Source organism: Mirounga angustirostris, unplaced genomic scaffold, assembly GCF_029215605.1.
Source record: "Mirounga angustirostris isolate CCGP_5_RB_7025 unplaced genomic scaffold, mMirAng1.0.hap1 SCAF_5, whole genome shotgun sequence".
In the NCBI taxonomy this organism is placed as follows: Eukaryota; Metazoa; Chordata; class Mammalia; order Carnivora; family Phocidae; genus Mirounga; species Mirounga angustirostris.
The window spans coordinates 88,714,307-88,856,986 of record NW_026991713.1 but is presented as its reverse complement, the minus strand read 5'-3'; the positions used below and the strand labels follow the sequence as shown (position 1 = coordinate 88,856,986).

Here is a 142,680-nt window from a genome sequence, read left to right as displayed (position 1 = left end):
GTAATTTTACAAAGAGTCTTTTGTTGAAAACTTGGTTTCAAGACTAACAGCTGAATAAAAAAAGAGTTTGTGCAGGCTTGCCGGTGTTAAGTGTGAATTCTTCATGGATTTCTTAGCTATGTTACTCTCCTCAAACTGCTGGAGCGAGTAGGACTGTGAGTGGAAGACGGTGATCACAATTTTGGAAAAAATGTGCTGTCCTTTGATTGTGAATATGATATAACTGTTGAAAGGTTAGTAGCTAATATACTTGGGTCTGTTTATCCAAACAGTGGAGATGGGTTTATGAGTTTTCACCAAGACACTCTCTTGCGCCCCCATCTCCTCACAGTACGAACAATAATTCAGTACTTTATTATAACTCTCAGACTTGTCTGCACTGAGCCTCCAGCAATTTATCAATTACAGTTCAGGTTTTGCTTCCTGGCACACGTTCCCATGATTTCTGCTTGTGAGCTGGTGCTCTGGGAAGCAGCGACTCCCTCTATTTACCTATCTGTCTTGGCAATCTTGGGGCAGCTGTTTGCCCTGTGTCCTCCCCTCTCTAACAGATTCGAGAAGAGTTGTTGGTGTTTCAGTCTGTTCAGCTTTTTACTTTGTGTTCCGATGGACTGGCCACTTTCAAGCTGTTTACATGCAGGAGCGGAAGCCAGGAGTCAAGACTTACTTCATTGCCGAGTGTTCTTTTGTTCACTGTCACTCTCTGGGTTTATCTTGTCTCTGCATTTAAATTGTATACTCTGGAACAGACCAGATCATGTAGAATCATAAGGCGTTAGAGGAAAAAAAAGGGAATTACACCAAGCCAAAATTCACTTGTTTATCCATTCATTTATTCATCATTCAGCAAGTATCTGTCATGCAGGTAGCACACGGAAGGCTCTGTGCTGGAATTTTGGGAGGTGCAAATATAAATTAGTCATCAACTAATCATATTTTTTGAGAGCTCAAATCCAGCAACAGGAATAACACATTTTCCCCTGCCTTAAAGTTCCGTCAGAAGAATTATTTTTGATGGCTGTATTTTGTATGAATATACCATGATTTATTTGATTATCTGTTTATCACTGGACTTTTTATTTCCTTATGATAAACCATACTGCAAGAAACATCCTTCCATATAAGACTTAATTCGCTAATTGCTATTTCTATCATGAATTTCTAGAAGTGGAATTACTAGGCTCAAAAGTATAGATTCTTTGAGATATCTTGAATTTAATATTCTTTTTATATTGCCTTTCTGAAAAAAATTTTTTTTAAAGATTTTATTTATTTATTTGAGAGAGAGAGAATGAGATACAGAGAGCATGAGAGGGAGGAGGGTCAGAGGGAGAAGCAGACTCCCTGCCGAGCAGGGAGCCCGATGCGGGACTCGATCCCGGGAGTCCAGGATCATGACCTGAGCTGAAGGCAGTCGCTTAACCAACTGAGCCACCCAGGCGCCCCTTTCTGAAAATTTTTTTTATCAATTTGCGCATCTAGTGCTTCATGTGAATGTGACTATACCACTACACTTCGCTGGCACTGAGTATTGTTACTGTGAAAATCTTACTTAATTTAATATAAAAGAGAAAAAATTGTTACTTAAGGCCAAAACCGATTGCAGCATGTCTTGCTTTTTTAAAAGAGGTGGCATAATTCAAATTGATGAGAAAATTCACATCTAAACCTTTCGTTCTTTCCAGAGAAACTTGTGGAGTTGACAGAAGGGCAAGGCCGGAAATTTCAAAGTCTCTGTGACTCGGGTTTTCTGTGCTGAACGTGGGACCCAGAATAGAGATTTATTATTTAGGAAAAAATCAATGACTCAGGACTCCTGGAGCCAAGTAGGGGGTGAACAACTGCCGGAAAAATTGAGGGAAGTTAAGTTTTGATGTATGTAAGTAGGAGATTCAGGGCAGGGGTGGAGGGGTTATGGGTTGAAGAGTGGGGGGGTGGGTTGAGTCTGAGGATAAGGATCCTGAAAATTGAGGGAGGAGGTAAGGCTTAGAAAAATAGAGACTCACAACCTCTCTGGTCCTACAAACCTTCGGTAAATCTGTTCTTTATGTGAAAATTAAGAAAAGAGGATATGATCTATGTCTGTGGCACATTGTTTGCAAAAAGGACCTCATTATGAAACGGCAAGATGCTCCATCCATGCACTGAATTCATGGAGCCAAAGTGGAATGAGATTTATAAAGAACTGTCAGTGATTCTGAAGAATTTCAAAGGCATTAGGAAGGATTTAGGCTATCCCCTGTGAAGACTAAATTGAGTTATATATCATTGATGCTTAAAGTTGGATTTTTTTTATTAGTTATGAGGCTGAACGTTTTTTTCATATGGTTTTTAATTTTTTTGGCTGTTCAGTTTTTCTTCCGTGAATTATCTACTCAGATCCTGATTCCACTGGCATTCACAACTTACATGAAAATATTGCAACCAGGCTGCATGAGAACAGGACAAAGCAGACTTTTCTCATGTCAACATGAGAACAGGATTTGTAAGTGATAAATAACATTCAGTCAATAATACTCCTCTTGATGTTGTTTCTTGTGGATGAGGGCTAATGAATGTTTGTGCCATGGTGGGTCTCCAACAATTATTTGTGAAATGTGTGAGAAGACTACTTTGCTTCTGCTGAATGACTCTTGCTAGGGAAAGGCTAGGAATACCCTACTTACATTCCAATAGCAGCAAGAAATTCCTTCTCTACGAACTTCCCATTATCTCTTGTTTTCAAATTAGTCATGAGGTTCAGAAATAAAATGAACATTTTCTCAATAGGCTGAGCTATAATATGTATTTTTTCTAGAGAGCAGGAGTGGAGGAAAAGACACTGCTGGTAGATTAAGACAATGCTTGGGATTGTGTCTAATGGCATACTAAAGTTTGGACAGACTGTATTATGGAGACCATCAAACTCTACCCAGGGCTACCTGATTTTGGAGCTAAATGCCAGACTACCTAGTTGGTCTTTTCTTGAACTGAGGTGTTTAGTTTTCAGTGAAGTATACTTCTCAAAAAAAAAAAAAAAAAAAAGAAATCCAAAGTTGACTTTGTTTTGCTTCCGATTTGAACACTATCAGAATATCCATGAGGAAAAAAAAAAGCCAATCTCAAAAGAGCTTATCATCATAATAGCAATATTTTAAAAGTGATAAACTTCAAAAGCAGGATGGGCTTTTGTTTGTTTTCCTGCTGGGATAGATAGTGTCCCACAGGATCTTCCTTTGGGAATCCTTGTCAGAGGATGAAAAGAACAAGGTTTATGTAGGCAGTGCCAGCTTCTATTCCCTTCAAGAAAGCAAAAACAAACAAATAAAGCAAAAAAAAAAAAAAGTTACCTCTTCCAGTAGTTTGCCATATGGGTATAGCAAAATTTCAGTTGACCTGCTATTAATTGATCTGTATAAAAAGATAATAGAATTTATTTTAAAAGCCAATTTAATCAATACATGTCCTTAATTTTCTGCCTAAATGAGAAGAGGCTGAAGCAGGATAATATTGAGATCAAAATCCCTTTGGCCCCAGATCATTGATAAATTGATTATGACACTAATCAAACCCCCAAGCTGGAAAGGAAGAAACCTGGGGAAAAGTTTATTAGGTTTGCTTAAATAAACCTAGGTCTTGGAATTGCAATGGCATTGCTCATAGCTACAAATTATTCTAAGGAGCAAAATAGAGCTGGACAACCTGATTCAAATTGTCTTCCCATCTCTAAGGAAATCCTGATCTTGTACTCCCTGGGCCTGTGAGAGCTGAACAAATCTCGCCTCTGCTAGATGGGGGCAGATTTAAGTGCCAATTGCACCTGAAAACAATAAAATGACTTCCTCCATCAAGTTAACCCTGAAGAAACTGAGAGGCAAATTCAGAGTTCATGGATAGCCCTATTACAGATGGGACTATGGGTATGATGCAAGGGTTTTATCTCCCCACAGATCACCTACAGATTTTGGCCTGGAATTTTCTTCCTGCGGGTATCTTTATGCTGACCATCTTTTATGTGTCAGACTCCTATATATAAATAACAGAAAACCAATTCAAATCAGCTTATGCAGAAAAAAAAAAAGTTTATTGGCTTGGGAACTGCAAAATGTCAGGCTAGAGCTAACTCTTGATATGCCTTGATCCAGGGGCTAAAATGATGCTACCAGGAACAATTCTCCCATTATTTCTTCACTCTGCCTTCTTTATTGGCTTCATTCACAGTTCTTTTTGGAAGCCAAGGAGAAACTTGTAGCTCCAGCTCAGCAGCTTCTAAGGCTCATGTCTCATGGAGAAATAGAACTCCATTCACTAAATAGACTAGACACAAGTCTTGGGACTATCTCTTATCAGCCCAGATAGGGTCATAAGCTCACTGCCAAATAAAACACTGTGGCCAGGAGAGTGGAATTTTCTTCCTGTGTAGTCTGGGCCTGGTGGGTGATGTCAACTACATTAGAATTCCATACTCAGAGAATGGAGAAGGGAGCCAAGCGAAAGAAATATACTGGGGGATACACTGATATCACAGAGAGACAGTAGATGATGCATGGCCAAAAGACTGCAACATTTAGTACACAGTTATGTAGGCTTATTGAAAAGATCATGAAGTCCAGCTCCCTCCAAAGGTGAAAAACATAGATTCAATTAGAATAGGAATTAGCCAACTAAGTTATTCACTGAAATATCTAGTGCCCCATCCCTCATGGTGGTAATTGGAAGACCTTTTCTTGCCAGTCCCTTGGAAAATAGAAATTTCACCTTTGGGAAATGGGCTGCTGACCTCAAAAGAAATGCATGTGTGAAACACTATCATTTCTTATAACACACTTTTCTTTTTCTTTTTTGTTTTATATTTATCATGAAAGTTGAAGGCCTGGTGTTGGCTTACTGGGATGTTGTCCACTGGGGAGAGTTATCCTGGTTTCAGAGTCAGAGTTGGAGCTAATAAACATGATACCACCATAGAGATAGCTTTAGGCTCAAGGAACACCATTAATCTGGCACCAATGTCAGTAAACAATTGGTTTCTTAAGGCCTTTCTTGGTCTTCTTTTTGTGGCCGGAGATTATCTACTTCTAAGACTTCTTTTTTTAAGACTTTGAATAAAGTCATATGTGGATAGATGTTACTCACATCTTTCTCCAGATGAGATTCATTTTCTAGATTCAAGCTATAATTTAATTCTTACTGGCATGTCAAACCCATTATATTTAATATTGTACTCATTGTACTCATTATTACTGTGTTCTCTATCTTGGTTAACCCAATTACCCAAGCCATAAACTACCCTCCCCCTGTTGACTTCCTTGCAACTTTCAAACCATCTTTTATAGGGTTCCCACTTGAATATTCATTTATTTATTCAAATCACATTTCATGTGCAAATTTCAAACCAGCTATGTGCCAGGTCTGTTTGGGGTGCTAGGGATACTACAGTGAACAAAACAAAGGTCCTTCTCTCTCTCTCTCTCTTCTTGTTTTTTTTTTTTTTTTTTAAAGGTCCTTCTCTTATAAAGACTATATTTTAGTGAGAAGAGAGAAACTATATATATATATATTCTTTATATATATATAAAGAAATATAAATAAGACTGGTAAAGGGTAGATAGAAAGCTGGGAGTGGGGAATTACTTTTTTCTGTAGGGTAGTCATGGAAAATTTCTTTAATAAAATAGTATTTGACCAAAGACTTTAAGGAGGTGGAAGAGCCAGTGATGTGGATATTGGTGTAAAATGAGATTAAATTTATGAAATAGCAGGAAGTACAGAGGTGAGAGTATGTGCAAAGAATAACAAGGAGTCCCTTGCAGCTAGAGTGGAGGGAGCGAGGGGCATAATGGTAGAAAATGAGATCAGAGGAAGTAATGGGGGTAGGGTAGGATCAAATCAGGGGAGAGCATTGTAAAGTTTTGGCTTTTATGGAGTGAGATGAGAATCCACTGGAGAGCTTTCAGCCGAAGAATGAGTTAATCTGGCTGACATCTTAAAAGGAATACTCTGAAAACTCTGTGGAACATAAACCATAGTTTTAGGGTTGTTATGGACTGAATGGTATCCTCCAAATTCATATATTGAAGCCCTAACCCCCAGTGTAACTGTATTTGGAGTTAGGACTTTTAAGGAGGTAATTAAGGTTAAATGAGGTCATAAGAGTGGAGGCACTGAGGACGAGTGTCCTTATCAGAGGAGGAAGAGACACAAGACACCTCTCTCTGTCTCCACATGAGCATAGTGGAAAGACTGGATGAAGACACAGCAAGAAGGCAGGCTTTCACAAGCCGGGGGAGAGGCTTCACCAAAAATCAGCTCTGATGCTACCTTGATCTTGAACTTCTAGCCTCCAGAACTGTGAGAAAAGAAATGTGTGTGGTTTAAGTCACCCAGTGTGTGGTATTTTATTATGGCAGCCCTAGATGCCTGCTGCCAAAGCAAAGGGAAGGAAGAGTGGCAGACTATGCCAGACGTTGCTGATATGTCAATGAAGTTGAAACTGACACTGACCGGCAACGTGGAGAGCATTGGTGACCTTGAAAAAGCTGTTTCATTGGACTGGAGTGAGTTAAAGAGAGAATGAGAAAAGTGGACGTAAAGACCAAACATGGACAAAAAGTTTAGGGAGTTGGAATATAAAGGGGAGAAGTGAACTGGAGTAGTAACTGGAGGGAGACTGTGGGAACATGAGAGGGGTCTTGTAAGATGAGAGATAGTCAAACAGGTTTTATGTTGATAGGAATGGTTCAGGAGAGAAAGAAAACTATCAGGACTATAAGAGAGAGAATTGTTAGAGTAACCTTAGAAGATGAGACCTAGTGTTCAAGTGTGGGATCTTGGTTTTAAATAAGAACGAAGTTTGGGGTGCCTGGGTGGCTCAGTCAATTAAGCGTTGGGCTCTTGATTTTGGCTCAGGCCATGATCTCTTTGTTGTGAGATCAAGCCCTGTGTTGGGCTCCAAGTTGGAGAGGGAGCCTCCTTAAGATTCCCTGTCTCTCTCTCTCTCTGCCACTCCCCCTGCTGCTTGCACGAGCTCTCTCTCTGTCTCTGAAAAAATGAAAAAAAAAAAATTCATTCATTGTAACAGGGAAAGGCACACAGTAAATGGATTTAGATGCAAATAAGCTGACAGACATGACAGTGGGAGTGTGTGGACATTCTCTTCTGATGGCTTCTACTTGATCAACATAGGAAGCAGGGTCATCAGCTGAGAGTGAGGACCAGGAGAAAGGCATTGGGGGTTGAGGAGAGATAGGAAGATGTGAAATAGTTCCGTAGAAGATGAGGGGCATACATGCAGGCAGCCAATGCAGAATTGTTGCTTAATATCAGTGAGTATGGATTTAGAGTGAGGTAGTAAAAAAAATTCAGTGTTTTTCTTCAGCTTTGTTCAGCTTTGAGGTTCCAGGTCAAGGTAGACAAGAGTTGGCTTAACCAGCAACGGGCTCATGGTCCAGTCAGAAGACAAACCACACCAGGAACTAGAGCAGGGAAAATTTAATATAAATACCAAGGTGAACAATGGCTAACTATTAAAAAGGGGTAAAGGGCAACTCTAAGGTACACAGAGGTAGCGACTGCAGAGAGTGCCTTCCAGTTCTCCGGAGGAAGGAAACATGAAGAGGGGACGGAATCTGGAAACTTGGAGGAGGGCCACGCAGGAGGGAGGGTCCAGTCTCTGGGGAGGCACCTGGCCACTGTGGTCGCATGTTGAAGAGCGACACCTGTTAGTGCACCCCGCCGCTGTGAGGAAGGCTGCCTCAATGGCAACATGCCAGTCCACTTGTGTCTGGGGGTAGACACAGCCCCAGAAGAAAAGGCACCTCCTTTCTCCTTGGCCTTGCAGTCTCCCTCCAGCACCCTCAATTGGCGGAGCCCATCCTTGAGTAGCCTGCAAAGAAGAAGTGAGGTCTGCAGAATCCAGCTCCGGTATCACAAAGTAAAGCAAAACAAAGAAGGGTGTGTTTGGAGCTGTAAGGCAACAACAGTAATGGGCACAACCAAGTGGAGCCAAGGCAGAGGAAGAGGGGCCCAGAATGTGAGGGTGTACGTTAGAGTGATTATGATAACGAATTATGGCATCTCATCTGGAAAAAGAGGGAAGAGAGGACAGTAAAAAGAAGTGGGATGAAGGTCACCACACACTGTATGCAGTCCAGGTGGGTGACACTCTCTGGAGGTGTGCAGGGCGTGACCTGCCCAACTGTTGGCCGAGGCCCTGGAATGCATCACTGGACTGGGTGGAACTGAAAAAAAGCTGGGGGAAGGTTCTAGGTGTGAGCAAACATGATCCTGCTATGCCGCTCTTCCAAGTCCTCATAAAGCGCTGCTAGCGTGATCCTGTTGCAAAAAGTAAGCGGATAAACTACTTAACCCGGAGGCATCCCCATTTACTCTTAGGACCGTGGGGAAAGCAACTTGCCACCTCAACTGTTACTCTTCAACAATGCAAAACTCTGGTATCTTTCAGCTCTTGTCTTCTGTATTTTCTAAGCTCAGAAAGATAAAGCCAAGAGAGTTAGTTCTAGTATCTGTGCGACCAAACAACAAACTATTACGTATGTTTTCCAAACTACATGAAGATTCTCATCTCACCTTTCTCCCTCACTGCCTCCATGTCTCCCCATTCCCACCTTCTTGGGAATCACTGACCTAAACATGTAAATGCCTAATGGGGGAACTTCAGGTATCTGCTAAAGGCCACACAGGAAGAGATCTCAGGCATGAAGCATTTTAGCCCACGAAAATCCTGCTCGTAACTGACAGCCAACTCTGCCTGCCAGTAATTATAGCCTGTCAGAGTTCACAGGCACTTGCATTTCACAAGGATGTGTGAAGTGCACAAGCCTTACATTTCTCAGTAGGGGCCCGCCCTACGGCAATATTTTTACAAAATGACAATTTTCAGCAAGATATAGGATCTTATTTAGGCAAATGAATAAATAATAATAATAAGTGTTATTCTTCACCTATAGGACTATAAATGAGGCTGTAATTAATGAGCTTGCCGAGTCAGGAACATTGCCAAAGGCACTTACATAAGTTTGGTTTGGAGCTATTTATTTAGTCAGCATTAGGAGACCCCAGACCTATTTGGGGCGGCAGGCAGTGTGGTCTTAATTCCTTTATCTGCTTTTTTTTTTTTTTTTTAAGATTTTTTTTTTTTATTTTTTTGACAGAGAGAGACACAGTGAGAGAGGGAGAACAAGCAGGGGGAGTGGGAGAGGGAGAAGCAGGCTTCTTGCCGAGCAGGGAGCCCGATGTGGGACTCGATCCCAGGACCCTGGGATCATGACCTGAGCCGAAGGCAGACGCTTAACGACTGAGCCACCCAGGCGCCCCTGCTTTTTTTTTTTTTTTAACCTATTCATCCAGATCTCTCCAGGGTAAGTTACCTCTTTTTAATCTACCTGTGCAATATAAAATTAAGAGCCAATTACACCACTGTCAAGCAGAGGAGGGCTTTTAAAGGATAACTGGAGAGTGATATATAAGGTTTTCTAATCACCACACCTAATTGCAAAGAGGAGTAAAGAAATTTTCATGAGTATCTGAACTATAATTAAGTACAAATAATCAACTATGAACTTTCCATTATTTTAGCAGTGTGTTCTCCGAGGCAACCACACTTTCCCCAGGAGGAAGTAGATTACTGTTTGTGGTAAATCAACTGTGTATAAAAAAAAAAAAGGGGGGGCATACAACAGAGTGGGGAAGTAGGGAGATAAGACTCCAAGAAAGTAGCTGTAAGAATTCCTGAGTCAGGAAGAGGTGAGGGAACTTTTGGAAGCTAAATGGAGAAGAATTAAAAGAAAGACCCAAATAAATGTGAAATGGGAGGAAGGCGTAGATGGAGAAGCAGAGCTAAAAAAGGAGGGATAGGGATCCCATCTGCAACCTGCTAGGGGAAGGCCAATACAAAGCAATCAGTTTCCAAGCTGGACTTCATTAAAAAAAATTTAAAAATCCCTCACTCAAGGGGGACAAATTCAGCTGCTAATTTGTTGACACAGGGCAGTTGATTACTGGGCCAACAAGATCACTCAGAGTCAGCTTCCTCACTGTGGGGGCACGAAAGATTCTGGAAGAAAGGCTGTTCACTGGGGATGAATGGGCAAAGTGGAACAGTGTTCTTGCCCTTCTAAAGGCAGGGGATTTATTCATTTTTCTTTAATTTCACTTTTCTTTGGCATGTCCCAGGTTCTAGACAAAAACACTTTTTCAAAACTGTGAGCCAGTCCAGCAAGTTTGTTTTCATTGTCCTTACTTTTTGGCTAAGGAGGAAGATAACCACACAAGTAACCAAGACAATATCAGGTAATAAGATCTGCTTTGAAGAAATTATAGTGGAATCGTGGGACAGAGGATATACTTTCTTATACGGAGTGAATTATTAGACAGTTTTATCTTTCTTCCCTCCCTCTCTCTTGCTGTCCTTTTCTTCTTTCTGTTCTTCACACATTTTATTGAGCCCATAATACATGCCAGGCGTGTCTGGTTCATTTTTTAATACTTCCCAATCCCCGCCTAAGATAACAAGTACAGTCTTTTGCACCTGACAGGCACTCAGTGAGTTGTTGGAAAGATTCGGTTGTTCACAAACTTAGATTCTACTCGACGAAGAACATGATATATCAAAAGAGAGGAGAGACAAAAATTCAGCATAATTAACACAGAAACAGGTTAAAATTAGATGACAGTGAGCCTTATTGGCACAAATAATGACTATATCAATATGGCATTTGAAATAGCAGGACCGCATCACAGATCTCACTTTTGTGTCTCATCTGTCTTATGAATTTGGAGAAAGCAAGGCATTTTGCCAAATTTAGAAGCAATTCAAATTTTACGTATTGAGAGTTTCGACTGAAACTTGTGTATGTCTGTATTTGAGCTCTGATTGCTGGCAAGATAAAATTTTCTAGTTAAAGGAAAATCGGTTTCAAGACTGAGAGAAGGAGGAAGAAAGTGGGAGAGGGAGGAGGGAGGGAAGGGGAAGGAAGGCAGGAGAGGAAGAGCACACCAACACGCAGAATTAACTGTAAAGAATCAGAAACAGATGGACCGATGTCTTCTGAGGTGGAAGGGAAAACAATGATTGGCAGAATGCAATTTGGAGGTTGCTGCTTTTGATCACGGAGCCTTAGTATGTTGGGTGACTAACAAGCTTAGGCCGATTTCCCCTGGTAAAGAAGCTTTGGATGACATAAGCCAAACATTTTTCCTCTTAATTCTCCTGGTAATAGCAATTTATCTTTTTCAAGCTGTGGTGGAAATGTAGGAATGCACATGAATGCAGATGCCGGACCTCTCTGCCCAACTCATATGTAAATGTTATAATAGGATTTCCGTGACTTTAGCAGCACAGGATAGTGGAGGTGCCCAGAATTCATTTGGATTCTCACCCCTGCTCACGAAGACTACCACATAGGTTTGTAGAAAAGATCGGCATGAAGCAGAAGTCACAGCCACACTAATACCTCTGGGAAGTGTGTGGGTTTACCATAAAATACAAACCAATCTGAAATCCTAGTAAGAAAATCACAGATGTCGGGGCACCTGGGTGGCTCAGTCGTTAAGCGTCTGCCTTCGGCTCAGGTCATGATCCCAGGGTCCTGGGATCGAGCCCCGCGTCGGGCTCCCTGTTCAGCAGGAAGCCTGCTTCTCCCGCTCCCGCTCCCGCTGCTTGTGTTCCCTCTCTCGCTGTGCCTCTCTCTGTCAAATAAATAAATAAAAAATCTTTAAGAAAATCATGGACGTCTTAGGGTGGCGGTGGCGGATCCACAATTGACTTAGGCAGATGTTGCAAACTGGTATTATCTTGCATTTCAACATTCATGAATAAATTCCTTCAACCTAAGGCATATAAACACACGTTCATGAAAGAACCCACACGACTCTTTATTTTTAGGAGATTACATAAAATATTTATGTCCCTCTGTCCTCCTAACCAATTACTTTCCCTTAGAAAAAAAAATAGTACATATGAAATGTGATTAAAAATTTACCTTGTAACAAATAACTGGCAATTAACTAATTCATTTCCACATTTCTTCGTTCTCAGTTACAGTCGGGATGTATTGTAAAATAACTATCACTTTGGAACCTTTCAAACTGGAAACACACCATATCAATGGTGGCAGGCAAGTCAAAACACACTGTAGATTTCGTATCAATCAGAATGTCAAATGATCTCATTAGAGTTTCAGGTCTATATGCGGGTGCTTTTCAACTACTCTGCTTTTGCGGCATGAAAGTTTAGCAAAGATTAAGTCATTTACCAGCGACAGTTGGCTAAGGCAGCTGAGTGGAAGCTTTGATGAAATGTGTCAGTCATTTCTCAGCAACCCTGCCTTCGACAGAGCCTATCAGGAGTAACCACTGTCACTGACTATTGCCAATGTGGCTGGAATTCTTTTGACAGAATATGCGTACTCTAAATGTTGTCCTTAACTTGTTTGTGAACCTTTTACGTCTATGATGGTATTTGCCATTAAGATGAACTTTCTCCACATCATAGCCTGGAATTACTATTCCTTTTCTGAAAATAACTTTGGGGAGTAATGAACTGAAGCGATAGGCTTTAGAGTTTCTATAAAGAAAGAGTACATAGGTAGTGCACAATGAAACTTACGTAATACGTCGTTCCAAGTTTTACTTAAAACTAACAGCCCGCTCTTACTTAGCTCAGTTTTGAGAGTCAAATATTGTTTCTGGTCTTGTCCCTCTCCTAAGCCTGATGCAAATCCACATGTCTGGTGGTGCTAATACACAGCACAAACTCTAAACATCTGCTTGTGGCATATTTATGTAAAGCAGAAAAATCTTGGCCTTCCGAGGGTCTCAGGAACAGATCACTCTAGGAACTTTTCCAACTATTTCAGATGCTGGGCTTCCAAAATATTGCCACTTCTCTTCTTCTGAGGCATCGGTAGCAATCAGATCCTAACAAAATTTGGAGTCTCTGAGCATGTGTACACAAATACTGCATAAAATGATAAGCAAATTTAACACATAAGAAAATGGATTTGAAGTAATGACCATCTGTTATTAAAACAGCGATTTTACCCAGTCTTTCAATATTTTTCTTAAACTAAAGGAAGCTACTTTAAATTTATCTTACGGCAAAAATCAGCACAAGGTTCATGACTTCTGTTTGAGAAGTGCCTTATGGAATTCTCAGCCACATGATACTGATTTTAACTAGCAACTCAGTAATAACTGAGTAGACTGACCTTTAATAATGAAACATGTTAGCCTGGCCATCATTACCATCAGTCGGAAGCAGAGGACCTTCTAGTTCAAAACTACCCTCTCAAATTAGCTTGTGTGTGTTTTAAGATATTACATATTAAGACTTTAGTGAAAGGCACGTATTAAGGAAACTGAATCACACGGTGGAGCATTCTTAAATGTTTTCTAAATATCAAGGAATTTTCTTTGAGGTTAATTTCTTAAGGAGAAAATTTCACTTAAAAAATTCTGAGTTGTGTTTTGAGATCTTGAAAACTTTTAGTAGGTGGATAATCAAGTGGCGTTGATTTGAGGGTGAAAAAGACATGTCAACAGATAATTACAATAAAATGTGATAAGTGCTATTATAAGGATTTGTGCCAAGTCCTCTGAGAGGGTTCCTCCCCTTCCATATGGGAATTTTGGCAATGACAGAATGAGGGTGTGGGTGAATTTGCTGAAGTGATTGCAATCAGGTCAGAGAATGAAAGAACTCTTGAAGTAGGGACTTAAAACAGTCTTCCTACTGATGGTATGTTGAGTACGAAGGAAATAATGTTAAATAGGATAAAAAAAAAAGACATTATTAAGATTATCTAACAACTCACTGTGGCATTCTAACTGAAATTAAAATTCCACCTAAAATTGACTACAGTTATAATGCTTAAAATTTATGTAGCACTTTGTGCTTTACAGACTAATTTCTCATTGTATTAGCATTTGCCTTAAAAGGTAATTTAATTTTTAATATATTCATTCATATACCATTCATTCACTCAATAAATACGGTCTGTGCCAGATACTGTGTCAGGAGTTGATAATTCCAAGATGAATAAGAAACTGCTCTTGTGTTTATAGAATTGTATTCTTGCTGGACTGTGAGCACCTTTGAAGGAAAAGGTATTTATAGTGTATAGGTCCTCTCCGAATGTTTGCTGAATGAATAAATGAATGGGTGTTTTGATCAAGTTAGCAAATAAAGGATTCTTTTACCAAATAGAAGTTTGGGCATGATAAATCCATAGGTGCTGGAGTCAGAAGCCCTGGTTTTAAGTTTTAGCTTAGATATATAGTAGGATACTGGAAAATTCACTTAACCTTTCCAGTCTCAATTTTTCTCGCTGTGGGCATAAAATAATATCTCTCTTATAAGGTTGTTATGAGGATGGATGTGAAAGTGGTGTTTCTAATCTGAAATGCTATTTAGATGTTTGTCATTATTATAAATATGATCCAAATATTCTACATTATAGAGGAACATTTAACAAAAGTGGCTCGATCAGGAGTAAAGCAATATAGCCTTTCTAGAATGGGTAAATTAAGAGTGCTAGTCATGGCAAAATGCCAGGTACCCTGAGGCAAATTACACCAGTGATTAGAATCAGAGGTCAAGACAGAAGTCTCCCCTATAGATAGGTAAACCAAAGGGGACTGGAAGTATTGTGACTTGGAGGTAGCGCAGATCCCAAGTAGTTGTAACTGAAGGTACGGGTTTCTAAATCTGACCAGCAACAGGCAAACCTGTTTCAAGGTCAATGAATGGTCCTAGCAGTCACCACTCAGGCATCTGGATTTTGGTTCTGGTATTCTGATGACGCTTGGAGTTTCATTGAATGGGAGCTAAGGAGCTGGATGGGTATATAGATAAAGGGTTATTGTGGATGTTGCTAAAAATATGTGAAGACAGAAGTAATTGAATTGAGGTTGGGCTCATAGACAGACAGTGGGCTTGATGACAGGGATGATTGTTATACTATGCCTACAATGACAGCCACCACCAGCACCAATAACTATATGTTGATAGTTTACCAAGTATTTCCCATTATCTCTGTTAATACTCATTAAAAAGTTGTAAAGCACTTACTCTCATTCCATTTTACAGACAGAACCGTACATTCAGATGAATCAAGTCACTAGTCTAAGGCCGTATTACAAATAAATTGACTTAGCTCCTGTGAATCCCACATCACATGTCACTTCGTATAAGATGATTAACCCTTTATGTCAGGATCCCAGGATATGAGGGGGCTGTGCAGAGCGGACTGGGGGAGCAGAAATTGTTTCTGGGTAGTCAACAGCATTTACCATAGAATGCCTTGAATTGGTTTTTTACGTATGTGTGTTTTCTTCCTTATGGAGTGAAAAACTCCTTGAGAGCAATAAACATGACCTTATTCTCCCTTTCATTGATACAGTTCCAAGGGCAGTATTCGTCCCTGCTAGACTAGATAAGTACATTTAGTAATTTTTAGTATTCTAGTAGAAATATCTACTAAAAGTTTGCTTTCCATTCGAATAGCTAATTCATGAATTGCTGCATTTCTTCCCTCTCTAATAGACATATGCAGATTTCACTACTAAACCCATTTCTTTTTCATGCTGCTAGATCCCTCTGCTATATTCTTTTTTTTTTAAAGATTTTATTTATTTATTTGAGAGAGAGAATGAGAAAGAGAGAAAGAGCACATGAGGGGGGGAGGGTCAGAGGGAGAAGCAGACTCCCCGCTGAGCAGGGAGCCTGATGCGGGACTCGATCCCAGGACTCCAGGATCATGACCTGAGCCGAAGGCAGTCGCTTAACCAACTGAACCACCCAGGCACCCTCCTCTGCTATATTCTACAACCAGCACATCACGGCAAAACTCTTCAGTCAGGGAAGTTCCTGAACATGGCTCCTTGCTGACTTGTTGCCCATGACCGTGGTCCTCTTTTCTCTCCACATAGCATGTGGCGCATCTAATCTGCTGTACACTATCCCATTTCTTTTTCTTGTTCACTTCTCCATTCTTCATATTCTTTGAACTTTATATTTCAAAACTGAATATTTAGCTTATTAAAGGAAGGAGAGACAGAAGGGAAAAGTGGAAGGGAAGGTTAAAGTGGAATGAGTGAAGTGAAACAAATTAAATAATTGTTAGATTTTAAAACATAACTTGTATTTAAAATTAAATTGCGTGTCTCATCTTTAATGACTATAAACTTGTTCATAGAATGGAAGCTTAGATGAGACCAAAATGTAGGCGCAACACCTATTTTTGTTGTTTATGAAGCTGCTTCTGGTAGTATAGGATCTGTCTGGCTCTTCAGCCATACCAGACTCTTTCTCTCCTGGCCCAAGCTTTTTAGAAACCAAGTAGGATGGGCTTCAAAGGGGGCCAGCTGAAATTGGCCATGCTGAGATTGAAGCCTTACTCAGTAGTTCTTGACCAGCAGGCTATAACAGAAACATCTTGGGAGCTTTGTAACCCATCCGGCCCACTCTTCTCTCTCTAATTAGTTATCAGAATGTCTAGCAGGGCAGTGACCTGAGCTGAAGGCAGACTTAACTGACTGAGCCACCGAGGGACCCAACTAGATCTGTGACTTCGAATGAACTACATAACTTCTCTCTCTGATCATCTTATTCTCTCATTTGAAAAATGTAGTTAGTAGCTTTTTCGATAACAGATCCAAACTGGAAACTACTCAAATATCTCTCCACAGGTGAATGGAAAAATAATTTTGTGATAGCCATACAATGGGCTAGTACTCAACAACCAAAAGGAATAAACTACTCATACAGCAACACTGATGAATCTTAAAAGATAATGCTGAGAAAAAGAAAACAGACATGAAAGAGTTTGTACTGTATATTTCCATTTAAGTGAAATTCTAGAACAGGCAAAAATAATCCGTGTGACAGAAATCAGATCAGTGATTTCAGTGATACCCCTTTTGGGGAAGGGGAAAGGAATTGACTTAAAAGGGGTCCAAGGAAATATTTTGAGATGTTCTATATTTTGATTTAGATAGATGGTGGTTACATGATGTATTCATTTATCGAAACACATCAAACTCTACAACTTAAAATGAATGCGTATTATTGTTTAAAATTATATCTCAAAATAGTTGACTTCAAAAAAAGCCTGCCTCATATAATTGCTGTGAGAAAAAAATTATACATGTGATATAATATAAATATATATTATATAAATATATAGTAAGTGTCTTGCATAATAAAAATGAATAAATGAAATGTATATTTAGTCTCCTCTTACAGTTGTCATCAGAACACTCTGAATGAAATATAAGAATATAAGCTATGATCATTATAAAGTGCCAGCAATTATAGACAGACTTTGGTAAAACAAACAAACAAACAAAACCCCACACAAATGAAGAAGCAGATACTTCATTAACATAACAATATTTACTTAAGTTCTTCACTAAAAGTTAGTCAACATTAGCAAGAAAAAAGGTTTATTTGTCCTTTTGAAATTTTATATTATTCCTGTATAGTTAACATACAGTTTATTATTAGTGTCAGATGTACAATACAGTGATTTGACAAATTCCACACATCACCCAGTGCTCATCACAACAGGTGCACTGCTTAATCCCTATCATGTATGTATGTATGTATGTGTGTGTGTGTGTGTGTGTATTACAACTTTTTTATCCATTCATCTATCAGTGGACACCTGGGCTGCTTCCATAGTTTGGCCATTGTAAATAACGCTTCTATAAACATAGGTGTACATGTATCCCTTTGATTTAGTGTTTTTTTGTATTTTTTTGGTAAATACCCAGTAGTGTGATTACTGGATTGCAGGGTAGTTTTGTTTTTAACTTTTTGAGGGATCTCCATACTGTTTTCCACAGGGGTTGCACCAGTTTGCATTCCCACAAAGAGTGCAAGAGAGCTCCTTTTTCTCTACATCCTTGTCAACACTTCTTGTTTCTTGTGTTTTTGATTTTAGCCATTCTGACAAGTGTGAGGTGATACTCATTGTAGTTTTGATTTGCATTTCTCGGATGATCAATGATGTTGAGTATCCTTTCATGTGTCCATTGGCCACCTGGATGTCTGCTCTGGAGAAATGTCTGTTTGTGTTTTCTGCTAATTTTTTAAAAAAGATTTATTTATTTGAGAGAGAGAAAGAGAGCATGCATGCATGAGCAGCAGGGAGGGACAGAGGAAGAGAGTCTTGAACAGACTCCCTGCTGAGCAGAGAGCCTGATATGGGGCTTGATCTCATAACCCTGAGATCATGACCTGAGCCAAAACCAAGAGTCAGACACTTAACCATCTGAGCCACCCAGGCGCCCCTCTATTAATTTTTTAATTGGATCATTTGTTTTAAGGCTGTTGAGTTGTATAAGTTCTTTATATATTTTGGATACTAACCCTTTATTGGATATGTCATTTGCAAATATCTTCTCCCATTTGGCAGGTTGCCTGTTAGTTTTGTTGATTGTTTCCTTCACTGTAAAGACACTTTTTATTTTGATGTAGTCCCAATAGTGTGTTTGCTTTTATTTCCCTTGCCTCAGGAAACATATCTAAAAAATGTTGCTATGGCTGATGTCAGAGACATTTCTGCTGGTGCTCTCTTCTAGAATTTTTATGGTTTCAGGTCTGACATTTAGGTCTTTGATTCATTTTGAATTTATTTTTGTGTATGGTGTAAGAAGGTAGTTCAGTTTCATTCTTTTGCATGTTGCTGATCAGTTTGTCCAACACCATTTGTTAAAGACACTGTCTTTTTCCCATTGGATATGCTTTCCTTCTTTGTCAAAGATTAATTGATCATATTATTTTTCCTTTAGATGCTTCATTTTGAAGAATCTGGAAGACATCCTTTACTATGCATTGGTGCTATATCCATACTAAGCACATGAGTATTATGACCTCAGGTACAGATGGACCACCAAAATGAAGGTGGAAACTTGGAAGTGGGCCAGTAGTAGGAAGTGATGCTGAACACCTTTCTGAGGCAGACTTTGAATGAATTAGAACGCAATCTGTCCAGAAAAATAGAGTAATGGATTTGTACCATCTTCTGGGTTCTTTATGTTTATGATAGGCTAACAATAAAATTGTTCTGAATATGGTAATGGACTTGACTCATGTACCTTTCCGAGTACTAACTGAGATCTTAGATTTAGGCAAAGAACACAAATGTACAAAATGTTTATAGTATGGCTTGAAAAATATTTGTAGCTTTAATAGTTCAATGTTTGATATATTTTCAGAGTTAATTTTTCTAGTTAAAATCATCTAATCAATCAACAACACACCAACCATCCACAGCATAAAAACTAGATGCTATCTTAGGCTGCAAAGATAATAGCCTCTGCATTAAAATGGCGAGGTAGGGAATGGGGAAGCTGTAGAGATTTCATTAGGAGGCTGATCAGGTTAGTGAAGAACATGAAAAGTATGTTGGAAGAAGAATGAAAAGAGAAAGGTGAAATATTTGAAAGTCTGTCATGTAGAAAAGAATACAGAATTTTTATTTGCAGCTCTCAAGGCTGGAAACAAAGCCAATGGGTAGAAATTACAGTGTGGGAGGTTTGGGTTTGAACCATTACGTTATAGTTTTCAGATATTTTGCTTCTGCTGGAGTATTTCTAGGGAAGGGAGAGAACTCATCTCACCACAGGGTAGCTCAATCTTCAATGAATAGCTCTAGCTGTTAACATGGAGTACCAGTTCATAGTTAAGAGAGTAGGCTCTAGGGGTGCCTGGGTGGCTCAGTTTTAAGTGTCTGCCTTCGGCTCAGGTGATGATCCCAGGATCACTGAGCCCGCATTGGGCTCCCTGCTTGGTGGGAAGCCTGCTTCTCCTTCTCACACTTCCCCTGCTTGTGTTCCCTCTCTTGCTGTCTCTCTATCTGTGTCAAATTAATAAATAAAATCTTAAAAAAAAAGGCTCTAGAGTTTGAATTCCATCTCTGCCATGTACTAGCTACACGACTTTGGACATGTTGCTTCACCTTCTGGAGCTCATTTTCCCCAACTTGCAAATGGCTCTTACCTTATAATACTTATGTGAAGAACTAATGCACAGATGGTACTTAGAATAGGATCTAGCACTTGGTAAGTGTAAATTAAATGTTAGCTACTAATTACAATTATTACCTTTCTGGGGGGGACTGAGGTGGAGAGTTCTGTGTGAAGTAGGAGGCTGGGCAAGATGATCTGTAAAATTTCTTCCAATTTCGTGTTTCCATAGATTCAGCATACTGGGAAATATCCTTCTTTTTAGAGGCTTATAGATCATTGGAAAATGACATCCAGCCTTGAGTGTGGAATTCTCTTCCATGAAGATTTTGAAACAGTAAGCCCATCTGGGTATGGTTTCACATGACTTCTCAGGCTGGTTAAAATACTTGCACATGAGACTGACTTTTTTCTCCAAGTCCTTGATCCATTGTTCCTGGGTCACTTTTCATGTGTGATATTCTCAGTGAGAAAAAGAGTGGGACACAATACCTCTTTCTGTGTTTTCCCAAGCATTGTACAAAAGGGCATAGTTACATGCTATGAGAGTTTATTAGAACACATTGACTAAGAGTCTAAAATAGAGAAATCTGGGGCGCCTGGGTGGCTCAGTTGGTTAAGCGTCTGCCTTCGGCTCAGGTGATGGTCCTGGGATTGAGTCCCGCGTTGGGCTTCCTGCTTCTCCCTCTCCCTCTGCCCCTCCCCACCGTTCGTGCTCTCTCTCAAATAAATAAATAAAATCTTTAATAAAATAAAATAAAATAAAATAAAATAAAATAAAATAGAGAAATCTCTACTCAACTATGAATTAGTAAATACTTATAGAATGCATACTATGACATAAACATTGTGTGAAGCACTGGAAACATACTCATCATTTAAAGTCCAAGTTAAATACTACGTAAAAAAAAATATGATCCAGATGTGTATCATTACCCATGGCTGTGTTACTAAGCACCTCCAAATTAATGATTTTCTTTGTCTTGGTCTCAGCTAGGCAGTTCTTCTTGTCTCAGTTGGGGTGAGCTTTGTCTTGGCTAGGAAGCTCTGTTTCTGCATGTAGTTGGGTGTTGGCAGGAGCTGCGGGTGACTGGGCCACATATCTCTCATTTTCCATCAGATAAGCCTGGGCTTGTTTTCACTGCAGAATCAGGGGTTCAAGAGAAAGACTCCAGAGTCTAGGCTTAGAACATCGTCCTTTTCACCAAATTCTATTGACCAAAGCGAATCACAAGGCCAGCCCAGATTCAAGACTTGGGGAAACAGATTCCATCTCTTCATGGGAAGATCTACAAATGCACATTGCAAAGAGCATAGATACAAGGGAGGCCAGTGATTGGGGCCATCTGTGCAATCAATCTACAAGATGCAATCATCAAATAGAGGAGAAATGGTAATATAAGCCTGTTATAGAGTCAGACACTCTGCAAGACAGTGCAAGAGATTAACCATATTCGCTGTACAAAGCTTCTCAGAACTAACGGAAAGGTAAGCCACACTGGGGCTCTGCCAGCCTGACATTTTTTTACTCAGACAGCATTCCCAACAGACGTCCAATAAGCTGACAAATATATAAAAATTTTAAAACGGCAAATGATATCAATTATAAAATTATAATGTCCAGTGTAATTTAACTGGAGGTGCCAGAGTAAATAGCCAGCGATGTGAATGTTCTAGAGGTATGCCCATTAATTATATAGTGTGAGAACCAGGGACTTCTGTTTACAGACAAGGAGTTAAACTCTCACAGCTGTGCTAGAGAAGACTTTTGAATTAATGGCTAATTTCAAACAAAGCATTTAATGTCACCACTTGAAATGTTTCAGTAATAATTCAAATGGTTTAATTCTAAGCCACTTATGATTAAATTTCAAATATGCTAAGGTATTATTAGACATTTATGGGAAAAATCATTTTCCCCTGCAAATTAAATGTTCTTCTGTGACAACGATTCAAGTTATGATGGGGGGGTTCCTGTTTCCTTTTAATTATAGCCCAAACACTTATCTGGATAGAGCGGCAATGCGATCACTATTTCATTTTGGAGTCATTATTACCGAAATGCAAAATATCTCAATATCTACCCCTCTCCCCCTCCCCCTAGGTTTTCTTTTTAATCCCATAAAAGCATCTGTCTTTGATTTCAAGTGGAGTACCTGCTGTGCAGGATGCAATGCAAATCCAATTTGTGTGTAACAAAACCAAATGGGCTGAAATGAACTCTGCATTTTAAAGATGTTTTTGTTTAATCATTGCCATCGCTCGTCTTTAATGAATGCATAATCAAGTTAAACTTCAGGCAAGAAACGGAATGGCTCTTCTTAAGACAGAGAAAGCAAATTCCTGTGATATCCCTCACTGCTGATCTGCCCCCTATTCCTGTGTTGGCAGGAAAGAAATGAGAAAGATCTTCAAATGCGTCTTATGGCAAACTGTTGAGAACCATGGCGTGAGCGGCAGACTGCTCTTTTTTTCTGCTTTCCTCAGAAATCATGGTAATTATTGTTTAGAGCAGAAAGTGAGATGCAAGATTCCTGGGTCCTCATTTCATCTTCCCCTTTTCTACATCTCACAGAAATAGGAGGTGTAATAAAGTACTCTGGGAGTCTGGAGGAGGATCTGGGGGCATTTCTGCGCCACACATCATCCAGCTTAAATGTTGGTATATAATTAACCAAGTACAGAGTTTCTGTGTGGTGGTGAAACTTCGGTGGTTCTTTCTTTTGGAAGGAGGGAATCTACTACAAAGACCCCAAGGTGTCAGATGATGTTTGTATTGTTGTAACACTGGACAAATGGATCAGTGACAAACAAGGAAATGGCGGGAGAGAATGTTTCATTCATTTCACAGATGGGAAAGCCAAACTTGAAATGTGCACTGACTAGTGCAGAGTCACATGGTTAATAAATGGGAGAGTCAGAGCTGGAACACTGCTCTCAGCAATCCTAAAATGTAACACTGTGTTACTACAAAACAGAGATGACAGACTTCAAAAAGGGAATACCTAGAAGACTCGTTAGGGCTGTGTACATGAGCTTTGTATTTAAGGTGAATGTGGATGACGTAGGGTTAAGCACAATGTATACGTGAATATTTTTTTGTTGTCAAGCAAAAATCTAGAGCTTTATGAGGGTGCCAGAATGCAGGACTTCATTTTTTCTGATTGTTTTTAATGGATAAGAATTAAGATCGGTTTTATTTATAGATAAGAGTCTACATGGTAGGATTTCTAAATCTCCGAGATGGACAGTTTGAACACCTGCCATTGTGTTTGAAATTCCAACATTGCAAGTTATTTTTATGTGATAAAGCATTGCCTTCTATTAGGGAAAAATTCCTTTGGAGCACTAACACTGTGAACCAGCATCTATCCTTTACCCTTGAATTTCCAAAGAGTCATTAATTTCCTCTCTGATTAGGAACATCTCCCTGGGAGCAGAGTCCTGAGATTGTATACCACGATTGTATTGATGATTGATGGGAAGGTTAAGGAAGGTTGGAGAACTCCTTACAAGCCAAGCCCGTTAAGACCTGTAGTGACGATTGTGGAAAGCCAGGGGATGGACCAACACTGAGGAAACCTCAAAGCTAGATGCACCTATGTGCAACTTTTTTGAGGGTGACTGCCCCTGAGTTAAGCCACTCGGAGGGCAGATATAATGATGCATGTTCCAAAGATTCCATCTTAGGAGTTCCCTTGTCCTTGTCCCTGATCTGTTTACCTGTTCTCCAACTTTGTCTGTTCTATTCAGATAAGGATATGAATGTTGAGTTTTGAATGGTTTTAAAATTTCCCATGTGACAGGAGGAAAAATTACAAGCATAATAATTAAACTGCATTCCAGGAGAACAATATGACATAATATTTTTTATTGGCCAAACTCTTTCATCTCGTGACAGAATAACACCAAACAACTTTCAAGAATATTATTCTAGAGAGAATAAAAGACACGTGTGTTCTTTCCTCACTGAAAAAAATTTCAATTCCCAAATTGCACTAGCTGGTCAATGAGACCTCCTGCCCCCTCCAACTTTATCATTTCTTTTCCTACTGCCAAAGGGAAGACTTCTTCAATATTGTTATACCATGCATACCCTGAGGCCAGAAGGTCATCCATGTAAATGGACTGAGTCAAAAAACTTATGATGTTGGGCGCCTGGGTGGCTCAGTTGGTTAAGCGACTGCCTTCGGCTCAGGTCATGATCCTGGAGTCCCGGGATCGAGTCCCGCATTGGGCTCCCTGCTCGGCGGGGAGTCTGCTTCTCCCTCTGACCCTCCTCCCTCTCATGCTCTCTGTCTCTCATTCTCTCTCTCTCAAATAAATAAAAAAAAAAAAAAAAAAAAAAAGCTTATGATGTTCAGAATCTTTTTTTTTTTTGGTGGGGGGGGCAGTTAATGTCATCACTTACTTTGGCTTAATGTGGTAGATCATTTTGAGCAGTGGACTATGAACCAGGTATCCAAAAATAAATTTATTTGGGGAGATATACTTGCCAATTGAACTCTAAATACAAGTAGCTGGCTACCAAAGATCCCATTTATGATAGTTTAAAAATTGTTAAAACCAAAAATCTTTTAGCATTCTTTGCAGCACAAGGGTTTATATCAAATCATAACGAATCATTGTAGTGATAATTCCGTTGTTATCAACCTAGGTGGCCACTGGATGTCCCCACTCTTCCTCAAATGCAGCCAAGGCATCACTTAACTGGCAGTTATAAAAACAATGCATTTTGCAGGGAACCTTTAGAAAGATCCTGCAAGAGTTCTGGTGTGCTTAGCAGCATTGTTTGCCCCTGGCAACAGCAGAGTGGACTAGAAATGGTGACTTAGAGACTGAGTTGAGTGGAAGGAATTCTCTGGGTCATGTCACACTGTGTCATGCATATTTACTTCCATATCCTCTCCAATGACTGGCTTTTCTTAAAAGCTTTAAAAAAGAAGTAAGTCTGTGGATACTTCTCTTATAATTCACGCAGGTGAAACAAGTATGATTGGGGAAGAGTGAGAACATGAGAGCGTGCCAACCTTGCAAAATATGTGAAAAACTGCCTCACGGGAGTGCAGGATATAGAGCATAGGAGATTCTTTAGCGCAGTAGAAACTCTGAATTTTGATCACTCATTTATTCTGAGCAGTTGTACCTAACTAGGTAATGGCTATAGGACAACTGACTGAACTTTAAATGTGGAGTTAGGACACCAGGACTTGAATCTTATTACTAGCTCTGTGCCATTGGACAAGTATGCTTTGTTTTTCTGAACCTCAGGCCCTTGTTTGTAAAATGGAGATAGTAGTCCTGTCCTCAGATTTGTTGAGAAGCTTAAATGATGTTTTATATATATGAAGGAGCCCAGGACATAGTGGTTACAGAATAAATGTCAAATATATTAGAAATTTGAGACGCAATGAAAAGTTTAAAAAGGTCTTTATATCTTCAAAACATCTAGGTCTAGTTAAAAAGGAAAATAGAAGGATTGAGTTTTACTTCCAATATATTTTATGATCTACTTGGAATTAATGAAAATTTGTTTAACCACATCAACTCTCCCTTTAAAGTGTCAGGGAGAGAGAATAATGCAAGCTATTTAATGCTTCACCTAAAAAAAGGCCTTGGAAAGTAGAAGCCTTTTAAAAAAAAGTGCTGTAGATCCTTCGTTACTTCTTAGGATTCTATAGAGAGGGAAGGGCAGTGCAAACGAAATGGGGTTTTTTGTTTGTTGTTGTTGTTATGTTTTGTTTTACCGATGAGAAGCTGAAGCACAGAATGCTGTGCAAAGTTGAAGAATGGTTTTGCACCATTAATCACATAACTGTGTCAAAGTCAAACCAAGGGGATGAAATGTGGTAGAATTTACGACATTTGTTCTGGAACCGTGGTCTGAAACATTCAGAGAGTTATGGAAAACTGAACAGGATTGGTAAGGCTCCCAAATGAAGTCCCGTTTCTCTAATTCCATTCTACCACCAGACTATTTTATTTCCATTTAGGGAAAACAATAAAACTTGCTTGTAACTAAGGAGCGTCCTGGCACACAGTTCCTGCTGGGAAAACAGTATTGGAGCTCATCTACTGGGAGACACTTTCTCGTGCTCACTTCCAAGCACTGACTACCAGGCTACTAATTAGTATTTCTCAAAGGAAGAAGCTGACTCCTTTTTTTGGTTATGTATTCTCTACAATAATACCAATGTTTCTATATAGTTTAGCCAAAAAAAAAAAAAAAAATCGGATAGTATTTCTGTCATTGGCAGCTTAAGTAAAAGTTATTTCAGAGATACTGTTTGATTTGAATGAAAGTAAGATTCAAAGGCTTTTATTAGCTTTGGTTTGGTTGAGGGTGATTCTAAACTGCTGAGAGGTTTGGTAGTTCAGGAGTTAGGTGGGTGAAGAAATACTACTACTCAGGGTTTATGGGCAAGGCACAACTTTGTAAATTGGCTTTGGTTATCCCACTGAGAGCTCTTTTTTTTTTAAAATTTTTTAAAAAAGATTTTATTTATTTATTTGAGAGAGAGACACACAGTGAGAGAGGGAACACAAGCAGGGGGAGTGGGAGAGGGAGCAGCAGGCTTCCCATGGAGCAGGGAGCCTGATGTGGGGCTCGATCCTAGGACTCCAGGATCATGACCCGAGCCGAAGGCAGACGACTAACGACTGAGTCACCCAGGTGCCCCAAGAGCTCTTTTTCTTTTTTTTAAGATTTTATTTATTTATTTGAGAGAGAGAGAAAGAGTAAGAGAGAGAACACAGAAGCAGAGGGAGAGGCAGACTTCCCACTGAGCAGGGAATCCAATGCAGGGCTTGATCCCAGGACCCTGAGATCATGACCTGATCCGAACCAACTGAGCCACCCAGGTGCTCCTCCATTGAGAGCTTTTATAGACCATATTTTATAAAAAGAATCCACCCACAATGTAACTTTGCAAGATGCTCCATAGAATGAATTACAGGCTCCGCTGCCCTTAAGATCTTTGGACCTAAGACCCAGACATGAATTAACCAAGAACTGGGGTAAGTCTCACTGATGTTTTCCTTTTTTGGAAACTAATACTGTGTATTGATTATTAGTTAGGCATTCAAGAAATGCCAATGGAAAAAAAATATTGTCCATTGTGAATAAAAATGATGCCCTTGAAATTAGTTTTCCAGTTTGGATAATAAACTTGACTTTATCTATCCAGACTGTTTCCCCCAATTCCCCATATTGTTTAGCTGTTTTTAGTTGGGAAGAATGCTGAATAAATAAGGAAAGGGTAGAAGTAGAACTGCCAAGCAAAGTTGGCTCTTCTGTCTGAGAACTGAACTGCAGTCTAATTAGCTCTAACTAGCTGAGCTAACCAATCATAGAAGTCTAAACTGAGCTCAAACTTTTGTATGTATCAGAATCATCTAAACAGCTTGCTTAAAGCACAGCCTTGGGCATCATCCTCCAAAATTTTAATTCAGTGGATCTATGGTAGGACCCAAGAATTTGCATTTTTAGTAAGGACTCCTGGTGATTCATCCTCAGATGGTTCTTGGGCCAGACTTTGAGGAACAATGATAAATGACACCCGAATCATTTGAATTCACTGGAAACTAGTCAGGATGCAATGAAGAAACAAAGCTTTACCTCCCTCCTAAGGGACAGGGAAACTGAGGGAGAAAGGGGGACAGGGAGGAAATGTAGTTGTTTAGATGTCTGTAGCATTGTTTGTGAAAGTTATACATCCTGGAAATGTATGACTTTCCTTTTTCGTTAGATAACTACTTCCCATTGTCCACTTAGGACTGTGGACCACACATATTTTAGAGCGTAGTACTTATCCCATGGAGTTGCTATGCTCAGAACAGTGCTCAGAACTAAGGTCTGGCCCTTAGTAAGTGCTAGATAAAAGTTAGCTATTACTACTCTTGCTTCCAGTTCAGTGCTTTTCTGGGAAGGAAAGGGGATGCAGGTGGAGCTGGGAAAATGAGCTCACTCAGAATAGAAGAAAAAAAGTCTAGAGCTTGTGAGCTCTTAAATGGTGCCAAACCATTTTGTGACTAGATTTCAGTTATTTTAAGATAAGATATCTCCATCTTGTAAACTTGTCTGTATTTGAACTACATTTGCAGTATTTGTTTTTTATTTTGTTTTTGCTTTGCTTCTTGGGAAAGTCCTGTGTGAAAAGATTCTAATGTTGATATAAAGAGACTAATGCCCTAGGGCATTAATTCTTGGGCTCGAGGGGGTGTCTGAAGTAAAATTTTGCCTATATCTACTTATGTGCTTTTGTGGATACTGGGTAAGAAATTTTTCTCTACCAAATTCTGGGAGAGTACTAGGATACCAGAAAGGTTAACAATCATCCTTTGAGAGCCAGCTTACCTGTGACCTCTTCCTGACTCCACGTTCTGTGACCCTAGGTGAGCGGTTGTCAACCAAGGGCAGCTTTGCTCCTTGCTCTAGGGGTACGTGGCAATGTCTTGAGATATTTTTGCTTTTACAAGTAGTGGGTGCTACCAGCATCCAGTGGTTAGAGCCAGGGATGTTGCAAAATATCCTACAATGCATAGGCAGTCACTCACAACAAAGAATTATCCGATCTGAAGTGTCAACAGTGTCAAGGTTGAGAAACCTTGTCCTAGAGGTAAGATCAGCAGAAGCCCAGCTGGGGATTGGAGGCAGATCTGGTGAAGCTGGGTACTAAGTGAGAAGCAGCAGAGTTGGGGACAAAGGAGGTTGCCATTCCTTTCCTTTTAAGCTGTTCCTTTAACAATGGTATGGGCTTCCTATCAGTACAATGCCAGATGCCAATGGCAGCTAATCTTTGTTTAGGTACAGAATACTCCTACCAACATTGTCTTTGGGTCTTCATGACTTGGTGCTGTGGAGGTATACTCCCGCCATGTTGTCTTACCACTGCTCATAGGTCAGGTGTTGGGATCACTAGAAATTTGGATGTTTGATTCAGAAGCAGGCAAAAATAAAAGCATAGCTTTTATCAGGGGAGACATTTCCTCACTTGGGTAATGGAGTCCCAATAATAATTAGCACTAATTGAGATCCAGGTAGGAGCTTTAGTAGAAAGGCTGACAACTCAGTCACTCATGGTGGTGACATGGGGACTAGTCTCATAGGTCCTTGTTTAGTCACACGAATGAAGAAGAGGGAGGCAGAATTGAATGAGATTATTGTTAGTTTTCAGGAAGCATTGCATTTATTGTAAGCAATTGGAAAACTATTTATCTGGACTAAATGCCATGAGCCAAACACAACACACACACACACACACACTTCTCTTAAGGAGAATCTGAGCTCTACCTAATTATACACAGAGATCAGAGGGTCAGCAGGATTATTTTTTGAATAATATATAGGTTCTGTCTAGTAGCCTGGGGACAAGATCACGTGTGTCCCAGTCATGTTCCTAGAATGTCTTTGTGTGACTCTTACTTTTCTTCAGTTTCTCCATTATTAAAATGACCTAAACCTTTATTGTTTTCTGTTCTGTGAAAACTCTCCCATACCTCTGGAGAACTACATTTGGAGGGGAGGCTAACATCAGAGGGAACTGTGAAGTTTACAGAGACATGCATTCATTAACATTCTAGAATCATATCCTGGTTTTCTGGGGGAAATACAGTAAGTGTGGGAGAGAAAATCATTTAGAAGATGAGGACATCCTTTTAGATGGATCACAGAGGAGAAAAAAATCAGTGGGAAAAAAAACCCTGAAAGAGTCAAGGTACCTGCCATGGAAAATAAGATGTAAGACTTTGGCTTTGTCATAGAAATCTGGGGAAGAGGTGCCAATCAAAGTTCACAGAATTTTGACAGTTTCTCTCTAACATTTCTCATGAGAGTACAGAATAAGAAGTCATCTGGATTGTATAAGGGCAAGTCTTCCATAATCTGGGACAAATGTGGTAGATGCTAAAGCTGTGAGTGTCAGTAATCTTTGCCCTGTTGTTCTTGTGATTTTTCCATGAGGAGTGAAAAGAAAAAATTATCTGGATTCTAGTTCCAGCCACTCACTAGCTGGGAAAAAAAAAAAAAGGTTCTTCATATGTCAAGAAGAGTCATAAACAACTTTCTATGACAGAAGTCTCTGTGAGAGGGGTGCCTGGGTGGCTCAGTCGTTAAGCGTCTGCCTTCAGCTCAGGTCATTATCCCAGGGTCCTGGGATTGAGCCCCGCATCGGGCTCCTTGCTTGCTCAGCGGGGAGCCTGCTTCTCCCTCTGCCTATCACTCCCCCTGCTTGTGCTCTCTCTCTCCCTTTCTCTCTCTCTCTCTGCTACATAAATAAATAAAATCTTAAAAAAAAAAAAGGAGTTTCTAAGAGAAACAGAGTAACATTTCTGTAATCCATGCCCCTGGGACTCCCCAGTTTTGAACAAAAGCTCCAGCTTGGACCTTCTCCTGGCTGAAGTCATCATCAGAATTATTTACTGCTAGTGAGTCTCAAGCTTGAGTCTAAGCTGCTGCTCTCACTCCAGGCAGTAGGACACATCCACTCCTTTTGTCAAAACCAAGCCAGTGAGGTCACTGACTCACTAGAAGCCTATTTGCATAGAGGCCCGTCAGCATTATGTATTCTCTGTCCATGGTGGAAATTCTTGAAGAGAGTTCTAGGCACCCAGGCTTGCTCTACTAGCCTTGGTAGTTGAAAAGGTTTTGAATACATAGTGGTGTCCATCATTTTTACTATCCTGTTCCCACTAACAACTCCAGGAGACCTAAGGGTGCCTGGTTGCTCTGCTTTGATATTTGTGTGACAAGGTGGAACACAAAATGGGCAAACCCTTTGGTGGAGAACAGAAGTGGGGCTTCTGTGAATTGAGGACATCAGAATGCAGAATCTGAAAGGCTCTCGCACAGTTACACTGTCAGGAGCTGTCAAGGTACCCAGGGGCTCCGACAAGGGGAACTGGCAGTGGTGATACCTGGAGTGCTCTCGGGGACTCTGGGAAGGATGATCCTTTATGGTTGGTGGCCTCACTGTGGGAACAGACTGCCCCTGTGCCAGTGAGATCCTCTTGAGTGGCTTTTTAGGGAGTATGTGTGTATGGAGGAGATGTCAGGCAACAATGGGTACTCCACAGGAGGTGGAGAAGGTTCTTCCGTGAGAACCTGGGAGGCGACCCTGGGTGGGGAGACTTTGAGTAGGGGCAGAAACTCCAACAATCACAGGTCCAGTGGACAACTGGACAAACATGGTGTATAACTGTAAATGTGACCCTGTGTTTTCACTCTCCTTCTTTCTCCTCTAACAGCACCCCTCCACACCAGCCTTCTCCCTCTAACCACCCCCTTTTTCCTGTGCTGAAAACCACTCGGTCAGAAGTGAAATCTCATGGGAAGTCTGAATAGAACTTAGTTAAGTAGTTGCAGTGCTAGTTACTGCATGTTTGAAAGCAGTTCTTCTATAATAGTTAGAACTGCTTTCAGGGTGTTTAAGATAATTTGATTATAAATTTCAGATGATAATGGTAAAATGCAGGGAAAATGCTAAAAGAAGCATCCAAATGGAATATCCTGGAATAGAACATGTACACACACCATAACTTCTTGGAAAAGTGCCATAGCATATGGTGAACTGCACAACCTTACCTGGTGATCCTAGCCTGGAACAGAAAAATCATCAACCTAGCTTCTGTGACTTTTCCAGTTTCAAAATCATGTACAATTTCGTAATTGCCCTGAGCTCTCTACCCTGACATCCTAGATCAGGACCACTATAATGATCTCTGACCTTTATTTTATTTTTGCTTCCTTGCATCCATTTACCTTATTTTGGGTGACTATACCCCAATTTTCCTCTGGCAAACTACTCTATTCCTGACTTTCTGTACCTGTCCTTCATTCCAGTGGAGTAGATGTAATCTCCAGCTTTAGAGATGGGCTCTGGGATAGACCTCTGGGTAATTAGCGAATTATATTACTCTAGTTGCTGTGATTGGTTCAGAAATGGGCATATGATCCACTGCAATCAGCGGGATGTACTGAGACAATTGTTGGAAGTTTTGAGAAAGAACTCTATCTGGCTTGTTTCTGCAGCTGTCTAGGAACCATGATATAAGGGCCTGGCTGAGAGAGAGTAAAGCCAGCATGGAGGTAAGCAGAAGCAGATAATGGAAAAAGAAACAGACTTTTGATGTAATCATGAGCTTTCCATAACATTATATCAAGGGACTAGAACTAGTTTTATGGGTGTATGTCCTGTGTAGGTGCATAGGGCCTCATGCTCAGAAGGATGCTGACTTGGTTTTCTGCTCAGCTGTCGTCTTGAAAAATCTGAATACATTTTATTCTTTAACTTGTGTTTTGTAAGTGAGGTCCAGTGGAACAATGGAACAGGCATGTGAACATAGGAATACATGTAAATGTGTCTGCTCTCCTTCCCACCTCACCCGCATATAGCACTCATATGAACCAGAAACACAGAATTCCAGTAAACTCCACAATGTGTAGATATAGCATTCATGATGAACCAGAAACACAGAATTCCAGTAAACTCCACAATGTGTAGAGGCTCAGGGAGACTCAAAGAGAGTACAAGGTAAGCCTGCCGTGTCTGTGACTGAGTAGGCAGGGGGGTGCTGATGGTCCAGGGAGGCATGCCTTTCCTCTGAATCAGAACTGACTTGGAATGCACAAAGCAAGCAAGGGCATTCTAAAAAACCACAAACAACCAAGCAACCCTGTCAAGACTTTTCTTGCTTGTGTATTACTTCCCTGTATTAGTTAACCATTACTCTGAAAATGATCACTAGAAGGAAAGGGAAAGGAAGAGCAATTTTTAGTTGCTTCTCCTTTCAGTCTTTCCTTTCTCATCAATAAATGTAGGATGGAGTGTTGGTAGAATTTATGGGTCTCAAGAAGTGAAATAGAAATAGTTGAATTAGTTTCTGCCGTGTTTCCACGATTCTTGTAAGATTGATATGGATATGCATGTACAGCCTATGAAATATGAGTTGTGCCATTTTGGTGATCCTGTATGTGAGTTAAGTGCTCTTACATTTGCATTTAAAACTGGCATTGTACAATATAGAGATGAATGGTAAAATTCATGCTAATAATTTAGCATTTTAATTTTTCTCTGCTTATAATGAATTAAAGAGCAAAAAGTAAAAACAAAAATGTCCCCAAAACCTAAACAACAAAACCACCATGATAAGTTAGAGGGAGACTAAAAAAGGGAAAAAACCCTAATGTTTTAGTGGCATTTGTGGTGTTTTTGTTGTTGTTGTTGTTGTTGTTGCTTTTTGAGCCAGGGGCACCATAGTTTCATTTTTCACTATGCTTTGCAAATTGTATCCAGCCCTGCAAGGGACTAGTATAAGTTTGCTAGGGTTCTTATCACAAAACACCGGACTCGGTGGCTGAAACAACAGAAGCTATTTTCTCATGGTTCTGGAGTCCAAGTTCAAGGTGCTGTCACAGTTGGCTTCCTCTGAGGCCTTTTCCTTGGCTTGCAGATGGCCACCATCTTGCTGCCTCTTCACGTGGTTGGCCCTCTGTGCATGTGTACCCCTGGTATGTCTCTTTGTCCAAATTTCCTCTTCTCATAAGGACACCAGTCAAATTGTATTAATGCCCACTAACCTAATGACCTCATTTAACCTTAGTTACCTCTTTAAAGTACCTCTCCAAATATAGTACACTTTGAGATACCGAGGGTGAGGCCTTCAACGTATGGATTTTGAGGAGCTACAATTTAGTCCATAACTAGGCTTTTCAATGGCATGAGCCATAAATTTCCTTTTTTAAATGGCAAGTGTACTGGGGGGCTTGTAGCTGGCGTATCAAATGAAGAATATGCAGAGCATGACCTGCCGAATGAGGGGGCATCAGCTACACACATGGGGGGCCAGGTAGCTTCCTCAGCATCTGAGCTTCCACTTTGGGGAAGTAAAAACCCCAGAGTCATTTTGATTGAAGGTGCAGTTTCAATACACTCACTCAAAAGAAATAAAGTCACAAGATTTATTACATAGAAATCCCAAAAGTCGGGCAGAGCACAATGAGCCCGGGGGAGGGCAGTCCTCCAACCCAGGTCATGAGCGAGCAGGAGACAGAGAGCAGAGAAGCAAGCACCTATTATTCATAAGATGGTAAGGGCAGAGGGCACTAACTTTTCGTGGGCTCAAACATAGTGGTTATTTTAATAGATGCCCTGGGAAAACCAAAACAGGAACTTGTGGTGGGAATCCTAAGCTCAGGTCCTTATCTAAATGTCCAGATTCTGGTGTGAGCAGGTCATACAGTAAATGCCTTGGCAGCAAAATAGCTGTTTTCTCATCCCATCAAGGTAGGTTTCTGTGTTTTTGTTTTTTTTTTTTTTTGGTCTCTTAGAACTTAAAAGAGTCTAATTGAGACTACTTCCCAGTGCAACCTCTCGGCTCCTACTCCTCAGTATTCTGTTCTGTGTGGACAAAATAATGTTTAATGCTTTTTTTTTTTTAAAGATTTTATTTATTTATTTGAGAGAGAGAGCACATGAGAGGGGGGATGGTCAGAGGGAGAAGCAGACTCCCCTGCTGAGCAGGGAGCCCGATGCGGGACTCGATCCTGGCACTCCAGGATCATGACCTGAGCTGAAGGCAGTCGCTTAACCAACTGAGCCACCCAGGCGCCCATGTTTAATGCTTTTAAGACAGTTGGAAATGAGGGAAGAGAGACAGACAACATTGCCATAAGGTGCAACCAGCTGTTGTGACAATATACCGTTTCACATTTTGTGCATGAAGCTCAGAAAATAGTGGTAGTAGAGATCCGGTATTAGCTCCTTCATTCTGTAGATAGTAGAACGAGAGCATAAGAATGAGAATGTAGATAGTACAATGAGAGCTTGGGGAAGTCAAATCAAATCCAGATACCTTGGTCAGCAAATACTGGAACCCACATCTCCTGATGCCTAGGTCAGGATTCTTTCCATTCTACTCAGTAGTACTCACCTCCAATGCCCATCCCTAGTACTGCAATGAAGCACATAATTTTGATCCCTGAATTGGCTCACTTGTTTGATAAAAACCTCACCTCCCAGGTGGTCTTTGCGAGTATTTAAACAAATGATCATTTGAATGAAAAAGTACCAAATGTACAAAAATGTACCAAGATCCCGGCTAAATTCAAACTAGCAAAATATGTGCAATAGAAGAGTGTTTTCTTATTTTAAAACAACTTCTTTTATAGACATAATGCAAATGCATGCATTTCTCATTCAGGAAAAATCACAAATGCTACAATCTAAACTGAGATCTTTGTAGATGTGACTTCAATTACAGTATGTGCAAGGTAATCAATAATTATAGAAGGCAACTTCTCTAAGGCAATATTGGGCTGCGGAACCAGGATTGAGATTTGAAATTTAGAACACCCTCTACTCATCCCCTGGAGTTAATTCTACATGCAGGGCATAGACTCTGGTCTCAAGAATGAACAGGGAGCAGAAAAACACTATTTTACTTGCACAATTTTCTAAAGAGGAATCACGTACGGGATGGATGGATATTTTTAATTTATTGAATGTTCTCAGCATTTCTTATTGGTGTCTCTAAGCAGCAGCTTTTAGATCAATAGGAAGGCATAAAGTTGCACGATGGGAATGAAAAATGAGATTAAGAGTAATGTTTGTAAAAATGCTAAGATACCTGCTTGAGAGACAATGGAGCCTGGGTGACCGACTCTCTCAAGCTCCCCTCTCCTCTTGCATGACAGCGCTGATGCTGTGGCCTCAGAAAAGCTATTTCTAAAGTGTGGAAAATAGAAGGCGTCGTAGGAATTGAGACAGTGATAGAATGCGATTTCAAGGGAAATGATCATTTGGTCGAAGTTGAGATATTTGTCACTGTCCTAAATAGCTCTGACTTTAAAGTAATTTGGCTGTTTGGGGTTTTTTTTTTTTTTTTTGGAGGGGGGCTTGGTTCTGGTTTTCCACAAATATGCTAATACATCCAAATAAATGCTTTCATTCAAAACAGTCACCTTGACAATGTATGTATTACAACATAGTAGCCATTGCTTAAAACATCTTTGGGATTGCCTTTATTCTTTGAATATTTTTGGAGCTAATAAACACGTGTCTGTTGATTTCTGGAAACTGCCAGAAGCTTGGAAGTGCCAAGTTTGATGAATAAAGCCACGATTTAAGCAAATCATCTTTTTTCTTTTTTTTTCTTTATTGTACAATTGCTCATCAAACATGGAGAGTCAATATGAACGAATGGAATTGATTTGTTTGCATTGTTTTGTAAAATGATGCTGAAGGGTTAAGAAAGAGTTGAACAATGACAGCACCATAAATAGAACTTCTGAAGGTGGCTATTATGAAGGGTCTAATATTTAAGTACATCTGGTTATTTTTGCAAACACATACATACACATACAAATATACACAGAGCTTGCATACAGGTTGTACTATTTTCAATTGTCCTGGTTGTGTAAAAAAATATAACTTCATATGATTCAACTAAATATACATTCTAAGATACCATTACTCCCTGGTTATAAACATTACAAACTAAGTCAATTCTGAGTTTTCTCTATTTCTGGTTTAAGCACCATCAAGTCATAATTTCTGCTTCTTCCTAGGGCTAATGTAAGCTGTGATGTTTTCATAGTCTCATAACAATAGTGAAGAGATAGTATCTACTCCTTGGTCTTTACCTGTCCTGCACTGGTCTCTCCTGAGATAAGCAGTTGTCCCATTTGGTCCTCTGTGCTGCTTCGTACTTCTGTGCCCCCTCATCATGACTGCAGGGTCCATCTGGGGACACTTTTTCTCTCTCTTTCTCTCTTCTCTCTTCCAGAGCTAACCTCTATATCCTGAAAAGGTGAGGAAGAAGAAAGAGTCAGTGTACCTCCCATTCCTTTTGGAGTTTTGCAGACTGGGGGAACTCTTGGACCCTCTACCCTAGGCATCCCACGAAGCCATTCAGTTCCATTCCTGCCTTGCTTTGGTGGTGTGAAAAAAAAAAACAACAAAACCATATAAAGATGTGCCTGGTGCACAAAAAGGATACCTATGAATATTTGTTGATCCACTGACTGAATGAATGCAGATGTCGTTTCCCAGAGTTCCAGAAGGGAAGTAGGGAATGTGTTTTCTCTTCTTTTGGAGTCCCCAAACTAAGCAAAGGTTCTGTTCTTTCCTCCACTCTCTTTGAAACTATTCCTGAAGTGGGAATGGAGGGAAGAGGATGAAGGCCCTTCCGAGAAACCTTGCAAGAATAACTCTAGATCTCCAAGGACTCCATGTATCAGTGTAGTCACTTGAGGAGGCTGCCAAGTGTCCCACCTTATTTGGTTAAATTATACTTATCTTTTAGGCTCTACATGAGACCTACCCTTAATTCTCCTCTGGACTGCATGCTCCATGAAGAGTCTTCTCTGTCTTTATCACTTTTGTACTATCAGGTACTCTACTTAGCATATAAACAGCCAATACGTATCTTTGAAATAATGTGAATGTGAATAACTGCACTATTTGAACCAGTATATTTGGACATTTCAGAGGGTTACTGGTATTTTCTAGATTTTGGTAGTTCAGTTATCTCAGAAGACTGGAGTTCTTGTCTTAGTCCTGGCTGCATCTTTACAAATCTGGAGATAGTGGGTTAAGAGGGAAATGTTACTATTCCCAAGTTAATACCCCTTACTGAGCCCAAAACTCAGGGACACGATCTGGTTTTAAGATACAATTTATTTAACTTTTCAGATAGTTAGTTAAAAAAATTATTTTTGCACACATTTAAGGTCCTAATAGAGTGCTTTGGGACAACTTGAGATTTGACAAATTCAGTAATCATATGTAAATTTTTGGTTATATAACCAACAATCCATTTCTTACATTCCAGATTCCTCAGTGACCATAAATGACTTTGAAAGGAAGAGTAATCCTCACCAACTAGTACAGGGAAATCTCCAATGGACACTTTGCACAGTGAAGATTAGGAATGGCTGGTAAATCTTTAATGGACAATTGGCTCCACTCTTCATGGGTTTATGAGAACAGCTGCACCAAGCTTACTAAATTGAAATGTTCTGCCTTCTGCTAAGAAGGGTCAACTTTTGTCTTTCTTCCTTCCTCTCTTCCTCCCTCCATTTCTTCTTTTGTTTGTTCCCTCCTTCTTTATTTTTATTTTCCTTACTACATTTCTAGCCATCCTGTCTTTAACCTAGTTAACTAGATTGGCACAGAAGTAATTCTACTTATGATTGGCACATGTGGGGGAGGGAATAGTGCTTATTTCCTTTTATTTAAAGTGTGTCCATATCCAGCTCAGCTGTACGTAGGAGCTAAAACTTTTTAAGGTTAAAGAATACATTTCAAGAAAAATACCAGTTGTCTGGGATTTCCTCTGGACATATACCATCCTTTTATCAGTTACCAAAGACAGAGTTATTATGCATCCTGAGTCAAGACAAAAATTTATCATGTGCATGCAATATTCCATCTTTATTAACTTGGGTTGATCACAATGAGACAGCACAGCCAATATGAAGGGTGGGAGTTAGAATATGTCAGTCCTTTATCTTCGATTTGGGAAAGATTATTGAACTATGGTTTGAAAACTGGAGCTTCTTTCCCTGGGACAAACATGCATTCAGTATTTTTTTTTTTTTTCTGATTTCCTTTCCCTTAGTTTTGACAGTGGGTCTTCCAAAGAGATGAACAAACTGGATTATCAAGATACATTTGTTAAGCAACTAATTGTATATGTCACTGAAATACTGATAGCATTTGTAGCACATTTAAACAAAAGTTTTTAGTTTGGAATATTTTAAACATACACAAAAATAGTAAGGATGGGATATGCACCCAATATGCACTTTATGCACCCAGTCCCAGCTCCAATTAACTCACAGCCAAATTTGATTGATTTCAATTTTTACCATTTCCTCTCACCTTAAATTATTTTGAAGAAAATATTAGATGTCACAGCATTTCATCCATCTCTATTTTTATGTAGATATTCAAAATGATATGAATTATTTAAAAAAACATAACATCATGTCATTATTATACCTAAAAATTAACAATAATTCTTAGATAGTTAAATATTGTCAGTGTTCAATTTACCTCATTTCCACCCCCACATTTGTGTATTGAATCAGGATCTAAATAAGTCCAAACATTGGAATTGGTATGATTTTTAACTTTCTGTTTTTTTATTATGTTATGTTAATCACCATACATTAAATCATTAGTTTTTGACGTGGTGTTCCATGATTCATTGTTTGTGTATAACACCCAGTGCTCCATTCAGTGTGTGCCCTCTTTAATACCCATCACCAGGCTAACCCATCCCCCCACCCCCCTCTAGAACCCTCAGTTTGTTTCTCAGAGTCCATAGTCTCTCATAGTTGGTCGCCCCCTCCAGTTTCCCCCCCTTCATTCTTCCCTTCCTGCTATCTCTTCTTCTTTTTTTTTTTTTTACCATATAATGTATTATTTGTTTCAGAGGTACAGGTCTGTGATTCAACAGTCTTACACAATTCACAGCGCTCACCATAACACATACCCTCCCCAATGTCTATCACCCAGCCACCCCATCCCTCCCACCCCCACCACTCTAGCAAGCCTCAGTTTGTTTCCTGAGATTAAGAAATCCTCATATCAGTGAGATCATATGATACATGTCTTTCTCTGACTGACTTATTTCACTCAGCATGATACCCTACAGTTCCAACCACGTCATTGCAAATGGCAAGCTTTCATTCCTTTTGATGGCTGCATAATATTCCATTGTGTATTTATGTATGTATATACATACATATATATATATACATACATATATATATACATACATATATATATACATACATATATGTATATATATATGTGTGTGTGTGTAAATATATATATATATATATACCACATCTTCATTATCCATTCATCTGTTGATGGACATCTTGGCTCTTTCCATAGTTTGGCTATTGTGGACATTGCTGCTATAAACATTGGGGTGCACGTGCCCCTTTGGATCACTACATTTGTATTTTGGGGGTAAATCCCTAGTAGTGCAAATGCTGGGTCATAGGGTAGCTCTATTTTCAACTTTTTGAGGATACTGCATACTGTTTTCCAGAATGGCTGCACCAGCTTGCATTTCCACCAACAGCATAAAAGGCTCCAGTGTGTCATTTAAAGTCTTTATTTTCTTGTTGATCTTTTGCTTAATGATCTGTCCATTTCAGTGAGGGGGGTGTTAAAGTCCCCCACTATTATTGTATTGTTGTCAATGTGTTTCTTTGCTTTTGTTGTTAATTGGCTTATATAATTGGCTGCTCCCATGTTAGGGGCATAGATATTTACAATTGTTAGATCTTCTTGTTGGATAGACCCTTTAAGTAGGATATAGTGCCCTCCCTCAACTCTTATTATAGTCTTTGGTTTAAAATCGAATTTGCCTAATATAAGGATTGCCACCCCAGCTTTCTTTTGGTGTCCATTAGCATGGTAAATGGTTTTCCACCCCCTCACTTTCAATCTGGGGGTGTCTTTGGGTCTAAAATGAGTCTCTTGCAGACAGCATATCGATGGGTCTTGTTTTTTTATCCAATCTGATAGCCTGTGTCTTTTGATTCGGACATTGAGCCCATTTACATTCAGGGTAACTATTGAAAGATATGAATTTAGTGCCATTGTATTCCCTGTAAGGTGACTGTTTCTGTATATTGTCTGTGTTCCTTTCTCGGTCTATGTTACTTTTAGGCTCTCTCTTTGTTTAATGGACCCCTTTCAGTATTTCTTGTAGGGCTGGTTTCGTGTTTGCAAATTCCTTTAGTTTTTGTTTGTCCTGGAAGCTTTTGATCTCTCCTTCTATTTTCAAGGACAGCCTAGCTGGATATAGTATTCTTGGCTGCATATTTTTCTCATTTAGTGCTCTGAATATATCACGCCAGTCCTTTCTGGCCTGCCAGGTCTCTGTGGATAGGTCTGTTGCCAATCTAATGTTTCTACCATTGTAGGTTACAGATCTCCTCTCCCGAAGAGATTTTTAACTTTCTTTTTGTAACTTTTACTTTGGGGCACCTGGGTGGCTCAGTTGGTTAAGTGACTGCCTTCAGCTCAGGTCATGATCCTGGAGTCCCAGGATCGAGTCCCGCATCGGGCTCCCTGCTCAGCAGGAAGTCTGCTTCTCCCTCTGACCCTCCCCCCTCTCATGCTCTCTCTATCTCATTCTCTCTCTCAAATAAATAAATAAAATCTTTAAAATAAAATAAAATAAAACTTTTACTTTGTTGTAGTAAGAAAACTTAACATGAGACTGACCCTCTTAACAAAATTTTAAGTGTTCAGTACATTATTGTTGACTATAGGTGCAGTGTCTTACAGCAGATCTCTAGAGCATATTCATATGTTTAACTGAAAGCTTATGCTGATTAGTAACTTCCTATTTCCCCTTCCCTCAGCCTCTGGTAATCACCATTCTATTCTTTGAGTCCATGAGTTTGACTATTTTTGGTATTTTTTCCCATTCTGTAGGTTTCCTTTTCATTTTGTTGATAGTTTCCTTTGCTGTGTAGAAAGCTTTTTAGTTTAATGTGGTCCCACTTGTTTATTTTTGTTTTTGCTGCCTGGTATGCATGTCATATCCATAAAATCATTACCCAAACAAATGTCATTAAACTGTTCCCCTGTTTTCTCTTAGGAGTTTCACAGATCCAGGTCTTACATTTCAGTGTTTATCCATTTTGAGCTGATTTTTATGTATAGTGTAAGATAAGGGTCTAACTTCATTCTTTTGCATGTAGATACCCAGTTCTCCTAACACCACTTATTGAAGACACTATCCTTTTTCCATTGGGTGTTATTGGCACCCTTGTCAAAGATCAGTTGATCCTAGATGTGTGGATTTATTTCAGGCCTCTCTATTCAATTTCATTAGTGGGAATACTGTAGTTTTGTGATATGTTTTAAATCAGGAAGTGTGATGCCTCCAGCTTTGTTCTTTTTCAAGTGTGATTTTGCTATTTGCGGTCTTTTGTATCAGTAAATTTTATAATTATTTCCCTATATCTGTAAAAGATTGCCATTGGTATTTTGATGGGCATTACAATTGATAATATTAGGCCTTCCAATCCATGAATATGGCATTTCTTTCCATTTGTTTATGCTTTATTTAATTTCTTTCATCAATGTCGTGTTTCTAGTATACATGTCTTTCACTCCTTAATTAAGTTTGTTACTAAGTATCTTATTCTTTTTATTATTGTAAATGAGATTGTTTTTCTAATTTCCTTTTCAGATAGTTTGTTGTTAGTATATCGAAACAGAACTAATTTCTATTTGATGATTTTGTATCCTGCAAATTTACTGAATTGGTTCATTAGTTCTAAAAGTTTTTTTTATGGAGTTTTGGGGTTTTCCATGTATAAGATCATGCCATCTACAAAGAAAAACAATTTTATGTCTTCCTTTCTGATTTAGATGGCTTTTATTTCTTTTTCTTGCCTATTTCGTGTTGCTATGATTTCCAATACTATGTTGAAGAGAAGTGATGAGAGTGGGCATCCTTGGCTTGTTCTTAATCTTAGAGGAAAAGTTTTCAGTGTTTCACCATGGAGTTGGTGTTATCTGTGGACTTTTCATACATGGCTTTTATTTTGTTGAAGTAATTCCTTTCTATTTCTAGTTTGTTTGGAATTTTTATTATGAAAGGATGTGTTGAATTTTGTCAAATGCTTTTACTGCATCTTTTGAGATAATCATATAATTTTTATCCTTTATTATGTTAATGTGGTGTATCAAATTAATTCACTTTCATATGTTGAACTATCCTTGTATCCCAGGGATAAATACCACTTGGTTATGGTGATCTTTCCAATGTGGTATGGTGGATTTCGTTGGTTAGTTTTTTAGTGGGGATTTTTGCATCTACGTTTATCTGGAATATTGGCCTGGAATAATTCTCTTTCTTTCTTTCTTTCTTTCTTTTTTTTTTTTTTTTGTGTTCTTTGTCTGGCTTTGCTGGCAGGGTAATTTGGCTTCATGAAATGAGTCTGAACTGTTCTCTCCCCTTCAAGGATTTGAAAGAGTATGAGAAGCATTGGTATTAATTTTTCTTTAAGTGTTTGGTGGAATTTGCCAGTGAAACCATCAGGTCCTGAGCTTTTCTTTGTTGGGAGGTTTTTGATTACTGATTCAACCTCCACACTAGTTATAGGTCCCTTCAGACTTTCTGTTTCTATATGACTCAGTCTTGGTGGGTTATATATTTCTAGAAATTGATCCATTTTTTCTAGATTATCCAGTTTGTCAGTGTCTAATTATACATAGTGTTCTCTAACTTCCTTCCTATTTCTGTGGCATCAGTTGTAATGTCTCCTCATTTCTTTCCCAGGCAAGTGGCATCTACCTTACTGTGGCATTTATTGCTATGAACTCCCCTAAGTAGTGCTTTTGCTGCATTCTATGAGTTTGGGTATGTTGTGTTTTCACTTTTGTTTGTCTTGATGTATTTTCTAATTTTCTTAAAAAAATTTTTTTTGACACAATGGTTGTTAGAGAGTGTGTTGTTTGTATAGCATAATGTATAAAATTGTCACATCACTACATTGTATGTCTGAAACTAATGTAACATTGTGTGTCAACTATACTTCAACAACGAAAAAGACCATGTTGCTTATTTTTTTAAATTTTAAATTTTTTATATTATTATTATTAATTAGAGAGAAAGAGAGAGCACAAGAGTGGGGAGGGTCAGAGGGAGAAGCAGACTCCCTGCTGAACAGGGAGCCTGATGCAGAACTCGATCCTGGGACTCCAGGATCATGACCTGAGCCGAAGGCAGTCGCTTAACCAACTGAGCCTCCCAGGTGCCCCATGTTGCTTAATTTTTACATATTTGTGAGTTTTCCAGTTTTCCTTCAGCTGTTGATATCTGGTTTAGTTCCATGTGGTCAGAAAAGATGTATGGCAAAAGAGTAATCTTCTTAAATGTGTTAAGACTTATTTTGTGACTTAACATGTGATCTATCCTAGAAAAAGAGCCATGTGCACTTGAGAAAAATAGTTTTTTTCTGCTGTTGGGTGCAATGTTCTGTATAGGTCCATTTGGTCTACAGGTTAGTCAAGTACTTTATTCCTTATTGATCTTCTGTTTGGATGTTCTATCCATTATTGGAATTAAGGTATTGAAGAATCCTACTATTACTGTATTGATGTCTATTTCTCTTTTCAGTTTTGTCATTGTTTGTTTTATATATTTAGGTGCTCTGATGTTGGGTGCATAGATATTTATAACTGTTATATCTTTCTGTTGAATTGACCCTTTTGTGACAGTTTTTGACTTAAAGTCTATTTTGACTGATATAACCATCCATGCTTTATTTTGGTTACCATTTGCATGGAATATCTTTTTCTAATAGACAGCATATAGTTGGATTTTGTTGTTCTTTATCCATTCAGCTATTCTATGTGTTTTGTTTGGGGAATTTAATCTATTTATACTTAAAGTAATTATTGTTTAGGAAAGATTTATTATTGTCATTTTGTCATTTGTTTTCTGTTCATCTTTTAGTTCTTTATTTTTTCTTCTCTTGTCATCTTCCTTTGTGTTTTGTTGATTTCTGTATTGATATCTGTCTTTTGCCCAGGAAAAATAGGAGAGTTGAGTGAGGATGTGGTGGGAATCACCACACTGTCTTTCAAGTTCTTGATAGTGACACTAATTTGTGCAATTCCTTCAGGAATGTAATATTGCTTTTGGTTTACTATTTTCATCCATAGAGCCCATTCTAATGGATTCCACTTGGCCTTTCTCACCATAATAACCCTTATTCTCTAGGTCAGGGAGCTAATGTGGGCATTATGCCAGCTGCTAAGTATGTCTGTTCCAATTATTCATTCTGGAACTGGAGAAATAATTGCAGAATGGGCTTGGGGACCCACTGACACACTGTGAGATAGACCTTAACTAAAACTCCATTGATCATCTGGCACCTGTTAGTCCCTACTTTGTCTTGTGGGCCACAGTGATATTTTGGGTCTTCCGGAATAAGTGTCGGTTCAAAGCCAGTATCCAGTAGTCTGCCTGATGTCTGATCATTTCCTTTTCCCCCTTGTACAGGCAATCTGGTAAAAGGCAGTAGATCCCTTTTGGAGAAAACTGGGAGGAAAATTAACAGTATTGCTTTTCTGTGGTGTACTGTGGTTCTTTCTCAAGGGGACCTGGACTCTCCTTCACCCAAGTGCTCTGGGTGTATAAACTGGCTCAAGCCTGAAAATGGACCAAATGGCTATGACTCTCTGATGATCCAAGTTAGATTTTTGTTCACTTGACCTAGAATTTTTCTGCTTATACAAGGTGAATAAGACTTTGGAGAATAAGAAGTTCATGTCTAGGAACATCATGAGATCAGCTACTCAGTGCCAAAAGTCTGCATGAGTCAGGCTTTCTGATTACCACTTTGACTCTGCTGTCCATCATAGTAACTATGCCCAACTTGTCTTTGGTGGTTGAGTGCTGCCAGTTGGCTCCAATCACTCCTATTGCATTTAGGTTTCCCAATTCAGTGACTGCAGTTCCCACTGTAAATTTTTTACCTACCAAGAAGAGAGATCACAGAGATCTTCAAGGATGTTGGAGCTCCCTCACAAACTTATGTTTCATAGTATTGTGAAAGGTATGTCTTCTGGATCCTTCCAGTATGGGTGAGTAGGTCTTAAATGACAAATCCACACTAATATTCCAGTCTCCCTAAGCCCCTGAATCCCTCCTTATACATTAAACCAAGGCAGACTGGGCTTTTCCAGTTGGTTCACTAAGGGCCACTCTGGTTCATGTTTCAGCCAACCAAATGAATAAACTGTTAGAAAGCCTTTTCTAACTTTCTGAGCTGCAACATTACATGCACAATTCTGGCTTAGTGAACCCATATCAATAAATTCTACCTGACCCAACTTTATATTCCTTCTACCATTATCCCACATCCTTGGTGTCCATACCCTCAAATGTTCCCTGATTTTCTGTCTGTATAAATCAAAAACTCATGTAGTTCTTCTGGAATGTAGTGCATCTCTTCATGGGACACATGCTGTACCGTATCTTTAGGGGTCTATTGGTACTTGAGTATAGTTACAGGTCTAGAAGCAAAGAAGGGTGATGGGGTGGGTCCTGAGGATACTCAGCATTAGCTTGCAAGGAAACTGCCTCAGGGAGGCCATTACAGTTTCTTCAGGCAATGCTGACTGAGATGGAAATGTCAATACTGTTATGGGTGAAGAGGCTGATTCCACAGAGGGTGGGGAGACCTCTTCCATTGGCAAAGAATTCATCAGAATTTAGTTTCAATGTCTGCAGTTTCATCAGAGTCTTCCCACATGTCCCTGTTTCAGCCTATAGGATCCCATTCTTTCCCAATCAATGCCCTCACTTTAATAGTGAACACCCTGAGAGGCTCTGAGTTCAATTTGGGTTGTAACTCAATCACCAAAATCACAGGATGGTTCTGCATTTGATTTTCAGCAATTTCATCTCTGCAGCTACAGAACATAGTGGTCTCCTTTGGGGCACATAAAGAAATTCGTAGGTCATTTATGGGGTGCTTGAACTGGGAATTCAAACCTCTTAGCTCATCTTTTTCTTGCACTACTTTGCCCAGCAACATTAGGAGTAACCTGCCAATGTCATTTTATTCATTAGTTTTAAAAAATACTCAAAAATATCATTACAGAGTTACCTAGTTTCTTGATTCTTGTAAGTGGTTGATTAGGAATATCCCATGCAGGTGTTTTGGCTAGGTCATGCTGTGGACTATCAGTGTTCTCTTTCCTATTGGAAACAGAGTTATTAGCATCTTTCCATCTAGTCAGGTTAGAGAGCCAATTCCAGAAACTCTGGAACCAATTGAGAAAACTCAGTCTTAACATCCTGTTCCTCTAGAACCACTTATAGTACCAAAATCTGTATTAGTCAGGGTTCTCTAGAGAAACAACCAATAGGATATACATATGGAGATTTATTATGAAGACTGGCTCACACAATTATGGAAGCTGAGAAATCTCACAACCTGGTGTCTGTAAGTTGGAGACCCAGGAAAGCCAGAAGCCAGTGGTATGATTCTAGTCCAAGTCCAAAGGCCTGGGAACCAGAGGCGCAATGGTATAAATTTCAGTCTGAGGGCGGGAGACCAATGTCCCAGCTCAGCAGATGGGTAGGAAGGGAATGAATCCTCCCTTCCTTCACTTTTTGTTTTATGCAAGCCCTCAATGGATTGAATGATGTCTATTCACATCAGAGAAGACAATCTACTTTACTGAGTCCACTGATTTAAATGCTAATCTCCTCTGGAAACACCTTCATAGACACACCTAGAAATAATGTTTAATCTGGGTACTTTGGGGCCCAGTCAAGTTGACACATAAAATTAACCATCACAGTTTCTTTCCATCTTATACACTGATTATCTGTATGAATTTCTAACTCCATTTGTAATTCAATTATGAGTACCAAGGAAGTGAAGACTTGCTAACTGTGTATCTGGAGAAATTCCAAATTCCATGAAGTGAAGACTTGTTATGATGAACCAAAAGGGACTTTTTGTTCTGATAAATGAGATTTCTACTTCTCCATCTCTTCTAGCTCTCAAATTGGAAGAATTCAGGGTCTGGTATCAGGGTGGTTAGTATTAATAGGTAACAATTTTATTTGGAGTAAAATAAGTAGGAAAGAGAATCTTTTCAGTTTTTCTGAAATAATGATGAGGAAAATCATATTAATTAATATATGTCTGTGACTGGTTTGGGGAGTATACAAGATATCCAGTGAATAACTGCTAATTAAAGAGGAGGAAAAAATAGTAGCTGATTCACTTTTACTGATCATCTCTATGTCTGAGGGTCTTTGCCACATGTATTATACATGTTGACATACAAAGTATTGTGAAGAATATGTTCTTACCCTATTTTGCAGATGTAGAAACTAAGGGTCAGAGAGATTAAACGACTTGTCAAAGGCTATCCAGCTACTAACATGTGGAGACTTAATTCAATTCCAGTCCTGATTTCAAAGCCTATGTATTTTTTACCCGACCAGCATTTCCAATGTATAACAAAGAAGATCAATGCTGAGAAGTATTCTCTGAGTAAAAGATTGTGTGGCTACATGAATTCAGAAAACTCTGGATAGGAAATTTGTTTCTTAGCAATTCCCAATGTATGTAATAAAGCTTCTGAGAAGTCCCGAGGAAATCAAACTAAATTGTTTGCTAAATCTAGCATTTGACTATGGACACTTTTGTTCTTTCATATTAATTCTTTGGAAAATCCATGGTTTACTGAGTTAGGCTAAGAGCCAAAAGTCATGGAAGCTTCACTAGCTAAAAAGGTGTTTATCTATGGGTAAGTTAGATCACCTCTTTGAGCCTGGATTTCCTCATTTATGAAATAAAAAATTGGCCAGATGTTTCACAACATCTTTTTTAAGTATAAATGATTGATGATTCTGATTCTTTTTAAGATTTTATTTATTTATTTCACAGAGAGAGATAGCGAGAGCAGGAACACAAGCAGGGGGAGTGGGAGAGGGAAAAGCAGACTCCCCACTGAGCAGGGAGCCCAATGCGGGGCTCGATCCCAGGACTCTGGGATCATGACTTGAGCCGAAGGCAGACACTTAATGACTGAGCCACCCAGGCGCCCCAGACTCTGATTCTTTTTTAACATGAACAAAATCCATTGAGCCTTGTATAGATCGCCAGCAAGGTGTCTGAAATCTCCACTCAGTTTCCTACAGGACACCTAAAATTCATTATGTACAAACATATTCATATCCTGTCTGCTATCCTGTTCCCCCATCCTCTTATATTTCTTTATTTCTCCATATATTAAGTGGCATTAATAGTCACTTAGCTGCTTGTCAGAAACCTGTTGATGATCCTGGACTCCTTTTCCCTTGTCATTACAGATCCAATCAGTATTAAATGTGGTAATTAAATGTGTGGGCTTCAGTGTTAGACTCTAGAACTCCCAGTTCTAGTTGTAGGAAAATGGGCATGTAGCTTTACTTCTCTGTGTCTCAGTTTTCTTATGTAAAAAATGAACAATAATAATTCCAAGTTCATAGAGTTTTTGTCAAAAATACATGAGATAAATAAATGCACAGTAGAGATACAATAAACAGGTTCTTCTTATTATTCTGCCTTTGAATTTCTTCTGTTCTTCTCTTTCTCAGCCGCCATAACCTCAGACCTCATTATCGTACCAATATTCACTTACAGGTAGTCATCAATCTGGGCTAACTCTTGTCTGGTTCCCACAAATTTATCCTCTATATTTCTGATGAGCATTCTTTTTGATTTACAAATCTGTCATATTATTCTGCCCTTGAGACTTGCACTCCAGTCCCACAACTGTCCCAGTCAAAAGTCCAAATGACTTGTAGTTCTCAGAATAAGCTGTGCTGTTCCACACTTTGGCAATTTGCTTGTACCACTTTCTAATGTTACCTGAAATGCTCCTGACACTGCCCTTTGTCTAACACGTATCTGTTCATCTTTAAACTTAAAATGTCCACATTGACTTTTCTGGTCCCAGATGGATTTCTAGGATCTTGCTACTTCTCATGAAGAGATGGAGCCTATTACTTCTCTTTTTAAATTTAGACAACACTTTCTGACATCCTCGACAGACAAGATCAGCGTGGGTTATGCTGTGTAGCCCCTGAGGTCATAAAAGGCAATAGGGCTTATTCTTGGCTTTCGTTTGTGCGTATGTGTGTGTGTGGGGGGATACTTGCTCTTGGATATCAGCCACCAAGTTCCAAAGCCCAAAGTAGTCCATGTAGAGAGATAACATGAAGAAGTCCACATGGAGAGGAAGAGAGGCTCCTAGCCAATAGCCAGCATCAACTGAGGGCTGGATCTCAATCTCTCTCTCTCTCTCTCTCTATGTATACACACACACATACACACACACATATACATTTTATATATATATGTTCTCTCTCTATATTCTCTCTCTCTATACATATGTATATAGCGAGATCAAGATACAATATTTATAGATATGATGTGTGTATATATATATCATATATATGTATATATATATTTATCATATAAATGTATGTATGTATGTATGTATGTATGTATGTATATATGTGGGGACAATATATCTCCACAAAATATATCTGCACAAAAATCTCTGCCTTCATGGACCATATATTTCCTATAGCCTGTGGCCATGTGTAGGAAATAAGGATACTGTAGTAAAAGAGATGTCCTCAATGAAGCAAGAAGAGAGGAAAGTATCCTTTTAGATAGATTTACTCATTAATGTGAAAAATCATTTACAATTTAGCATGAATTAGAAGAGCAAGCTGGAAGGAGAGAAGCCCTTGGATTTTTTCCACCTGCTCATCTAGCCAGTGAACTTCACGGACAGTTATGCATTCAGGCTTCTTTGTAATTTAAGCCTTCTCTTGTGTGCTGCATATGGCGATCTGGGCTAGCCGTATGGGATGTGACTCCTGCTTCAAGAGTAATGTTGAAGTTTGTCGCACTCACTGCCGTGGTGGGAAGCAGACTGTTGTTGAAGCGTTATTATTAATGAGGATTACTGCTGGACAGCTTGAACTAGAGGATAATTTATTCTCCGTGAACTTCTAATTGCAGTAAAATGGTTCGTTCACTGCCACACTTGTCCATCTTGTTGGCTTCTGTCTTTCAGGCACGGTTGGCTGCAATGAAATAAGGCAGAGCTGCACAAGAAACAGAAGTCTGCATTTCTGGAGACACCGTGGAAACTGGTCAGAGAGCTTTAACTCATGTAAGAGAGGCTTGGGAAAATGATGCAAAGCATTCTGGCATTCTCACAGGGGTGATAATCAATTCATACGAACCGAGGCACCTACTATGCGCGATACATTATGCCGAAATGGGAAATGAGTTTCCAGATGGCCTCTCACTGCTCTTGCTTTTGAAGCTCACACTTTCTCTCTGGCATTTCCGAGACAGAGCTCTTTCTCTTCTATTAAAATTTAGCATACCCTTTCCTTTCTCTCATTTTGCTTCCAGAGATTGCTTTGGGAAAATGAAAACTGCCCATGATAATGACGTGTGTACTTTCTCGGTGGTATCTTTGATGTTATGGTGGTTTCCTCCTGATTTTTGCCAAATTTCTGCCTCTCATTGATTCCAGTTGTCTCCAGTTTTTATCCCTGGTAGAACGACTGCCTTGCTCTTTGCATAAATGTCATTAAATGTGCTCCTGACTTGCTGCTACCATGGAAATAGATGCTTGTCATAGACTCATTACTATATTTATAAAAGATTTGGTCACTTGTGGTTTCTAAGGCTTAAGAGGCACCTGGATTCCCAGCCAATAAAATGATTCAAACATGTCTAAGATGGATGGTAGATTAGGGTTTGGGTGCTATTATTATTTAATAGTAAGGTCTCTGAGTGGACTGGTGACAGGGTATCACCTGGGGAAGTGATCTTGGCTGTCAAATAGCATCCATTCTACTGTAGACAATCTTAATGGGACACTCAGCCAGAGAGAGAGGGATAGGCAGAGAAAGACAGAGAGATTGAGTCTTGCCATCACTATCGTTGATTATCTTTGACAATTTCACACTTACTGGATAACAGGCCTGGAAGAATCCCAGGAAATGTCTGTAGAGATGCTAAGGAAGTGGAAAGCCTGGTTGACCTCAGGCTCTCAGCTTGATCTAGCAACGAGTGCTTTATGTGAGGAACAGATGGCTTACATTGTGTTTTAAGGACCACTGGGAAAGTAGCCATACAATAGTTATTGGATAGATGTACCCATTTACTGCCACAGAGCCTGAAATTCTGGCCTTGGAGCCATGCCTTTGGCTTTAAGCAGGAGACAGTAATTATTCACAGAAGGGGAGGATGGGAAGCACAAGTTAGGGGTGTTAAGAATTGCTCGTTGAGAATCATTCTAGCCATTACTTATGGAAGAAGTCATATTCTTACGTGTTGGGACAGAAGAAGATTGGAATCCATTGGGCTAAGGCATTGCCTTCCCTGGAATCCCCCTGAGATTATATACAAATCTACTGTAGAGAGCAGCCTACTGAGAGGCAGTATATCGAGAGGGCTAGACCCTGGATTTTGTAGCCAGACTCCCCAGGTCTAAATTTTTACTCTGCTCATAGTGCCTGTATAATCTTTGGAAAATCATTACCTTCTCTAGGCTTCATATGTTTTATCTGTAAAATGGATTAACAGTTGCACTTAGCTCATAGGGTTATTGTGATGATTAAATGAGCTAATACACCAAACTGTTCACTTAAAGCAGTGTCTTACACTGAGCGAGCACTACAGGAGTTTTTACAATTATTAATATTTTGGGGGGTAAATTTGTTTTTCTCCAATTGTTGTTTTCCAAGGCAGTTTGGAATTGACTGGAGCACATCCAGACCATTTTGATGAAAGGGAGAAGGAAAAGATGTTTTGAGCCTAAGATCCGCCCCCCCCCCAGTCACTCTGGGTGGCTCTTTTCAGTGGGGTGCTTCTGACAACCTAACGGCCACATGAGGACCATGCATGACTCCACAAAAGCTGAGTTAGGGAGAAGAGATGTGAGAAAGATCCTTGTTTTTTGTTAACCATTTAGTCAGGATCTCTAAGCCCACCATAATCTTTCCTCTCATTCTGTGTTTCCTTTTAGACGATGTAGAGAGCGATTCTTCTAAGCGGTTGGTGATGAGCCTATGTTGGTGACGTTGTGAGTGCTGTTTGTAGAAGTTGCTGGCACTTTAGAGACAGAAAGACCAAGGTTCAAGTTCCGTCTGTGACATCTACTCTCTCTGTGAGTCTTGATAAACCACTTAACGTCTCGGAGCTGCAATCCCTCATTTACCAAACGGGCATGCCAAAATGTGCCTACCTCCCAGAGGGGCGGCACTAATCAAATGTGATGATATGTGTGACAGCGACCTGTAAACTGTAAAGGGTGACATAGATGTGAGTTGTTATTATTCGTGGTTCCTTTAGTTTCCCTGTTCTCTACAAGCGGACCTGCCTTTTAGCAGCACCTGTCTGCTGTCATCACTTGGCTGTTGATTTTATTTGAGGGCTTCACTCGTAAGCCTGTAACTGGTAATTGTACGCCGGCTTCTCTTGCCGTAGAGATGGTACACGCCCGTTGCCGGACTGGTTCAGGGAACCAATGCTGAAGCTCTGTTTCCATAAGACAAGGAATCCTGACAGTGCTCGGGAGGGGTGATGCGCTCTCCTCCATCTGTGAATCACGCCGTATTAACAGGAAACTTTTTGGAATCATGAGCTGTTTTGGGGTGATACCGTTTCTCTGATGGTCGATAAAACAATTTCAGAAACCAAGAGAATTAGAGGTTGGCTAGGGTGGAATGAATGCTATAAATCAAGATTACCTGGGGGGATAGGAGAGGTAAGGAATTAGGTTGAGTAAAGAGATAACAAGGGGAAAATAGCCAAGGAGCTTGGAAAAATTTACCAACGTGCAAGAGCCGATTTTTGAGTACTATGAAAGAAAAATCATTCTGATGGAAACATTTTCACTAGCAGATTCATGTACTAAGATTACGGTTTTCTTAGTTTTGCATACCGGCTCAGTGCAGTGACATTTGGCTGCCTTGGATTGAAGTGTTACAAGTAAAAAAAGGAAGAGGAAAGAGATGTCACTGTCAGTTGTGGACAGACTCAGATGGGGTCGGATCTGTGCTCTGTGGGTCACAGAAAACATTTTCAAATACCTTGCCTTTCAGGTCTCGATCATGGACAAAAATAGAGCACAGAAGGTGCTTCTTAGGGAAGACTTCATTTTCCCGATCTTTCACAACTGAAAAGTGGAGCAAATGAGTATCTGGATACAGACCCTTGACACCAAGTGACTGGGAGTAAATGGAACACTGCAGGGACACAGAACTTTGCCCGCCACTGAGCATATTACCCGAGAAATACAGTACAGACCCAGCAGGCTTCTGCAAACAACACATCCCTTTAAGTTAATTGGTGTTATATAGAAGCTGAAATGCTCCGCTTATTTACAAAGCTACAGATTTATGTAAAGCAAAACCAATTACACTTAATGCCTAAACTATTCCAGGTGCTCAATGATAATGTTGCTAGGCTCTAGAGAAGAGACTGCGGGGTGAATGCATCCTGTTCCGAATGGAGGCATGTGTAGTTACTGCAATTCAGCTAATCACAAGTGTCAAGCCCAATGTGAGAATTCTAAGCTCTTTTGGTGTTGCTTTGGGTCAACTTTACAATTCTGTAGATCTCCTTTCATCTCTAAGGATGAGTGAAAGCATAATGAGCACTTTTTCTCTATTATGATGTAGAAATTAGGGAGATGAAGGCAAATAATTAAAAAAAAAACAACTACACACGCAACAAAATAAAACAGACCCTTATTCTAATGGTGAGAGAGACTGCCAGAGCTCCTCACTTGGACTAAGGTGAGGTGCTTAAAGGTTTCTTGATATTTTGGATGTTCACAAAACCCAAACTGCAAACGTGGCGTTTGACCTTTTGCCGCAAAGAAAACCTCTAAGACATATCCAGAGGTTGGCCTCACTATTTTGCCAGAGAACAAACACAAAAAAAGAAAGATTTGGAAAAGTTACAGGGCAAGAATTCATGTGTGCACGAGCTAGTCTTTTTATTTGTCTGCAAAACAAACAAGCAAACAAAAAATTGTTTAAGTAAGAGAAACACCTGGTGCTTTACAGCTGCTCTTTTGCAATTAAAAATGCATATCATATCTAATCAAGATGAATACATCTTTTATTCTACAGATCTAAAATATTGTAGGTATACACAAGGGAGGTGCTTAATTGCAGAACCATTTGCAATCAGCTGACAAACCCACCTATCCTATCCACTATGAACGGTCCTAGAAAGCAGCGGTGCTTATACTCTAGGGAGTACAAGAATGATTTGGCTGTGTTTGTTAAAACCACTGATTCCTGGAAAAAGAGTTGGTTAAAGCAGTCTTTGGGAGGGACCAGAAAATTTTCCTAAAGCAGGTGACTCTCAACCAAACGTTGACAAGCACTGCTGCAAAGGCATGGGGCATAAGTTTATTTTATATTAGTTTATTATTATTATTTACTTTTATTTTATTTTTTTAGAGAGAGACAGGGAGTTGGGGAAGGACCGAGGGAGAGAGAGAGAGAGAATCTTTTTATTTTTATTTTTATTTTATTTTTTTTTATTCTTATGTTGATCCCCATACATTACATCATTAGTTTTAGATGAAGTGTTCCATGATTCATTGTTTGTGCATAACACCCAGTGCTCCATGCAGAATGTGCCCTCCTCAATACCCACCACCAGGCTAACCCATCCTCCCGCCCCCCTCCCCTCTAGAACCCTCAGTTTGTTTCTCAGAGTCCATCGTCTCTCATGGTTCGTCTACCCCTCCGATTTCCCCCGCTTCATTCTTCCCCTCCCGCTACCTTCTTCTTCTTCTTCTTCTTCTTCTTCTCCTTCTTCTTCTTCTTCTTCTTCTTCCTCTTCTTCTTCTTCTTCTTCTTCTTCTTCTTCTTCTTCTTCTTCTTCTTCTTCTTCTTCTTCTTCTTCTTCTTCTTCTTCTTCTTCTTCTTCTTCTTCTTCTTCTTCGAGAATCTTAAGCAGGCTCCACACCCAGTGCGGAGTCGGACGCGGGGCTTGATCTCACGACCTTGAGACCATGACCTGAGCTGAGACCAAGAGTTGGATGCTTAACCGACTGAGCCACCCAGGTGCCCCAGTTCATTATATTTTATATGAGTTTCCACATTTCTTTGGTTATACAGAAAGAATTTCTTTTGGAAGATGATTTTGTGAATGGTTCTGAATTGGTAGCACTGAAGACCAAAAGATGTCAATTAGGTTAGGGAAATGCTTTAAGGGTCTCTATTTGATTTATCACTTACCCTCTCAACACTCATTTCCCCTTCTCCAATTTTCCTTTTTTCTTTAATCATTCCCTCATTTACCTTTATTTTATAACTTCTTCAGTATGTGAATATTCTTTCTTTTTTAAGGACCTCTATTTTAGTTAACACTGCTTTTCAATTCAGAGAAAATTTCCTTAGTTCATATCCATAGTGTAACATCAAGATCAAATACAGTAAAATGACGTATAGACTTACTATTTAGTTAGACATAGACAGTATATGCTCACAAGGCCTGGCATGTAGTAAGTGCTCAATAAATGTATAGAAATGATTATTTTGATTCTATTAGCACATTAGAACTAACAATTATAATTTATATTGCTCTTAGTGGCTGAACCAGTATTGTAAGAAGTTGTAAAATATTGTAAGGTATACGAAATTGTCATTTTGTTGTCATGGAGTAATCACAGGCTTTGAAATTAACTGTAATGTATAATGTGTTAATGCAAAAGCATTAATAGGCACAATAGTTTACTAGAGGAGTCATAATTAGTCTTTATAAATAAAGTACACAGATAATACTTGTGAAGTCACTCCCATACATATTAGTTCTTAAACTAAAATGTGTAAGATGTTCAGCTAAAGAAAACAATGAATACTTTGCTCATAAGACAGGTAGAGTCAAAGATAGTTTCATAGGGCTGTCTCCCAAAGATCAATACTTGAAGAAAATTCCTGCGTACTGCCATAAAATTTCAGAGACTTTTCATGGAGGAGAAGTGTTTCTTCAAGATTACTTCCACTGATGTTCTGGGCATTAAAATGATTTAGATTACAATACCTAAAAAAGAAAGAAAGAAAGCTTTTTTTAGGACCAGATGTAGATGACTTGATAAATCATTTGCTTTCTCCCTGTGCTTGTCTACCTTTTATTATGGGCCCATAGATACTCGCACAACAGTGATGATTATTTAAGAGCACTGCTCACCAGAACAGTCTTTATAAAACGACAAAAGGAGTTTTAGGACATGTTAAGGTGTCTCACAAGGACCTTTAGATGGCGCTCTTTTACAACCTGCAATGAGTGGGACAAAGAGACAGACTGGAAAGTCTGAAACCCTATCAACTTGACAGTGTTCATGGAGGCCGGGACTCATGAAATGCTTATCAGATGCACGAGGGATTTGTAAATTCAGTGTTGGACCTATGTGGAAAACACCATGGTCAAAGAAGAAATCCATGAATACATTTCTAGAATGTGTACTCTTTACTCCTGACCTGAGGAGCACCTGGTTTTCCTGAGTGTCTTCTAAGGGCCAGGCACCGGGCTGGGCACTAACCCCACCCTAACTACTGAATTCTCACACTAACCCTGGAAGGATGAAATTATCCCCAGATAGGGAATGAAATTATTTCACAGATAGGGAAACTAAAGTTCTAAGAGGTTAAATAACTCCCTTGGGGTTCATATGAATAGTAGTCGCCAGAGCCTCGGTTTGGAATCAGAGCTCCTTATTCAGAATCCTGGCCTTTTGGCCCTAGGGAACACGACTTCTAAAGATGCATTACTGTCTTAAACACCTTTGAGTAAGCTTCTGGAGGATTTGAATTTCAGACTGCTTTATTCATTGCTGTGTTCCTAGTGCCTTGACCAGTGCCTCGTTCGCAGCAGATGCTCAAAAATATTTGTTGAACAAATGAATATGGGCTACAAGTTCAATTTTATCAAATACATGTAAGCCTCTGGGGTCAGGCATCTATTTCTGATGTGTAAAAGTTTCCAAAGTTCAGTTTACCTTCTTTTCCCTCTCAATATATTGCCTAAAGTATCTGTAAGAGAAGAACATGCTTGAATAACTGGTCTTTTGTCTCTGATTTATGTTGCTTTCAATAATTGTTATAGATTATGCACAAAAGATTACTGGTATCATTGGGGTGCCTGGGTGGCTCAGTTGGTTGAGCGACTGCCTTCGGCTCAGGTCATGATCCTGGAGTCCCTGGATCGAGTCCCCGCATCGGGCTCCCTGCTTGGCAGGGAGTCTGCTTCGCCCTCTGACCCTATCCCCTCTCATGTGTTCTTTCTCTCTCATTCTCTCTCTCTCAAATAAATAAAATCTTTAAAAAAAAAAAAAAGATTACTGGTATCATTGACAAAATTAGTGCAATGATATCAACTTTAAGACATGTTTTGCAACATTGGGGGAACAGTGGTGTTGTTACAAAAACGAACACCCCTTTGCCTTCCCTCCCTAAAACATCTGTAATATCTTTTTATTTTAGCATCTAATGTGGGATACATATTTATATTCAGCACTATAGAGATGTTTATATAATACTCTTCAGCTAGGGAAAGACATTTCATCTACCCACTTCCTTCACCCCCAACCTGGAAGCCCTCAAGTATGACATGTTATCATTGCCCTATTTCAGATTTGATGGAGGAGGACTCTCATAAAGACAGAGGCAGAGGTCTGTTTTTTTTTTTGTTGTTGTTATTGATTATTTGTTTTGGGGTGTGTGTGTGTGTGTGTACAAATGAAAAATAAGTCTGGCCTGACATTCATAGATAACTCCTAACCATACTCTGTTAGGTGATATCCCAGTGACCCTGACAAGATTTGTTTGGTTCTAGGACTCACACTAGGGTTGCACCACACTAATATAAAATTCACGGTGGAGCTGCCCTCAGGTGCCAACACAGACCAAAGGCCACCTGTATATTGGTGAGGATGCTGTTTCATAATTAATATGCTGTTCTCAAAATTTTAGGGACAAGAATGACTTGGGATGGTTCTGCTGTTGATAGATTTGCCACTGTTATGTGGCTCTGAACACCATCGGGTTTGGTCAAAATTGGATTGTGACTGGATGTTTATTGTAATCAAGTGCTATCTGACTCCTAAATATGTTTCAATAATACTGTCCCTAGAATACCTGTGTTTTCTCCTGTTTCTTTGACGACTTATTGTTAGTGTTTGACAATCACAATCAGAATAGAAATAAATCAGAGTCATTCACTCCTCACTACAGACACTGATGCCCTGTGACTGTAAGTTCCATATGATTTCTTGCCTGACTTCTGGCTTGGCCCGTCCCACCCCAACGGCCAAGAGATACCCAAGGTGATGTGTGTCTTTCTGTCAAATTTTTCAGACTCTCTTTTCTTCTGATATGGGACACCTGTTCTTTCCCTATGGAGTGGCTGATCAACAGGTGATGGTGGGTATGGTTACTTTAACTGAAGGGACTGGTTTCTTTCCTACCCACCAGAGTCAAGGGGTTGTCACGGAGCAGGTAGACAGCTCCTCTAAGGCACTTAGAAATAGCATGCTATACGAGAAAGTGTTTATAAACAAACACACATGGGTTTGAATCCTAGGTGTGTGAACCTAATCAACTTACTTACCTAGATTCTTACTTTGGTTTTCTTATTTATAAAGTAAAGTGATAAGATTTAGGTAGCAGGGAGGTGGTGGAGATTAAATGTCATTTGTGTGTCTTGCATGCTGCCCAAGATACAGAAGTGCTCAACACTTGGAAAATTAATTTTCTCCCTTCCTGCGTTGTTTTATTCTTTCTCTCTTTTTTCCCCCCTTTCCTCAAAAAGTATACAGAAAAAGGGGGGAAAGCATAGGGAACTAGAGAAGATATACTAAGAATCAGATTTATTTCTAAATAAATCTCCTATTATCACTTAGTTCCTTCTCATCTTTGGCTCCTCCAATATTTGGTGCTTTGTACAATTTTATTCTTGCCTCCTTCTCTGCACCCCACTCCACCATCTTTCACTTCTTTATAGTAATTCACATGTTCGACAATCACAGAGAAAGAATCACACTTAAATAATTTAACTTGAGCGCTAGATATTAGCTCCATGTAGACGGGTACTCTACCTTCTTTGGTTCTATTTTTTCAAATGCCTAGAACAATGCTTAATATATTGGTTGAATGAATGAATGAATGAGTAAATCCCTGAGCTCATAGATTCTGGGTCCAGTACTAGTTCTTCCATGAATTCAGCCCATAATCCTGGTCATCTTGGCCACACCTCTGCATGAATCTAGAAGAATTAAAAGGAGGAAGCAGGGGAGCATAAGGCAAAAAATGAGGCCATTGTTATTACTGTAGCTAAGATTTTTGAGCATTTTCTCATCCTCACAGCAACTTTATGGCACAATTCCTAATCTTATTATTATTTCATTTTAGAAATGAAGAAATGGGCTTAGCAAGGTTAAATACCTTGCTGACGTTTGTACAGTTAAATTGTAGAACTGGATTCACCTAGGCTAACTCGAAAGATTGCTTTTTAAACTACTTTGTGAAAAGACAAGGGTCCAATCTTACTGTGGGAGAAAAAGTAAAAGTTGAGAAACTGCAGGTTTATGAGAACTGGTAGATGGTCACCACTTATGTGTTTGGAGGCAATGGATGGAGGGGAAAGATGCTTTGCCTTCACCTTCAGTTTTCACTGAAGACTCTTTTGCTACAAAGCTGAGGACGTTCCTGTTGGATTCTTCTGCAAGACTCTCTGATACTCTAATTTGGTTTTCAATCCAAGAATGAGATAGGTATTTTAGAGAAACTATACATTGTGGGGAATTAATTCAATAACATATGCTTTGGAAGGTGAGAGATTTGAAAATTCCAGGGAGCCATTAAGACTTTTGATTTTGGGGGCACCTGGGTGGCTCAGTCATTAAGCATCTGCTTTCGGCTCAGGTCATGATCCCAGCGTCCTGGGATCAAGCCCCGTATCGGGCTCCTTGCTCCGTGGGAAGCCTGCTTCTCCCTCTCCCACTCCCCCTGCTTGTGTTTCCTCTCTCGCTGTGTCTCTCTCTGTCAAATAAATAAATAATATCTTTAAAAAAAAAACACTTTTGATTTTGTCATAATGGGATTTAAGTGCCTCTCTCCTACACTGGACCCAAAAGCTCCAAGAGAGCAAGAGCATAGTAGCACTAAACGTTTACTGACTTACTGACTTCTGGTCCTTCTAGTTTACTGCAGTACCCATCACATGACTGGTGTTCCAGCAGAGATTTAGTCAATGAATAAAAGAATGATTTAGGCAAGGGAGAAGTGACAATGATGGGATAAAATGTGACTAAATAGATAAATGAATAGAGGAAAATGAGAAAAATAAAGATCTCTCTAGTTTCCACAATGTGGTAGACATTGTGCTCAGCCCTTTACCAAAATTCAGATCCCTAAAGCCCACAGGATGTTGGTATTCTTGATTTTATTTTACAAGTATAAAAACAGAGGCTCAGAGAGGTTAGACAATTTGCTCAAAAGTACACAGCTATCCAAGAATATGTCAGTGAGAGAGAGAGGTGGGCTGGCGATGGATGGATGGTAGATGATACATATTAAGCCACGGAATGGTCTCAGGTGACTGACTAAATGATTTTGCAGTTTGTTATTGACCTTGAAATGGTCACTGCTAATTTAAAGGCCTGAATGGAATCCAAATCTTAAGCATCATTAGATTTCTAGCTATTTGTTGAATGGTATTTGCTTTTAATGATAATGACTCATTCATTCTTATTATCAATATGGTTATTTGTAATTCTAAAGTGGTACTATACAGTGGAGAAAAAATATCATCCTTCAGAACATGTTTTAGAATCGAGTAAAGCACTATTTTATTATAAGGATCAATGGCAAAAGTGAAGTCTAAATTGAAAATTCTTGCTCTGAATAATCTGTTAAATTTCTCTAATATGCTAATTTGTCCAGTCATGGCATACAGGATTCCCGTTGGCTCAGTGATGGTTCCCAGATCAATATTCCATGGACTCAGAAATTGCTCATCTTACCACAACACTTACCTTTGTGAAACACTCCAGAATCCCAAGACGTTCAACAACGTTAATGATGCCAAAAAGAAGAAGAAGCTTTCTAAATTGCCTTTGTTTAATGTGTTTGGAAACCAATTGCCTGTTTGGAACAAATGTAATTGTTATTCAACTGCAGAGCAGTAAGTTTCTGTGAATGTTTTATCATTACACTATTCATAGAGATTTATTTGCTTCAATAATATCTACAAAGCAAAAAAGCTCATCTTAAACTCATTTTCAAAATTCATTTAATTCTGTAATTAACAGTAAAATGACAAGCAAAGCACCCCAAATATTTTGAAGGTCACAAAACCTGAATTTGCATAACACAATATAGGTTCAGAGGAACTGAGCTATAAAAGTAACCCTGATTATGCTAATTTACCAGAACGATGTATATATATCTTATTCATCCTTATATATCTAGTATCCAGAACAGTGCCTGACATGTAGGAATTGCTCAGTAAATAGACATTGAATGAATGAATGAAAACTATTTATCACAGCCAGGTAGTCTGTTGCATATTCTAATTGTAAGGTTAGTGACATAATAAACGTAGATGCGAGATGTTACATTATTTTGACAACTTAGATAAATCCAGGATCACCTCATTATAATATCACAGACCTCATTATAATATCACAGACCACAGACTGGTCAAATTACTTGCAATCTCTGGTTGACATGAACGTATTTTTTTGACCTGATAAGTAATGTCTTCAAATGAATACTTCTAAACAAGATACCCCCACTTACGATGTCAAACTGCTATATGCAAAACTATTACATGAGTATATATGAAACTATTTAGGATTCAAAGTAATTGCTTTTACTTTGCTGCTAAATTTTGACTTTTGCTTTGCATCTTTGCTATAATTCTCTCTTTCTTTCCATATCCAAATGCATATCTATATGTATCATCTCTATTTCTACACACACTCCATTTTCCTTCAGTGGGTTTGAGATATTATTATTTAATACATTATATGAGATAATGTATTATATATATGCAACACTTATTTTTATGCAGTACTTTTAAAACAACAATGGGATCTTAGTATTAACAAATACAGATATATAGTATCACAGAATGTTAAAAAGATTGTTCAAAAGGCAAAATCTATCTTAAAGTTCTCTTAAGAGAACTTAAATTCAATTGCAGTTCTGAGTGGGCAGAATATTTCCAAAAACAAGTTATGCATCATGAGAACAAGAATTAATCTTCTTTGAGTAGTCAGATGCCAAGGTTTTGGCATTTTCTTGCTTTTTGTAGGAGAAGATCCTACAGTGGGTTGTGAAGAGGGGTGTGAGACTACAGCAATCAGTCGACGTGCCAATAGACTTGATCTTCAGTGCTATCTTTGGTACAAAGTTTGTGAACTAGAACATGATTCCTGAACTAGAAAATGATTCTTGGCCTTTCCCTTGACAGTGCATACTTTTAAATGAGATTTGAATTAAATACTCTGTTCAGGGTTGATCGTCAGCAAGTGCATAAGTATGACAGCTGTGATTCATTGTGCCACCTCCCATTTAAAGCTGCTTCTCTCCTGTCATTTAACAATGACTATTATGGACCAACCATGAAAATTAGCTTGTTTCTTGGACCTATAATTGAAATCTGGTATTGAGTTGAAAGCTATGTGGTAAGTTCTACTTCCCCATTTTATTAATATATGTTCCATTACAATAGAAATGTATGGTGTTATTGTTATATTGACATAATGCCTTCATTTGATAGGAGTAGTTTCATATAATGTTTCCCTCTGTGTCTGTGTATTGGGTCTATGTAGCCTGCTGTGTGTGTGTGTGTGTGTGTGTGTGTGTGTAGAAACTACACATTTGATTGTACTTGAATGGCGGGAGTTGGGGGCAAGTCAAGATAAGGTGAGATAACATCACACATATTTTAAGGAAGAACTAAACCACCTTGCTAAGCTTATTCAAACAGTCTTATTTCCTTATTTCTCTTGAATTAATATCACAATCATATTTCTGTCCTTTTCATTTCACATCTGCACTTTGCATGTGATGTGATTAGACCATTTTATCACCATGTTTCTCTGGCTAGACTAAGAGGAGTTTGCACAGAGTATGCGAAGCCTCAGAATTAACACGACATGAATTTTTCTTGGAGCATGTATTTTGGTCCATAATAAGTAATTGAAAAGGCTATCTTTATATTATAACAAAGTCAGATGAGGGAGAAGAATATAAATTTTGTAAGATCTTTAAAGGTAAAACATAATATTTCTAAAAAAAAAAAAGTGCAATTACAGCAAATAACAGCCTATCCGGATACGGCCCCCGCTCGCCCTGCACATGCCCGTGTGCTTGGAACTGTCACTGGGGGTATTGCGGTGGGCACAAATGAGAAGCGCCGTGACTTGGAACTAAGGGCGTGTGGGGGTGATGGGAGGATGTCATGCTGGAAAGGTTAAGGGAAGGCAGCGTGAATTTACAAGTAACACAAAACATTTTGTGAGTGGAGTTATTTAAAAAATAAAATGAAAGATTGCCATATCACCTATTCAAACTCCTGATAACATTTCTATAGTCTTTCTCATATATCATTTTTAGTGTTCATCTTCCTTCCTAATGCCAATCTTCATGCTAGCCCCATATTTTTGCCTTACTTAGCTATAATTTCACATTCCCTATGTAGCTAATGTACATGGTGAGTTCCAAGGTAAGGAGAGCAATCACCTGAATTGAAAACATGGAATACACACAGCATCAAGTTGGACAGAGAGATTCTTCATGAAACCTAAAATTTGTTCTATTAATATAGAGATTATCAGTCTAGGTAAAGAGATAGCTTTGGGTGTGAAGAGACATAGAAAGAGCATGGGCTTTGGAGGCAGAGAGAATTTCAAAGTCAAATATTGTCTCTGTTATTTAATAGTTTTGTTTTTGGGCATTTGCCCAATCGGGCCACTTCAGCCTTGGTTTCTCTTCTCTAAAATGACAACACCACCTTTCTCATGGAGCTGTAATGAGAAGTAAAAGAGATAATAGATGTCAAGGGTTGGACACAGAGGAGGCACTCCATAAACTCTAGATTATCACCACCCCCACGCCTTAGAAGTGGCTCATACAAAATCATGTAGCCTGAGCTTGATCTTGGAACCATTTCCTGTCAGATATTTCTTCATGTTCTTCATGTGCCATTTTTTTTTAATCATTATCCCGGGACTGGTTGTAAAATGTTCCATTTAACATTGTCAGTTGACTCAGCTCTTAGGTTCTATAACTTTATTTTAGTATCTTATAAACTTTTATTGTCATAGTTCACATTTGTGCATTTTTCATCTGACATTTCTAGTAGCTGATTGAAATCTGGGGCATCCTTGCATAAGGAGACAAAGAGAAGACATTAGGTCTAGAATGGGATGAACTAAACTTCTCCAGATCTTAGCTTGGATGGGTAGGAAGGTTAACAACACAAGAAAAAGTGCACCACATAAACAGTGGGAGACAGTAAGTGCCATATGTTAATACTCACAGTGAACCCTAGTCAAGTACTTTCATTGTATAATCAGCCTAGTTAGTAATGAGTGTTGGACCACTGAGCAATAGAACATTCACAAAATATTTTGCATGGCTCAGAAGTTCTCCAAATATTTCTTGTTCAGTTAGATCTATTCATTTGAAAATCATTTGTTAAGAAGTTTTCATGTACCAGGAAACGGGCATTCCAAGTTGCTTAAGAAAAGGAGCTCATAGATTAGTAGGGGAGACATGCAAACAGATAATTTTACTCTGGAGTATTAGACCTTATAGATACTAAGTAAAACATTTCTATTTATTTTAAATTATCACGGCCATCTTAGAGACAAAAGGACTATGGAATTATCTAGACTAGTTCTTGTATTTTACAGATTAAAGAGAGAAGGCACAGAGAGGTAAATAGAGGCATTGCTCAGTAGAACCCTCATCTTCTTACAACTGTGCTACTAAAGCCCCCATTGATGCTGATAGAACTATGTTACTATGAACAACACAATATTGCTAATATGAAAGAGGAATATACTTTATTCTTGTCCCATATTATGCCTTGCATTGTAAGGCCCCAAATTTCATGTGCTGCCCTCATGTCTTTGAGCTTCACAGGGCCCCAAAGTCCTAACCACATAGTTCTCTGCTCTTTCAGATACACTCCCCACCCAATGGGAAGTCCTCCCCACCTGGCTACCCCCCCTGATAGCTAGACCAGCTGCCTACTACTGGTCGTCACCCTAAAGCTTTTGCCTCCCTATCAACCTTTAACGTTATTCAAACAGGCAATCACATCCTCCTGCAGGACCCAGGAGTTGCCTCCCTGTTTTGCTCCTACCAAGCCTGCTTTCCACAGTCCCTTGTTTACTCTACTCCCAAGTGCAGCCCCCAGATGGCCCTGCATGGCATGTTCTTTTGCCCTGGGCTGTGAGTATATGTGACTAATAAACTGCTGTCAGTCCATCGTTTGTGTCGGGTGTCATATTTTCAGCCATCTTTTCCTATTTAGGTTGAGGATCCCTTCCACATCAAACAGGTGAATAGGGGGTGATCAGCACATGCCCCCACACAGAAATCAAGGTCAGTTCTAAGCAGAATACTGGCAGCTGCTGTTCCTCTAATTCATAATTACTGCTTTGAGGAGGAGAAGTAGCAATTCCATATTCCATTCTAATCAGTACCCAACACCAAGTACCTCTGCTTCTAGTACCACCTTAAATCATAAGACAGGAAGTAGGGGGAGCGTGACCATCAAGGCTTACTGCATTCAGGTAGCATAGCTCCCAAAGAAAAGCATCATGGGACACTACATCAAAAACTAATGATGTAATGTATGGTGATTAACATAACATAATAATAAAAAAAGAGCCTCATAGATGAATGTGATTTTTAGGGAGCACCCGATAGTCATGTATGCTTGAGATCAGGTTACAATCACATCATTTGATTAGATTGTTGGACAACCAGAAAATGGTGTAAAATTCTCACTCCAGCCCAGCAGTCTGCTCACCATAGTAACTTGGGGTTTTAATGGGTGCACTTTCACAGAAGACTTTATTAAAAGTAGGGAAAGTGACAGAGGCTAAGGGAATCCACATACATTCTTCATTGGTAAATACTGCCTCTCAGTAAATCTCTTGTTTCAAAGACGACTAAATACAAAAACTACCCTGCAATCCAGTAATCACACTACTGGGTATTTACTCAAAAAATACAAAAGACACTAATTCAAAGGGATACATGTACCCCCATTTTATAGCAGCATTATTTGCAATAGCCAAACTATGGAAGCAGCCCAAGTGCCCACCAATAGATGAATGGATAGAGAAGATGGTGTGTGTGTGTGTGTGTATGAACATTATTCAGCCTTAAAAAAGAATGAAATCTTGCCATTTGCAATGATATGGATGGAGTTAGAGAGTATAATACTAAGTGAAATCAGTCAGTCAGAGAAAGACAAATACCATATGATTTCACTCATATGTGGAATTTAAGAAACAAAACAAATGAATAAGGAAAGAAACAAACTAAAAAACAGACTCTTAAAAAAAAAAAACCCAAAAAAAACAAACAAAAAAAACAGACTCTTAACTCTAGAGAACAAACTGGTGGTTACCAGAGGGAAGGTGGGGGGATGGATGAGACAGGTAAAGGGGATTAAGAGTACACTGATAAAGAATATCCTTTGATATTATCTTTATAAACCTACAAATATGCTTAGTAAAAAATAAGAGAGATTCATATGAAGATTATGAACAAGATAAAATATGACTGTCTTCTGGTGTTAACATTGCTCTGAAGTTCTATGTCCTGGTAAGATGCAAAACATAGGAGTTCATATTGGAAAAAAGGATTTTAAAAAATTATATTTAAGATTAGATAATTTTGCTGTAAACTTAAAAAGATAAACTAAAATGCTCTCATAAATTTACTAAGAAAGTTTAAGAAGTTGAATGCAAGGCACAGACATAAATATTAATAATCCCCCAATATAATAGTGATATGTCAGTGAGTTGTAATGAGGGAAAAGGAGTCGGTTCATAACAGCAAAAAGAAAAAGAGCATAAAACACCTATAATAAGTCCAACAAGAAATGTTCAGGATATATACGAAGAAAAGAAAATCTTACTGAACCGAATTATTTAACATTGAATAAATAAAAAATTATGTTACATACTTAGGTGGAACACTAAAGATTATAAAAGCTTTATTTTTAAAATTAGGTAACAAGTTTTACTTATTTTATTAAAGTAAAAATGAGATTTGGGGAAAACTGATAAAATGATTCTAAAATTCATCTGGAAATATACACTCTAGGAAAGAAGATTTTTAAAAATGAAGACTAACCATAAGAAGTATGATTAGCAATAGTTAATATGTAATATATATCATAAAGTTGTAATAATTAAAAAGAGGGTGATGCTAAGCTAAAATCAAGAGGCAGCTGAAAGGTAGCCCTGAAACAGCCTGAGCATCTCCTAAGAACGAAGAATATATTAAAGTATATATTGCTGATTAGTTTCATTCCGCTTATCCTATGGCTGTGGAGTATTTATGGCTTAACTAACTTTTCACAACAAATATCAAGTTATGCTGTGAAATTTGGTTATTTGAAGGAAGTAAGTGTTTACCTAACACATAAATAAGTCCACATGGATGAGACTATTATATTCAAAATACGAAACTATTGACATTTTCACAACCACAGATAAATGCAATGATATGAATCACAACGAAAAAGGTTGATAGATTTGATTACATGTATCAGCAAAACAAACTCATCTATGAAATTAAAATGCTAACTTAAAACCAGAAAAATATTAGCAATATATTTGACTAAATGATAATATCCCTAAAGTTAAAAAAACATTTAAAAGCAAAAAGAAAAAAAAGGCAAATAGACCAAAAGAAAAATGGGCAAAGAATATGATCAAGCATTTCATGAATGAGAAAAGATAAAAGTGTTCATAACTAGAGAAACTTCAATTTTCCATTTTGAAAAATACTAATTAAAGTAATAAAGCAATATAATTTTTGCCACTCATGTTAACAAAAATCAAAATATGATTATGCTCAGGGCTGCAAGTAACACATTGAGACAAGTATTATTCTACTGCAGATTGATGCAGCCTTTTAGAAAACAATTTCTCTTTACTTCCCAATAGTCTTTAAAATGTTTATCCTTGTTGAACGAGTAATCCCATTTCCAGGATTCTAGAAAAAAAAAATCTCACTTTTTTTTTTTTTTAATTTGAAATGACATGGAAGTATGCTCACAATACTTTTGAGGGGAAAAAAGTGGGAACTTGATATAATTTTTTTATTGAGCATTCAGCAGGGCTTATTCAGACCCCAATTTTGTTTAAAATCTCTCTATAAATTTAATACCCATGCACACATCCACACAAATAAAAAAAATACTGGGAAAGAATTTACGCAAATAATAATTGCCATCATCTTGTTGGTCTTTTCCCACCTTCCTTTAGAGTTTGGATTTATTTCATCATATATTACTGTTACAGCAAAAAATAATATTTTAAAAACATTTCATCAAGCACACTTTTGTAAAACTCTGACTTCTCCAAATCATTTCTGGTTTATGATAAAACAACGGAAAAGGGTGGTTTTCTATCACAACCTACTCTTCTTCAGCAATCGAAGTATTGAATAGCAGCCTCGATGCTGTAACTTGGAAGTTACGTGCTATTTATAAAACCGTCCTAAGATATTATTTTGGAAATCATAACATCCCAAGTAACAATAACCAGTCTATTCTGAAACCTAAGATTCACTCCCTTCAGTGATATGTCGCTATATTCCATACAGAAACCCTAGATTTACCAAATATCTCAAATATACATGCATTATTTTAAGTGCTACAGCATATTGCTTTCGATTAGAGGCAGGTTTCTGCTATGTCTTTTCAGAGGAAGATTCAGTAGTTCCCCTTTTTACTAACACCATTTTATTTTGAATGTAATGGAACTTCGAAAATATTAAAATGTGCCTTTTGGAATTTCTTCAAATGATAGTTGGGCACAGTGAGCCATTATTTCCCCTCGGACTTCGTTAGATCTATTTTTTTTTAAAGTTATTTTTTGTACTGCTGGTGATCTCGCAAACGTCCAAAATTGTTGAAACAGAACTGAAATGGGCTTTATACCTTACTTTATCCCTCGTTTCACTATGTGCGAAGAAGTATGTAATTAAAAACGTGTAACAGCCATTCTCCAGGATGGACGTGCTTCTGTGCCATGGGAAATAAACTCTGGTATAGCAAAAGGAGCTTGGGAATCAGGAATCCACCCCTTCTGTAAGATTTGGGCAACTACTGTAACTTTCTCTGTTCATTTTCCTCTTACGAGTGACGGGGCTACAAACATCTACCCCCGAAGAACTGTTGTGAAGATTTAATGAAACAATATCTTTGCGAAATATATATAGCAAGATCTGCATATAACTGACACTTAATAAATGTTAATTTCTTTCCTTCCTCCTTTCAGTAACCTGATTTAAATGCTTCATTTGAGATTCATAGCTCTCCTACCTGAGTTAATTTTTAAAACACATTAATTTTCATGATACCGGAAGGAAATAATATCTAACAACTATATGCTAACTTTGGCTTTTCTACCTCTTTTTCGTATTTGTCTAATAAGTACCAAATTACGATTACCCTCAATTTACAGACAAGGAAACAGAGGCACAGAGAGGCTGAACTGTTTGCCTAAAGTCATGCAAAGGAGACAGAATAATTATTTGTTGATTGAATGGGTGAACCGAGGTTGGGCCCCAAATCTGCACATGCTTGATACCTTGCTCTCACAACAATGTCTGCATCGAGACTTTAATTTGCATTTGTACTCCTGGGAATTGTGGACAAAGATGAAGTTAGGTTGCTGTTTCCAGGAAGGGACACTGTGTCTTTCAAAACTGTAGAGAAATCGCCATGCATTGTTCACCTGAACTGCAGAAAGAATGAGCATGGGTGATATTTGGGATAACAGGCTTTCTTGTAAGGGTGAGTTCATTCTCTTGAAGAGCTTTGGGAGGTAAAAACCCATCAAGATCGTGTGTTCTCATGATGATTTCAATGAATTATCATGGAAATGAGTTTTAGAAGAGAGGTAATGCTTTGTGATAATAGCCCGATAATGCCATTAGCTATGAACTGTAATTGTAATAGCATTAGTCAAATGAATATATCTGATATTAATTTGAGTGTCAAATATTTCTATAAGGTTCTTCTTGTTAATTAAACATGAGCCTTGGTATTATTAATTCACTATCTGGCCAGTGTTGGCACATAGTAGGAACCCAATACGTATTTGTGAACTGAATTTATAAATCAACCTTGCAGTGGAGCTATTTAAAATAGTAAAATACTGAGTCTAAATAATATCATGGATATAGCAGGAACTGATTTTGCCCAATATCTGCTTATTTGTACAGTCTGTTCTCTAATTTGTAACTTCAGCTAATGAGTAGACTTGTTTATTTCAGAATTTGAAAAGATATCCACCCCCCTCTCTCTTTTGCATATTTGGAGGGAAATCGCATATAAGATTTGCTTCATAGTCTTTAATTCAAGAGCAGAGTTTATGCCTTTCTTCCTGTCTTGTGGTCTTTAAACCATTTAAAAATCTACCGGACAGCTTCATAACCTTATTGGACACCTGAATACCACTGGACAAAATCATGTTTTCAGTCATTTGGTGTCACTCTTCATGATTACTAATATCAGCTGGGCCTTAAACACTGCCAGCAATCTTTTATTTTTAAAAATTTTTTTATTAACATATAATGTATTATTTGTTTCAGGGGTACAGGTCTGTGATTCATCAGTCTTACACAACTCACAGAGCTTACCATAGTACAAACCCTCCTCAGTGTCCATCACCCAGCCACCCCACCCCTCCCACCCCCCTCCACTCCAGTAACCCTCAGTTTGTTTCCTGAGATTAAGAGTCTCTTACGGTTTGTCTCCCTCTCTGGTTTCATCTTGTTTCATTTTTCCCTCCCTTCTCCTATGATCCTCTGTCTTGTTTCTCAAAATCCTCATATCAGTGAGATCATATGATACTTATCTTTCTCTGATTGACTTATTTCGCTTAGCATAATACCCTCTAGTTCCATCCATGAAATGAAATGGCAAGATTTCATTTTTTGATGGCTGCATAATATTCCTGTGTGTGTGTGTGTGTGTGTGTGTATCACATCCTCTTTATCCATTCAACTGTTGATGGACATCCAAGCTCTTTCCATAGTTTGGCTATTGTGGACATTGCTAACACTGTCAGCAATCTTAATGACTTCTCTTCTAAATCATCTTTTCTTGCTCTTGCGATAACACTGCTCTTCCCATTCTTCATTTTCATCTGAACCCCCTTTTGCTCTCATGAATGGCTCGCTGCTTACTTCATAAAGAAAACTGAGTTTTGAAAGGTAGCTGCCAGCATCTTTCCAATACCAGAACCACACCTCTGTTTGCCTGGGCACCCATCCTTCCCATTCTCTCTTCTGTATGAGTGCAAGAAAGAAGCATCCACCCCCCAGTAAGAAGTCAATCTCCCTTCTTTCTCTTGCATTTTTACCTTCTCCATCTACACCAGATGTTTTCATCAGTTAAATATGCCCAAGTAGCTCTCAAAATAGAAATGTATCTCGAACTCACCCCTAACCTCCCAGATAAAATATAGGACTCACCATTGAATTTGAATTTCAGAACAACAGTGAATTATTTTTTTAGGATAACCATGTCTTAAACATTGCACAAATCATATTTTGGTGTAAAGTGTGTTCACAATATTGCACGGGCTATGCTTGTACTAAAAAAAGTATTCATTGTTTGAAATCCAAATGTAACTGGCTGTCCTGTACTTTTATTTGCTAAGTCTGTCAAATCGACCCAGATTCCCATCTAGCCCCCACTTTATCTCTTAAATCTTCTTCATTGCCAAGGTCCTTTAAAAAGCTGTTTGAATGTGATACCTTTATTTACTCACTTCCTAGATGTTCTTTACCTGGTTTTCATTCCCTTCTCACCACTGAAATGACTCTTGGTAAAGTTGTTAGTGATCATACTGTTGCTAAATCTACAGATATTTTCCATTCTTCATTTTACTTGCTCTCACAGTAGGATTTTACCTAGTTTATCGTTTCCTATTTGAAACAATCCTCTCTTTTATCTTTAGTAAATAGATGTATGCTTATCCTTGGCACAAAAATAACATTGGAACCCATAGAAGTGAATTAAATTACCTAGTGTGAATATTGAGAATGAGGACAAAAAGGATCCCAGTATTTAGACTTGAAAAACCCCATGTTAGAGTTTAGATGGAGGAGGAATGTCCTGCCAAAGAAAGAAAGGTAGCAGCCAGACAAGTGGGGGAGACCACACACACACACAGACACGCGTGTGTGTTTCTGTGTGTATGCATATCTAATTCTATCTAGAATTGTATGTTTTCAATACAAAGGAAGCTCCACTAAAGACATGGGTCCATGACGTCAAGAAGAATCTCAGAGTACTGCTTTATTTCATCTCATCCCAATCCAGACCTGGAATTAAAGCTGAATAGAATACCTGATGTCCTCATTTATGGAACACATTCTTTTTTGAAGAATATTAAAGTGCTATACCAGATCATCATATCCATGATAATCCTAGCCCACTTGGAAAAAGTTGAGATCCCACTCAATTTACAATAACAACACAAATCATTATTTCTGTGCACTTTAATTAACCTGATGCTTTATATCTATCTCCTCTAGTCCTTATAGAAATCTTAGAAGTTATTAGTGACACCATTTTAGAAAAGGAGAAATTGAGACTCAGAAAAGTTAAGTAATGTGCTCAAGATCTCACAGCTTGTTAAGGGCTGAGTTGAATTTGAATTCAGGTTTGTTGACTCAAAAATCTGCCCTTTCTACATCTTGTGAGCCAACAGCAGTGGATAGTTGCTTTCCATAGTCTAAGGGGTATTTTGAATTCTGCTTTGCAGTGTTATGAACCCTGAGGCCTCTGAGCAGCTCCAAGGGTCTGTGTGGGGCCAAAGTTGGGCCAAAGACATTTTGCTTTGGATCTTTCAATCACCTGCACATCCATAACTAAGATGTCACTTTCCACTGAATTCTGTTTTGTCATTTTCATCAAAAGGTAAGCTGTGGTAGAATAAATTATATCTGAGATTCATAACTTCATTGTACAAGGAAGATTCTGAATCTATTTCTGACTGAAGACCATGAGCAGGATTTGCCTTCGAGAGTTGGTGGGGGTCTATCAAGTAAACTCCAGAAACACTGGCATTAGACCAGTTGATAGGCAAATAGAGTATGGCTTGGCTAAAAGTAAATGATGGGGTAGCAGGCTACTTTCCCCGCTTAGGTCTAAAAATCTCCTCTCAAAACCCGAATGAGGCTGAACCTGAGGCACTGGTATGAATTTGAAGAAAATATTCTGAGAAAATAGGCATGGACCTATGGAATCCGGTTAAATAGCTTTTCAGGTGCATAATTATTTTCTTCTAAGTTTACTGCAACTGTAAATTCCTCTTGCAAGAGCGACTCGGTGATTCATGCTGGCATGGTTGTCAGTGGTCTCAATAATCACAGATATTCAAATGAAGAATGTAAAAGATCACATTTTTAATTTAAAATGATCTTGATGGGAATCAAACAGCTAAATTCTTTGCTCCTTTCCTGAATTCTAGGAGGAAGGACTAACGGGGACAAGAAGATGTATTCCTTCAGTTCTTGATTCTGCCCAATTATCCTTTTTCCCTTAGACATTTTGCTTTGGATCTTTCAATCACCTGCACGTCCATTACTAAGATGTCACTTTCCACTGAATTCTGTTTTGTTATTTTTGTCAAAAGGTAAGCTGGAACCCATGAGTGTGAGAAAACTGATCTGGTTGCTAATGGGATATAGTGGAAATAAGCAGTTTGACTGACTTCTTCACTCCCTCATATTAGCATTGCTACTTTTAGAGAAACTGTTCCTGAAATGATTAGTGTAGGAGGATGGGTTTAGTCTTGTATCTTCTCCTTTAAAGCACTCAGAGTTAGAGATCCTAGAAGGATCAGTTTTCTCACTTGTACTGAAAATGTCACTCTAACAGTTATCTGTCTGCACAGTGAAGTTTTGAGAAATCTTTTGAATTTACCGCATTCACACCATTCTCCATCATGGTGCTAAAAATGACTAATGCGGCTTGGAGACTGGGAGACTGTGAGAGCCGATCGTCTATCCCAATCATACACCAACACTCACACACACTCACATACACACATGCTCAGCTGACATGAATCCTTAAAGTTTTAAAATATCTTATATGCTAAATGGAATGTGGAGGCGTGTGGGATGCTTAAGTACATAGTTACGGTATTGGTGTCACTCTGGTTGGTTCTGTCAAAAAAAGATTGGTCTGGTTGTTTGACTAAAAGACTGTTCTTGTTTTTAACCAAAGGGGCCACTATAATATGTGACTTATTTTCTATTTAAAAGAATCTCTGGTATGAAAATGATCAAATGCATTATTTAATTTTATCCTCTCGTCATCTCTGAGAAAAGTGGATTCCCTTTTTTTAAAAAAGATTATTTATTTATTTATTTGACAGAGAGAGACACAGCGAGAGAGGGAACACAAGCAGGGGGAGTGGGAGAGGGAGAAGCAGATTCCCCGCTGAGCGGGGAGCCTGATGTGGGGCTCGATCCCAGGACCCTGGGATCATGACCTGAGCCGACGGCAGACGTTTACAGCTGAGCCACCCAGGCACCCCTAGCATTCCCTTTTTCAAATAAGAGGACAGTCTTAGGGAAGATGGTGACCTACCGAATGTCATGTATACAAAGGATCACTCTTTCTTAGGGGCCCTAATTAGTTACATAAGCCAAGTTAGGGTCACAAGAACCAAATCCTCTAAATAAATGTCATTTCCTTTCTTGATGAATGCTATTCTGATGGCTAAAGGGATTTTCACAAACGCAGATATATCCTTCTCCCAGAAAAACATATGACAAAGTGTCCTGTGACGTCATTCAGGGAGTGATGGAGAAGTGCATGGGCTGAATGATGGTAATTAGATGAAGTGGGAGCTGATTACACCCAAAAAGGGAAGATTAGTTGATAACTGGCAGTGAGTGAGTTCTCTAGGAACTTTCCACAAGGCTCTATTTTTGGTCCTGTCCAATTCACCAATTTTGTCAATTACCTGGAAGAAGTCTAGGAACTTGCTTACTAAGTTTGCAGATGACACAAAGCTAGTAAAGAAGTAAAGATTAGTAATTCACTGGGTGACAGAATCAAGTTTTAAAAATGTCTGTTATTTAAGATGATGAGTTGACATTTATCAAGGATAAAGTCTTGCATTTAATTAGAAAGAAATTGTGATAGGATGAGTGAAACTGAACTGAGAGCAACTGTTAAAAACAAAATAATAAAAAAAAGGTTCACGTTTTAATTGACCATAAGCACAATGCAACTACTGAAAAAGTCAACACAATCTCTCAGAGAGAGAGAGAGACACCAGGTTGATAAAAGTAACATCTTGAGTATTGTGTTTAATCCTAGAAGCCATATTATTGGACCATAGCCATCTCTACTGAGCACTTACTGTGTGTCTTAATTACTTAATCCTGATAACAGCATGATGAACTATGTATTGTTGTTATTGGCATAGAAACTGAAAACACATACCTAGACTGTCTGGATTTGAACATTGTACCTCACTGTTTCTCTGAATATTTCTCACATGTTGCAAAGTTGGTATGTGGATAGAAAATTAGACTTATGCTATGGAACATAGTTATCAGCAGATGGGCAGACACAAGTTACGTTCAAAGCAGAGAATTTTTCTGGGTGTTAGGTGATGCTGGTACATCTAGTTTTGGGTACAGTGTTAGACTAGATGGCTTCTGCCATTAACATCCAATTGTAAGATTCTAATTTATTGGGTGTTTGCTTCGGCAGCACATATACTAAAATTGGAATGATCCAGAGAAGATTAGCATGGCCCCAGCTTAAGGATGACATGCAAATTTGTGAAGTGTTCCATATTTTTTGAGCACTGGGTATTATAGGCAACTGATGAATTATTGAACTCTACATCTGAAACTAATGATGTACTACATGTTGGCTAATTGAATTTAAATTAAAAAAAAAGATTCTAATTTATTGGGAGAGGACTTAATGTAACACAGTATTATCATGAACAGCAGCAACAACAAAAACCTTTAAAAGTATAAGCAAATTGAAATAATTAGTGGTAATTTAAATGGTGTTCTCTTGAATACAAGGTTAGAGAGCACCCCACTCACATCCATGTGGCTAAGATGTCCTCGCCATTTGTCTTTGGTAAACTCTGCCAAAATCATATAGACTTTGGTTTATCCATCTTTTATTATATCTAGAATATTATCAATAATATCCAACATGCAGACCCCCATCCGAGGAGGTTGTTTTTCAGAACTAACAAGTGTCATTAAAAGGTCCTCACACTGGGTGACTCCTAATAGCTATTTGGTGTATTAAAAGCAATGTTGATGTTGATTTCAAAACACCGCAAGGGTCAGATCTCTGTCAGATACTCGTTGTGATGACTCAACCACTTTGCTTTCTTTTTCCTGTTTTAATTATTACATTTCAAAAATAAGGATAACATTACCTTTATATGATTGTTGCAATAAATGCAATAATGTAAGTAACAGTTCCTACCATATTATTCAGATTCTCAAGCAAAATGTAGGTTTTCAATGAAATGGATTGCAAGAATAATTGTGTGTAATAGAGAATTTGCCTGGCCTCTGTCCTGGGTCCTGTTTGTTAAACGCTAAACCCTTTGAGTTTCCTGAGTAATTGGAATGTCTTTGTTATTCATGGTGGGCCTCTCCAGCCCCACCTGATGGTTTATACTAATGAGATGACTGCAGAAGGGGCTGGCCAGGCAGGAAGACCAAGCAAGTGATTAGAGGGTTGAGGCTTTGAGCCATATGATAGGAGGGAAGAGGCTGGAGACTGTGTTCAATCACATGGCCAAGGGTTCAATTAATCCTGTGTACATTATAAAACCTCATTGAAAATTCTGCACCCTGAAGTTCAAGTAAACTTCCCTAGTTGGCCATATTCTGTGTATTGTCACACATTGGTACGCCAGTTGGCCACTGCATCCCTGAGGATGAAAGAAGTTTACTTTTGGAACCCTCTTAGATCTTGTTCTGATTTGTAGTTTTTTGCTACCTTTAAGCTGTAATCATAAGTACTGAGCTTTCCTGCGTTCTGTGAGTCATTCTAGCAAATTGTCGAACTGAAGCGGGTCTGTGGGGACCTCCACATTTATAGCCAGCTTATCAAAGGTGACAGCAGTCCTGGGGAACCTCTGAACTTGTGGCTAATGACTAAAGTGAGCACAGTCTTGTGACATTTGGCCTAACTGGATACGTTCCCCAAACATACATAGGGAAAATGTAGATTTATATAAAAGGTAAACTGATAATAATATTTGACTTCGTAGTTCTTCTAGAATATGTCAAATGTGGTGTGATTATAGACATTTTTAAAAGCACATTTTCAGGACACCTGGTGGCTCAGTCAGTTAAGCGTCTGCCTTCAGCTCAGGTCATGTTCTCAGGGTTCTGGGATGGAGGCCTGCATCGGGCTCCCTGCTCAGCAGGGAGTCTGCTTCTCCCTCTCCCCCACTGCTCCCCCTGCTTGTGCTCTCTCTCTCTCTCTCTGACAAATAAATAAAATCTTTCAAAAAAAAAAAAAGCAGATTTTCAGAAACATCCTCATTGGGTAATGTTGAAGAAAATAAACATATGCTGAACACATAAGATGTTTAAGTAGAGATATAGGTAAGACTTTTCCAGGTTACCTTATAAAACTCTAATACCAGTGCTTTGTTTCTTGTTTATACATAAAGAATCTAACCACCAGAGCAGTCAGTAACTTGCTGCCGTTCACACAGTTGTTATGACGGTTTGAATTTTCGTCCTTTGAGAAATGGAACCATATCTCACAAATTCCATGTAGCACAGAGCCTGGCACACAGTAAGTATTCAATACACACTTATTTCGTTTTCTCAGTTAACTAAGACAAGGGCAATAATTTATCTTATTAATGATTATTAATCAATCATTATGATTTAATTAATGATAATAATCATTAATCAATCAAGGATTGTACATTTGTTCCCTAGAACTCTACTCCACCTATCATCAAATTTATCATTCTTAATTTTACTGCTTCCCTACACCCCTGGAAATTTTGTGAGGATTTGGGAGTGTTTATTTCCTTGTCATGGTATTCCCCAATGTCCAGTGTTGTGCCTGGAACAGAGTGGGTCATCCATAAATATTTTTTGAATGAAGATAGTGTTAAAAAGGGTTTCTCATTCATAGAAGTTAATTTTTCCATAGTTTGAAAGTAAGTAAATTAAATTTGTTACAGGAGAACACAAACCAACACTCTCTTACATTATTTTAAGTGCACAACTGTAAGTACCTTTGAAAGTAGAGAATAAACTTTTGTGTTTTCATAAAATAAGCAAAAGTAAATTTAGAAAAAAAAAGTTAAGCCATGTTAACATCTTAGAACAAATAAAGGAAAAAGCCTGTAGATCTAAAATACAGCCAAAGACATTTCACCATGACATCTAATCATTGTCATCTGCCAATTTTTCTGTTAGCACATGTATGAGTACTACTTTTTTGTTGCACGTGAATTTTTCAGATGGGGTTTCTCCTGATCAATTTCTATGGGAAAAATTTTCCAAGACGATTTGCTATTCAATTCACGGTCTCTTTTTGATTGCATAGACATGATTTCTGGAAAATCACAGGGAAAAAAGATCATCCAGATACCCCATTCTCCTACATTTCCACAGGACTTACCTTTTCTGAGGATTATCTATGCCAACTATGAGGCATTGTTGATATGACCTTACTGAAAGATCTAATAAGAATATAACGAACTATTTGTTTTAAAATACCCTAGAGAAAGACAGCAGACAGGGTCTCATGAGAAGTGACATTCTGTAATTACCTCCTCCTATCAAAAGAAAAACAATTCCCAGAAATTAATGAATACAGCAAGAGTCTATTTCCTATCTTAATTCTATCTTAATTGCAAAAGTGGATCAATTAAAAAAAGACCACACTGGCAAAGCCCTTCTTTTAAGATTTTGTCTCCCAATTCTCTAGTCATCAAATCGATATATATATACATATATATATACACACATATATATATAAATATACCATGAACCTATTTTTACCTTCTGAGATGAGATATACCAACTCCACTAGCAATGCCCCCATGAAACAACCAAATCCATTGAACAGTGTCAAGAAATTCATAGAGGTTCCTCTGATGGTATTCGGAACAAATCTATGTATTACAGAGACTGAAAGGAAAAGAGAAAGTCAAAATTTAGAACATTCCCTGTAAAATACTTCCATAGATGTTATTCAAATTAGTGTTGATCATACCTCAAAGAAAGTTTACTGATAAAGGCAAAATTTGGGTTGGACTTCGTTAAAGTTACTATAATAAGACATACTATGATGTTACAATTTACATATGTCTAAAAGGAGTAAAATAGGGGCACCTGGGTGGCTCAGTTGTTAAGCGTCTGCCTTCAGCTCAGGTCATGATCCCAGGGTCCTGGGATCAAGCCCCGCATCGGGTTCCCTGCTAATGGGAAGCCTGCTTCTCCCTCTCCCACTCCTCCTGCTTGTGTTCCCTCTCTCGCTGTGTCTCTGTCAAATAAATAAATAGAATCTTTAAAAAAAATAAATAAAAGGAGCAAAATATGGCAAAACATACTCTTGTATAGCTACAAGGAAAATTTAACCTACTTGGTGGTTTGTGTGTCCCAACATACTCATCCAAATTTCACCCCCATTTAAATATTTCTTATTAATTTTGGGTTAGGGTGAGGCTTGTACTAGGTAATATGACAATCTAGTAATAAGGTCTATGATTCTGTGATTCTATGTAAATCATTAGTTTCCCCATAGAAAACTTGAATTTATCATATAAAATTAACATGGAGGTTAAGAGGATGGGTTCTGGAGTTAGACAAGTTTTTGCTAAAATCTCAGGTCAACTATCTACTACCTCTGTAATTTTAAGTAAGTTACTTAAACTTTCCAACCTCAGTGTTCTTCTCTATAAAATGGGAACAATATCATCACTCACTTGCAGAGGTGCTGTGGCTCTTACTTGCTATAATGTATGTATAATACTATAATATATGTAAAATGCTGACTTGTAGGAACTGAATCAGGTTGGCTATTTTTTTTTTTTAAAGATTTTATTTATTTATTTGACAGTGAGAGACACAGCGAGAGCAGGAACACAAGCAGGGGAATTGGAGAGGGAGAAGCAGGCTTCCCACGGAGCAGGGAGCCCGAAGTGGGGCTCGATCCTAGGACCCTGGGATCATGACCTGAGCTGAAGGCAGACGCTTAACGACTGACCCACCCAGGCGCCCCATGGTTGGCTATTTTTAACAGTATTAATCTTACCAAGTCAAACGGCTCCTACTTGTGCGAAGTCCCTTACATGCATTTAAATTATCCTATTTATGGAGAGGTTACCTAAAGAGAGACTATAGTTTAAGCTTCAGGTCTCCAAAAGGGTTATCTTCCTTCTCCCAAGTTATTGTTGGGGTAATGGTGGCAAGAGGTTGAAAAAAAATCATGGAGGAAAAAAATTTTTTTAGAAATTTCAATCACAAATAATTTTTTTGAACAGACTCTTGATTATAGAGAACAAATTGATGATTACCAGAGGGGAGGGGTTGGCGGGATGGGTGAAATAGGTGATGGGGATTAGGGGGCACACCTGTGATGAGCACCAGGTGATGTATGGACTTGCTGAATTGTACACCTGAAACTAATATAACACTGTGTGTTAACTAACTGAAATTCAAATAAAAACTTAAAAAGCGCCCCCCCCAAATTTTTCTGGTATCAGACATAGATGAAAATGAGTATATCTGATTTTGTACATATGATATTAACTATATTAAAATATGCATGGCAACCTTAGGAGTACATGCTAAAATATTTACAACATTTATCATGATATGATATCTGGGATTTGCTTCAAAATTATACAACGAGGAGAAAGAGAGTGTGCAAGTGAGGGTAGAGATGAGACAAGTTTGGCGGGCGTGAAAATGATTGAAGCTGGAATGTGAATACACAGGAATTTATTGCACTAATCTCTTTTGTATTATGTGTGGTGAAAAATTGGAAGGAAATACATAAAATAACAGGAACAGTGTTAGCTTTGAGTGGTTGAATTATCGGATTTTTAAATTTCCTTCTCCTTCTCTTTTGTACTTTGCAAATTTGTCTACAGTGAGAGATCATAAATAAACATTAAAGTTCATTTAAAAAAGAAAAGTGGTGATAGAAAACCAATATACCGGAGAGGCTAAACCTTTAGTTTCCTTTTCTTTTCTTTTTTTTTAGATAAGGGGGGACAGAGGGAGAGGGGGAGAGAGAGAGAATCTCAAGCAGGCTCCATGCCCAGCACTGAGCCCAGCTCAGGGCTCGATCTCATGACCCTGAGATCATGAGGTGAGCCACAATCAAGAGTTGGATGCTTAAGTGACTGAGCCACACACGTGTCCCTTAGTTTCCTTTTCTAGAAAGAGATCTTATTATCACTTCCCTTCTCTCTCAGGAAAACGTCACCCCTGGTTTACCTGCCCTTTACCCCAGAAAAACTCTGCATTTGTTCAGCCCTTTTAAATAAACTTACTAATACGTGATGTAAATGTATTCATGTGCCTTCCTAGCGTTCATTTAACATTTCTATTTTGGTTTCTGCATGTCCTCCACGTGTTTTTATTTATCATCCATTAAACATTCAAAGGAGTCCCTATCTGTGCTCCAGGAAAGAGGCTGCGTGCTGAGGCTGAGGCTGAGGCCACCCTCCGCTCAGGTACTGGGGCATCTTTCCTAGATTTTCCACTCTGGGCAGACGGAGAGCAGAGACATGCACGGAGCTAAGGGCAGTGCTAAACAGGCAGTTAATAGCATTAATACCATAAATACTTATTGGAGGTGAAGATAATGATGGAGATAAATAAAATATCGTGGAGAAGGTCTTCAAATATCGGCGGCAAGGGGCCATGGGTACCACAGCTCTCTTGTGGAGTGCAAATCACCCGCAGGAGCCCGAGGCCAAGCTCACAAGTTTTTTTTTTTTCAGGGAGATCCGGAGGACAATATGAGGGAAACGCTGACGATGTTTTGGGAAGAAATGATTCACTGTTATAAAAAGGATTTGGCTTATGAACTTTCCTTTCTATAAATATGAGGAGACAAACAATGGGCGGAAAGACTAAGTAGGCCGATTTCTTTCACTGAGAAAAAGCAGAACGTACAAGCCCATTATTACTCTGCTAGTTAATTATTAATCCTATGCTTTTCTCTTGCTAGAACTTCTGGTGCAGTATATAATTCATGAACACACTTTGCCAGTTCTCTGCCTGCTGGTTAATCTCTCTTTGGTGTCGTTTTAGTCGTTTTGAAAGCCTTTGGTTCCCTTTTAGAGGACTTAGCTTTTCAAGTCCTCGGAACTCCATTTTCAGGCACCGGCTTGCATGTTCTGATCTCTTTCAACTTTAGTGATCATCAACCTGATTTTTTAGGCTCTGTGGTACTTCTTTTTGCACATAATAGCATAGATAGTATCCACAAGTCTGCCACTATTCCAAAATTCTCATTTTACCATGAAGACACAGTAAAGAATATTCAGTGTGTGTGAAAGCTGGTCTTGCCAAGGAGAGCTGAAATGTGCCTCCAGGTAGAGGCTGGTTAGTGCTTGCAAAGATGCCCCATCACAGCATCTGGGCAATCTACAGACCGTGGGGCTATAACCACCTTCCTGAGGCCCCTGGTACTGGGGACTCATTGCTGAAATTTCTTTTACTCCAACTGTTCTTAAACTGTTAGACCGATTATGTTTGGTGAGAAGTTATTTCGAACACGTGTAAGAGAAGTACCTCAGTCCCAGAAAATGGAACTTCATCCTATTAGCCATTTTCAGATCATCATTCCTTCCTCATCCCTAAAAAGCTTCAGCTTATTGTTTCTGATTATATCAATATTATTCGATGGTATCACCTAATACTTCTCTTTTGTGCAGGCATCTGTTAATCTCTAGGACATTTTCCTCTGTTACTCAAAGTCATCAGCTCATCTCTCCTCGTCACATTCTCCAGTTCTATTCCTGCCTCAGTTCCTGGCAATTTTATCGTATATAGAGACCACCCTTCAAAACTTCCATTCTGCTAGATCTTGATTTCTCAGTTCCTTGAACTTCTTTCTAGTGTCCTCATCCTCCACTCTACCTTAGCCACTCATTACCATGCTCACACCCTGAACCTTGTCCCTCAGACCAGGAGTTGGTGAACTACCATCAGGTAAGTTTCGGCCTGCCACCTATTTATAAATAAAGTTTTATTGGAACACAGCCACACCCATTCATTAGATATGCCTATGACGGCTCATATACCACAATGACAGAGTTGAGTAGTTGTAACAGAGACTGGTGTGAAAAGCCTATTTACTATCTGACACTTTTCAGAAAGTTTGCCAACCCATGCCCTAGGCCAGTAATTGTAAGCACTCCATAATCTCAACTTTCATCCCCCTCTGACTACAACTTCCTGTCTTCCCAGTTTACTGCCTGCTACTCAACCACAAAAATGTTTTGACTCCTTCAGGACCTCCACTCTATCGCTCCTTTCATTATTCCTCTTTCATGAGGAACATAAAGGTATGCTCCTACTACTCTTTTTAGCCAAGTTAAGTCCCATAGTCAATTGTTATGATCATATTCTTTAACATACCCTCATTCCCTTGCCTTTCTCTTGCTTTCTGGAAATTGATTGGCCCAACAATTCCCTCTCTGCCATCTCTGCTCCTAGATCCATGCAGCCTAATGTTTCTGGAAGAAACACACAAAACCATGTTGACCAACTCATTTTAAATTCCTGACCACACACCTCAAATGGTCTCCTAATGCACCCTGGCAATGTTCTATATCTCCCTAGTGCATTCACTCTCTCATTGTCTTAGACAACAATTTCATACCTCTCTCTCTCCTCAAATCCTCAACTATACTCTCCCATCCTCACTCAGAGCTCATGGCCTGACGTCCTACTTCACTGAAAAAAAATCAATCAGCCAGAAAAGAATTTCCACAGAAATCTTCTCGCCTATTTATGCACTCATGAGTTTCTGCATCTACACACTCTGCCCTCCAAACTGTTACCATTGATAAATCATCCTTGCTACTATCTAAAGCCACGTTCTCAACTTGTAAATTAGATCTCAAACTCTCTTCTTGCAGTAATTTCCCCCTCCCTAATATCATCAACTGTCCTCTCTTTTTGTTTAAATTTTCCCTCTCTTTTGAATCATTCCCACCAACATGCTGTATGATGCCATTATCTTTCCTTCCTCAAACACAAGTAAAAACTTGTTCTTAACCCAATTCCTTTGTTGGCTACTGTCCCATTTCTTTGTTCTCTTTTGCAGCAAAATTCTTAAGATAAATTATCTGTAGTTCTTCTCTTTCCATTATCCCTTAAACTCATTCTAACAGGCTTTAGAGCATTCCGATATCCCACATAAGAAAGCTCTTTTCCAAACTGCCAATAACTGCCAAATTGCTCAATCTGATGGTCAATTCTCAGTCCTCATCTTGTTTGACATATTAGGATCATTTGACGCGGATGAACACTCCTTCCTCCTTGATACCATTTCTTCATATGACTTCTAAGATATTGCTCTTTTGGTTTTGCTTTTTCTTGCTTGTCACTTCTTTTCTCTCATCTTTGCAAATTTCTCATCTTCTTTTAATGTCTTAATGATGACGTGCTTCTGGGTTGAGTTCCTGAATCCTCTTCTTTGTCTATACTGACTCCCAATGTGCCCCAATGCCCTTGGTGATCTCAATTAGTCCTGTTGCTTTAAATACCATTGATATGGTTATGACTCTCAAATTTGCTATATCCCCTAGTTCAATATGAAAATACATACGTGGATATCCAATTCTCTATTTATCACTTCAACCTGACATTATTTATGTCCAAAACTAAACGGGTGATTTTTTCTCCAAAGCTTGTTCCACCTGTAGCCTTTTGTCTCTCTGCAGGTGACAACTCCATCCTTACAGGTGCCCAGGTTGTAAACTTTGATGTCATCACTAATTCTTCTCTTTTTCTCATATCCTGTTGTTCCTTCTTCAAAATATAACTAAGCTTGGATTATTTCTCACTACCCACACTGCTACTATCCTGGTCTGAGGTACTCATTTCTTTCCTTAATTCATCAATCTTCTATCTTTTTCCTCACTGTAGTATATTCTTAATCTATCCTTTTCCTCAGGGTAGTATGTTCTCCACAGCAGAGAGATGGGTTCTTTAAAAGTGTAAGTAATATTGTGTCATTCCTTTTCCCATTTCTCTCAGAGCCCAAGTCAGAGTCTTTACAATGGCCACTCTCTTCCTCACTCTCCTCCAACTTCACGAGACCCCTTCCACTTCATTGCCAGATATACTCCCATCTTTGCATTTAAGGACTCCATTGCTAACAGTAATGTGTGGCTGATTCCCTCAAGTGTTTCAAGTCCTTGCATATTACCTCTCATTGAGGTCTATCCTGATCTATCTCTTAATGCTGCAACCTGCTACCTCCTATGCTTGGCACTCCTGAACCCCCTTATCCTGTTCTATCTTTTCTTTTTCTATGGTACTTATCACCCAATATGTTCTGTAATTTAATTATTTATTACATTTGTTGTTTATTATCTTTCTCCCTTTGATAGAATGTAGGTTCTACAATGGCAGAAATTTCCATCTTTTTTTTTTATATTGATTTGCCTTAAGGTTCTCGAGTAGTGTTAAGCATATTGTAGATACTAACACAGTATTTTTTGAATAAATAAAACAAACACAAGTTATGAGATAGCTGGAGTATTACAATGCTATAATTAAGACATAATTTGAAAAGTTTTCTATGTGTGTTTTTTTTTTCTTTCTTGTAGATCATCTCCAAAGTATAACATGACTTAGTATGGTCAACAATGTCCACTGAAATTTGGGGAGTAATCCACTGTGCTTCCTTGCTCAATGCCATCAATGTAGGACATTGTCATTAATTTGAGTGATATATTTTTATTGTACACACATAGAAATAGCTATAGATTTTATTAATTTGTTTATTCAGTATATTTATTAGTCATCTGCTCTGTACATGCACTTTTTTTTTAAAGATTTATTTATTTATTTGAGAGAGTGAGAATGAGAGAGAGTACATGAGAGTGGGGAGGGTCAGAGGGAGAAGCAGGCTCCTTGCTGAGCAGGGAGCCCGATGCGGGACTCGATCCCAGGACTCCAGGATCATGACCTGAGCCGAAGGCAGTTGCTTAACCAACTGAGCCACCCAGGCGCCCCATGTACATGCACTTTTAAGGAAGGAAGTACATTAGAACATAAGGATGGACAATAAGGATAAGAATCTTGACTTAAAGATCGCACATTCTCACGGTAAGAAGCAGGCAGTAAATATACACATATAAATAAGATAATTGCAGGTCCTGACAAGTGCTATTAGAAAAAATGGAAGAGGGCAATGGAGTGAAAGTGATAGGATCATCTGGACAGCCTCTCTGAAGAGATAATCTTTGAGAAAATTTGATGCTGAGAAGAAGCCAGACACTTGAAATCAGAGGAAAGGGGATTCTGGGTAGAGAGAAGAGCAAATACAAAGGCCTTGGGATGAAAATAAGTTTGACACTTTAGAAACACAGAATGAAGATCATTAAATTTCTAGTGGAGTGGTCAGAGGGAATAATGTTATAAAATGTAGTTGGAACAGTACGAGAGACAAAACCATGTACAGTCTTATTCACCATTTAAGGAATTAATCTCCAAAATCCTATTGAGAAATCAGAAATTTCTTTTGGAAAGAGCATGATGGCTGCTTTGAAGAATGGACTCCTGGGGCAGGAGAATAAGCAGGGAGACAAGTTAGGAGGCTCTGATAGAATTGGTGTGATAATGGTGACCACGGAGACTGGCGGAGAGCAGAGAAGATAGTGAGACACGGCCAGATTGAGATTACATTTCAGAATAAAGACTAAGTCTTGCTTTTGTATTAGAGGTGAGAAGTAAGGGGAACAAAGGGATTTAGGATGACTCATGTGAGAAAGACGCAATTTCCCTCACACTACCAGGTCCTTGGTGTTCAGCTTGTGGTAGGTGTGGTAGAAAGAGCTATGAGCAGGACATCTGTGCTTGAGTCCTGAGTCTTGCCCTGTTCATTCAAGTGAAAGATTAGAATACTAATAGTAGCAGCACACATCATAGTTGCTAATTATTGAGTGATGTCTATATACTAGATACTCTGCTTTTTCCTCTACATAAAATATTTAACTTAGTCCTGACAACAACCATTCCCCATTTTATAGATGATGAGAAAGGCTCAGAAACGCAGAATAATTTATCTAGAGTCACACATTTAGTCAATGGCAGAACTGGGGTTAAAGCCCTGGGTTTAAACTCATATTTGTCTGATTTTAAGACCATAGATATTAACCACTATGTTGTACTGCCTCCCAGAAGAGTAATTCTTTTTTTTGTTTGTTTGTTTATTTGTTTGTTGGTTTAGTAATTCTTCAATTTACAGTTCAAAACACCCTTCACATGTTGTCATTTAATTCTCAAAGAGTAGTCCCCATTCCGATTGATTCTTACACTGCTGCTGTGATATAAGGAAGAATTTTAATTATTTCCATTTTAAAAGATCAGAAAGGTGAAGCTTAGAGGTTACATGAATTCTCAAGGTCACAAATGTAGTAAGTGACAAAGCTGGGAATCAAAACAAAGTCTTCTGGTTCTTACCCCATGATAAATAGCAGATAAGACAATTGACTTAGTTGGATGTTGGTTTCCTGATGGGTAAATCAGGGAAGGGTAGACCAAGTGGTTTATATTACATGATCTGCCTTTTTAATAGTCTATGGTTTTAAGTACCACCTTGGCTTTTGTATGTTGAACCACTATTGCTAAGCTGGCTGGGAATTTCCTGACTGCATTCATTCATCACCTGCATTCATTACCTTGCTTCACTTCTAGCTTACAGAATTTTGGCTACTTCCAACAATTTTCTGGAAACCACATCAGGGAAGTCACAAACATTTGTGTAGTGACATTCTTTTATAGTTCTTTTGTATTTCTTGTAGTGTCAAACATTGATAGCCACATCTTAGAATCTCATAAAACAATTTATTTATATAAAATGTATTGAGTGGAATGATTTAAAATTATAAAAAGAAGTCTAATACAGGGGTGCCTGGTTGGCTCAGACAGTTAAGCATCCAACTCTTGATTTTGGCTCAGGTCATGATTGCACGGTCAGGAGATCGAGCCCTGAGTCAGGCTCCTCGCTCAGTGGGAAGTCTGCTTGAGATTCTGTCTCTCTCCCTCTCCCTCTGCCCTTCAACCCCACTCTCTCTCGCTCTAAAAAAAAATAAATAATTTTTTTTAGTTTTTTTTTTTTTAAAGATTTTACTTATTTATTTCAGAGAGAGAGAGAGAGAGAATACAAGCTGGGAGAGGAGCATATGGAGCAAGAGAAGCAGACTCCCCGCCAAGCAGGGAGCCTGATGCGGGACTCCATCCCGGGACCCCAGGATCATGACCTGAGCCGAAGGCAGATGCTTAATCAACTGAGCCACCCAGGTGCCCCAAATAAATAAATCTTCTTAAAAAAGATATCTAATAGACATATGATTATAATTCCATAAACTTTCTTTTTCTTGTCTTTTTTTTTTTTTCATTTTTGAAAGGTGGACTGCCACATGCAGCACCTCATTTGGATGTGTCTGGAGTCTTGGAAACTTGGCTACCCTACATTCTCCTACAAATGGATGCTGAGAGCTTGTTTGGAGGTTCTAGCATGGGAATGCAGCTACTCATATACTCTTGACTGAAGAATGTTCCTCTTCTATGGGGTAAGTCATCTTTTTCCACCTAGTGTGCAGCTTTGGGAGGGATGCACGTTCGGTGGTGAGGGAAGAAGGGAACACCTGCCTAGCCAACCAGATCAGCCGAATCAACCCTGAAGATCAATGGGGTGACAGATGTCACAGTCAGATCGCCTTCACATCCTACACAGACTTTATTAATTGCTTTTATTTTTACCTTTTTCAATGAATTGCTTTGGTATCATATATGTATGTATATGTATGCATATATATGTATATCCTTATTAAATATGTACAGTTAAGGAATTTGGAAATAACTGGAGATAATAGAATAATTGAAGATTTTGGACAAGTGAAATTATCAGAACTGTCATTTAAGATGATTACACTAAAGGTCATGTGCTGATTGATAGAGTGGGAGAGATAGCAGAGGTAGGAAGATAGGAAGTTAAAAAATAATCTTGGTAAAGTATAATGAGTTACAATCAGGGCTACCACTGCAGGGAAATATAAGGAAGGTAAAAAATAAGATGCAATAGATTACACTGATAAATACACACACACGCGCTCACACACACACACACTGCTGTACTGCAAGAAGTCACTAAACTATCTTGATGAATTTTAAAGTGGCTAGTTTAATTAATATCAGCAATCTAGATAATCCAGAAAACCCTGGATATTTAATAAAGTTATTTTGAACCTGTCTTATGAAACACTAGTGATCACACTTAATTTAGTATAACTTAATTTAAAGACATTGAGTTATCTGGAAAATTGACTCAAATTTTCATTTCATTTGCATGTTTATACATTCTCAGAGTGCATTATAAATGTCATTTTTGGAGGGAGTGATACGTGAATTTATCTGTGAGTGAGAGGGTGGGAGGTGGGAAGAAGAAAGACAGAGAGGAGAGTTTTCATCTTAGTATATTGGACTTGTCTTCTAGGTTTTAGCAGTTTTTTCCTCCTGTTGTGTATTTGACCAAATAGTTACTGCCTTTAACTAAGTTTGTAAATCTTTCCTTCCACCTACATTCAGGTAGAATTAATACTTGCTCTGTATCTGGTAGATGAATAAAGAGAAATTAAACATTTTTTTTAATGAGGTTGATAAATAGGCTTGTTTCGAAGCATTGTGGGAAATCTCCAGGGAGTGAATAGGTCACCAATGGCTTGAGGTGATGTGTTCTGTGTAAAGACTCAGTGTGTTCTTACATGCGGTGATGAAATCGTTTACTCACAGACTGGGTTGACCAGTGTTTCAGCCACTCCAAGTAAAACGTACTGAAGAACCAGGTGGAAACAGGGCATGGAAGAAATGGTGAGGACTTTGCCTGAAAGAGGCTGCTCCATTGGAGGGAAGTGTTTTCTGTGTATTTCAAAGAAGCCAGCTACCATCACAGACAATGCAGCAGAAAGATTTCCAGTGACTGCAGGAAAATAATACAGACAAAAAAGAAAGAGAGAGAGAAAGAAAAAGCCCTAAATCAGTGTAATAGGCCATAGCATTTCTTACACATTGACACTCGGGATGTTTCCTCAGTGTTTTTTGCCCTGGGAATATTCAGGTGGCAGCTAACTCTGTTATCTGACTATCTTGTGCTTTGACTCTGGTCTCTCAGAAACAGCTGTATCGATTCCCTATTTCCCGACTTACTGCATAGAGTGCCTCTGGAAAGTTAGTTAACCTCCTGATCACTTTCCTCAGTTCCAAGGTGGAGTTAATGATGCTTACCTTTGTAGGGCGACTATGAGACTTCAATAAGATACTCTCCTGGTATTATTATAACAGCTCCTGGTAGCAATAGGGAGCAATTATTGAAGATAAAGCAATAGTTTTGAATTTTTGTCCTCAGATAAGATATATTATTTTTGATAACTTTTTAAGATTTATATGACTCAAAAATAGTTTGGGGGAAATGTAAAACAAAGTGATCTCTTCACAAGGTTTTAATGACTTAAAAATGGTTTGACCTCAATGAGATACCACCTCACACCAGTCAGAATGGCTAAAATTAACAAGTCAGGAAATGACAGATGTTGGCGGGGATGCAGAGAAAGGGGAACTCTCCTACACTGTTCGTAGGAATGCAAGCTGGTGCAACCACTCTGAAAAACAGTATGGAGTTTCCTCAAAAAGTTGAAAATAGAGCTACCATACGACCCAGCAATTGCACTGCTGGGTATTCACCCTAAAGATACAAATGTAGGGACCCGAAGGGGTATGTGCACCCTGATGTTTATAGCAGCAATGTCCACAAGCGCCAAACTATGGAAAGGGCCAAGATGTCCGTCGACAGATGAATGGATAAAGAAGATGTGGTATATATATATGCAATGGAATATTATGCAGCCATCAAAAGGAATGAAATCTTGCCATTTGCAATGACGTGGATGGAACTGGAAGGTATTATGCTGAGCGAAATAAGTCAATCAGAGAAAGACATGTATCATATGATCTCACTGATATGAGGATTTCTTAATCTCAGGAAACAAACTGAGGCTTGCTGGAGTGGTGGGGGTGAGAGGGATGGGGTGGCTGGGTGATTGACATTGGGAGGGTATGTGCTATGGTGAGCGCTGTGAATTATGTAAGACTGTTGAATCACAGACCTGTACCTCTGAAACAAATAATACATTATATGTTAAAAAAAAAAGAAGAAGAAGATAGCAGGAAGGGAAGAATGAAGGGGGGGAAATCAGAGGGGAGACGAACCATGAGAGACTATGGACTCTGAGAAACAAACTGAGGGTTCTAGAGGGGAGGGTGGTGGGGGATGGGTTATCCTGGTGATGGGTATTAAAGAGGGCACGTTCTGCATGGAGCACTGGGTGTTATATGCAAACAATGAATCATGGAACACCACATCAAAAACTAATGATGTAATGTATGGTGATTAACATAACATAATAATAATAAAAAAATGGTTTTAAGTAATTCGTATTATCAGTCCTCAGTTTTCTGACATTTCTCTGATCTTTGCCGAGAAATATAAAGACTAGAAACTTCTGTTTAGAAAAAAATAGTAAAGGTGAATTAGTTAGATAAAGAATATAAATGGAAACAGTTATTCAAAAAGTCATCTCACTCTTCTTTTCCTTTTACTCTTGAGAAATTGTCTAGAAAATTTTGGTTGAAAATGAGTAGGGATTTTGTTATGATTTTGTTACAGTTTATATCCACTGCAACATTCCATTTCTCAATTTATCATTCATATTATTGGACTTAATCCAATCGTTAGAGCAGAGGCCAACTTGAGCTTGATGGAATTTACTTGAAATTTAGAGATAGTCACATTTTGCTAACTTGCATAAAATTTCAGATAAGGCAAAGCTTTCAATTGAAAAAAATCAATCTAATGTTTAAACAGCTTAGTGTTTGTTTTGGTTGATAGAGAAACTGGTAGGTAAATTTTTTGATTATATCTCAGTATTTAAATGTATCTGTAAAGTCTGCTCTTTACTGAGTCTCTAAGAAATAGAAGGTGTAAAGAAAAGGGTGGAAATCTGAATAACAGGAAATTTGAGGAATTATTTATTTATTTTTATTTGAAATTAGGTTCCATAAAGGCTCATTCAGAGTGGGGTTGAGATTTTGGTTCTTCAAACAGCTCATATAAAAAATTTGAGTTTCAGGGCACCTGGGTGGCTCAGTTGGTTAAAGCAACTGCCTTCGGCTCGGGTCATGATCCTGGAGTCACTGGATCGAGTCCCACATCGGGCTCCCTGCTCAGCGAGGAGCCTGCTTCTCCCTCTGACCCTCCCCCCTCTCATGTACTCTCTCTCATTCTCGCTCTCTCAAATAAATAAATAAATCTTTAAAAAAAAATTTGAGTTTCAATATTATCTACTTTTAAGATCATATTCATCATATAATTGCATTTATTTAGATTACTTGGCACATTATAGGCTCATCAGAAAAAGAGCTAATATGTCAATTCAATTTAGTATTTACTCTCTTCCTGCTCTATGCAAGGCAGTATGTTAGGCACAGTTGGAGATATAAGATTAAAAAAATATCTGTTCTCAGTCATTGCAGACTCCTATTCTATTGGGGAATCTAAGAAGAAGAACTTTCTAGCTGGGGAGGTGAGAGAAATAATTTTATGCTTTAGAGAAAGAAGGGTGTCCATATGAAGAGGTGAAGGCAACATCATTGGCATGAGCAAAAGCACAGAGTTGTGAAAGATTCAGACAGATTTTCAGAATAGTGAGAAACAAGTTATTTGGGCGTCGGGCGACAAGATAGATTGGGGTCAGATCATAAGAGCCATTTAATATATTTTTAAGGAATTTGTAAATTGCTCTGAAGATAATGGAATCACTGAAGATGTGCGACACAAGTGAAATGATTAGAACTGTCATTTGGGATGATTATTCTAAAGGCTATGTGCTGGGTGATAGAATGGGAGAGATAGTGGAGGTGGGAAGATAGTTAGGAAGTTAAAAAATAATCTTGATAAAGTATAATGGGGGCCTAAGTTATAGTCATGGCTCCCAATTCCAGGAAACATAGAGAATAGAAACATAAGATGCAATAGATTCCACTGATAAAACCATAGCTAGAGCAAGGAGGAAGCAGATGTTAATGTTGAGTATAAGTCCAGGTGACTGGAAAGATGGTAGTGCCAATAATATAAGTAAGACCCAATGAATCATGGAACACTGCATCAAAAACTAATGATGTGATGTATGGTGATTAACATAACATTAAAAAAAAAGACCCATGATAGGGAGAAAATCAATTTGGTTTTGAGTTGAGGTAGAGGCACAAAGAGATAATTTAAAGAGAAGTACTCAGAAAACAATTGAAAATGTGAATCATAGGTCAGAAGATGGGTTCAGTCAAGCGATAAAGGTTAATGAATCATCCATGGAATAGAAATTTAAGGTCAGGTGAAATTAAAAAATGATGGGGAGAAAGGGAAGAGAACATCTAAGCAACGCTTTTAAACATATTTGCATGTAGGGGCAAGAAAAAGAGCTAAAACCATGGAAAGAAAGGTCAGAAAGATAAGTAATCTCTAAGGGAGGTTTTCAAAGAGGTGGTTACACAAAACAGAACTTTTGATCTTTCCCCTACTTCTTCTTCACTCTTCCCCATCTCCTCCAGTACCTTCACATACTCAAGGCAGAAATCTGGGGTCCTCTGTCTTTCCCCTATCTCCAAATATATTCTTAAGTTATCCAGATTCTATTTCAAAATACATTGTGAATTAACCTGCTTCACTTTATAGCCACTGCCATCATTCTAGTCCAAGTCATTATTATTTTTAACCCAGACAATGTGCAATAACATATTTAATGGTCTTCCTGTTTTCACTCTTGCCCACCTATACCCTAGTAAGCACCTAACAGTCAAGGAGATCTTGTATAAATGCAAACTCAATGTTACTCTTCTGCTTAAATTCCTTCTATAGGTTTGCATACAGTTAAGATGAAATCCCAAATCTTTACCTGTATGGCCTGTATGATCTAATCTGTGCTTATCATCTCACTCTAATTGCTTGCTACTTTCTCCTCTCTGACCATTTTTCAGCCACATTTTTTGTTTTTTCTTGCCTATCTTAAATTCATTCCCACCTTGGAGCCTTTGCTTTGCTCTTCTGAAACATTTTTCCCTACTCTTTACCCACCCACGCTTGCCACTGATATTCAACATATTACTGGAAGTCCTAGCCAGAACAATTAGGCAAGAAGAAGAAATAAAAGGTATCCAAACTCATCAAGTTGTGTACATTAAATATGTACTGCTTTTGTAGATCAATCATACCTCAATAGAGTTTTTTTCATTATTTTTTTTTAAAGATTTATTTATTTATTTGCCAGAGAGAGAGAGAGGGAGAGTACAAGCAGGGGGAGTGGCAGGCAGAGGGAGAAGCAGGCTCCCTGCTAGGCAAGGAGCCCGATGCGGGATTTGATCCCAGGACCCTGAGAATAGAATTTTTTTTTTTAAAGAGACTTATTTTGGGGGCACCCGGGTGGCTTAGTTGGTTAAGTGACCAACTCTTGATTTCGGCTCAGATCGTGATCTAAGGGTTGTGGTATCGAACCCCGTGGTGGGCTCCATGCTGTGGGTGGAGCCTGCTTGGGATTCTGTTTCTCCTTCTCCCTCTGCCCCTCCACTCCAACTTGCTTGCATGCAAGCATGCTCTCTCTCTGTCTCTCCCAAAAAAATTTTTTTAAAAGAGACTTATTTGGATTATTTTAGGAAGGTCCAACCCCTATTGTAATCAATAGGAGTTGCAATACAGAGAAAATGGAGAGGAAGTTATATTTAAAAAATAAAGGAAAATTTCTCGGATTGAGAGAACAGTGAGAATACCTGTGAATAGTGCAATGGTTATAAAGGCCTTTACCAGGGCACAATAAAATGGCGTCTTAGAATATCACTGATAGAGAGAATGCTCCAGTCAGGAAAAGAGGTCATAAACAGGAAATAGCATCAGAAGGGCACTGGGCTTTTCAACAGTCTTTCAAGTCTGTGGATTTTATTTTATTATTTTTTTAAGATTTTATTTATTTATTTGACAGAGAGGGACACAGCGAGAGAGGGAACACAAGCAGGGGGAGTAAGAGAGGGAGAAGCGGGCTTCCCACTGAACAGGGAGCCCAATGCTGGGCTCGATCCCAGGACCCTGGGATCATGACCTGAGCTGAAGGCAGACGCTTAACGAATGAGCCACCCAGGCGCACCAGTCTGTGGATTTTAATCAGAGCAATAGCTTCAAAATTATGAAGAAAAAATATTTTCAACCTAGAATTCTATGTACAATCAAATAATCACATGTAAGGGTAAAAAGACTTTCAGTCATATAAATTCTTGGAAAATTTTACTTCCCATATACCCTTTCTTAGGAAGCTGCTAAAAAATAAATGATAATGAAAGAGGAAGTAAGTCAAGAAAGAAGAAGAGGTAATTAGAGATCTAACAAAAAAGAGCACCAGGCAGCCAATCTAGAGGACCATCATGAAGACAGAGATCAAGGGCATAGAAGTCTGCAAGAAGATCTCCAGAGGAAGAGGAGCCTCTACTACTACATTACCTTATGTGTTTTAGCACTGGGACAAAACTAGGGATAGTACGGTGAGACTGGTAGAGCAGTTTGAAACTTAAAAAATAAACAATTTTTTAATGAAATAATTGGGAAAAATCACATACTTTTTAAGTACAGAAAATAAATTTTTATATGAGAAAATTGAATCAAATTCTTTGGTTTTGCCATGAGTGTGTGTGTGTGTGTGTGTGAAACTGATTGCCAATTTAAATAAAAATATTTCTATAATCATATTATTATTATTTTTTAAAAGATTTTATTTATTTATTTGACAAAGAGAGACACAGCAAGAGAGGGAACACAAGCAGGGGGAGCGGGAGAGGGAGAAGCAGGCTTCCCGCTGAGCAGGGAGCCCGATGCGGGGCTGGGTCCCAGGACCCTGAGATCATGACCTGAGCCGAAGGCAGACGCTTAACGACTGAGCCACCCAGGTGCCCCTATAATCATATTATTTAACAGTATTAGACAAACAGCACCTAAAATTCGAAAATGATTTGCCTCTGGGAACTATGACTGGATGGTGGAGAAAGCCAGAGCTGGACACCATTACTTACTATTGAAAGGCTTTCAGCATTATTTGTTTGCTAACCTGTTTCCTGAATCTAAGATGAATTCAACTATAAGAAGAAACATGTTTTTATGTATCACCGAGAAAGGAAAAAAGGGCTGCCAATCCATTATAACATGTAACCCAATTTCAGAGATGAATTTCTACATACATATAGGGTTGCTATGGACTGAGTTATGTTCCTTTAAAATAGGAGGTTGACATCTTAACTCCCAATGTGACTATTTGAAGACAGGGGTTTTAGAGACGTAATTAAGGTTAAATGAGGGCATAAGGGTGGGTCCCTAATCCAACTGGACTAATGTTCTTAGAAGAAGAGGAAAAGACACCATGTCTGTGCATGCACAGAGGAAAAGCCATGTGAGGACCTAGCAAGAAGATGGCCATCTGCAAGCCAAGAAGAAAAGCCTTAGGGAAAACCTAGTCTTCCTACACCTTGACCTTGGGCTTATACCATCCAGAACTGTGAGAAAACAATTTCTGTTGTTTAAGCCACCTAGTCTGTGGTATTTTGTTATGGCTGCCTGAGCAAACTGATGCAGGTATGTTCAGGCATTACATTAATTGTACAAAATTAAATTGTACAGGGGCACCTGGGTGGCTCAGTCGGTTGGGCGTCTGCCTTCAGCTCGGGTCGTGATCCCGGGGTCCTGGGATCAAGCCCCACGTCGGGCTCTCTGCTCGGCGGGAAGCCTGCTTCTCCTTCTCCCACTCCCTCTGCTTGTGTTCCCTCTCTCGCTGTGTCTCTCTCTGTCAAATAAATAAATTAAATTAAAAAAAATTAAGTTGTAGAAATCGCACAAACTATATTGTCCGTGATAATCATATGAACTGTAAAGAAAGTGTTGAGGTAGGTAAGAATAAGTTTTCAAACTTTCTTGTTTTAGAATTTGAATTCTATGAGAGTGTTCTATGATGCCCTTCATCCTAACTAATTTAGGGTAATCTAGATAAAAAACATCAAGTCCACCCCCTCATCCCCCCTTTTTTGGTTATCACCTTGTACTATGTAAACAAGGTTATATTTTATTCAGAAAAGTTTATAGCATTAGAGGAAGTAGCTTAAACAAGATATCTGCAATTTCTTTTTCTGTAAAAGCCCAATAATAAACATTTTTTTAAAGGTTTTTTATTTATTTATCTGAGAGAGAGAATGGGAGACAGAGCATGAGAGGGGGAGGATCAGAGGGAGAAGCAGACTCCCTGCCGAGCAGGGAGTCCGATGCGGGACTCGATCCAGGGACTCCAGGACCATGACCTGAGCCGAAGGCAGTTGCCTAACCAACTGTGCCACCCAGGCGCCCAATAATAAACATTTTTGATTTTGTGGGACAAAAGGGCAAAATTTTGAAGATACGAAGATAATTCATGCAACAAGAGATAGAATATGTTTTTTATGGATGAAATTCAAAATAGTAATGCTTTTGGGGAGGTGATGGAATTTCACTTAACTGGTGTTTAAAGTTACTCCTTCTTATCATCAGATCAAGAGCAAATGTTCATCTGTGAAAATAATTCTTAGTTTGCCGGCCGTGTAAAAACAAATGGTGGACCAGACTTGACCCTGGCTTAGCCATCAGCTTTTATTGCCTACTCCTGAATTTTAGCTCTGAACAGATGAGAAATAGTGGCAGTTTTTCCTGGGCTCCTGCTACCTATACACCGCATGAAACATGACAGAGCAGTCTCAATGGCCTTTTTCTCTGTCCTTGATACTCAGACGGTAGTCCCTGACCAGCAGCAGAGGTATCACCTGGGAGCTTGCTAGCCCTGCAGAATCTCAAGCTCCACCCTAGAGGCACTGACTCAGATCTGCATTTAAACAAGAAGGCTCAGAGATTCCTGTACACATTAAACTTTGAGAAGTACCACTCTGGCATAAAGCACTATGAGACCTAATCTAGCAAAATCCAATGAAAGATGGTTCTCCAGACAAATTCAAGCGAAGCGCAAATATTTAACTCATTTACCCAGATCTTTTAGGGCAAAGCATATTTTTACCTGAAGGATCTAGATAACTACATTTGCTTTTTATTTGCTACTGCACTCTGATGCTAGTGAAAAATGACTTTCTTAAAATTCAAAACAAAGTTTGATTCCAACCTAAATTTAATCCGCTCCGTTTTTATTCTTAACTTCTATGAGATCATAACTCGTCCAAAGCAGAGTGCAGTTTATCAGAAGGTACACATTTTAAACTTCTAGCAGATCTGTATTTACAAGATAAAGCACATGGTTCCAAAGGAGATATTATATTCGGATAAATAATGTATGTTTTAATATTGGCTGTGCGGTTGTAGACAAGTCCGTAAGAGTCTTGAAGCTCTTACAGTTTATTCTGTTACCCTGCCATGTAATAGTTTTCCAAATTAGACCACAGTGAAATAAAGGAAAGTCAGAATTTATTCAAAAATTGCCATTTCATATTGAAGCAAAATCTAATACTAAAAAACAGGTATGTTAAGATTCTTCAGTTATTAGTTAAATTTACTGACTGAGAAAACTATGGGTTTTTTTATGGGTAGTCTGATGTATGAGCCTCTGGTATGTAACACAGCTGTGAGTATGAAATTCTGTTGAGCCATGATCCATGATTTTGGCCAATTCCCAGAAGAAGAAATTTGCTCATGTGAGAACATACGGGTGTCCATAAACCACTTTCACAGAAACAGCTATGATTTTATTGTCATATGTATCTGCTGCCTTTGCAGAAGAGATTACTTACCCACTACTAGAATGGCATGTTTTTTACTTTTATTGTTCCTATTAGTGGTGTGTTCCTATATTTGAACTGAGCTATACATATTCTGTCTTTTGTTTCTCTTTAGACCATTGGAACTCATTTCAGGAGAGTCAACTTCAGTTGGTGTTTTAATTTCTAAATATGAAGCAGGTAACTCATTTACATAGAGATCAGATACACAAGTGTATCTATAAGATATCAATTATTGCTTCAGTTGGTGTACTAGCTGGTCTACTTTACCTCAAATTTAATCCATTGTTGATGTCCACTTTAAAAATAAGAACTTGAGAACACTAATGTGCTTTTATGAAACAAATGAACCATCAAATGAATGAATGGTTCAGTCTAGATATTTACACATTGTTTCTTTAATATTTACAGTTCCTTCAATCAGATATTTTCAGTGGGTATGCACTGTGATTTTTTTTGGAAAAAAAATGTATCAGTTCTAAAACTGTAATAACCAAAGAAGCGGTTTTGCTAAAATAATCCTATTTTCTTTCTTTTTTAAAAATTTTATTTATTTATTTGACAGAGAGAGAGAGCATGAGCAGGGGGAGGAGCAGAGGGAAAGGGAGAAGCAGACTTCCCACTGAGCAGGGAACCTGATGCAGGACTTGATCCCAGGACCCTGGGATCATGACCTGAGCTGAAGGCAGATGTTTAACCGACTGAGCCACCCAGGTGCCCTAAAATAATCCTATTTTCAATGAAGGTGATTGGACCCCTGACTCAATTTTTAATTTATCAAGCACTTTGGCTCCAATCAAAAAAAGGAATCTTTTTTTTTTTTTTAAGATTTATTTATTTATTATAGAGAGAGAGATAGAGAGAGAGCTTGTGCCAAAGGGGGGGTAGGGGCAGAGGGAGAGAATCGTCAAGCAGACTCCATGGTGAGGGGGAGCCCCAGGAGGGGCTCATTCTCATGTCCCATGATATCATGACCTGAGCCAAACCAAGAGCTGGCTGCTTAGCCGACTGAGCTACCCAGGCGCCCTCAGAAAGGAAACTTTTATCACTGTCAATTATTAGAACAAGTATAGTTACTGGTTATGTAAAAAGTTACCAACACCTCGGTTGTCCCTTTATCATAAAGGACTTGGGGTTACAATTTGAATTTTCAAGTTTTTATTTTAAAGAGGAAGGCTTGGGAGATATTTGAACGTACTTCATCCACGTTTCAATTTAAATGTTATTTAAAAACCAGGATAATTGCTACCTCCTGTGTTATACACTTCTGCTTTATGCAAGACTTAATAACAATCTTAATTAGGCTAATTTTAGTCAGAATAATACTTGTGTATGTCAGCAGTAACTACTAAATACCACATACTGCAGGATTTTAATTAACATTAAGGAAAGGCAATACCCCTAGTATAAACATTTTTGAACTGAAAAAGGCTAAAATGAAGTATGTCCAATTATGACAGGATAAATTGCAATTATCACTGATTTTACATTTTAGGTGAATTAAGGTTGACTTTTAAACAGATAAATCTGCTCACATGTAATGTTAGGAAAGTACCGTCTTGATACAACTCTGAGCATAGCAAGCCTTTGCCTTTCACAGTTCTAGAAGGTTTGGAGATTCTTTATAGGTGGTACGGTGTTATACTCTTTGATTTCTTTAGGCGATAAAGTCAAGACTGTCCTATCTTGAATCAGAAACCCTTCTCTCGTTGCATTGTTTATGAGCTAGACGGAAAAAGTAAGTTTATTTTTTCCTTTATTAAATTTCTAGTTTGACCAACTGAGTGAGATTTCCCCATCCCTCACTCTTGGCCTGGGCTGTGATTATCCATGTCAAACACTAGGCATTGGCACTGTCTGCACCATCTGCCTCCTGAAACATGACAGTCCCTGGAAGGGGGATGACGAATGTGGAAGAAAGTGGGGGGTCTAAGCAGTAACTGCCTGTTGTAGCAACGAAAGGATTTTTTTTTTTTCATTCATTGCAGAGCCTTAATTAGAAATAGTAGTAAGGGGGCATCTGGGCAGCTTGGTCAGTTAAGCATCTGCCTTTGGCTCAGGTCATGATCCCAGGGTCCTGAGATCCAGCCCCACATTGAGCCCCAAATTGGGCTCTCTGCTCAGGGGGGAGTCCGCTGCTCCCTCTCTCTCTCTGCTCTTTCTCACTCTCTCTCAAGTAAATAAATACAATCTTAAAAAAAATAAAAGAAATAGCAGTAAGGATTCCAAATTATAATGATAATTTATTTACCTGCTATCATCTAACAATTACTTTTTGGTGGTAAGTGGAATAATAATAATAATAATAAATAATGCAATGGCCTTAGAATGAGAAGACCTGAATTCAAATGGCATTTATTCTCTTTTAGACCCTTGACCTATTAAATGACAGTTTATTATGATGCTAAATGGGATATGTATAAGAAGGCGCCTAGGTTCAAGTTAGGAACTTATAAATATTTGTTCACAATTTATGTACTTAAATACGTCACTCATATTTTCAAGGCACTTGGGTTCAAAGTGAAAGGAGATTTTAATATTGGACTAATTCAGTTATGTAAATTACTACCAAAACATACCCTAAGTTTGTGCTTGTATGTCCTGATAAAACTTGTTAATCTTCCATAATCATAAACGGAATATGAAGAACTGAAGCAAACATCTAGTTTTAAAAGATGCATATCATCACACTTTTTTTATATTCCCATAGCAAAATATTATGCAAATAAATGAACAAGTATGTAAATGAACAAATGAATGGAGTCTGGCTTAGAAACAACTGAATTCAGTATTCTGTACTCAGAGGAACATAGCTAAGTTTTTTTTTTTTTTTTTAATGAGTCTAGATTTTCCTTTTTCCTGTCCAACAAGTCTGTTACCAATCTTGAAGGGGAATATTTAGTTCATGTATATGAGATATGTTAGGTAACTCTGCCTAATTTTCCTCCATCCATAAAAAACATACCCCTTTTAAAGAATAGAAAGGATTTTAAATATGTAAGAGAGGAGAATTGTCCAAGAGAAAATTACCCATATTTAAAATGAATTTAAGATATCTTATTCTCAGGAAAGACTTCTAATGGAGTTCTTTCAGCCATGCTGTAGAGCATATTTTCCTAAAATGGCCCAATTTAAGAAAAAATAGTAATTAAGCATAATTTGGGAGCCCAGACTAGATTTCCATTATACTGTACAAGACTGCTGAAGTTTTTGGCATTTTGCAATAAAAATTACCCCCATTTTGTCCTGCATTCATTCTGTTTTAATAGTGTACTTGCTGGGGGTGCCTGGGTGGCTCAATTGGTTAAGCCTCGACTCTTGGTTTCAGCTCAGGTCATGGTCTCAGGGTTGTGAGACTGAACCCTGTATCACGCTCCACACTCAGCACAGAGCCTGCATGAGATTCTCTCCCTCTCCCTCTGCCCCTCCCCATGTGTGCGCTCTCTCTTTTTCAAATAAATAAATAAACAAAATCTTTAAAACAATAGTGTGCTTGCTGAGGGCATGTACGATGTCTTGCTTTTTGTTTATATCTTGAAATACTGTTGGGCATTCACTAAATATTGGTTTTAGAATTTTTACATTGGCAGACCAAAAAGCACTTTTTAAGACTTAAGGATTGTCAAAACCTAGTAAGATTTATAGTTTGCCTAAACCAATTACGATAAATAATGTTGGGGTTAGAGGCTTAAGAACTCAATCAAAAAAGGTTATTTGCTAAAGGCCTCTGTAATTGGAGATAACAACATACACTGAGGTAAGTTCAATCACTTTGAGTTCTTTCCAAAAACAAATCTACCCTGTGATGTGATCTGAGGTGATCTGGTTGATGGCTTTGGTAAATAACAAGAAGCATGCTCCCTAAAAATAACTTCTACAGAGAAACAGCCCCCAAAATGTAATAACGGGTTACTAAAAGGCTGTATGGTCTCCACTCATCTCTAAAAGAGAGGAATTAAGAATAAGAACAGGTTAAACAAGAGGAGAGAATCTTCTAGATGCCTGACCCTATTTCAACAGAGTTATTCCTCAAGAAGACCATAAGATATTAGGTTATCATAATATGATATTTCTAAAGTGTTTCAAATTCCCTTTGCTTTCTGTTTATGCCCACCAATTAGACCTGTTCCCTACACATGATGGCTCAATACTAGTTAACATTTATAGAGCTTTCACTGTGTGTCTGGATTATGCTCCGGTCACGGATGTCATGTGGAATGATTTTGGAAGTCTTCCAGAACAGAGGGACCCCAGATTGATCGAGGGTATGCCCCTAGTGAACAAAAATAAGTGAACTAGAAGACGAGGAAGGTTAGGCTGCTTTTCAGGGTCATGCAGCAGGAGCTCAGCAACAGAGCAGAGGCTGAGGCCCAGACCTTTGACTCAGGTTGAATGTGGTTTGGCTGTACCAGCCGTTGTCCCCTGGTCCATGGTGGTGCCTGAGGGACCTCGGCCAGGCAGAGGCAGAGTGTGAGCAGAATGGACCTCAGCATTGCAATTGGAGACATTAAATTAATTAATTAATTAATTAATTTTTAAAGATTTTATTTATTTGTTTGACAGAGAGAGACACAGTGAGAGAGGGAACACAAGCAGGGGGAGAGGGAGAGGGAGAAGCAGGCTTCCCGCCGAGCAGGGAGCCCGACACGGGGCTCGATCCCAGGACCCTAGGATCATGACCCAAGCCGAAGGCAGACGCTTAACGACCGAGCCACCCAGGCTCCCCTGGAGAAATTTTATTTTATGGTCTATTGCTTGTGTTCTGAGTAAGATGACCTAATTTCTTTCCCTTTCAAAAATGAGAGTAGAGCTTTAGTGTTCCCACCATAACAAGAAAGCAGCAATTATGTGAGGTAGAGGATGTGTTGTCTAATCTTATTGTGGTAAACACTTTGCAATGTATACTTGTATCAAATCATCACACTGTACACCTCAGATTTCCACAATGTTAGATGTTAATTAAGCTGGAAAATCAATAAAGCTGGAAAAAAATGCTTGAAAATTATTGCTATATACCTTACTTTGTGAATAAGTATTATATAGAAACTGAATCACAGTGCTGATTTTTAGTAAATTTGCTACTGGTTCAGAAGTCAATTCCTCCCAAGTATAGTCAGGCATTATTTTCTGGGTTCATTAACCTGTGTTAATTTTTTTTTAAAGATTTAATTTATTTATTTCAGACAGAGAGAGAGAGAGCACGAGCACAAGTGGTGGGGGAGGGGCAGAGGGAGAGGCAGACTCCTGGCTGAGCAGGGAGCCTGACATGGGGCTTGATCCCAGGGCCCTGGGATCACGACCTGAGCCGAAGGCAGCCGCTTAACCCACTGAGCCACCCAGGCACCCCAATCTCTGTTAATTTTTAAGAACACACTCAGCATTGTCTTAGGAGTAAGGACCACCTCACTTGAGGAAAGATAGCCTGCTTTGTAGTACCGGAAATTTCATCGGGTCTTTACATCAGCTGTGTCCTCTGAGGAAGCATAAAAGGATGGGAAGAAAATGGGCTGCTGATGTCTGCATAGAGACTTGAGGAACTGGATGTTATTCTGCTCAAATTCATTTTCTTTCCAAATTTGTCAAAATGGGTGTCTACTGCAGAACATATAGCTAGCTTAGATCTTAGCAGAGTGGTTTTTTTTTTTTTTTATTTTAAAATGTTGCAAACAATTCACTTGAGATGCTAAGTTGTACTTACTAATGCATGCCAACAGAAATGATCCGTCTCTCTTCGAGGGAAAGAGGCAAGTGCTGAAATACTCTATACAAGGGGCCAGAATTAATAGTGGTAGGGTGTTGACGACATTCATTACTGCAACTGGCAGAAGAAATCCATCCAAATTCCGGTTGGAATTCATGGTCTGCACATAATATCCTGAAGGAATCTGTATTTGAGGGGGAAAGCAGCCAGGCATTAACTCTGGAGAAAGCATCTTGCAGCAGACGCTTTGCCCCGTGCAAGTACTCTGTGACAGATGATCAGGATGCTCCCCAGATCTTCAACATCCCAATTATGAGCTGACAAAGGGAAGTATGAGCTCTGTTTAGTCTATTGACAATACTACTGATTCTTTAGGGAGGAATCTTTTGTCATCCCGCCTAACTTCCTAATTTTCCTATGGAAAGTAAAGATGACCCTAATTTTGTGCTTAGGATGACACATAAAAAATCAAATAACTGACTAAAAAAATACAACTTTGCGTCTAAGCGAACAGACTTTTCCCTGAAACAGTAAGTTAAAAGCCAGTAGAAAGTATTAAAGATGTTTGTTTTTACCCTGATGAAAATAATGGGGGGCTAGAAAAAATCCTTTGTATAGCATCTAGTTTGGTGGCCAAACAGGTAGGAATGATCTTTACTAAGAAGAGGGGCCCAGTGTAGAAACACAGTACTTGGCATAGGCTGTCTTTGTTGGCTCCTTGGATAGGCTTCACCTCTAAAATGAGCCAAGTCACACGAAAGAAGAAAAACAAAATATACTTGTGTTTACACTCTCGTTTTAAACTAAGTGTGTGACACTAGAGAACCATAAAGGAAACTGTGTGGAAAACGTTTGCATAATAAACTAACAGATAAGAAATGAAAAACTAACAAACAAAATCCCCCCAAAGCCCAAACGAAGAAAACCTCTATCCCATCCCAAACCCTCAGTGTAGTGTCAGAATTTCTTCATTTTTAAAATAACCCTAATCCTAACTAAAAGTGTAAACTGAACTTGAAGTCTCTCTCTTTTTTTTTAAAGATTTTATTTATTTATTTGACAGAGAGAGACACAGCGAGAGAGAGAACACAAGCAGGGGGAGAAGCAGGCTCCCCGCCGAGCAGGGAGCCCGACGCGGGGCTCGATCCCAGGACCCTGGGATCATGACCTGAGCCGAAGGCAGTCGCTCAACCGACTGAGCCACCCAGGCGCCCTGAACTTGAAGTCTCTTCAAGTATTCCAAACCTTCTTGTTAAAAAGCACAGTGTCACAGGAAAGAGGGCATCTCTTTGCTTTTCTAGTTTGTGAACTTGGTTGCAATCACTCATCATTATCACTCACAGTGCATAGTATTTCTTTAATTCCCAGTGGAGAACAAAACTGCTAAGTCACTTGGAAAGGAAGGCAACCTGAGTCTTGTGATTTTTTTTTTTTTTTTAAAGATTTTATTTATTTATTTGAGAGAGAGAGAAAGCATGAGGTGGGGAGGGTCAGAGGGAGAAGCAGACTCCTTGCTGAGCAAGGAGCCTGATGCGGGACTCGATCCAGGGACTCCAGGATCATGACCTGAGCCGAAGGCAGTCGCTTAACCAACTGAGCCACCCAGGCGCCCCTTTCTTTTTTTTTTAAAGATTTTATTTATTTATTTGAGAGAGAGAGAAAGCATGAGGTGGGGAGGGTCAGAGGGAGAAGCAGACTCCCCGCTGAGCAAGGAGCCCGATGCGGGACTCGATCCCGGGACTCCAGGATCATGACCTGAGCCGAAGGCAGTTGCTTGACCAACTGAGCCACCCAGGCGCCCCTGAGTCTTGTTCTTAAGGAATGGATTCTCCAACCCATTTTTTCTTGCTGTGCGTGCACTACGTTTGGATTTCTGCCTTATCGCCATATTGGGAGAGCAGCCCTGCTCAAATATCCAGATGATAACTTCCTGTTTGAGACTTTTCACTGACTCCTCTGTCATCCGTTGTACAATTTGAGAGGGTATAAGAAGAGTCAGAGTCATAAGTACAGTTGTCAACGAGCCCACCACTTGTAAAATGAGCCCCTTGCTATGTTAACTACCTAAACCCAGGAATGGACTATATTTTCACATTCTATCTATATAAAATTTGTCCTGGTGTTAATTCATCTTCCAATCTTTAATGTGACCTTTAGGATTATAAACAAGGATTGCTTTGGTTGGGTGCAGATGGCAAGACTGAAGGGAACATTAGCTAGTTCTGCCCTACTTCTATAAAATTATTAAGCATGTATCCTCCTATCAGAGGAAAATGAATGATATTTTTAAAAAAAAAAGTGCTGGCAGCAGATCTGCTCAAAGACTAAAAGGCTCGCAGCATAACTTGGAAGTTTCTGTTACTGATTTCAAATGAGAATTATTGTTAATAAGAATAAAGTTATTATCGGCATGAATCACAGACACAGAAACCTGTTAACTTAATAATGTGGCGAATGTACTATTAATCTTTAGTGAAGCAATATTAATATATTGCCTAATCTAAGAAAAGGCTCCAGTGTCTTGAAAGCTTGAAATCATTTCTGCTTCTGCCTCAAGTTCTGAAATCATCCCCTTTTAAAATTTTAAATACTTTTATTTCATACAAGCCTCTGAGTATTCAGAAATAATTGCTGTCAATAGAGATTAATTTTCACCTTTGAGTGGCCAGTAATGTCAAATGGCAACATCATCCGCCTTAATATCAACATATTTTATATGTATGTCTTGGAACTGAAGGTCAATAATGGCTACTAAATTTAAAATATGGAATTCAAGGATGTTTTATTCTTTGTACTTTGATCGCCTTTATGCTGGTGATTATTTCAACTGAAGGTAAAAATCTTATTTCAGCCTTATCCCATTGGAAGTTTCTTCTGCCTCCCTTGAGAAGTACATTCTGAATTTTTTTTTTTTTTTGGAATTTTCTGGCATAACATTACTGTGTATAATTTTGGAACCTATATGTCTGTTATCAGGGATTTTTAACCCAGCTGCAAGAGAGGCATTGTGGATAATAACAAACCGTGGGTGTTGATAACAGCACTGAATTGGGATGCCATATATTAGTGGGGTGACTGCAACCAAGTTACAGGTTACTTCATGTCTCTGAGCCACAGATTTAGGATCGTAATAACAGCCATGGTAAGCGTGCTGTGAGGATTAAGTAGATACTATGAAGTCATCTTTTAGGAGCTATGACCCATATAGGTGATTAGTAGTTTTTGTTCTTTGCAATACCTGGGCATCTAGATTTGGTGAGATAGTTAAAATTCAGTTTATTGAAATTTATGGTAATTCATGTCAAATTAAAAAATTTATGACCGTTTGCAGAAAAGACTCAAATTTAGTCAAAAGAAATAGCAAGTGTCACTGCATTACGAAGATAAAGAATCAGTAATTTGTGCTATTTGCACAGAAGGTTCGAGGCTAGCTATGGACTACTTAGTAATTTTGCACTTATTATTAATTTTGCCCTTTTAAGATGCTCTTTATGACTTTAAAGATTATATACATGGGTAATATTTTTGTGTTTTTGTGCTGGCTCCTACTGTGGAGTCAGGAGAGAGGTTGAATCTGCTAAATTAACCGAGCTTTCGTGCGGTGTTTACAGCAAGGTTCTTGGCAAACTTTTTTGCGAAGGGCCAGATAGAAAATATTTCCACATACTGATTCTATTGCAACCACTCAACCCTGCTGTTTTCATGCATCAGGAGACATAGTATGAGAAATAAACAAGAATGGCTGTGTTCCAATAAAATTTTATTTATTGGCCCTGAATTTTGAATTTGATTTTCATGTGTCATAAAATATTTTTCTTTTGATTTTTTTTAAGCATATAAAAATTTAAAAACTTTTTATCTTGCAGGACATGCAAAAAAAAAAAAAAAAAAAAAAAAGCAGCAGCAAGCTGGATTTGGCCTGAAGGCAGTAATTTGCTGACCTCTGGTCAATTAGAGCAAACATTGTCTTAAGAGTCAGCAGGTAGATTTGTTTTTCCTTTCACTATTATTTACTGTGTGACTTAGCTATCCCTTCCAGAATCGCTTAGTTTTTCTGAGCCTCAGTTTCCTCTTCAACAAATGAAGTAGTTGAGTAAGTTAATCTCTAAGTTTCTTTTTAGCTCTATTGCTCTGAGGTTTATGAGTATAACTCACTCATTAGCCATCTAAATTTCAAGTTAGCAGCAAATATAGTCCTGAATTTCTTCAAAGACTTTATAGTCACTTATATTTCTTCGTAAGTTTGTCTTTGACCATTATCATATTAAAATTGTTTTTTAATCACATATATTTATAAAAGGTACTTTGGACTTGCTGTTTTACCTCTAATTTCTCCACAGCATAGGGACTGATTCACCAAGGAACTAAGGGGGTGGGGTGGGGAAATAATCACTTGCTCATTAGAACATATACTGAGTACAGGGGAGGTGGTACTTAAATCAGTCAAGTTAGCTACATGTTAGTACGAGACCTTAAAGGCTTAATGAAGGAGGAAGGCAAACCTCTGGCTGAAAAAAAGGTTGGGTAATTGCTCGCAGATCTCATATTTTTGTGCATTGCTCTTATACCTTGTGACTATGCACTCTGAAATATCGTCCACATCTTCTGAAAGACATTTCCAGTTTTACAGGAGAAACAACATACTGGGTTCTCCTCAGGTATGTTCTGCCTGACCCCACTTGCCTCTTGAAATTAGAGCCTGTAATGATGAGAAGCATTTATAGGATAACTGCCTGACAAAGTGTATGAGAAGAGTTTGATGGGGTGAAAATAAATATTTATTTGTAATGTTCACATAAAATCATTTTATATTATTGGGGCAGTACTCATTACCCTTCCTTACCTGCATAATGCATATTCTGTAAAGGAGCTGAAAAATGAAGAGAGGGAGAAGGGTGAAGAAAAGTTTTGTATCTTCTACGTGGAGCTCACTATAGCAACCGCCATTTTTTTTCTTGGCGTGGTCTAACCAGCTTGTCACATCTCCAGCAAGACGGCAATGGCGCAGACAGCATATTTTCAGTGCATTAATAAATACCCCAAAGGTTGTCAGGAGGGAGCAACCTGCAAGTAATTCGAGATATTATGTATTAGTAAAGGAACTGTTCTTCAGTTTTCCAAGATGTCCATCAGAAAGATGACATTTGCAAGGATGAAGGGCAGTAAAGTGACTGAAAAGGTTCTAGTACCCAAGAGGTTGAATTCAAAGGAACATGCTTCTGACAAGGGTTCTGGCATCCTGGTGACCAGCCCAAGGTGGTGCCTGACAGCTAATGTAAAAAATGAAAAAGGTAAGATCAATGGGAACATATTAAAAAGGAAAGAAAGGTGACAAAATAAAACACCAAAGTAAGAAATTCCACAATCTCTTAGAAGTCTAACTCATTAATGAATAAGACAACCAGAACTTTCTTTTACAGTCTTAACACAAAGGACTGGTACTATTTCTTCATATAAATGGTTAAATAAATAATCCTCACTTGTCAGGTGGAGAGTGGTTTCTTATTTTGACTTGGAGATGAAGCGTGATATATTCTCTGCTTTGACGTTATCCTTGAATTTCAGACATAAGGTTAAACTTTGAACTCTTCAAATGAGTTTATATGTGTTGATAGTGTCACTAAAAGTTGAGATGGGATTAGCTGGCTTTTGACTTTTCCAGTAGTTTCCTCTGGGTTTATATGGCTGTCACTTAAGCATCCGAAGCATTTTATTGCTTCAGATGTTAGCAGTCACTTACTGCTTGTGATTTGCAACCTCACTGTTGCTTCTTTTATGATTTTTCAGATTCCACCTTTTCTTTGACTCCATTAGGACTTCCTGATACAATGACAGATAAGGGACCCCCCCAGCTTTGAGTTAGCAGTTCAGCTGTGCCACCATAATTGTTACAATTTTTCATAGTACTCCCTTGACCAAATAAATCCTTCTGCAAATTACATAGACACCAAACCATGGTTGTAGGATAAATGATATAATAAATGTAAAAATGTTTGAGTTTCTCCAAGGAAGGCCACTGTAGAAATTCAAAGTATAGTTTGATGGTCATTTTGTTTATGTTCAAATTTCCCATAATAAAATTCTCCATGAAATACATTCTAACCAAATTCATATAAATGTGATCAAGTATTGGTTTTTATATTTAAATAAAGAATATTTATTAATATTTCTTCTTATGGTTATAGAGTGACTATATTGATTTGATCTCTTTTAAGAGTTGTAATAGACCTATTATGTCAGCCTTTGATTAAATGAAGAAGCTGGGGGCCTGGTAATTGAATATGGAACCTTTCACCTCTAAGTCACTGAATCAAATCCAGCCCAAATTGGTAGTGACCAAGAGTGATTAAAGCAGTGGCTCTTTGGTGGCCTCTGTGAAGTGTGTTGAGGTCAAGTGGAAGTATGTCAGAATAATTACATCTCCTATGGGTTCATACCTGTGGTCACTATTGCCTCTCCTTAGTCACTACTGCCAGAAAAGCCCAGGGACTGAGAACGCCAAGGGAACAGAAGCCCCTGTGAGTGGTTGTGTCTCTTAGGAGAGAGGAGGGACATCTTTTTATTATTGCGGGAAGAACTGCTCTATTATGAGACTTTCCTAGCTATTTCAATTAGTTTACTTAAGACTTTAGTAAAATGAGAACTGAGAATGCCTTGATGAACAGTCTGGAGACTGAATTTGAACAGGTCTGGGCTAGGAGGCTTAACTTCCTGACATTTCCTTATGATCTTGTCTCTGTTGCTCATCAGTCTGTTCTCTGCTCAACTTCTGCAAAACAGTGCTGTGTAGATGGGAGGGTTATTACTGGCATTAATCCAACTTACTCTATGCTTTCGAATAGGCTTTATGATGAAGTGATCACTATTCATAGGATGAAAGACTATTTCCAAAGGTATTCTCCCCAATTTCCCCTCTCTTTTTTTTAAATTCAGGTTCTTATATTGAATACATGTTTTGAACCCATCATTCTGCTTTTGTTTAAGCAAATCACTATTTGTTGCAAGATGAATTATTATCTGCTCTTAATGCATGGTAAATTGATACCTGCAATCTTATTAAATAGTTAAATATCTTTATCATATTATTTCTAAAGAGAAATAGTTTAGATTATTGCTTCTTAAACTAGCTGTGTTAAAAAAACATTTTTTTTTAAAGTCTCAACCATTATGGTCAATACATTTTTAAAATAACCATAAAATGTAATACCTAAAGAATAAAACAAAACAAAGACATATAAAATATAAGTCCTAATATTTTTATTATTAGATTCAACAGACATAGAATCTAACTTTCTGTAAATATTTCTACATGTTTTCTCTCAGTGTCTGTATTTATTTTGTTGCATATCAGTAACAAACCGTTCATTGATCAGCACTGCTCCATGGATCAGGCTTTGAGTAGCATTGGCGTCAACTGAATACACACTTTGAAAAATGAATTTTATTTAAACAAGTAAAGTTATATCTGATAGGGTGATATGAAACAACAAAAACAAAATGGTTAAGAGCAAGAAATGATTGAGCATGAATAATAATATTTTAGCTAGGGTGCCTGGGTGGCTCAGATGGTTAAGCCTCTGCCTTCGGCTCAGGTCATGATCCCAGGGTCCTGGGATTGAGCCCCGCATTGGGATCCCTGCTCCGCGGGGTGCCTGCTTCTCCCCATCCTTCCTGCTCAAGCTGTCTCTCACTATCTCTGTCTCTCTCAAATAAATAAAATATTAAAAAAAAATTTAGCGAGGACAGGGAGGGCACATAATTGATTGCAAATAAATGTGAATATGCAATCATTCATTCATTCAACATACTAAGTACCTACTATGTGCCAAAGGCTTTTAGGGCCCTGAGAATATAATAGTGAACCAGACCCACAAATCCCTGAGTTTTCTTTCTGGTGGAGGAGACACTAAACAAGCAGAAAAATATTAGGCAAGTTCAATGATGAAAGCAAAATAGACTGGTAAGACAGACACTCATTATGGAATAAGAGTATAGAGACAGCAGAAAGAGTTGAAATTTGAACTATGGATTGAATGACTGGAAGTAGGCAAAAGACATGGAGGAAGCATATGCCAGGCATGTCAATAGGGTAGAAATAAGCTGAGGGGTGCCTGGGTGGCTCAGTTGGTTAAGCATCTGACTTCAGCTCAGATCATGATCTCAGGGTCCAGGGATCAAGCCCCTGGTCAGGCTCCCCATTCAGTGGGGAATCTGCTTGTCTCTCTTCTTCTGCCCCTTCCCCTGCTTATACTCCCTATCTTTGCCTCTGTCTCCCTCTCAAATAAAATAAAATAAAAATTTTAAAAAAAAGGAAGCTGACAGGAGTTCAGGATTCATAAAGGCCAATGAGGCAGTACCTCAGTTAGTAAGAAGATTGGAAGGAGGTGAGGTCCAAGAGTTGGTCAAGGATCAGACTTTACAGGCTGAAGTAAGGAGCTTGGAGTTTGCCTTCAGCGTGTTACGGGAAAGCATTAAGAAATTTTATGCAGAGGAGAGATATTGTAGAATGTATACATTTAAAAAGCTACTCTTGAAGTCTGGTAGTGGTGTGGATAATAGGTTTTGGGAAACAAGAGGGGAAGTTGAGAGAGGGCAAGAGGTAGTGGTGACTTGCACATAGTGATAGCAATGAAGAGAAGTGGACAGAATGGCATGTGTGTTTGAACAACCAGAGGTATTTTATGATGGCGGTGGGGGTGGAGTTTAAGAAATGAGAAAATTTAAGGATGACTACTTATTTTTCCCTTAAAAAACTGGGTGTTGGTGATATACACTGAAATGGAGAAGACAAGAAAGGGGCTGGGTTGCAGTTGGGTGAATCAGGAGTTGAGTTTTGGTCAGGTTAAGTTTGAGAGGACCATTAGATAACCAAGTTAAAACGTCGATGCCTGTCTTCAAGAAATGTATGAAAAGTTCTTGTCTTCTAGTGGCATGTTTTCTGTTCTTCTCATTTTTGAGAGCTTATACTTTTTGTCCTTGTATTTTTATTTTAATCAGGTTTTGAAAGGTAGCATTAAACATGTGTGGTCAATCCATGATTTAAAGTCTTATTCCTAAATTTATATATATATATATATATATATATATATATATATGAAGGGAGAGGGGAGGTAAACTGTGTAGAAATGTTTTAAATTGAAAAGTAAAAGTTTTCTACCATAAAAAAAAATGTTGACTAGAAGTTGGATATATGAGTTTAAAGGTGAGGTCGATATGAACTTGAGTGTTTGGTATATAGTTGACATTAAAAGTGGATTAGAGATTACTTAAGGAAAGAGGGAGTGAAGAGATGGGGTCCAGGGAATGAATCCTAGGGCTTCGCATCAGTTAGAAGACTATCAGAGGAGCAAAGAGAAGGACTACCAAGGAGATTGAGAAGGAGTGGACAGTGTGCTATATGGGTTTTAAATCAGAGGGAAAAGAAGGCAGAGAAATAGCAATCCTAAATTGATCAGCTGACCTGGGAGGGCGTCATAAGCTAGTTAGAGAGGGCAAGAAAAGGAAAGGTACAGTCAACTGTCTGCCCAAGGAGAGCAGAATTGCCCCATCAAATCGGGGAGTTATCCCTGAATGTTAGGAGAGATACCCTGTGGAAAACATCTCCGTCTAAACATCACACCACCTCTGTGGATTAATCCATAAGACTTAATAGAAAATTCATGCCTTTTGTACAAATAATTTGCGGTATCATATAGACTTCACTTTAAAAAAAATCCATTGTCATTATAATTTTCAAATTGCTTTTCTGCACCAGGAGCAGAAATGGGAAGTTGAAAAAAAAAAAAAAAAAAGGAATGAAAATGCAACTGAGACTTCAAGCTTCTAGTTTAAATGTGCATGGCAAACACACCAGGCGTGCACATTTTAAAATAAAACAGATGAGCTATTTTAAATGTTTTATTGCAAAACTTAAAGATTGTAGCTATTACTATCAAAAAAAAACTTTAGAAAGCAATTTTTCTATTCTTTGTACCTTTAAATCCTTGGCTCTGATGTTCTGCTCCTCTGACCTTGATCTAATCATGAATATCTATGCTACTTAATTATAATAAAAAAAGCCTACATTGCACTCTAGATGGTAGATGCACATTTTTTCTTCTTTGGTCACCTGCCAGTTCTCAAAATTATAGCAGTGGGAAGAAATGCAAATGAAGGCCGTGCTTGACAGCTAAACATAATGGAATGCATGGTCCACATTTGAAAAGTTACCTTAAAATAAAAGGTAGCATATAAAAAATCATTTCTTTAAGGTCACCTATGGCTTTGAATTACAGCTTTGAGGAATTTCCAATTTAGTCATAAGAGAGGAAGAGCCAAAAATAAGGATTATATACTTTGCTAGAGGGAAGACAGAGTTTTACTTCATCGTAGTTGGGTGATCTTATAACTTGGAAATGGAAAACAAAACAAAATTAAAAACTACGAAGTATTCAGTTTATGGAGTATTGTGTAAAGGAAACGACTTGGGAACATTTTCTATTATACTTTTAATTACAACTAATAAAATTTTTTCTTGTGAACTTCCAAAGAAAGATTACTTCATCATATGTTAAAATATGTAACATATGGACTACAATAGGTTGGCGGTGAACAGTTGATTATATATGTCTGTATTACTTTAAGAATTGTATTTCTTTATTCAGATAAATATATTCTTAAGTAGGAAATCGAGAAGTAGTCACAAAACCCCAGAATTATTTGCTAATTACACACTCCAGAAATGGCTAAAGTTGTCTTTCCATGAAATTTTATGCTTTACAGTTTTCTCTTTTTTGCTATGCGGGGCTGACAAAGACCATCCCTCAGACACCTTTCTGCATATTGAACCCATTCCACAGATCGCCAGGAGGATGTGCACTGCTTAGCTGTGATCCACAGACCATAGAGCTCTGAGAAATGGGAGCAGATGCTCCTATGGATGAAATTTTCCATGCTTTCGAATGTGCTGTAATAAAATGAGCTCTACGCTGGGGGTTATGTGTAAGTGATGAAGAACTGAATTCTACTCCTGAAACCAATGTTGTACTGTATGTTAACTAACTTGAATTTAAATAATAAAAAAAAAATGAGCTCTAGCCTGAGAAAAATAAGGCCTGGTTTCTGGTTCCATGTCAGTCGTTTTCTGTGAGGTAAGTCACTTAGTTTAATTATGCCTTGGTTTCTGCCCTGAGTTTACTGATAACAAACACTGAGCATTTGCCATATTCTAAGCATTTGTAAGACACTGGAATACCTAATTTCATCCATAAGTAGATCATTTCAACATAATATGGTAGATCAAATGGCAAAGATATCCTGAAGTTGCTAGAGGAGCAGAACAAAGCATATGGAGTCTGAGCTATAAAAGGATTCACGGTACCCTTTGTCCATGATAAAATTTGCAAATATTATTCCCCATTTGTCATATATCATGGTACCCCTCCTACCTATTTCACAGATGGGAGGTGAAAGTGAAGTAACATTGGTGAAGGTGCTCAGTTGATAAAAATACAACTCATTGCATCACTCTTAGTGGTATTAGTTGTAGAGAGAAATAGTAGAGACAGTGGCAGTAGTAAAAAGAAAATATATGTGAAATTAAGGTCAGAGTTAGACAAGATAGATTAATAGACTGAGCAAAGGAACAGAGTAGAACTCCAGAAATGCAAGTGTCTGTGTACAATGAAGTTGATATCTCAAATTATTGGGGGAAATACAGACTTTTAAATAAGTTAGTTTGCATAACTTGATAGTTACATGGAAAAAAGATAAAATTGAGTTCACTCTTTTTTTTTTTTTTAAGATTTTATTTATTTATTTGACAGAGACAGACATAGCGAGAGAGGGAACACAAGCAGGGGGAGTGGGAGAGGGAGATACAGTAGGCTTTCTGCCGAGCAGGAAACCTGATGCAGGACTCGATCCCAGGATCCTGGGATCATGACCCGAGCCAAAGGCAGATGCTTAACGACTGAGCCATCCAGGCATCCAAAATTGAGTTCACTCTTAAAACCGATTTTACTTTTTAAAAAAGATTTTATTAATTCATTAATTTGAGAGAGAGTAAATGGAGGAGCAGTGGGAGAGGGAGAGAGAGAATCTCAAGCAGACTCCATGCTGAGCATGGAGCCCGATGTGGGACTTGATCCCACAACCTGAGCCAAAATCAAGAGTCAGAGGCTTAACTGACTGAGCCAGCCAGTTGCCCCAAAACCTATTTTAATACAACTTCCAAATGGGTCAGAGATGTAAGGGTAAAAAAAAAAAATGAAAGAATATGAATACTGAAAGAAAATATGAGTGAATATCTTTATAATCTGGGAGTAAGGAAAACTATTCCAACATAATTAAAAATCTAGATGCAATTAGGGAGAAGATTAATAAATTTTATTATAAACATAACCCCCCACCAAAAGAGACAAAACAAACAAACTTAAAAATCTTGTGTGTAGAACAAAACACAGGAATCAAAGTTAAAAGATATATGATAAATGGGGAATAATATTTGCAAATTTTATCATAGATGAAGGGTTAACATCTACAATATAGAAAAATCTTCTGGGCACCTGGGTGGCTCAGTTGGTTAAGCGACTGCCTTCGGCTCAGGTCATGATCCTAGAGTCCCAGGATCGAGTCCCGCATCGGGCTCCCTGCTCGGCAGGGAGTCTGCTTCTCCCTCTGACCCTCCTCCCTCTCAGGCTCTCTGTCTCTCATTCTCTCTCTCTCAAATAAATAAATAAAATCTTTAAAAAAAAATCTTCTAAAAATTGAAAGAAAAAGTCCACAATCCTATAGAAAAAAATGGACCAGTGTATGAACAGGTAAGGTAGTTCACTGAAAGAATTACAAATTGTTCTAAGCAATGAAAAGACGTTCAACTTTTCTCATAATAAGAGAAATGCCAATTAAAACTTTTGCAAGGTACCATTTTCCACCCTCAAGTTGTCAAAAATCCAAAAGTTTGACAATATTACTTTGCTGGAAAGACTATGGGAAAACAGGCATTCTCATACACTTTTGGTGGAAACACAATGGTACAACCACTATGGAAGGGAATTTGCCAAAATATAGCAAAATTGTGTGTAGATTTACTTTTCGACTTAACATTCCTATTTCTAAGAATCTATCCTAAGCTAGGGGAAAAAATGCAAAGAGAGGATCACAACAGGCTATTCATTAGAATCAACTTAACACAGCAAAAGCAAAACAACTACACCTGAATGTCCATCAATATGAGGCTGGTAAAATAAAAAATGGCTCATTACCCAATAGAGAACCAGGCAGCTATAAAAAGGAATGGGGCATATTTTTATATACAATTATGAAGCAATCCCTAGGTTACATTAAATGAGAAAAGTAGGTGAGAAGAGTGAATAATATGCTATTGCTTATATAAGAAGGAGAGAAAATACATACATGGAGACATATACACACACACATAAACAATTTTAATATTTTCCCTTATTACATAAATTGGAAAGATAATTCTTTAAAATATGTAAATAGATGCCTAAGGGAATAGGAGAGGATATAGGAATATAAACAGACTTTGTTTCCTACATGAATTTTAGATACATGAAACTATTCCCATGACTTAAAATTAAATTTCAAAAATATGTCTAAGTATAAAGAAAAATGGAACAAATACATTTAATTGTACATAAAGTTAGTGATATAACCAGACAGAGAGAAACTATAATAAGTAACTTTAGAACATAATAATTTTGGTGTACATTCCTAGGGATTATAACATAAAGAAAAAAAAAAAGACCTTGCAAGGATTTTGAAACTGTTTTCAATAACCATACTGGGGATGCTGGTGTCAAAGACTACTGAGTCTTCGAGAGAAAGCAAATGTGTGGAGGTATTGCTGTCATTGAGAACTGGGATTCTTGGCCTGGGAAGTTGGAGGAAAAGGTCTGAGTTTGATAGGATAAGGCAAGATCATTTGGCACTGGTTTTGATTAGGGTATTAGTATAGTCCAAAATGTATGTTATCCTAGAAAGAAAAAAAAAATAACATTTTCTAGCTTTGTGCACAGAAAAGCCCAGGAACTATGATAGACTAAGTAGCATCGAGCATCCCCATAGCCAAGATTATAGTCTCTAAATGCCACTATGCGTGGGAAGGAAACACCGTTTTTTTTTTTTGGAGAAAGATGATTCTAAGTTCAGGGCAGAAATGATGACCACAGAATATGTTGTTATACCAGAAAGCAAGAAAGCCACTAAAGACAACAGAGGCTTGTCTGAAGGACTCGAGTCAGACACCAACACAAAGGGGACCTCACTGCCCAAATATAGAACAATTTGAGCATCGACAACTGCAGTGGATCGAAACTTACTGAAAATTTTAAGTCCATAAATTAATAATAATAGTTTAAAAAAATCATCCAACAGGTCACCTCTGGAAGATACTGAATCTCAACTCATTAATTTGAAAGTCTAAAAAATAGAGGAAAAGAATTAAACATTTGTTTTCCTTTTCTTATATAAACCATACTTCTGTGTAACTGAGTAGTTAATGAGGAGATATTTCTCTCTATAGATTTACTTCAGCTAATAATGGAGGAATAAATATAGACTATCACTGCCTTGCAATCCACAGTGGAGTATGGACTTAAGCAGAAATTATCAGTGGGTGCTGATACTGTAAAGACAGATAATCAGACATCTCTCATCTTCATTGAAGTACATAAACCATCTATGGAGGAATTATGTAAAAAAAAATCTTAATCTGATCAAGCATCCAAGTCTTTCAGATAATTAAAAGGAATTAAGGAGAAACACCTGTTGCGTGACAACATGTGGATATAATCAGTGAAATCCAGACTATGAGAAATGCTCTGTGGAATGTTCAGATTTCTTTAAAAAAATGAAAAAAAAAAAAACCCAGAAATGAAAGAGGAATATAGATGACGTAAGGGGCATATCTGTCATTTGGAATGTATGGACCTTATTTGGATTTGATTTGAACAAAACAAAATACACAAATTTAAAAAATGGAAACAGATTTTAACAGTGAACAGATACTCAATGGTATTAAATTCTCTCTCTCTCTTTCATTGTGTGTGTGTGTGTATGTAATAATGATGTGTGAATATGTTTTTAGAAAAGTATGTCATTTACACACTTGCACACAAATGAAATACTATAATATTTTTTATTTTTCAATTTTTTAAATTTAAATTTTAGTTAACATACAGTGCAATATTGGTTTCAGGAGTAGAATTCAGTGATTTATCACTTACAGACAACACCCAGTGCTCATGCCAACAAGTGCATGTTTTAATACCCATCACCCATCTGGCCCATCCCCCACCCATCTCCCTCCATCCACCCTTAGTTTCTTCTCTATCTTTGTCTAAATAGATGTTTTATTTCCCTTCCTCCTTTTTTTCTTTTCCCCCTTCCCATATGTTTATCTGTTTTCTTTCTTAAATTCCACATCTGAGTGGTATGGCTGTAGGGTATTTGTCTTTCTCTGACTGCCTTATTTCACTTAGAAATGCTATAATATTTTATTATTGCTTCAAAATTACCAGGTGGGATCGGGAGAGAGTGAGTGGAGTTGATGATAGTTGAAGCTGAGCGTGCATAGATGATTTTTTTTTACTTTTGTTTTTGTTTAAAACATCCGATTATTAAACTGTTTTGAACAAGGGAAACCTAAAAGATGTTAGAGATTGTTGATATTCTTGCAGATTTTGCTGTTCTCAAGTGTAGTAGCTAGCAAAATCCACAAATTCTGTGAGTTGAAAGAGAAGTTACAGGGGATCAAAGATGAAGATGATCAAGTAGATCAAGAAAACCATAAAAATAAAAAAAAATAATGTGAAGTATGATTTACTTACATTTTTCTGGCTGATAAATCAAGTTACAGTGCATCATATGAAGAGTTATCAAAGCCATAAGTGTAGACATAAAAGGAATGAGTAAAACCAGGGCCCAGGCCCCTGAGTGCTGGATGTAAGATATTCCCAGAAAGACAACAGTTGCTTTCAGGTTCATGATCCAACAAAACCTGTGATACATAGACAGACAGAAATAAAAAGTCCATTCAGTTACTTCAGAGAACAATTGCTAATTTTAATGCTTTGATATAAATGTAAGCTATGAGGTGGTGGCCTGTTAGCTGAACTAGAATTTGTGAATATCGTTTATTAGACTTCTTTTTTTTTAAAAAAGTGTTGTGGAACTAGAGAAGCCATAGACAATACTTAATCAAATATGTCTAATGAATAGTACCTATAGCAGTAGTCTGGTTTGTAATTTTGGGACATAATCTATGTCTCTCAACCTTTCATTGGGTCTAAATCCCTGCTATTAGAATCCCATTGCAGAGGAGGGGTCTTAACACTAATTTTACAAATTTATTGAAGTTAAATTAGATACAATAAAATACCTGCTTGAATATATAGTTTTATGAGTTTTGATAAATTTTTCAGTTGGGCAAACACTAATAGATCCAAATTTTAGAACACTTAACATTATCACTAAGGTTTAAAGGGCCTACCTGGTTAGATCAGGCCCACCCAGGATTCCAGGATAATCTCTTCTTTGATTAATTTAAAATCAAATTATTAGAGACATTTTTTAAAAAAGATTTTATTTATTTTAGAGAAAGAGAGAGAGAGAGAGGTAGAGAGAGTGTGCGAGTGGCAGAAGGAGCAGAGGGAGAGGGAGAGAAAGCCTCAAACAGACTCCCTGCTGAGCAAGGAGGCTGAGGGGTTCCATCCTATGACCCTGACATCATGACCTGAGCCAAAAGCAAGACTCGGATGCTTAACTGACTGAGCCACCCAGGCGCCCCTAGAGACTTTAATTATATTGCAAAATCCCTTCACTTTTGCCATATAACAACATAATCAGGGGTTGATAGCCTGTTGTCTCTGCCATATTCTATTGAGAGGAGTCAAGTCACAGGTTCTGCCCAGACTCTAGGGGATGGGTCTGTCAAGAGTGTGACCACTCAGGCTCATCCTATGGCATTTCCTCTACATGTTCTAATTATTCCATTCTTCCTTCTTTCCTTCCTCCCTACCTTCCTCTCTGTCTCTCCTTCCCTCCTACCCTCTTTTCTTCCTTCATTCCTCACTCCCTCCTACCCTCCTTTCTTCCCTCCCCTCTTCTCTCCTCCCCTTCTCTTCACTTCCCTCCCTTCCTTTCCCTCCCTTTCCATCCCTTTGCTTTCCCTTCCCTCCTCTCCTCTCTCTTCCCTTCCCCTCCCCTCCCTTCCCCTTTTCCTTCCCTTCCTTTTTCTTTCTTCCTCTAAGTGAAAGAAGAAACAGAGTCAACCGGTAAGAATGGCTATGGGGAGAGGATATTGAAGGTTTGAGGAGAAAAGAAAAGGTTAGAACTCATCTAAAGGAGCCGGAGGAGAAAGATTGGATACTGGTTACTTGCTAGGTAATGCTAAGGGGCCACTTGAGGTTGGTCATGAACATGGTGCCTGGCTGGCTCAGTTGCCAGAGCCTGTGGTTCTTAATCTCAGGGTAGTGAGTTCAAGCCCATGTTGGGTGTGGAGTGTACTGGAAAAAAAAAAAAAAAAAAGTACTCTTTTTATCTGGCTTCTTTCATTTAGCATAATTAGTTTGAAATTGATCCATGTTGGGCGCCTGGGTGGCTCAGTTGGTTAAGTGACTGCCTTCGGCTCAGGTCATGATCCTGGAGTCCCGGGATCGAGTCCCACATTGAGCTACCTGCTTGGCAGGGAGTCTGCTTCTTCCTCTGACCCTCCTCCCTCTCATGCTCTCTGTCTCTCAAATAAATAAATAAAATCTTTAAAAAAAAAAAAGAAATTGATCCATGTTTTTTTTCTTTTATCAGTTCATTCCTTTATATTGCCAAATAGTATTCCATTACATAAATATACTACAATTCATCTATCTATTTATCTGTTGATGGACAGTTTTTTCAACTTATGGCTATTACAAATAATGCTCTTATGAACATTCACGTACCAGTCTTCATATAGACATAGACTTTCATTTTCCTTGGGGAAAAAAACCTAGGAGTGGAATGGCTAAATGGTATAGTAGATGAATATTTAACATTTTAAGAAATTTCCAAATGGTTTTCAAGTAATTGTAACATTTTGCATCAACTGCAACCTGTGTATGAGAGTTCTAATAACTCCTTCGAATATCTCTAATACATTTTGGCCAACACTTGGTATGATCAGTCTTTAATTTTAGCCGTTTTAATAGATGTGTGTTTGTATCCTATTGTGGTTTTATTTTGCATTTCCCTAATGACTATATATCTTCTTTGGTGAAATTGCTGTTCAAAACTTTTACCACTTTAAAGCAAAACAAGGTTGTTTATTTTCTTATTATTGAATTTTAAGAGTTCTTTATATATTCTGGATGCAAGTCTTTCATCAAATATATGATTAGCAAATATTTTCTCTCAGTCTGTGTCTTGTCTTTTCATTTCTTAACAGTGTCTTTTGGAGAGCATAAATTTTTAATTTTGATGAAGCCCAATTATTATTTTTTTCCCCTCTTAAGGATTATGCTTTTACTGTTGTATCTAGGAAATTTTCCCTTAACCCAAGGTCACAGAAATTTTCCATGTCTGTTTCAGAGAAGATATTTTAGCATTGGAGACCTTAACTGATTCAATTGAATTCTTACAGCTGTGTTATTACAGAGCCATGAGTAGGAACCATCTGTCCTGGTGCAGCCTCTAAGAAGAGGTCAACTTGACTATGTGTTCTTTTTATACTTCTTTCCAGGTCTAAGTTCATGACACCACCATTTCCTCATTAATATAAGCTTTAACATTTGAAATTACCTTTCACTCATCCTTCTCACCACGTTTTATATATTATTAATTATAAATATTGTTTTTTCTCTTTGGAATGGTGCTCAAAAGACATGAATTTGGGGCGTGTGGGTGGGTCAGTTGGTTAAGTGTCTGCCTTTGGCTCAGGTCATGATCCTAGAGTACATTGGGAAGCCATGTGAAGGCGATTGGTCATGGGGCTGAAATGATCTTCTTTTACATGGAAAAAAGAAAGGATTATTGTGTGAGATCTATGCATAGGGCCTGGTAAGGAGACTGATCACGGCTACTGTAGTCTGGAGGAGAGCTAGGAGTGAACTGGAGTGGGGGTAGCAAAGTCAAGGGAGAGAGGGAAATAGGTGTGTGATGTATATTTGGAAATGAGACATGTGCTCAGCTAGCCTTGTCCCTTTGCTGTCTTTTAAACATGGTTGCTCATTTTCATCCCTATAACTTTTTTTTGACTCTTATAAAAGTTCATTTAACAAAAAAGTTCAATATGAAAATGCACACGACCTGATTTTTACATTGTAGTAAAACAGGTACTATGGAGAGGAGACATGTGGAAGCAGTTGATTTCTTCTGATGAACACACCCATTGTTCATACTTGTTCCAAGGCTTCTAACATGATGATACTATTTCCTCCTATTACCACCATCCCAATATTGCTCTATGGCCCACTAGTTGCCATCTCCACACATTCATCTATCACAAGATTCACAAACAGATCAAACCCCCACAATATTCCTTGGACAAGTCTGCCACCATTTAATTTCAATGATAATTTCTTGTCCATAAATTTTTTCAACTCGAGAGGGTGAGCTTTGCTCATGGTGTCTACTCAGTGAGCTCAAAGATGCCTCTTTATAATTTTTTTTAAAGATTTTATTTATTTATTTATTGAGAGAGAGTGAGCACAAGTGGGGGGAGGGACAGAAGGAGAGGGAGAAGGAGACTCCCCGATGAGCAGGGAGCCTGCCACTTGGTGTGAAATCAAGCCCGCCTGGCTTGATTCCAGGACCCTGAGATCATGACGGGAGCCTAAGGCAGATGCTTAACCGTCTGAGCCACTCACGTGCCCCCATCCCTATACCTTTTCTCACTTAACTAAAGTCCCATGTCAAGTCTCTTTTCCTTCATTCAATATTCTCTTGAATAGAAATTCTCTGAACTTCTAAAACAATCCATTCTGCAATGATTTCACTTTTGTTAGTTTTGTCTTCTCACAGATTGTAAGATCCCTGACAGCAACACCCTATTCTTTGTCTCCACACCACATAACATGATTCTAAGCCCACAATATAGGGATAGTAAATAAGTAATTGATGAATAACATGGCATCTCATAAAAACCAAGTGATCAAAGAAGAATAGATAAAAACAAATTTTCAAAAATTGACCTAGGAAAGTCATCAGACCTCAAACAGGGCCATGCTGAGGAAACTGGTTTACTATAATCCACTACCAGAAACTTGTCACAGTGCAGGCGAGACACAAAGCTAGAGTTTTGTAGGATAACTGGATGGAGTTCCTAGGCTCAGTCTTGGGTCATCCTGTTATGCTGTTGCAAGCTGCACGCTTGAGTTGTGGCTGAAGCAACTGAGAGAAGCTGGAGCTGCCGCAGTGTTACAGTTCTTTCAATCTGTAGGAAACTCTTTTTTTAAATGTTCAATATTGCTGAGAAAATCCAAGAGGACATTGTGTGGCTCCGCAGAACACCACATGGTGATGTAAACTAAATCGCTCTAAAGAGGGTCAAGGAAAATTACAATTATTCCAAGACTTAAATCTTGTGAAAGGTAGTTAGAAACAAAAGAATTATGGTGTTGAATAGCTATGTATAGGAAGAGATTTCACACTAAGTACTAAATGTATTTTAACAAATGCCATCCAACCTATTTGATTGTGTAATTTTCTGGAAGAATTACCTAGTACAGGCATGTTTTCTGTATGTCTTCATTGATCCATGGACAGGATAAGCCATAGATAATTAAGGGTGAAATTGTATATGTATCAACTGTAAAAAAATAAGAGAAATAAAAATCCACAGTCTTCAAACTCACCATTAAGACTCCTTTCATCTCATAGCTCACTAGCAAATTGAGTATATAAAGCACCTCTCACACAGAAAGTCAGAGAGCAAAGCACTAAAGCAAAATAAATACCAGTGATTAAGGAAAATTGAAAGCAGCAGTAAAAATATGTTTCTTTAGTCTACTTTTAAATACAGATTGGGAACTGCAAATAACTGGGATTACATATAAGTCTAATTTTTTTTGTTTGTTTGTTTTCGTGGTTCTATGGTATTGAATACAAATAAGGAAAAGAAACTTGTTGCTGCAAATCTCAGCAATCCTTTTGAGATTATTTCTTTTAAACATTCGCCTTAACTTATTTAGTAATCATGATTAAAGTCGCTCAAAAATACTTTGTTATTTCTTAGGCTGCCCCATTTTGACATACGTGAGTTATTTTCAGTGATTTTAGGGAAAATGGTTTAAATTGGTTTTTCTTAACCCAAGAAGATACCAAGAGGGAAGGCAAGCTCTCAGGCCTTCGTGGTAGTTGTGGACAATCTACAGAGTTCAGGGAGAATATTTTATTCTGCATTGAGCAACATTGAGAGAATTCACCAAGGGATTTGTGGTTCTTCAATGGGATAAAATTGAACTGTTTAGAAAAGTCAAGGAAACACTTGGATGCTGATTTCCTGGTGGATGGTGGTTGTCAGTGGTTGCTTCTTTTAGCATAACCATTAACCCATTGAAGTACTTCAAAGAATACTCTGGCAGCCGTGAATTTAGAGAAAGAAGAAGCAAATGGAAATTTTGCAGTTCTAGATACTTTTTATATATAATTTTTTTCAACACTGCAGTTAAAGAAAAGGCATTTAATAAAGGAAGAGTGTTGGTTTTGGTGAATAGATAGCACGATTAAAGTAAAAAGTATATTTTTAATTAAGAAATTTAGGAGAATGTCTCACTCTTTCTCTCTTGCTTTCCTTGCCTCTGCTTCTTTTAACTTACTCTCATTCCTTTTCTCTCTTGGGTCCTCCCCCCACCTTTTTTTTTTCCAACATCCTAATCCTAACAGTTGTTCCTGTATATCATTTTCTTATTTCCTTTATTTAAGATTTTTAGACCACTGCATGTTTACTGATGAAAATAAGACCCTAGTCATGTACCTACCTAGTTGAAAAGCGACCAAGCAGGGCTTAAGAAAAAGAAGGAACAGTAGGACATGTAAGAAATTTGCCTTTCTTTCTTTTTTTCCTCAATTTTTTTTGGTTTCCACAATTATATGTTGGAGAGGAATTCTGAGTGTATTTCCCCTAAGCTTACAACTTTGGCAAAAGTAAAGAAGGAGGTGTCTGTTGTTATTAGAGTGGGTAGGTAGCATTTGTTAAGCTTGGCTAGAACCCATGCAAATAGAATTTTGGAAGATTTAGTGATTTTTTTTTGTTAAAGCTATTTACAGGCTATTCCTCAGTATGCAACTCAGATGATATTTTGAGTATTAATACAATTATTCCATGAACTGCTTTGATTTTGTTGGCTGAAATGTACCTTATAAATTATGATTTTACTATTGCAGAATTAAGTAGATTCATATTTCGTTTCTCTTCTCAAGGATTAGGTAGAATTTCTCAGTCAGATAGATTTTTAAGTATGGTGAAAAATAGCTATGAATCATCAAAACTTTTAAAAGTTGCCTAGCATCCAGTATGTGCACTCAAACGATGTTCACTTACATTTCTTTTCAAAGTTATCTCTAGACCACCTTAGTATCTCCTTTTCTTATATCTCGAATTGTTTTCAAAATTCTGAAGCACTTGATAAAAGTGGTATACATTTCCCAGCTATGCTTCCAGGAAATTCTGATCTTGGAAGTTGTGGGTGGGGTCTAAGAAACATTTTAAAATAAAACCCTTAAGTGATTCTCAAAATCAGACAACTGCTTGAGAGTAGTAGTTCTTAAACCCGACTACTTAGGCAGCAAAAAAAAAAAAAAAAAAAAATTCCTGGTCTCTGGATCTTCCCTCAAACCAATATATATGGAACCTTTGATGCCAAGGCCCAGGAATCAGTATTTTTAAGAGTCCTCAGGTGGCCTTTATGTCCATCTAAGATTGAGAATCGCTGCTTTCAAGCAACACTCAAGGGAATATTAAAACAACTTCTGAAAAAACATTCCGTGGGATAATAAATTTTTACCTTTAGTGTTTCCTTAAGAAAAAGCTATTAAATTCAAGTAAGTATTAACATCAGAATATTTTAGTGTGAGACAAATATTATGTAGAGTCAATCTGAGTACCAGATATTCAAAATTTCTGGGATAGAATAAGTTAGTCTCCAGATTTTTTTCAAGAACTCTACCAATATTCTATTTGGACTTTTAAATCATGTATAATTCACTCTGGTAACTAGTTAGGAACAGACTAGGATATGCAGATTGGATGCAAATTACCAGGTGAAGTAAGTAGAGAAATGTGGAAGCAAGATTTGAAGTTAATTGCAGTAGAATTTAAAATTATGGTTATAGACAGACTTAATTATCCACCTTTCTTTTTGTTTCTAGAAAAGATACTGCACAGGTGTATTTACCCAGATGATCTCCAGTGTGTTGACTCTTAATTACACACCTCAGATTTTGGAAAATGCTGGAAGAGCCAGGTTCTAATCTAGATAATGGCACAAGGATGTTGGAAGATTATTATGCCTCTTGATTTTAGGGAGTTTAGCTTTATTCTTTCAATAAGGTGCATAGTTGAGGAAGATCCAGTACCAGATGGTAATGTTGGCTGGGAGTGGTTTTCTCACCTACATTTGGCAGCTCTACTCGGAAGTGGTGCTTTCAATGTTCGAGACTTCCAGTCTATACTATTTAACATAATCACTGGGAAGCTTTAGGTGGTATAGATGCAATGACACATCTCATTAAAGGTCCTGTAACTAGGAACATCTGACATCTGTGCTGAAAATAGAACTGGATGCAGCCTTCAAGTGGTACAGATTCAAGTGGTATGCTGTTTTTTTAAAGACACTACTGAAATTCATTATATTAACCAAGCTTGTAATTTCTAGAGGCATTTTTGACATGGAGAAATAGATTTTAAATTAAGGCACTGCCCATTTAAAGATGGCCTCCTCTTAAATGTGTTCCCTCTTGCCCAGAATTTAGAAAATGATTTTAGCTGATTTGTCATTTAATAACAATAGCTACCCTATTTTGAATACCTATGATGTGCTAGGATACTTTATATATAAGCTCTAAACCACCGTCCAGTGTATTCCCATTTTGTGGATGAGGGACTGGTGCCCAGAGAGATTAAGGAACTAGCCAAAAAGTAGAAAACTCCTGTGACAGAGTCAGGATCCTTTCAGCCTTCTGGCTGCCCAGTAGGGTCTCTGTCCATCTTGCCACCCACACTGCAGTATGTATAGCAATAGAGTTAATATTCTTTTCCATAAATTACAAAAAGCAGTTGCCCATAGAAGTTTCCCTGTAGCCTGGTACTATAAACTTAACCTCTCCCCCACCCCACCAAAAATGGAAACAACCAGATCAGCCTCCAAGATGCTTACCATCCTTTAGCACATGAAAGAGTAAGACCTTGATTCCTCATGCACATTTCTAGGTGCTTTTTTTTTTTTTTTAAAGATTCCATTTATTTATTTGAGAGACAAAAAGCACAAGCAGAGGGAGGGGCAGAGGGAGAAGCAGACTCCCCACTGATCAGGGAACCCAATGTGGGGTTCCATGGGGCTCAATCCCAGGACCCTGGGATCATGGTCTGAGCTGAAAGCAGATGCTTAACCAACTGAGCCACTCAGGCGCCCTACATTTCTAGGTGCTTTAACGTTAGGTTTTAAAAATTCTACATGATTCTTTTCTTTTTTAAAAGATTTATTTATTTATTTTTAGGGAGAGAGAGAGAGGAGAAAGCACACAAGCATGTTGGGGAGGGGCAGAGGGAGAGGGAGAGAGAGAATCTCAACAGACTCCCCACTGAGCAGGGAGCTGATGTGGGTTAGATCTCTTGACCCTGAGATCATGACCTGAGCTGAAAACCAAGAGTTAGATGTTCAACCAACTGAGCCATCCAGGCACCCCTGCATGATTCTTTTTATTAGAGATTTTAGTGAAATTAGGAAGTAATAAGACACATTGAAATGTGTTCATCCTAAATTTGGCCTGGCTCCTCACTGCTGCAGAAATTCATTTTCACCCCACTCCCCATCCCCCCTTTAAAGGCCTAAAGTACAAACCCATTGGGAGTCCCCCCCCTTTCCCAAAGGAAATATTTCATTCATATAATGTCTCCTTTGTAATCAACACTGAGAAATGTCACTTTGATTAAACACAACTCTGAATGACTAAGACCACAGTACAATAAATTCTCCAGAGCTATCTTTCAGAACAACTGATTGCTCTCCAGTCTTAATCCTCCAGAGTCTTATTTAATCAAAATGATGTTGCTAATTAAGGATTAAAACCTCCGAATAGAATAAAAAAGAAGGATTTTTCTTTCTCCTTTGGGCAGGTCAAGGAGGCAGAATTTGCTATAAGGAAGTAAAGAGTCCCTTCCACCTTTGGTAAAACTGCATTATTTTCTGACATTTGGACTGAATTCAAAATAGGCCTGAGTGCTTTGTAATATTAATATAATTGGAAGGGGGGGAGAAAGAAGAAAGAAAGAAAGAAAGAAAGAAAGAAAGAAAGAAAGAAAGAAAGAAAGAAAGAAAGAAAGAAAGAAAGAAAGAAAGAAAGAAAGAAGAAAGAAGAGAGAAAGAGGGAGAGTGAAAGAAAAGGAAAGAAAGAAACTGACTGCCTTGGGTAGTTATATATACAGAGATTATTTATGCTACATTTTTTTTAATTTAATGCTTTAAATATGAATTTTCTTTAAACATTTTGTCTGATTCTGTCTGTGCCTTGATTTTTTCCATTGCTAACATTGCTGGAAATACAGAATATTTAGAAAAATGTTGACAACTCATTTCACAGAAAAGAGGGAACAAAAGAATATTTTCAGATCTACTTGACATTCACTGATGAATAATAACAACAAAATACTCTACCTTAAGATCGAATTTTTTTTTGAATTCGTATTTGATAATAAAAATTGGTTCCTTAAAACCACATAAAACTGTGTAAGAACTCACTGAGAGAGAAAAAGATTCACAGAAAGGCAGTTTGATTTTCATGGAATATAAACTCTTTTAGGTGTTAAGGTTGAAGTGAATGCCAAACAGAAGTGCTGGCTGATGTTTCAACAAATTGTAAAATACTTTTTCTGTTCTTTTTTATCTTCTCTGTGCACTGTCCCGTGAATTTATAATCTCTGCCAAATTTGCTTCTTACAGTGTAGACAGAACTAATAACAGCTACCATTTATGATCACCTACCATGTGCCAGGTTCTCTGCCTGCAAGACACACATTATTGCCTCTAATAAAACCCAAGAAGAGGTATTATTGATAGCCCTTCACAAATGATTAAACTGAGACTTACAGAGAAGGTCAGATAGCTCGTGTTAAGTAGAGTCGAGACCTATTTGGCTCCAAAGCCACCTTCTACTCAGTATGACAAGGCAGTGTGTTTCTGGAAGGTGCTTGTAAGCTGCATGGGTCTGTGCCTGACTCATAGGCCCCTCACACTTACTGGCTGAATCCTGTCCCAGGCACTGTCACATCGTCACTTGACCCAGCCCAGTCAATGACAAACACCGAATTACTACAATCAAAATAGGACCAGAGAGCAAACAATGAGAAATACCAGAAGGGAGAGGAATGTCATAAGGCTCATTTCACTCCTAGCCAGTATGACTTACCAGTTAAAAAAAGACATTTGTTTCTGGGACCCATGCTCCTGAAGGTTGTAGGCACCCGGCGGACAAATGATGGCTCTCATTCCTCCTGTACCAAGGCAGATGGCCAACAGGGCTGTGTAGAACAGCCTCTTCTGCTCCTCTTTTGGTATATGGTTAATCATATGGTGAGTTCCTATATAGAAATCTTCCAAGGGAAAAGCAACCATGGATAACAAAGCAGTGCCTGTAGAGAGAGAAAAAAGGAGAATAAATATGGCACAGACCAACCCAATCACCAAACCACATTATAAATAAGGTTTTTCCTCTGAAAGGAGCATCATTATGTGATTGTCTTCTTGAAATATTTGTTAGTCACTGCGATTCTGGAGACAGCATGATTTTTCTAAATGTGCAATTTTTCTTCTCTCTGTGTTTTAATTAATCCAGGGGCCTAGTTTTTCCCCCCTTCACCTTGACCTATCTTCTCTCACAGAGTGTATGAGCAAGTCATGTCCACTTTAACAACATTTGGAAACAGATCATATAAGAAACGAGAGATGCCTGTAATTTCACCCCCCAGAGAAAACCACTGTTAGTAAGGGTTATTTGTTCTCAGTCACTAGAGTGATAGAAAACTCAAAGATCTCAGATTTGTCAGGAGCCTGTTAAAGAAAATGTTTTATGGAGAACATTATCATAGCGGTAAGAAGAACGTAGATCTCTTTGCCTTTTCTACTTCTCTTTCTCCTTTTCATGCCCTTTGATTTCTTTCACTTCTTATGCCCCTGAGCAGAGCCATCTTGGCTCACACAGAGGTGAGAAGGTGAGGTGGGTGATTCGGTACCGGGCAGGAGGAGGGGGAGCAGGGAGGACAGGAAGGGACAAGGGATGGGGGTCCAGCCTCTTCTCACTTTCATCTCAGAGGGACCACACTCGAACACTTTCCTTGTTTAATAGAAATTGCGATTCAATTCCATACTTTTGTGCAGCTCTTTAAATTCTGTAAAACATTTATATGTATTATATTGTTTCATCTTGGAAAAACTTGGTGACGTCAGAAGATAGATTTTCTTATTCCAATTTTTCAAAAAAAAAAAAAAACAACCCAGGTTCAGGGAGTTTAAGGGACTTGCCCAATGTTACAGAGTAACCCAGATATAATCTGGGCTTTATTAATTTAACATTCATATTTTTCGTATGATTTTTTATATGGTGGCTGTATGTGGTTAGTTTTCTCAATTGGACTATATAAGTTCCTTAAAGGCAGAAATTGGGTCTAATGTTTTATCTCCCTTACAGTGGCTTTTATAATCTGAAGAATATATGCACTCAATATGTGGTAACAAATTGATTTACCATGAGAACGGGTCCTTTAAATTACTGAGTTTGAAATGTTTCAATTTAAGTTGGGCCAGATATGACGCCAACTACTTCTCTCTGCCACTCAGTTCTCCTTGTCTCTGGAAGTGTAATGTGAGGCCTGGCAAGGCAAAGGGTTATCCAAAGGGAGTGGGCAGAGAGTGGCTTCTTGCAGACAAAGCACTCTTAGTGGTTCCTTTGTGTAAATTAGAAAGGCACCCTACTTCTATCTTTTGCGGAAATGTCATAATATACTGATTTCATTAGATCAAAACTTTGTTTTTATCTGTTGTAAAATTGAAGTAATAAAGATACAAGTCTCTGACATGTATGATAGGAAGTCTCCTCTTTGATGTGTGCTGATTGTGCCCTCCATAATCAGCACACATACTTGGTAGCTCTGTATAAAACACCAGGATGTGTCATATCCTCTGCTGGGTGGTTGGGGTCCCCTGGTGTGCTCTCCAGGAGCTAACGAGTCCATCAGAGAAGACAGACGTTCAGGTGGAAATTAGGATTATGATGTGGTAAGTGAAATTATAGAGGTATGATTAGAATGTGGTTGAGCAACGGGGGTGTTGAAGGAAGGACAGGATTTTTCAAGTCTTGGCTATGGAGTAGAAAGATAAAGGAAGGTTGACAATTTCAGGCATAGAAAGAAAGCATAAGTAACAGTAGAGAAGTAGGGGATTAGAGGCAAGCCGAAGTTCAGCATGGTTGAGGTCATATACTGAGACAAAAGTCTGGAAAGGGAAATTTGGGACAGATTGTAAAGGTTCTTATGTACTAAACTGGATTTTGTTTTTTAGATTAGACAGCTGATATGTAGATTTATTCTATAGATTTATATAGATATATATAGATTTATTCTTATTTATTCTTAGTCAATGCTGTTAGTAGAAAGGTATATGGATTGGAGTCATACTGACCTCTAATAGCCCAGTAAGTAGGCCATTGTAATGGTCAAGAAAAAGAAAGCTGCATTTTTGAGCTAAGGGCTAACATTTGAAACAGAAGACATATTTTTGATGGAACCTCTGATACTCAGTGACTGGTTGGAATTTGATGGCAGCATGAGTGGGGGGCACAAGGAAATGGCTTTTTGTAAGAAAATGAATGGATATGGAGTTGATTTAGGTCTTTTATTTGTCAAATTCTAAAACTGGGACTCAGGCCTAGTCTGATGGCTTATGCAGGAATTTAGACTGATAGGAATTGCCATGTTAAATAAGAAGTTGCCAAGTGCCATGGGTATGGCCTGTTACCAAGACAAGAAGAGTAAATCATTCAGACACTTGCTTAAATGTCTCCTTATCAGAAAACATTCTCTGATACAGAACAGCAACCATGTCACTGTCTAGTCTGCCCTGTCTCCCCCTTACCCACCTATATTTTTCATCGTAACGCTCCTGAGCACCTGACATAATATCATTTGCTTGTTTATTTTCTCTTTCCCACACTGGAAAGTCAACTTTGGCAGACAAGAGACTGCTTTCTTTTCTGTTGCATTCCCAGATCTTAGGATAAGGCCAGAGTGGTCACTGAAGAATATTTGTTGAATGTTGAGTCAATATTTGCCATGCAGTAACTTCGTTTTTACTTAACAAAGCTGACGCAGTAAAGAGTTATAAGTTTGAATCACACTCTAACTGATGAATGGTGAATGGTAATTTATCACCTGTCTGAAATTGGGGGATATGTTGAATACCCGATATCCATCCCTTCCTCATTTATCTCCTCCCCTGTCCCCCCAAACCTGCATTTCTGCTGCATTTCACAGTATCAGTGAACCACATACTAGCTTCCTAAGTCCCTCAGCTCAGAAACTTGGAGTTAATTTTTGTTCCTTCATCATATTTGTGCTCTTGTTTAGTTGTCAAGTTTTTATGGTTTTTCACATGTTCTGTCCTGGATTGACACTTCTTCTAGACCGTCCTCCTGAGATGTTCTGGTCTCCCTCTATTTAACCTCTCACTGTGGTTTCCTATCCTGTTTATTGAAAAAAACATTTCTCAGATGTTTTTCATCATATCTTCAGTGACTCCTTGTTGTCCAGAAGAACAACTTGAACCTTTTAGCCCCAAATTCTAGACTGTTCATCAACTTACTTTCTATACTTTATCAAACAATCTTGATATTTCCCCAACATTTCCCAGGATCACTTCACTCCCAAAGTTTTGTAGATATATTTATTTTTCTCTATGTAAAGAAGCTTAGTGTAACGTTTGAATTCACTCATTTATTTAGCATGTAGCCATAGTTCATAACATAGAAATCATGCCTCCCTATGCAATCTTACTCTATGACTAATTAAAAACCACCTTTTGATGAAAACATTCTTCAATTATTCTACCTGAACTTCAAAAACCTTTTTAGCACATTTCATCTTAGTTGTGAAGCAAATGAACTTCATGTTTCACATAGAATTTGTCACGAATTTGGGCTTGGGGTAGGAAGGGGGAAAAGCAGGGTGTTTGAAGGAGTACAGAAGACAGGTATGTAAAGAGATAATTATTATAAAATACAATCAGTACAACAATATAGTCATCAAAGCATCCACACATCCACACACACACATATGCACATATGTTTACTAGCGTCCCTCAAATAATACCAAGAACAAAGTAAATTGAAACTACATTCTTACTTCATTTATCACATTTTACACTAAGAGCAAAATTAGGATAAGAGAGAGGAAAACTCGAACAAAAATCTGTTCAGTTAAGTTGCAAAATGATCCAGTCAGAAGAGGACACTCACCTAGAAAATGTAGACATAAGCAAGCATATACCAGTTTGTTTCTTCCTAGACAGGCATCAGCAAGCCATCCCACAAACACAGGGCTAAGTATTGAAGTTCCAATAAAACACAAGTTCAAAATGGCTGCCTGGTAATTGGGATAGCCAAGCTTGACAGTGCAAAAGGGGATCATATTGCAGACGACTTCAAAGAAAGTGAACCGCTCACACATCTCCACCAGAAGCAAGCAGATTCCAACCCAAATTTTTTTCACAGTGTGTGATGAAGCAAAATAACCAGTATGTCTGAGAGTTTTCTCCTTCTCAGGGCTGTGATGTAAGGATACTCTCTCATCCATTGTTTCAAAAGTCTGTAACAGGCATGACTACCCTCCTTGAATGCAACTTATGTCAATGTTTTGAGCTTGGTGAATTTTTTACTCCCACCCTTCTAATGAAAAAATAAGTAAGATCTTTGCTTTGAATTTCACAACTCCATGCTAAAGTTTCATAAGTTCTTTTGCACATTAACGTGGGGGAGCACAGGAGAGGAGACCCAAGTATTTAAATGTTCACGGTAGCCCAGTGTAGCCAAATTTGATTTGTCTAATTATTTAGAGGCTAATTAGGCTCTCCCTCCAAACTTATATTGTATTACATGAACCCTGTTGCATACGTGTGGAAACTCATCTGCCTCACACTGATAAAGGTTTAAATACTGAGGCAAAAGAAGCAGTTTTTCAGGAGAATTTGAGCACTAGATCAAGAAATAATTTGAGTCTAATAATTTCTGATACTTTAATTAAACAAGCCAGAACAGCACCGAGAGATAAAGCGCGAAAGGAAATCTGTTTTGAGGGGGCAGGATACCTTATCATTATTACATTTCTTGTTATTTTTGGTTGGAATTCTGATAAGAAAGCTAATTAGGTAACAAAAGTGCTAGTACATTTAGGTAACAAGCAGAGTTTGCAAGAAAGTAATTTAAGTGCACTAATGAAAGGAGAAAATATTAAACAAAAACCCTTTTCCTTTAAGTTGACCCCATGCTTGTAGAACAGCCTCTCGGAGGAAATCGGAATCAAAAGGTGCTTTTTGACTCCTTATTATTAGTCAGCAGCAGGGACACAGCAACCATCTTACACATGCTTTGGGGAATATTGGATCTGGTATCACCCTGACCCTCCTCCAGCTGGGTGAATGGATGTTAGCATTCTATTTTGGAAAGCAGGAGGGCACCAATTAAGCTAAAAAAAGCAGCAGCGAAAGAGAACACTTGAACATTTAGGGATTTAGCTGCAAGGACATAGGAAGACAAGCAGATGGAACCATTGGGTTAAAGTCATAATAACTCAACACACAGGGAGTGAGTAAAGGAATGTTAATTTTATGTTGGAGTCAGAAGCAAAAGACCGATAAGGAGTTTTTGACTCTGATTCTTATCTTTTGACCTGAGAGATTGGGAGCAAACACTTTGCTTCAGTTCCTTCTAATAGTTTCCTTCCTTTTTCATCTGCTCAGCATCACTCCCCCCTCTTTGGTAACGATGCCCTATTTTTTCCTTTGTGTAGAGTGATCATGCAATTTATTATCTAAACTTGGACACTTCCCTGAGTTAAAATGAAGATATTTAGAGGTATTCCTGAAAAACAGACATATTATATCTGGGACCGTCTAGGGTAAGCCCCAACAAACGTCTTACCTTTGGGGAATAACTTCCTTCTACTCCATGATATCCTGGTGGGGTTTTCTTCTGGCCAAAGGAATCAACACATGGTCCAAGGCAATCCTCTTATAGTTTCTCCCCAAGAATTTTAATCATGAGTGTAATGACTCCAATTTGGACATGGAAGCTGAGTCATTCAGATGGCAGCTCTCAGAAAAGGGATTTTTTGTGAGGTTCTGATGGAAAATTCAGTGCCGTCCTGGTTCCTATCCTTCAGGAGACATGATTAATTTTTCCTCTGTAAAGGACTCCCTTTCCAATCAAGTTTAGTTTGACTAAGGTAGCCATGTTTGATTTCTGTGGTTGACAGAGAACCCAAAGTGATACTTTATGTTGTTGTTTGCCCCAGATTCAGGGAAAGTTTTTCTCCAGCCACTGGGTTTGTATTTAACCGGCACCTGACGAAGGACTTGTGCAGGATTATATCATAGGTAGGGTAGTCCTAACACTTTCCAGAGCCTGATGATAAGCATGTTTGAATTCTTTGGCTACAGCATGTATCCTTGTCCCCAAACAGGCCATAGGTAGTGGCAACCTGTGGTTTGGAGATGGTTGAGTCAGGCAGAGCAAGAGCATTTGCTGAGTAGAGTTAAAGCAATAGGAAAACACCTCTTTTTTATTGCCATTTCTCAATACCAAGCTCAGAAGGAGCGTAAAGGACAAATACCAATCCCATAAGAATAACATTTGGCAGGGAATATTGAATGCCATAATCTTTACCAACAACCTTGAGCTCTTGAGTGGGGGCTTATGCATCCTTTAGCTTCATGCAAAATTCCCCCCACCCCAAACCTCAGCTGGTTCTTTTTTTCTCTCCATCTCCCTTAATAAAATCATATTTTTCCTCCATTTTAAGAGCAATACATGTAGACTGGATCCAATGTAGAAAATATCTAGAAATAGAAATAAAGTGAAAGTTTTTGCAGAATTTATTTTGATGTTTTCCCCCATGTGACTGTTTTTTATTAATAGACTTTAAATATTTAAATTATATAATTATATGCAACTACTGTATAATGCATTTTCTTTCCTTTTTGTAGTTAATTTAACATTCCATTATGAAGTCTTTGTGAACATAAAGTTTTATGGTTGTATTAATAGATACATCATTCCCTTAACTATTCCTCCATTTTTGGTTGGTTACATTTGTCTCAGATCAGTTATAAACCAGATGTTCTTCAAGTTTTGATTATCCACCCACATCTAAAAGAAAAAATACCTTTATAAACAATGCTGGAATGAGTAAATTTGTTCATAAAACTTCCCCCATTCCCACATTATATTCTTTAAATTTTTTTTTTTTTTAATTCCAGTTGGTTAGCATACACTGTAATATTCATTTCGGGTGTACAGTTTAGTGATTCAGCACTTAACATACAATATCTGGTGCTCATCACAAGTGCCCTCCTTAATCCCCATCACCTATTTAATCTGTCCCCCCACCACCCATCTGGTAATCCTCAATTTGTTCTCTATAGTTAAGAGCCTGTTTCTTGGTTTTCCTCTCTCTTGTTTCCCTCCTATGATCATTTGTTTTTTCCACAATAGCTAAATTATGTAAAGAGCCCAAATGTTCATCGACTGACAAATGGATAAAAAAGAGGCACGCGCGTGCGTGCACACACACACACACACACACACACGGGCACACATATGGAATATTACTCAGCCATCAAAAAGAATGAAATCTTGCCATTTGCAACGACATGGATGGAGCTAGAGAGTATTATGCTAAATGAAATAAGTCAGTCAGAGAAAAATAAATGCCATATGATTATACTCATAGGTGGAATTTAAGAAACCCACATTATATTCGTAGACTAGTATTTAACAGTATTACTGAGTTAAAATGTGGGAAAGTTTTCAGGCATGTTGATATAAGTCAAATTGCAATACAAACTTCAGGCATTTTTTTTTTTTTAATTGAAAAGCCCATGTTGTTTTTGGAATGCAAAGACTATACTTAACACTAGAATTTTTTTTAGATTTTATTTACTTATTTTTACAGAGAGAGAGAGAGAGAGCAAGCACAAGCAAGAGGGAACAGCAGAGAGAGAGGGAGATGCAGGCTCCCTATCGAGCAGGGATCCTGACGTGGGGCTCGATCCCAGGACCCTGGGATCATGACCTGAGCCAAAGGCAGACACTTAAGCAACTGAGCCACCCAGGTACCCCAACACTAGAATTCTTCACTGGCAAAACAAAAGTCATAAGTCAATGTGTGGGGTAATAATGTTGGCCATACTTACAGGTATTGGAAAATGTATCTTATTTAATTTGGAAAATTAGTCAGAGGCTCATTTGATGAACTAATGATCCTCCATGGTTTTTACTAAGCATCCAGAGCATGAATGCATCAGATCCCATGAGGGTTGCAGGAATGTACCAGAAATGGAAACCCTGCTTTTATGGAGGCCATTTTTAGTAATGTAGGATTATAAAGTATTTTTATAATCTCTAAGTTGATTATAAATTTTGAGAAAACTATAGTATTTTCTAAAATGGTTTTACAATGTGTTGCTGTAACACTTTCAAATTTTATGTACATTTGTGGAATGACTTTTCATAGGTCCTCTAAACACTTAATAAGCATTTTTTAAGGGAAGAGCTTTTCTAGCTCAATAATTCTCTGTATATGATAAGCACAAAGGTCATTTGAAGATATTTATTCTTTTAGGCCTATCAATTCCATTTTATTACATTGACTATGAAGTTTGGTAAAAAACCTGGTTCAAGCATTGTCAAGAACATGAAGGACTGGTCTTAACTATAATTTAATTATTAAAATTGTGCATCAAAGACTTGTTGGAGTGAAATTTTTGCTGCATTGTTTAAGCTGTGAAGTGGAAATGCAACGGTACATATCAGACTGTAGTTTTGTTTTAGGAAAGACATTCTCTGTGTTAACCCTTACTCTTCCATTATACAGAGGCTCTGGCAATTGTATGTATTTTTACCCCTATCCTCCTATCTAGTGAGAAGGAGAATTACTTCAGACTCCAGCAGATAATAGCTCATGCCGTCCCAAGTATGCAAAAAATATTCTATTCTTTTTCTGAGGATAACTAAGAATGAAGGCCGTTGTACTCCTAAGGGGATTTCCCTCCATACCACTAATGACTATTATGAATTTTGCTATTGTACTGAAATCTACATAGAAGGCATATTTGTATAAAGTAAGTAAGATGAGGGTGATTTATCACAGGTACACTATAATAATTTTATGTGTCAACTTGGCTGGGCCACAGTGCCCAGACAATTTGGCCAAACAATATTCTGGATGTTTCTGTGAAGGCATTTTTGGATGAGATTTACATTTCAATCACTGTCTTTAAGCAAAGCATATTGCTTTATCCAGTCAATTGAAGGCCAGAATAGAACAAAAGGCTGACTCCCCTGAGCAAGAGGTGATCCTTAAGGAGATTGCCTTTGGACTTTCCTGCAATATTGGCTCTTCCTGGTTTTCCAGCAGACTGCTTTTGGTCCCGAACTGTAACTTTTTCCTGAGTCTCAAACCTCCCAGAGTCTTCAATCAGATTTTGGACTCATGAAGCCTTCACAATCATGTGAGCCAATTCCTTAAAATAAATCTCTTACTGCATAAATGTGTATCCTTTTGGTTCTGTTTCTCTGGAGAACCCTGCCTGATAGACACCATCCATACCATCCCTCTTTTTCTGTCTTTTCTTTCTGTTTTGATCATGAAGAAAAAAACAGAGACGTACTTAAGAATATGGAATTGATAGATCTCAAAACTATATGTGTAACCAAGACATTTGTCCTGAGTTTCTGAAAAACTGATGGACATCTCCATCTAGATTTCTATTAAAAAATCAAACTCATCACATCCTGTGCTAACTCATCATCTTCTTTCCAGGTCCTCCTCCTCTTGCTTTACCTTCTTTAACATCACCACCTACCCAAATATTCAAACTGGAAAATTGTGAGATGTCTTAGACTTTTTCTTTATTGTTTCCTCACCTATTTTGTCTACCTTTTCACAGAAAATATTTACTGAGTTCTTACCACATGCCAGGCACTATCTAGACTTTGAGAGCTGGGAAATCCTGTCAATTCAACCTTCTAAACATTTCACAAATCCAACTTTTTCTTCTTCACCTTTTCTACTCTGATCTAAATTTGAACTTTTAACCTTTCTCCTTTTCTCACTGCCTCCAGTATGGCTTCCTTTGATCTCAACCCCAGTCATGTGTACATTATTTTCACCTATTTCCCATATCTGTGGACTCTCTTGCCCCTCTGCCTGTCCTGATTTTTTCTCTTATATTGTTTCCTTAGTAGTATTATTTAGAATGATTTGTTCTTTAAGATCAAGTAAGTCCATTTAACAGGAAACTTTAAATTATTACTGTAAATGGCATCACTTGCCATAATAACAGATAAAAATAAATATAATAATCCTAATTAAAAATAATAGCTAACACTTATTAAGTGCTTTTTTTGGTCAGGTTCCATTCTAAGAATTAATTCATTTATCTTTGGAACCACTTAATGATGTAAATGCTATTTTTATGAACCCCATTTTACAGTTATGGAAACTGAGGCACAAAATAAATTAACTTATTCAAGAT

General features: G+C 38.3%; 1 protein-coding gene, 2 long non-coding RNA genes, 1 other non-coding gene and 1 pseudogene across 4 annotated transcripts; 3 read left to right on the top strand and 2 right to left on the bottom strand.

Annotated features, from left to right (window-relative positions):
• The first annotated feature begins 26,557 nt into the window (after positions 1 to 26,557).
• On the top strand, positions 26,558 to 54,288 carry LOC123839736 (uncharacterized). Its single transcript, XR_006789725.3, has 4 exons — positions 26,558 to 26,985; positions 50,616 to 50,714; positions 52,587 to 52,727; positions 53,665 to 54,288. It is a non-coding gene; the product is annotated as an uncharacterized LOC123839736 (long non-coding RNA).
• A 1,074-nt stretch (positions 54,289 to 55,362) lies between these two features.
• Positions 55,363 to 136,941, bottom strand: SLC15A5 (solute carrier family 15 member 5). The gene is made up of 9 exons (XM_045869668.3): positions 136,385 to 136,941; positions 132,287 to 132,509; positions 121,519 to 121,688; positions 110,529 to 110,749; positions 105,683 to 105,869; positions 90,887 to 91,075; positions 79,900 to 80,028; positions 61,617 to 61,725; positions 55,363 to 56,626 (listed from the first exon to the last, which is right to left on the bottom strand). The coding sequence occupies exons 1-9, from the start codon at positions 136,719 to 136,721 to the stop codon at positions 56,479 to 56,481; spliced, it is 1,713 nt and encodes a 570-aa protein (XP_045725624.1). The 5' UTR covers positions 136,722 to 136,941; the 3' UTR covers positions 55,363 to 56,478.
• Positions 73,612 to 96,809, top strand: LOC135364456 (uncharacterized). The gene is made up of 7 exons (XR_010411602.1): positions 73,612 to 73,783; positions 74,337 to 74,501; positions 78,546 to 78,673; positions 82,854 to 82,989; positions 89,241 to 89,397; positions 89,505 to 89,669; positions 96,504 to 96,809. It is a non-coding gene; the product is annotated as an uncharacterized LOC135364456 (long non-coding RNA).
• Positions 76,582 to 76,688, top strand: LOC123845056 (U6 spliceosomal RNA). Its single transcript, XR_006790905.1, has one exon. It is a non-coding gene; the product is annotated as a U6 spliceosomal RNA (small nuclear RNA).
• Positions 125,056 to 125,286, bottom strand: LOC123843927 (small nuclear ribonucleoprotein G-like; annotated as a pseudogene).
• Positions 136,942 to 142,680: the final 5,739 nt, after the last annotated feature.

Bases quoted from the DNA above. Each gene is read 5' to 3' on its own strand.
- SLC15A5 (XM_045869668.3), bottom strand. From the start codon at position 136,721: ATGGATGAGAGAGTATCCTTACATCACAGCCCTGAGAAGGAGAAAACT. The intron at 121,689-132,286 runs GTAAGTCATACT...TATGTATCACAG, and splicing joins CAAATGTCTTTTTTTAACTG to GTTTTGTTGGATCATGAACC. The intron at 56,627-61,616 runs GTAAGTGTTGTG...TTTCTTTTTTAG, and splicing joins TTCTGGAGTGTTTCACAAAG to GTATTGTAATCTAAATCATT.